The 106,815-nt window shown below is 38.9% G+C and overlaps 1 protein-coding gene across 5 annotated transcripts; it reads right to left on the reverse strand.

The window, feature by feature from the left end:
- Positions 1-4,648: 4,648 nt before the first annotated feature.
- Positions 4,649-74,247, reverse strand: PICALM (phosphatidylinositol binding clathrin assembly protein). Of its 5 annotated transcripts, XM_075050162.1 has the most exons (24): positions 73,928-74,247; positions 45,650-45,792; positions 43,341-43,416; positions 41,972-42,074; positions 39,935-40,028; positions 39,296-39,407; positions 37,854-37,960; positions 36,606-36,647; positions 35,809-35,894; positions 34,421-34,544; positions 33,946-34,082; positions 31,497-31,597; positions 26,389-26,538; positions 24,814-24,918; positions 24,382-24,462; positions 21,640-21,747; positions 20,571-20,702; positions 20,451-20,481; positions 19,515-19,614; positions 17,955-17,978; positions 15,863-15,922; positions 13,548-13,652; positions 7,221-7,323; positions 4,649-6,282 (listed from the first exon to the last, which is right to left on the reverse strand). In XM_075050162.1, the coding sequence occupies exons 1-23, from the start codon at positions 74,055-74,057 to the stop codon at positions 7,231-7,233; spliced, it is 2,244 nt and encodes a 747-aa protein (XP_074906263.1). In that variant the 5' UTR covers positions 74,058-74,247; the 3' UTR covers positions 4,649-6,282; positions 7,221-7,230. The 5 variants fall into 5 exon arrangements, with proteins under 5 accessions (XP_074906263.1, XP_074906259.1, XP_074906260.1 ...); XM_075050158.1 differs by lacking the exons at positions 24,382-24,462; positions 24,814-24,918; positions 26,389-26,538 and having other exon boundaries at positions 73,928-74,245; XM_075050159.1 differs by lacking the exons at positions 17,955-17,978; positions 24,382-24,462; positions 24,814-24,918; positions 26,389-26,538 and having other exon boundaries at positions 73,928-74,245.
- Positions 74,248-106,815: the final 32,568 nt, after the last annotated feature.

Genomic DNA, 106,815 nt, shown 5'->3' on the forward strand with positions numbered 1-106,815 from the left:
GTGACTCCTAGTCCTCGAATGTCAAGGGAATGGGGATCCGTACTTGTGAGGTGGTAACGTTTTCAGCACAACAAAAGCCTCCCCTTGGCTATACTGGCTTTCTTTGAGTGAAGTGCAAGCCCCATGAAATGGCTTACTTGAAAGAGAGATTAGTTCTGCACAGTGATTAGTTTAGCTTTTCATTTAGTTGCAGAATTAGAATGTGGCTTATGCTGAACAGCTTTTCAGTTAAAGAAAGGCCTCTCCTTTCCACCGCTCCCCAAAGGGCATTTACATTTCCTGGTGATGTAAATGTAAGGCCCATCTCCAGGCTTCTCTCTGCTTATGCCCATAATGCATACCACCATGTGTAAGACATATGGCAGGACAACATAACATAAACTTGTACCTTGGAAAAAACAAACTTCGCCTCTTCAAGTCACTCTTTAGCCTTTTACCATAAATGCCTGTGTGGGTGAGAGGGAGTTAAAAAGAAATCTGAAACATGCTAATTAGGGTACAAGCCACAGGCAGCCTGCACAAGCCAGAAGCAACAGCCTGTAGCAAAACATATTTAGTGAAGTGTCCCAAATCCCCTTGATTTCTATAGGATTAGCATTAAGGCCAGTGTGAGGCTTTTACATGGAGAAAGCTAGGTCTTCAGCAAATGAGGCATCTGGATTTGATAATTTTGTTACTGGCAAAACCTCTCAGAAATGAGCAACATGTTGTAAAACAGAGGGCTGATCAGTCCACTTTCTGGCACTACAGCCAATGCTTCCAACTCCTACTTAAATAATGGGAGTCAGGGTTCACTACTCCAGTTAGGACAAAACTTATAGGAGCCACCTTTAAATTCCCAGCATTATGAAATACCTTTTCTTTACTGTGTTTCTGTTCCGCAAGACAACTATAGGGCACTAGTTAGGCTACAAGATACAGGAAAGTGTCCATGCATTCCCCACAACCATAATCCAAGTGTAGCCTTGGTTGAGCTGGAGTTATGTATTGAACTGGCACACAACTCCAAGAAACTTGCAGTTTCAACAGGAAAAAAAAAACCCCTTACAAGTGTTCACTGGAAATTCAAAGTTAAAGAAATATGAGCATCATCCAAGTTGCATGCAAGTGTGTGGTAATAAAAGCCATTTTAATAGAACTGAAGTCCATGAACTGGAACTGAGAAACATCAATCCATCAAATGCCTGAAAAGCACAATGCAGTGGGGTGTACTGCTAGCCCCTATCCACTCAAGTGATTAAAGGAGCTGCCTACCTCAGCACACTGCTGGTTTGAACCCTCTCTGAGCAATTTCCCTATAGAGTCAAGCAACTGGATTATATTGCTTTATAGTCTGGCAGTGCAAGTATGATCACTCCCCAGCCTAAGCTGTGGGGAATGTAGGTTACTTTTTACTTAACTTTTGGTCTGGTTTTTGAGAGGTGTGCAGCCTCCGATGCAGCTAGGTTATATAACAAGGCAATCTTTCCACAGGCTCAGACCTGCATGTTTTGGGACATGAGGGTAGGAGACTTGTTCTGCAGCATTTGTTCTTGTTTGGCTGCTTTCCGACAGAGGAGTTATTAAACGCTCTGCTTCTGTGGGCGAAAAGGAGTTTGCCAGAATAAGGTCAAGGCAGAAGCTAATGGACTGAAAAGTTACACTATAGTGACAAGCAAGGAACAGAGAATCTAATGGTATTAGTGTCTTAAGCCACTGATGTTTTGCAGCTGGATATTCCTCTGAAAAAGACTTTCCCTTGAATTTTGAACCCACTCTAAAAGTAAGGATGTTTCTTTGTAACACTACACTTCAGAGCTCATGTTCTGCAGACTACCACAAACACTACGTTGTTTTAGGATATGACATGGTAAAAAACATGCCAACAACTGTTCCTGTATGTGGCCCATAGAACACCTCCACTGAGCCATGGAAAAATGGGATTTGACACAGTGCTGGATCTTTTCCTCACTCTCAGTGATTGAAGTGCAGCAAGAGGCTAAAACTGTATCAAATAATGCTTTTCTAGAAAAACAACACTTGGGCAGTTGCTGTAGCTGGCATGGGGAAGTTCAGCAGTTAGTTACCACCACGAATGAAGCAGAGATCCATGCTATGAAAACAAACCCCAGCCCCCAGCTCTCCTCGTATACCACAGCTGCTGGATAGCCAGAGCAACATGCTTGCATCCAACACATTTTCAGTACCATTACCAGCTCACACAACAGAACTTTTAAGGACATGGGCTGGTGGTTCCAAGGCTTTTTGATCTTTGCCTCAGGAAATTTCATTAGCAGAGAAGCAACAAAAGACATGTGTTTTACTCAACTCATAGACTGATTTGTTATCTTGGGCAAGTCATCTCCCACTAGTGAAATGGATATAGTATTTACTCAGCCTTCAGATACAGAAGGGTGCCAGGTGCGTGGCAGCAATGTTACACCTTCAGAGGAACCCGCTCAGGGTTCTTTCCTCCCCACTCATTCTCCTGATCTAGTCAGGACTAGTAGGTACTGATTGGCCAAGTCCCTTCGTTCTCCAGTTTGAACATGAAGAACTTCAGTAACTCACAGATTGTTCTTGTTGGGCAAATTCAGCAAAATCTGTCAAGACTCTTTCTGCTCTCTCCGCTGCAGTGTGAGCGAGCTGCAAAGGTCAAGTCAAAACATCAGCAGTAGGCTAAGGAGAAAGCTCTTATTTAGTTTACATATATGCTCCAATTAACATTGCTTTTTCTTCTGTATTCAGCATATTTCTTCAGTACCGCTCACATTATCTTGTCAATCTTCTGCTCCCATCAGCATCTCCTATCTTTCCCAGTGGTTTTGGCACCCAATTCTCATTCTTCTGCCACAATCTTTATCTCAATTATGTCATGGCTTTCAAGCTGCAATTCATTTATATCACTACAAAATTTATACCAGGCTCTGAAAACAGACACTTTTTGTCTAATAAAAGATGCAGGGTTTCACCCTGTCCCTTCTTGCTGAAGCACTGTTTGGCAGCTGGGAGAGTCTGTGACTTATTCCAGTAGCTGGTTGAATGGACCATCTGATGTCACGTAAAGTCATGCAAGACAGTTTTTAAACATCTCCTGAGGTACTGTCAGTGTCAATTTACTGCACAGAACAATTCAGTTTGTGACTTTGAAACAAAGAACAGAAGCCACAAAAGAATTTAGATTTGTCTTCAGATGAAGATTCTACATTTGGGCTTTTAGAAAACACCTGAAGTTACTAGCTGTTCAGGTTCTTGTTCTGGCAATAGAAATTATCTCCAGAGGTAAATCCATTGTTTTAATTACATGATTTTCTGAACAAAAAAAAGAATTCAAAAATATTGTGATGATTCTGACACACTGGTTTCCTTCACAAAGCTCTAAAAGGAACCACGTCCCTCTAACAAAGCACTACAGCCTCCACTGCTTGCTAAGAGCAGGCAGCTTTCCTAGACAGAGTTTGCTCTTCTAGATTAAATAAATAGCCTTTGAACTTAATTTTGAAGAGAACCAGGTTTTCATACCCCTACCCCCCATTATTGAAAATGGCCAGTAATTGAAAGGAAACATGTCTATCAGCTATGCTTTAAAAATTAAGCTACAACTGAGTGTTATTCCAGCAAACATGCTTATTAGGAAAAAAGTAAATGGGAAAATAATCCTCAGGAAAATTCTCAAGCCAGTTTGTCTCTGAATAGTAAAGCAAAAGCAAGGTTTATTAGCAAGGCCTCCAACAAGAAAGTTTAACCTGCACAGCAGCTGTGCTAAAGAACACAGAGCAACTATGAGTGAGCAGTAAAGGGTAACAGATGAATTCGTCATCCCTGCAAAAGAGGTGGTTTTGTTTGTTTGGGGATTTTTGACACCTGCATGATTTGCAACCTCCAGTCCACAGCCCCACAAAGGGGGTCCAAGGGATCAAAAAGATGCAAAAACTAAGCAAACAGATCTATCCTCAGTCAATAGCCTCAAAACAGAGATTGAAACCACTGTTCAGAGAGCATCACAGACCTAAAAAGACAATGAGGTTGGTGTCTGTTTTTATCATAACCCAGCACACTGGGCAATGGAGGAGGAGTAAGGTCTACCTTTACCTTTCACACAAGCTCTGGACTGTGTTTCAGAACAATCTGTACCCTCGCTAGTTACCAATTCAGCTAATAGGACACAACATTCACCTTCTTTCCAGCTGACCCCCAATTCAGGCAATTCGTGTTTTTGATATTCTGAGTGCAAGAAAAAACTAAAAGGAAGTTGTTCGCTGGTGGTACAGTCCCACGCTGAAGGCCTCAGTCGTAGGAAGGTAAAGATTTAAGCAAACTGTATATGAAACTCCCCAGATCTGGGCATGAGCAAGCATTATATACAAGTAACAGGTTCAGGGGTTTTTTTATTCATGCTTTTAGAAAGAAATTTTAAATCTACTGATCTGTACTGATCATTTTATGATGTACAACCTTTGGGACAAGCCTCAGATAGTTGAGAAGAAGAAAGTTCCACTTGGGTCAAATCTCCCTGTGATGAAAACTAGTGTCTAATTGCAGATGACGGTCTCAGCAAACTGTTCAAAGCTTCTCCAGCATTATGTTCTGCTGGAAGGTTAGGGAAGATACCTAAATAACTTGGGGGGGGGGGGGGGGGGAGGGGGGCATATTTATGCTTCTTGCTCAGTTATAAACAGTACAAGTTTATTGCCATGAATATTTTGAAAAACTAGAAGATCATGAAATATCACAATAAGTAAGGAATCCATCATTATAGCAGAACTAAGGCCGTCTACTACAGCACCAGCAGGAAGATGTTGTATAGATCACGTCATTCACAGATTCAGTGCTGCACTTCCTGTAATACAATATGCACGTATGAAATACATTTGGTATTTTATTAAGTAAACAAAGCAATTATCAGTGCACATTTTAAGCAGCAAAAAGAAAAGAAGCACCTCAGACTTTCATACCGTAACAAAAGTTCTGTGGAAGCTGCATTTTATTTGAAAATCCACCCATTTTTGCTAACATACATTTTAATATTTTAAACAAAAATAGAATCTGCAGAGACAATGCAGCAAGTATGCTTAATTCATGTACAGAATTGCTTTCATATCATTGACTATCCTTCTGAAGGCCCCACTCCACCCAAAAGTTATGATGTATTTACACAGAGCACCGATCAACAGTGCTACTTTAATTCTTCGTTAACTAAATACCCACTAGACATATGTAAGGAAGCTACTTCCCCTTTTTTACTTTGAAAGGTACAGGATCATAAACATGGCACTAGCCAAACGAAAAGGCTTTCCCCACCCAACACACAACACCTCAGTTTTTTTACAGAAAAGAAGGAAAGTCTTAAAGTGAAAGCAATTCCTCACATTCATTTTGGAAAGGCCTTATAATGTCAAATGTAAAAATAATGACATGCCAAGCACAAAGCAATAAAGTTCCTTCCCAATGCACTAATGCTGAATTAAAAATGTAGTGCTTCTTCTAGTCAGTTAACTGTTCCCTTGCAAAATCCTAGGCACAGAATTGACTATAAGGATTAATGCATTTTACAGCTCTTCCCTAATTCCCATATATACTGAGAATTCATTAGATTCAGACCTTTAAAATATTTAGTGCTCTGTATGTCAGCTGAAAAGCATTCTGAATCAGATTCATTCTTTGTGGATAAAAATCAGACATACTGTATACATCCATACTCATTTTTATAAGGAGGTTTTTTGATACAATATTAATGTTAAATTGATAATCATAAATAAATACAAACAATAATACATAAGGAATGTCTACTGCAAACTGAATATATAATTTTTAAAAAAAGTTAATTTCCATTACTGCTGTGCCTACATTTGTGAGGACTGAAGAAAAGGTAACTGCAGAATTAAGAGTTAGGATTTGACCCTCCCCTGCCCAAAGTCTTTTTTTCGAGTTACGGTAAAGGACACACCTCCATTCCAGACAGCATTTCCAAACACCAATCTCAATTTCCAGAATAAAGGCTTCTCTTCATATGTTACCAATTATGGATATTATTAGAAGCTGAAAGTATTGACGTGTTAGTCACCAGGACAAAAAGTAGATCTTAGTCTTAATTCATGGCAATTCTTGGCTTTGTATTGTATATTGATGTTTTCTTACGGAGTTGTCCCGGGTTCCTTCATTGGTCTTCATCATTTCACTGCATCACTTAATGGAAGAGGAGAGTTTGAGAGACTGAAGTTCATTTTTTCCTGGAAGTGGGGGTTTACATCTTTTTGGAAACGTTCCTTTCTCTTCCATCTAACACAGTTACATAAACTGAATCTGGAAAGATTAAAAACCCTCATGTTAACATCCAACAGACGGACTTCACTAAAAACCTGTGCTTTCTCCAGAAGTTTCTATTCTTCAAATGCCCAAACTACCCCAAGATCTGAAGTTTTGAACAGAAATAAAAATTTTACCAGGGCCAGAAAACAACCAAAACCTATCAGGATGCTTTTCCAACTACACCAGACTTTGGAACATCTCTTTCCATTAAGCTGGCTTATCCAACAATAAAAAGACCCTACTTATCCATGCAATATTGTCACCAGTGGCAGCATAACACAGATCAACATCATTATGAAGAAAAGTCACGGTCATTTTTCATGCTGAACCAGAGGAAGTGCACAAAGAAAAGCAGATGCTGTGTGCAATAAAGCCTACTCTTTCTTTACGCTAGGCGTTCTTGAATTTTTTTGTTTTCACTCATTTTAGTATTCAATTCCCACCTGCCCCTGATTGATGAAAAAAACCAGAATTCCAGTGCACATCTGTACCAAAATTTAACCCTCGCACACATGAAACGAGTACCTCCTTCTGCATAAAGTGAACTCTTTGGTCAAGCAATCTGGTGAAGTGCACCAGCAGTCAGGTGTTTGCTGCTAACCAGGAACCCTGAACATTTTCCTGAGGAAACGGTAAATACCAGGTAGTACCAGTTCCTTCTCCCTAACTGCAGCAAGTACCACGTGTGCTGGCTCTTGTGGTTCAGAAGGGAACTATCAAACTTTATTTCAAATGGGCTTGATCGGGCCTTTAAACTGCTGCAGTTAAGTATACCGAGTTTCCAAGTCACTTCCACAATGCTTCCAACTCAACATGACTTGTTTTTATTTTCTTCAGAAACAGTTCTAGTCATGTTAATAAAACTTGAATTAGAACTTTAATTTTGTTCTATATCACAAAAACCAGCATCTCCCCAGAATAACGGACAATACCTAAGTTGTTCTACAAGAAATCCTGGAGAGAGAGCTCTGCAAAGGGATCCTTTCCTGAGGCTCTGTGAGGACTCTGACTGGAAGGGCTGGATGCTGCAGACAGCTAGTAGGAAAGACGACAGAGAAAGGGAAAGAAAAAGAAAAAAAGGTCTCAGAATGACAGAATATGAAAGCTGAACGTGTAATGAAAGGACAAGGGGAGGTTAAGAGGCAAACTTGGCAGAAATCAGCTATTAAAACAAGGTGTTTGGTCATATGGAAAACGGAAAGCCTCTTCAATGGTTGGTGTAATGCAGAAACAAGCTGGACATGACCCTCCAGAAAGGAAACTTCAGTTGGCATTTGCCAAATAAGCAGATAACCTCACACTTTCACAGCGGCTTTCTTCAAAAGATGATACAAAACATGAAGCCTGACACTCCCGTGAAACAGGTTAGCACTCTCCCCGCTTTACTGGCAAAACTACGTACTGGCAGGGAGAGATGGGACTGGGGCTCTGGCCAGAGCACGGCAGGTTGCCAGGTGCCTTCTCCAGAAGAAACAGCTCTCAGCATCTTTTCCTCTCAAAATAGCATGTGTATAAAATGAAGCTGGAGAGCAGACAACAGGTAATTGTCACGTTGGGGCCTAAAAGGAGAACATGGGATACATTCTGGGGCTAAAAAAAAATACAATAGATGAGAGTTTGTTAACTGCTGCCATTTTAGGTGAGAACTGAAGACTGAGACCAGTAGTCTATACTATCTATACTAACAAAAAATCACGTCCTATAGCCATGTATTTAAAGCACCACACGACAAATCCAGCCATATAAAGCACATAATTTACAAGTAGCTAATATTGGCATTCCAGCTGCTGCTGCTGGAAGGGACCAATAATCTGCAGGCTGTAATTGCAGGATTATCTGCTGTTGGTTGATTTATTTTTTTTTAAGCTGTTTTCCTTCTTTGTTAGTGCTTTCCCAGTTATAAATGGTGCTTTATTAAATTCTATTTGCCTTCCCTCCTCCTAGAACTTGCATGTTTTTGCAGTTACAAGTAAAAGTCAGCTTTCTCCATTTCAGGTTCCATCACTTTTAACAATTTACTCGTAATTGAGTCACTAATTGCCACTGCATACTTGCACTTCATACCCATTGCAAAAAAAATGTATGAAGACATATTTCCTTTGGAAATACCGAATGCCTGCCAACCTACGCATGACAGGGAACCTGCTTATGGGAACTGCTTGCAGAAGTGCCCAGAGTGTAAATATTGCCATTGCAAATTTAAGTTTTTCACATTAATGTCTATCTCAGAAAGCACACGAGGAGAAGGAGTTCTTTCAGGATCAGTCCCCTCTGTCTGGGTTGGAATCTTTATCTCCCTCCCCAAACCCCACCCCCAATGGGGCACTCGAATCCAGTCCCCATAAACAGATTATGGGAGAGTCATGAGACAGAATGGGAAGTGCTTGAGAAGCAGTTTCAGGATGTCAGAAGTTCCCCTTTAAAACTCGGTTCTTCCCTTTGGAAAGCCGTAGCTCAACACACCCCACCACTCTCCAGGATTTGAGCCAGACTAATGATAAAGTCCAACAGTCATAACTTCAGCAAGGCACGCCTGCTGCGACTTGATTTCATGAGACATTCTTCCTCTTCATGGTCAAATGGCTTGAAGTCACATATTAAAAGTCCTGTGAAATTGAGTTGGCAAATCTCCAATTGATATCAAGTCCAAAGTAATGTCCCAGTTTGAAAGCAGTGTGGAAGACTGGTAGGTTTAGAGCTCTGTCATTTGTGCAACATCAGCGTGTAACCAGAAACAGAGGCGAAATTTCAGAAAGCCTGCTCAGGTTAAATACTGGGAAAAAAACTTGATGCTGCTGCTTCCTAGATGCCCCAGCCAAATTCAGACAAGATGCAGTACCTTACAGTAAATATGTATTTTAATGAGATTCCTCTAATTATTAAAAAGGAGGCCTAAAAAAAAAATGTGGAAAGTACAGTTCAGCAGTTTCCTAAATTGCATCTACCCAGAATACTGCTTATAAATATACCTGAAAACCAGAACCTACCTTAGCAGTTTCTAAGGAGAAGCATTTAAAACAACAGCACTGGCCATCAGTTTCTCCAGCGCTAATAATGTCTAGAACTGTGGATTTAGCCTCCTTACTGCCCAGCGCTTGCGTGATCTGAAATGCAGCGTACTGTGCTGGATCAGACCCAAAGCTCAGTCTCACCTCCAACAGCAGTTGTCACTTCTTACTGCTTCCAGCAAAGACAAAAACTCCCCAGAGTCACAGTAACACAGAAGAACCCATCCGAAAGCGAGTGCTGTGCTGATTCCCATCCTTAGCTTAATACTGATTTCTCATTAAACAAGTCTGTCAAGCTGGTTTAGCATATATTTTAGGATTAATATGCCAAAAGGAACACCTGTAAAGTCTACTTTCTGGCATAAGTCTGTCCTGAACTTCATACCCTGTTCTTCCAGTTTCAAAAAAAGAAAACCAAGCCAAAAATCAAAACTAAGCCACAATCAAAACAAACCCCACAAAACCAACTTACTCATTTGCACATTTACCTATTCTTTACCATCACCAGGCGATCACTCCTACTACTTTTTCTGTACAATTCAGTGACGTTAACAACTGCACTGTTACAATTCACACAGATGCTAGCAGTAGGCTGAGTAATTTCTTTATTCTATTTTAAATCGTAAAATTTTCGCTACCCAGCTGCTTCCCCTCCTAAGGCTATGTCATTTTTGGGGTAATCAGACCAGAACACGTAACACTTAGAAAGCATACCACTGATTTGTCAATATTGTACCATTTTGTATTAGCCAACACGATAACGTTTTTGGTGGTGGTGAACATTCAAGCACTGCTGTTGTGCATTACAACACTCAGGTCTTACAATGGGTAGTTATATTCCAGTTAACCGTGCATCATTTGGATCTGGCTTGTCTGAAATATTCTGCATTTGCTGTACTGCATCACGTCTGCCATCACCCTGGCTGCTCTTTAACCTTGTTTGGACCATCGATTCAGCCTGTCCCTTCCTCACACACACACACACACAAACCCTCCCCCCCACCGGGTAAAATTTAATCACACAACTCCAACCACTCTCACTGTTCTGGGTAGCACGATATAATATTTTGCAGTGAAGAATGCCGGCTATTTTTATCATGATGAAAACTATTACTTTCTTTCTCAAGTAAGAAATACTGACCATAATGCAAGGTAAGCAATTTCTGACAAAAGCACACACTAGTTTCTTTTAAAACTACAAGTATCTTCTACACCTAGAAAAGAAGCAACTGTTCTAGTCTCATTCTCAATTGTTTCAAATTATTTTGCCCTTAAAAAAACCCCAAACTACCCTTGCTTTTGATAGCAATTAGAAATAAAGTTGCATGCATGCAAACAGAACACTTGAAACAGAAGCAAAATAGGTATGTCTGGAGGTAGGAAAAGCATATTTAAGACAAATCCTTAAGAGTATCAAGTTAGGAACACCAGTTTAAATTATAAAGAAACTGGACAACATTGGGATGCCTATTTTACCAGTCAGTGTGCAAAGCAGGAGGAGTTCCCACCACACTACAACTTGGCAATATAATTTTTCAGCAACAACTTCATATCTCTCATTATGCTTTTAAGTACCTTCAGATTTCTTTAACTGCAGACAGCAACCAAGATCTATCAGCAGACTAGAGGTAAGTGATAGAATTTAGTGCTTTAAATGTAAATATGTAAAACAACTTAGTTTTTGGCAGTGATGACATCATGGACAAAACCTGTATCAGAGTAATGGTGTTTAGAGTGATTCACGTGGGCTGTAGGCAGTTTGAATTGTGTGCCTTTCAGGTAACCCTTATTCATTCTTTAAGATTTGTTAACTTACCCCAAGAACACACATTTATATTTCTTTATTTTCCTCTTTCTATTTCTGGCACAACAGGAGTATTAACTAAACCTAAACAGAGAACTCTCAGAAGAACCTCAAGACTAAGCATACAATAAATTTAGTGTAATAATACCGTAATTCCCCTCCGTGGCTACACGTTAGTAAATGCCATCTCTGCCGTACACGGGGAAGCAGCTCTCACATGCAGCTTTTGTTTCATTTAAGTTGCTTTATTGATGCCAGACTTCTGAAAATTCAACACCTGCAAGCAACACAGACTGTGTGTCTTGGGGAAAATCCTTCCTGGTCACACAGCAAATGCCAGTTCAAAGGGTGTGTTTTCTTTCAAATTAATTCTCACAGGAGCCAAACATGTCAGATAAGCACAATAAATACAGCTCTACACACCTCACTTGTGACTAATTCTGCTTTCTCCTGTTATGACAGCCAGCTGGGATTCAACCTAGACCAAGCCCTGCAATGTCAAACAAAGCAGAAAGGCTCGCCTAGCCATTCAGACATACCTACCTGTTTATATCTGAATTAGGCAGGTAGGCAGATTTATTTGTTTATTTTTAAAGCGACATTTCAAAATCGATCTTTTGGTAATTGCAGAAAAAACCTTTTATCCTTGGGGATCCTTTAACTTGTTCTCTATTTAAGAAGTGTCATAAACACATTTTTTTCCCCCTTGAAATAGCATAAAACCCATGTGCAAGATACCATATCACTCGTCTTAAGTGACAGTGAATGCACAAAGCAGCTCTCAGAAGTCCAGGAGAAAGTCAACTGAAAACTGCATTTCTAGCTAAAGAAATCTAACAGCATCTCTTTCAGATAAAGCCTTTAAAACAACAGTTTAAAAGATCTATCCACAAGGCTCTATTTTAAGGAAGACAATGGACATACTGCCCACTGGCAGCACACAGCATAGCCTCTCCTGTTAAAGGATCAGATTCAAACATTGGAAAAGGTTTGAGGGTCTTTTCCCTCCCAACCTACTGCTGAATTCTTTTCTCTCCACACTCTAGTCCCAAACCCAAACACATACACCAACATATACCTAAGTGAAGTTATACATGCATGTTTTTAAACAAGTCACCTACAAAGACAAAGCTCTTTATAGTAAGATCAAGACACAGTCCCAATATATTACATGTTTCTAATAAAGCCATAATGTACAATGTTGACTCTGACAAAGACACATTTGACTAGTAACTAAAAATACGATGTTAATACTGGGGTTCCAATCTGCCAACTAAACTTGGCTCTGCCTCTGACTACAGTTTACAAACACAGTCGTAATGATCTCAATATTTTCTGAGATTAGTATGAAGGTGTTCAATGTTGTCCATCCCCCCTCCCTCCTATTGTTTTTTAATGTTTTTCCTACTGCAAAAAAAACCCCTTATCTTCAGATGGCTATTGGGTTAAAAAAGTGAGTTCAGATAGGAACTTCCCAGTGACAGAAGTCTGCAAAACAAACAATAAAAGGTTCATATTTAACTCCAGTATTGATAAAGTCAGGTCTTAATGTTCATCAGAGTAACCCTTCAGCACACTTATTCCAGTACGTTAGGTAATGAACACAACATATCACAAGAAGCAGAAAAGCAGGCAATTTAAGGAACACTCCATTTAACATAACACCTTACTTAACAGGGAAAGGCCAGATAGACTTGTATAGCTCTTATGTTCACTATGCTGTAAATACTGTCTTCTGCAAAAACACGGAGGAATACAAAGACCTTTGGAGAATACAATGGCTAAAACTAGATGAAGGTGCCATGTGCCTCCCACTGAGTGGTCAGTGCTAACAACCAGGTGTTGGGTTGAAGTTTCACCAGGTTTGACACCATATTCTTTTCAAACCCATCTATAACATTCAGAGACTCAAAAGGCTACATACACCCTGTTTGTCCCCTGCAAAATGCTGTCATATAAGCATGCAGCTTACACTTAAAAAAAAAGTTTACAGCTACTGCCAGCCTTGGTGACTTTATAATCTAATACTGTTAAGTGTAACAGGGCAAAGAACAGTGCCACGTCCACTTAGGAAAAAGCTGTAATAGCGCAATCTCACAAAGCCACGCTTGGAGATAAAGCAGCAGAGAACGCGAATTTTGGGAAAGAAGCCCCTCTTCAGCAAACAGCACAGACATTAGCTGTTCTTATCCTTTCACTAAAGTGTTGAGGATCATCTCAGACACATTCCCAGAAAAAAACAATGCCTTAAAACGCTATCCTCTTTGCTTCTGTAAAACAAAATTGATGCTGCCAACCTGGATATAAGAAGCTATGAAGCAATCCTTACATGAACTACTGTGCTTGTGCAACACATTTGTCCAACACAAGAAAATATTAAAATACTTTTAAAGAAACTGACCCAGCTGTGATTTGTTCCTACCATCAATGATTTTGAATATACACACCTGTGCTCCCGGTACAGGGCCAAAAGGGTTTGGTGGTCTCATGACTGGCTGACTGTATATTAAAGTTGGCTGTGTCATTACTGGTATGCCTCCCATCTGTGATGGCTAAAAAAATCCAGACAACATCAAATCACATATAGCATTAATACATTGCAAGTATTTAAGGAGAGAAAAGAAAATGGCAAATGGGTGAAAAGTCTTGGTCTTATTTGATAAGTGCAGTCATACAAGGTCTTTCTGCAATATTGTGCAAATAAAGGTTACTACAAAGGAACATTAGAGTCTTTTCAAGGAATACTCTCAATAACAACTGAGCCCATTTAATCTCTTGCTGCAGAGATGTGAAACACTAAAATACTTGTTTAAGCACAAGCATTTGTGCTGGTCCTCTTGCTTCCAAAACTGAGGTCTGACAACACTTCCCTGTCCACCTTTGAAAGCACAAGAACAGTTTTACAGATATCAACGCAGAGCTGACAGAGTTCAATAAAAATTGAAAACTGAGAACTGTACGTACAGCTAATGTTAAGTCATTATGCAATCAAAGTCTAAAGTGTTAGTGACACTCTGGCTGAGCCAAATTCAGAGTTTAACATATATTAATGGTCTTAGAAGCCAGGTTTTATTTGCTTTACACAGATGCCCACTCTGGCACTGCTTTTGGCACTCCTCTCAGGCTTGCGCTGATAGCCAGCAGCAGCCCTACTAAAGCAATCCCCACTCCAAGCAGCTTTTCCTTGACTAATCCTCGTACTCCTCCCATCGTGCCAACCAGCTGTTTTGACAATCCCATGGTGAACCCATTAAAGAAACTGACCCTAATGAAAACACCCTACAAAAAAGTAAGTTAAAAACAACTTCTGGCTCAACGAAGGCACAGGAACCAGCAGCCAGGGAGTGCAAAGGAACTAACGAAACCGCCCGTCCCAGTACGCCCTCACCAAGGGAAAAGCCTGCTACTAGACTGCAGCTTAGAAATGGCCATACTCAGAGCTATCGTACCTACTACTGCTTTTAGGAAAAATGAAACACAACGGTTGTAAAATGGGTCAACATTTCAGAGATTCCTAGCAGGCAATGTCCTGAGTAAAGTCTGAATGAGCCAGGAGAGTTTTCGGGATGTGTTATAAAGCCTGCTGGTCGTCCCGTAATGGCCCATCTCACCCACCTGCTCAGACGTTGCACGCTTTTGAACAAGTAACAGCAACTCAGCATAACAGAGCCGTGGCTCCTATTAATTCCAGTTTCCGTTTCACATTGGCATTTAAACCCCATAACGAAAGTTGCTTTACAAAACATGCAAGGTTACTTTCTTTACACTAAATATGTTACCTTCCCCAGCTGCTGAGTCAAAATAACTAAGAAAATGCTTCCAGTACCATCAGTGCAAAGTTGTGCGGATCGAGTTTGAATCAACACTAACGGTAGTTTAACTGTGACTTTGCACAAGAACGTACTACAGGAGTTCATGGATGGGTAATGGGGAACATGATACTCTCCCAAAACACCCTCAAGAACACAGCTGGCCACTTTTGCAGTTCACTTACGGAGCATATAGCAGTTACAAATCATTAATCTAATTTGATTATATGATGAAACATTTAGCTTTTTTACTCTACTAATCTGTGAGCCATTTAGCAGAATAACTGTTCTAAGGAAGTTCTCTCCCCTTTTATTCACCCAGCAAAGCTGTACTACATCAAAACCATACTAATAAAGAGTTGAGGTGTATCACTACAGAAATATTTTAAAATTTGAGATAAGAAGAAAAATTTGAACAACTTCTCAGAGCAACAAGCGGCAAGGTCAGGTTTATGTTGAAAGTCTTCGGGACTGGTGCGTCACCAAGAGATTTGATTCTCAACCAACACCACAACACACAGCAGTGTCACAAACTTGCAGTTTTGTGGCATTGATCATTACAGATACCTTTTGCTGAGGTTGGGAGCAAGTATTTAAGGAAGGTTTCACTTCACCGATAAAACATTCCTGTTGTCAATGTAGCTATCTATACTCACATGATACACTTATTTTCATGATACACTTATTTCTACGCCAATAAAGCCCACCAAGAATAGACAAGTTTTAAAAAGTTTATGAAAAACTAAGTTATGGAGGAAAGGGTGGACAATTTCAGACAAAAACCACTGAAGTAGTTCAGAAAATAGGACTTAATGATTTGGTGAAGAATAAACCAATAGGAGCTGAAATTCAGTCTTCAGTAAAATAGTTCAGAAAGTCGACTGCTACCAAACTATAAGCAATCAAACGATACACAGCATCTGACTTCTTAGCGTTGCAGGAGTTCCACTCACCATCCCGTAGCCCATCATTCCTGTTGGCGTTGTGGCAGGATATGCCATTACAGGTGGTGCCTGGTGTGAAAAACAGTGGTGAACTGAGAGGAGAGGAGATCAACTGTGTACTGGTAAGGCATTGCTTTCTAAGGGTCAACTGCAGCACTTAGCTTACTATGAATATAGCACAGAATAAATAGGGTTTGCAGTCTTGTGTTAAGAGTGTATCCAAATTATTTCAGATGGAAAACAATACCTAAGCTAAAGTTTCTAGGCAATCTTCTAGGCAAATCTACAGTTACATATTTGCTTTTCACCTGTTAGGATTCTGGCTGACTAAACTAAACTGCAAGCTACCATTCTCTCAGCATCCTGTTTAAAGAACACAGTATGAGACAGACAAGTTTGAGAGAGAAAATTCAGGAAGCAGAAGCATTTTTTAAATCCCATGAAGTATATACTTATATTTCAATATCAGAAGTAATGGTGCACAAGGAGCTTAAGACTGACTGAAAGACCAAATTACCATTGCTTCTGCCAACATTACAGGAATTCTCTTCTCTTTAGCCAGGATGTACACGCTATGGGGATTCTCCTATCATGCTTCAGTATAAATTCGACTCTAACATGAATATCCAACTTGCATTCCCTCTCACTCACCCACTTAGTACAGTGAATTTGAACAGGTTAAAAGTCCTCTTAGTACTTTGCAGATATGTTTATACTACCCTTAACCTAAGTTAACTTTTATGAAGTTACAGTCAGATTGCTGTCAACAAGACATAACCTGGGGTGAAGCTACATTTTGTAAACAACTTGGCAACGTATAGGTAGAAAAACAGCTGATAACTCTTAGAAAGAAAAATATATTAAAGACAGTTCTTCATATGCTAACCATATTCTTTGCTCTACAGTTTCATTATCCACTTTCTAAATCAGTATTAACTCTTACAAGGACAAAAAAAGGTTTTTTTCCAGACTACAAATTGGTGTTTATAAATAATCAGACAACTTGCTGTCTGCCCACTCCACCTCCTGTTAGTCTCTCCTTTAAGAAAAACCAGCCTAATTTTCATGCTGTCACTGTGGGCATTACTGACAAGACAAAGACCATATGCATTTCTTGGTACACAGAGATTATTCATACAGAAAAGAGGAAAGTGACAAAATATTAATAATACTGGATTAATTAAAGCAGATAAATTGTAATATCATGAATAGGACATCAGCAAAGCTGCTTCTGAATTCAGTTCTAAGGTATCAGCTGCCTTTTCATAGATAGTAGCCAGTATCGCTGGCATTTCAATCGCCATCAGAACAGATTTCCCCAATCGAGAATTACCTGGACTGTGTACTATCCATATATTTCACACAGCTGGGAAAGCTATCCTGAAAATTACTACTTTTTTGTTTTGCTTGTGTATCCACACATATAAACATGCTGACTAAATTTATTTTTGAGTGCTCAAGTATGGACCTACCATCCTTTAGTTACAGAGTTACCCTGCAATAAAAACAGAATACAGGGAAAGACCAATATCACTGTTGACATAAAGAAAAAAATACTTTGAAATGAAAGACTGCATTCCTCAGACAGCAAGCACAGGTTATTGCTTGCCCTTTGTAAACTGTCAGCATGGATTTTCTTTTTTCATATGAGCATTAATGACATATTGGTCTCTCCCCACTAAAAAAAAATTAAAAAAAATAATAATCAAGATCTACCATAAACGTGGATAAAGTGCCAAGTATAACAGAAGCCCGTGAGGTTTCATGCAGTTATTCAAACACAAACATTTTTATCTTCATTCAAAATTCACCAAGTGCATTGAAGGCAACACAGACACACACCCCAGCTCTCTGGCAGCAAATGGTACAGTTTAAAGCAAGGAAAAATAATCTTGGTATTTCCCATGCCATCATTCGAGTCAAGAGCCTGCAGACCACCTATGAAGTTCGTGTATGCTAGGAAAAGCTCAATTTTTGGCACACCAAAGATTTTAAAATGAGAAATGTGTAAATAGCAAGAAGGTTATGAGATTCTGCAACAGCAGTGGTTAATATCAGCATGCCAGTCGATTGCAAAAAGGCTGTGGGTTGTTTCACTTACGTATTGTGGAAAATGCATGCCATTCTGTATTTCCCAGGGAGAACAATTACATAATGCAATAACACTGGATTAGAAGCAAATACTTACACAACAGAATATACACAGATAGCATTTTAGTTCACAAATACATTAAATGTTTACCCCAACACATTCTTGTAATTCAAGTCATTTACTGAGACAACATACACCTGTGATACTGTCATTGTTATTAGGTTTGTAATTGTTTTGCATAGTCCATTTATTTGGTATATGCCTTTTTTTCCAAAGACGAGAAAGCCTTATTTTCAAAGGCATATTGATTTAGCAAGCAGCAGCAACTCCACAATAAATAGACCAGCAGAGGAAAACAAACTTTTTTCCCCCTAGATTATTTCCATTTCAAGATTTTTATGTTAATAGAACAGTTTCACAGGAAAAGAAGTGTCTCAACAGTATCTCTAAATAATAATAGCTGTTAAATGTAATGACTTATCACAAGAAGATGTATAAACAAGACATGAGTTATTGAACAGATTCAAGCACACAAGTAAACTCAAACCACCAGTCCCTAAAGCAGGTGAGTCGTTACAGTTTCTTCAACATCTACGCACCCTCCAGTAAGGTCCACAAACGTTTCTCCCTACACAATTGCAGTGAGTTGATAAGGGACACCCAGTAGGGAAGAGGTGGTAGATCCAGAGAGACAAGCTCTCTCTTTCCAAATCCACAACGCTGCATTATTACACTGTGGATTCAACCTCCCCCAGTCAATTACAGCCAGATGCAATAAATCTGGGGCGATTTGTTACCTGTTCTGTCCACATACAGTTCTCCAGGTCATTGGTGAAAGGGTGAGTAGGATTCACATGCAAAGATGTTCTGTTAGCATTGTGAAAACTACTCATGTAAACTCTTAAACTTTTTTTTTTTTGGACATTTAATTAAGAGCCCTCGCTCTACATGCTACCCCCAAATCCTTGCTAATACTACCTGCCACAAAAGACACTATGAAGTTGATCACCAAAACTGACATGCGTTAAAAATAATTGCACACATTGGGGCAGGAAAGCAGTAGTTACGTACATTAAGAAAGCTATAGCCCACGTCATTGCACAGACACCTCTACAAGTATCAAGAAGATTAATCTCTCGGCCCATTCTCACCCCCCGAGCAGGCTGAGCTGTAATGTTATACATACTGGACATATCAGTGCACCTGAAGAACATACTTTTCACACTTTTACTTTTCTAGACTGCAAAGTGCCCCCCCCAGCCCCACTAGAATTCAGTTTTATGTCAGTTGAATGAAACACAAAGGCTGCTATCTTGCCATAAGAGAGGCTGGTCAAACACTACTGAAGTTTAAGCTAAACCTGCACATGTCACATCACCAACTCTTCACTAGAACCGCACAGCTAAGAAAAACAAATCCAATCAGTACGCATCTCAAACTGACCACTTCTTCAATTTTCTACCACCCTTTTACCGCAACTATAGATTACTTTCAAATTTCTCTGTTATACATCAGCCTGCATATCTAAGTTGCAGGGAACTCACTATTTTAAAAAGAGTATTTGCTTACCAATGTTGGAGCATTCCACGCAGTTGTAGGTGCAATCTTGGGTTGCCAGTTGGAACCACCTGTTAGTTTCTTTTCACCTGGCTGAGTCCAGTTTACATCACTTCAAATAAATTTTTTTAAGAATTGTTAGAAAACATTGGATTTTTCTTACAAAACTCCCTCAGGTAAACACTGTTTCCTCTTGGAAGTGCAGCTTCTTTTGTTAGTGAAGCAGCTCATTTAGCAAAGGAGTTGATAAAAGGTATCATGAGAGCTTGTTTTGGCTAGGAAGAGTAAGGTAATATGTTCAACGTGAGCCACCTCAGCTTTATCTAATCTCAGTCAAGTTCCCCAGTATAGCTAAGGCAGTCTAGCTGACTTTCCTTGGGTCAAGATAGTTTAGTTAGGAGCAACTGCATACTAGATTTCTGAATGATTTCAGAGTTGGCACAGATGGTCCCGATAAGCCTGAAATTTGCTAATCGCACTCTTAACTTTGCTGCTAGAGCAGATGTTCTCTATTCTAGAATACGCCCTGCTTCAAAATTCACTTGTCTGAAGGTCAACCACAGGTCAGAGGTTGTAGTTTCACAATCTTTAATATAGCTCTGCACACACTCAGATCACACGAAGTATTTCATTTGTAAGGGGTGCTAAGTTTACCTACAACTACAAAGAAGCATTTTGATGAACTCTTTTCCTAAACATATACAAGCCTGAAAGGAATCAGTGACAGGACACCTTGCCTGCTGTTTTCACTGTCACTACCACTCAGTCTACAGTCACCTTCCAACAGCTCTCAACAATTCACTATACTGTGTATGAGAAACAAAGTACAATCCCAAACGTGCTCGGAAGGTTAACATTATGTTGATGCTCAGGTTTGAACCTGCACTTTCATAAAATTTTACTATCAAGAAAAATCAAAATGCTCCACTTTTGACTAAGTATACTCACTTTTTAGTAGTTCCATTTCCAATGCCCAAATCTGTCACAAAGTAGAAAAAGATACTATTGAAATTCTATTCATTTAAAAGAATGATATAAGTATTTGTATGTTAGTGGTTCAATACTTACTGCCTACAAGATTGGCTAAAGATGAATCCAGATCATCTGACACTAATTTGTTAGGTGGTACTTTGGCAACTGGAAGACTCTGGTTTTGAGAGGCCACTGTTGGTTTTAGGAGACCACCTAGTTCATCAAACCCTTGGAATGATAAACATAAAAGAAGTGATTTGAATCATAGGCCTCCCATGAATGTCATGACATTCAATTAAAGACAGCAAGTTCAACACAATGGCTAAAATACAAAGTTTAAACTAGTGTTGCTACACTATACAAGAAGGATAAAACTTCTTATGCTTCCTGATAAAGGAGGTATTTACTACAGAAAGGAGATTTCACTTTACTATTTTAAACGACATGACATCAATTTGACATGGAATGGATTCACAATGACTGCAAAGCAATCAAAACGTAAAACAAAATACAGAATAAACATCTAAAGTATTTCAATCTTATAAAAACACATATGTATTTGCTTTTAGCGGACCACTGGTTTGCCCAAAAAGAATCCAATGTCAAGAGTCCAATGTCAAAAGCCCAGAAAGTAGTTACTTTCCAGATGCTCAAAAGAGCAGAATGAGTACTAACTACAACTACAATCCAAATTAGCTGTGTATGTTTTGATAATTTATCACTTTCTGAAATAATCTTAATATCAAAGGAGTAACATGTAGGCAATGAAGTGCCAAGAATGTGTTGCACGGATATATAAAATTAAGATGCAACTTTACCTCTTCCAGCCACACTCTACAAATACAGACTTAATTTCATTTGACAGCATGATAAAAATGAATGCTGTTCACTGTATGAAATTTTAATGCACAAAATATGTAAGCGAAGGAAATCAATGTAAACTTTTCAGCAGGGTCCACATAGAAATAGTATGTAAGGAAAAATTATTTGATTAATAAAGAAAAACTGGATGAAGAATGCTGCTATTGACCTTTTAAAGTCAGCTTTCTTTTCTTCAGCTGGAACACTGTCACAGCAGTGTAAGTAAACACAGATTAAGAGATTTATATCTCAAGAATAAAAAAAGTTAAAGAACATATGTCATCTATTTTAGCAAGTGTCTTACCACCAGAATCTAGGACAACACTAGAAGATTTGTTTCCAAACACAGACTCAAAGTCAACATTAAGGCCAGCTGATGGCTGTGGTTGAGCAACAGGAGATGGAGTGAACCCTGTGGGGAAAAAGAAAGAAGTTGAATGTTTTTATACAGCATTTCCCTTGAATCCACCTTCTTAATGCAAGACAGATCAAATAAATATGTAGATTATTTAAGTACCACAGAAAGACTAGGAATACCTCAAAGGTCCAGATTACACCCTGACACCAAGAAGCACGTAGAGAGAGAGCAGGAAGCAGTTTACTGAAGAGTAACTGAAGTTACTGCACCCCAAAAATGGTTTTGTCCCAAAAACTGGACAGATAGGACATAAAAGACACTCCTCCTCCCCCCGTTGCTGAATCTCTGGACTAACTATTCACATCTTCCTTATTCTTTTACCAAATACTTACAAAAAAAAATTTATTCAGCAACTAATCACCATGCTTCTCCAGGAAAAGAAGCTGTCTGGGTACAGTATCTGTTTCAAGATTACCTGCCTGAAGATTATTCCCTCTGTATTTTGTGTTAGCTGAGCAGTTCTCTTCGATACAAGTGGAGTAAGATCCAAACCATCCCAAGGTGTCTGATTAGTAATGCCTTTGATTAGACACTCTTAATACTAATAATTTCTATAGCACTTAGTTATTTTTGGACACACAGTTTGCAGGTGACCATGTTTTGCTGGTAAGTTTCCAGTAATTATGACAAGATACAGGGAGTTAAAGCCAAGTTTCAACTCCTATTCCTGTCTGAACTTACTCCATTTGCCTCCTATGTATCTGTAAAGCAGTGTTCTCCAAATACACAATTTTTTTCAATACTGTGAAAATTTATTGCAGTACAAAGCACTGCATATGATGTTCAGCAGTATTAAGTTGATAGTTCAGTAATATGGAAATGAATACTAATTTGTTTCTAAAATTGTGGTTTTTAATGTTATATATGATCACACACACAAGCGTGCATGTATATCATCTTGATATTCAGGCAATTACTTAAGTAATTATATGAGAAGCACCATAAAAATGCAACGCCATCTTGAAAACTAACTCTTCTGGATTCTAACAAAAATGTTGATGATACGGAGAAATAAAAAAAAAGCATCACAAATAGTTCAGTGGTAAAACTTCGCAGTGAGCAGAAATAACTGACCAAGAATACGTCTTGGACTTCCTTTAGCTTGCTATGACAGCATCTCATGTCAATCTTACTGTTTTCCTGAAATAAGTCACATTTCACTTAAAAAATTAACAACTATAGGATGCTATCCTTGAACATAAACTTCACAGAAGTTTGGATTACTTGTTCTTCCTATTTGTCTTAAAGTTGTCTTACACAACTCATAACTCAAATGCATCCATCTCTAAGAATTCAAACAATGTACTTTTCATTAAAAACAAATCAAAGAAAACAGCATACAGCAAAACATGGGAAGCAGTAATGTGGGAAAAGATAGGGAGTAAACAAACAACAAACCAAAATGAGTATCTTTATGACAAGTATACCGTCAAGTTGTAACAAGCCATTTCAGAGACTCTGAACTGCAGATAGGAATTCCTTTGATGGGATGTCCTGCAACTCTTAAAACCGTGCCTGTACCAATAGAAAACTTGACTTACAATAGCTCATAGTTTTCTTTAGAAAATGGCCTTAACTGAAACAAGCCGAGTTTCCTGCTCTCACATTTTAGGAAGTTTCAAGCTGTATGAAGCTAATGAGATGAGACTAGCTAGAAGACACAACAATACATAGGACTTCTTTGAATCAGCCTCTGAAAAAGATCAAATCCTACTCCTGGTATCAGCCACCAGCCCAAGGCATTCTGTCTAACATGGATGTTTTGAAAGGTGCAAAGGTCAGTATTTTTAATGGAGTTCCTTTGAGGGAATAAACCAACAAGACTTGACAGAAACTAATCATCCCGCTTTTTGGATATAGAACAAAGGGAACAGAGTCTTACATAGTATTTAACCTTTCCTTAAATGACTCTAGCTAATTTCTGTTCAAAGACACTAAACCAAAACGTGACTTTGTGGTGCTTTTAAGAATTAACTCTTCGACAAACCATTTATCGAAGGCATTCCTAAACCTTGCATAGCAACGGTGTTTAACACTCCCTTTTCAATCTGGTTTAGACAGATTATCATCTGTCACAACCCACAGCCCATCTAGCAACTGTCAGGATGGTATTCCAGAACCAGCATCAGTACTGGGTTACTATACAGACATTACCCAGCTGCACAAATGATTAGACAGTAATTTAATGCAGTGGATACCTCTTTCTCACGTTCTCTTGCAAAGCTTTGTACTAGTTTAGTGCACTGTTTAAGAGTAATATATCAACAAAAATGCCATAAGCAGCAAGAACATCCCAATCCCTTTATCTTAAAAGGAATCAGGGAGGGCAAGATGAGAAGATACTTGTAACATGCAAGTCTTTTGTGTGGTATGTAGCAACATATAAACTACAAGAGATCCTGAAATGGGGAGATACTCATTTCACGTTTAGGATAAATAAGCCTTAGTTTAGCACAAACTGGAAAAAATATATACCATTTGTGACAACACACCTAGCACAAGCACATGAATAAAAGTTGGAGCCACTATAATAATGCACTTCTGTAGCCAATAACATACCTACTAGTTCTAGGCACACAACACATTCATATTTCTGTGTTTGTGATAAGGCTATATCCCATTACCTACCTCCAAATAGACCAGCTACAGAAGAAGGCTCATTGCGGAAATGAGAAGCATTAGGGTAAGCTTGAGGACCACAAAAAGAATCTGATAAGGCATATCACACAAGAGAGAAAGCCAGGAAGGGAGAAGAGGAAGAGTTACAGAAAGAGAACCAAGATATACTGTTTATCTGCTATTCAAAAATTTAATTTCAGGTCAGTCTATAAATCCACATATACTCTAATAACATAGAACCAATGGAATGGAATCAATACACATCAGACATACACTAAGAAACAAGTTTACATTATCTATAACACAAAAGGGGAAAGCACGGTTTCAAAGTTACAGCTATATTAGGATATATACTTTTCTTTTTTTTTTTTTCAAGCAAATGCCATGTTTTACACCCTTGGAAAAAATGAGTGTAAAAGCATCAAGGCATTTTTCTTATACCTGAAGTATAAGGATACACCCCAATAGTGGATTCATATTTGGTTGCCACAAAGGGATATTTGGTTGCCACAAAGGGATTTAGTTCAGTAAACGGATTGTAATGATCTAAAGAACCAGAAAGAGTTATTTTAAATCCACATTCACATTATCATAGCACCTTGTTTGTGCTACAGCTAAAACTGCATTTCCATTTCACATATCAATCTGTCAGGAGGTCACGCTTTGGTTCTAGATAGATCTTTAGAGAATGAGACATTGGAAGGGAATGCAATTTATCAATGCCATCCATCTAGAGCGACTTAAGGGCTCTCGTGTGATGGATACTACAGAAACCAGCACGTGCCACAAAACCCTACCAGGCTCCTTGTTCACAGACCTGCACTGCCACAACTTTTTGTATGACTGCAGAACAAATTATACAGAGGAAACAGATCTGATTGAATAATAACCCTACTAAAAAAAGCTAGATTTCAAATGATCATTCTACAGTCACGTGAACCATACAAATTTTATTGGAGACGAGGGAAAGACCGATTAGAAGCACAGGCCAGATTATTACGCAGTAGTACCAGCTTAAAGTAATTGTATACTACTGCCTCAGCCAACTAATCCTCCCTGGGAACCAGTTCACAGCAAGAGTTCTTGTGCTTGAAGATCTTGCTTTCTCTTTCCACTAACCAAAGACAAGATAGGAAACTAGTTAGCTAAGGTGACAAAGTGTAGGTGGTATGAGTATCTCTAAAGAGACGCCTTTGTTTTATCTCTGTTAACAAGTCGAAGTTCCCCCTGTTATGAGAGTCTGGATTCTTCCGTGATTAACTCTAGTGGGGTTCAACCTGCAAAAAGAAAGCCCTGTTGGTGCAGCATGATTGTCTTTAAACCTAGCTTTGCTTATGAACAGAACTGGCACGTAATGAACTGATCTTTAGTCTATGAAAGCTAACTTAATTCTTCATATTGAAAAGTAATCAAATTACTATGTAGCTGTACCAACAGAAATGTTAGGATTTCTAATATGACAGCCATACTAAATCACCTCCAAAGTAAGATTTCAACAGGTTTAAAAAGATGACTCATTAGTTTATTGCCTCATAGGTAAACAGTTTGAGTAGATCATGCACCAGAATGTGCATGGCTTTACCAGTTTTGTTAATGCCAACATGACTGGGGGAAAAACACCCACTACCAAAAAAATTAGATTAAGTTCCTATGTTTAAAAAGAACGTTCCAGCCTGAGGAACAGAGTAGCAACATTTTCTTTTCGTTCTCAGGCATATGTAGTATTTTACCTTAAAAATCCTAAGCATAAAAGACTTTGTGTAAAACCGCACTCAAACAACTGCTTTAACTGTAACTAAGTTCCTTTACATCAGGTAGAATTGCATCTAGGTAGCCAAGCAAAGATTTTAACACCATTTTCATGGCACAACTACTAAATCAAGTTCTAACATAGCACAAAATCAGCCCCAAATGACCATCGTTTAGTTTCTGAAAGGCCCCACAAATATACTTTAGAAACTGAAATAATGTTAAAGGTTTTAGGAGATAGGAAATTAGTTTAAAATGGTACTTTACCAACAAACATTTCATGTGTGGGTGTCCTACTGGTGAAAGTAGATACATCAGAAGACACAGACAGATGAGCAGCATCGTTAGTTTTTGTAAGGAAAGGATTTAGGTTTGGAATGGCATCATCAACACTATCAACAGTAGCAGAAAAAGGATCTGTTCAATTCCAGAGAGCAAGAGAAAGAAGAAAAGGGAGATGAATTTAGTTACATGCTGCTTCCTAGGTATAGGAGAGTAAGAGTTAAGAAGAGTCCAGGAAGTATTAGTTTTCTCCTGACATCTCTAAACTTGGAATGACCTAGCTAATTGTTTAATTTTCAAATTGTCCAGAATTATCTGTTGTCTGCTCAAGAAAAATACTACAGATACTAGCTAAGCATTTTCTTTTTAATATTAATACCATCTTGGTCTTATAAAGTGTGCTTCTTCCACAGTGTTTTATATTGAAAATTAGTATGTTATTGCTCTTTAAAGGCAATCACTTTTTGCTTCTCAGTCATGTCCTGACACTTGCAACAAATTCTCTGGAGTGGAGACTGCCTCTTAGCATAACAGAACCCCAGGTGCTAGATGAGGATTTAATGTAATACCATCCTGAGGATAGCTTTAAAAACCCAGACAAACAAAAACAACAGAGCTGTACTTTTCCTTCTTCAAACTGTGTTTATGGATTTTTTTGTTACTGGGCATCATGAAATTTGAGAGCTATGAATAGTCCAGTGTAGTGTACAGGACAAAAGCACTTTCCTTACTCTGTGGGGCATCAGGAGCAACAAGCTTGTTGCAGATATCCCATCAGCTGCAAGCAAGCAAAAACCTGCTCTGCTTTGGGGGACAACAGCCAGTGAGCAGCAGTGAGGAAAACGTTCATTATTTAAAAACTATTGGACCGTACTGGGGAATGAAGGAAACATGGATCTATGTAAGTCACCTCCTGAGGCATATAGGAGAGTTTTGAGGTTTCCTGAGGATGGATACAATTGCCAAGCTAAAATACTCCTGTACTCCAGGATCCAACAGATAAACAGGATAGGAAAGGCAGGTACAATACGTGCTGAGAGAAGGAGCTGTGGTTTAGCTGTCTGGCTTCAAAGCACGCAAATCCTTGACGGAAAACTCAAGAACTCACTAGTGAGATCAGCAAGAGTTGCACCTAGCCCTGTTTATTTTATCACAGTGCCTAGAACTGCAACTTACTGTTCTAGGCAAAACCACTACAGAGAAATGTCTGTATAGTAATTATAGGAGAAGATTCTTGAGTACTTCAGTTTCTGGCCTCTTTTTTTTTTTTTTTTTTTTTGTAAAAACTGGTTAGATTACAGATTTTTCCACAACTCTTGTAAATACTACCATGATGTGTGCAGCAGCTTCAAGATGTAAGTTATTTTCTCTTCCTGAATCTGACCTCCTGAATCTTAGCTACAAATCCCACACAGCTTGATAACATGTGGATTTCAGTCACATGCAAGTCCTAAAGAAAATTAAATTTTAAAGCCATAACTGCATTATTCTTTGCAGGCTTAATACACGCTTTGATTTCCTGCAAGCTCAAGATACCTTATTCGGTAAGACCCGACTTCTCCCCCAAGTTGATCGGCTACGTTGCAAGAATGAGTGAAGTACTTGAAAAAGCCTTTTTTCTAAATCATTGAGTCAGCAAAAAGACAGTGTCAAACACTGAATAAAGGATAAGCAGAGCTAGCTAATAAAATATTTGCCATATGTAACAGCAATACAAAACTTAGTATTATATACGTTTTTGATAGTAATATTAACACCTAATGTACTTGTGGACGTGCCAATCAATCAGTCACCTGAAACCAAGTCTTTGCTTTCAGGTACTGCTTAAAACTGTTGCCTGCTTTGAATGATATTCTAGAAGCTGTAGAACACATCTGACAATAAAACAGGTCAGATTATCGTTTAATCAGCCCCTGCTTGCTTTTTCTGTTGCTGCTTCACATTCTTCTGATTCTATTGGTTCTCCTTGTATTCGGAAAAAATCCAAACATGGAGGTCAAACTCATTATTTCCACACTGATACATCTGCATTGCTTCTGAAGTTTAGGTACAAATTGATAGCTGGCAAATATACCAGACACAGCTGGAATGATCTCTGAACAATCCCAATAAACAGCTCAGATAAAACAATATGAGAGAAGCTAAAAAAAGGACAAAATGTTTTTAATCGTATTTGTTTGAAACTACTGTCCACTGGAATTATTTTACACATGCACTCAGTAGGAAAATTACTACATACTATTTTCTGTTCCCAAATCCCAAGGTTGTATATGGAGTTTAATGTGCTTGGACTAGTAAAACAATGCAATACAACTTCAGATTATCAAGACTTTCTCAGAAATGTAATCTGTTCTCAGACTCTTAGCTCGTCTGCCTCATTCTAATTCTAGCCAGCATGTTCAATTTTGTCCAAGTTTCAAAACTTGCCAATGCTAGTGACAAACGTAACTGAAAATTAATTGCATTTGGGTAATTTATATCTTTGCACATTCAGATTTTAAAAATTGCTGTCTCACCTGACAGCAACACCTCAATGCTTCTAAAGCCCAAAACAGCTTTTAAAGCTGAACACACATGGCATTTGTTTGTGTCAATGGAATCACTCTGCACCTTCAGGCTATCATTAGGCATTAATGGTTCAGGTGCATTTAAAAGAGTAATCTGAATTTTGCAAACTTCTACCTTTAAATTATACAAGTAGAACTATTTTACCTGAGAGAATAATGACAAAGGTTTTTCAGTAGCATCTCTTACAGCTTGAAAACATGCAATTACAGAACCCATTCTCCAGGAGACTTTAACCTCGTTAGGTTTAACATTTTTGGAAGTAGTAACCCAAATATAATGCCTTTGTAACAATTAATCTTTTTATTACACACCTAAGAGCTGCTGCATAAAATTTTTAACTGTAACTGATTTTAGTCCATTGCAACTTGTAGCTGGCTCGATATTCTTCTCAAAGTCACCACATACACCAAATACAAACATCATCATGTCAGAAAATTACCTAAGGGAGGGATGCCGTGCAGTGGTTAGAGCACAGGACTGGAAATAGCTCAGGTTCCATTCTTGGCTCTGCCACTGGCTTGCCGTCTGACTTCAGACAAGTCAGTTAATTGCTCAGATTTCCCCATCTGTAAAATGTGGAAAGCACTTCTTATCTACCTCACCTATGTGAAGTGAGTGTTCATGTCTGTAAAGCTGAAGAGATTTTTTTTTTTTTTTTGGATGAAAGGTAACACAAAAAATGGTGATCCTAGGATTTTAGCCTAAAATTTTAGCAGACAATCCAAAATCTTCGCAGTTAATTAAAACTTAGAAGTATTTAGAAATGTGTCAATAGTAAGCGGATATATCAGTGACTATTACTGAAGACTCTTACCAGGACTAACACAACATTGAACAAACATAGACTTTCAGGCTCAATTTTCAGGTTAATAAAGAAATACTAGACTGTGATGTGACCTTTGAGAGGAAGATAATTTCCCATTTTATCTCTCACCCATGAAACAAATAGGACAAGCTGAAACAGAACATATTTTCCAGAAAGCAAACAAGATTAGCCAAAACATTTTTGTCCATTTCTAAAATCTAAGCCTATTAAACACTGAAATTCGTACGCATAACTCAAAACACTCCTCACTGCAACCTTCTCAAAAGATGCTCTGCTCAGCAAAACTGAAGGACTAGTAAACTACTTTTATTTATTTTTGAAGCTACCACACATATTAGTATTGCCTCCATCACTCAAAATTGTGTGTTATTTCCCTACAGAAAAAATGTGAGAAGTCACACAAAACGCAAAGTACACAGCAAAAAGTAAATAGGAAGTAGAACACATACACTGCTTATTATGAAGATATATTAGATAACTGGAAAGGTGTTCAGGAAAAGCTATAGCTCATAAAAAGAAAGTTAAGTAAAATTTCAGAAAAGGGTTATTCTGATGCCTACAAAATTTTCTGAAGCAGCAATTCCCAATTTTTCACATTATAAAAGAAAGCATTTTTGCAAGCATCTGATTGATATAAAAAAAATAATTTGGAAATAGCCACATAGTTCAGGAGTTTACTATTTTATTAAATATGTAGAAAAGTATATATTTAAAAAGCCTTGTTATATATGTAGAAAAGTAAAAAGAAACATCTTTATAAAAGATTTTTAATCCTCCACTAATATAACTAAGGGTGTAAGCAGACAATGTGTTACCTATATTGGAAGTATTCTGGAACACTGCAAAGCAGCAAAGAGAAAAACGGCTTTGAGTAAATGACTAAATGCTCTAACACTCAAACTAATCTTGAAGTAACATTCATGAATTTCTAAAACGCTCTTGATTGCCTCCTTGGTTTAAGGACTTGCCTATATCAATAAGATAATTTAACATCTCATTCACTCCATCCTAGCAAGCAGGCAGAATGATAACAAGGGTGTTCTGCATGAAATTTAAGGAGGGAAGAGCTCCTTATAAATTTTATCTCTTTAAGTGAAGAGATCCAATCACAGCTTTTTGGTAATTTGCCTTTGTAGTTAAATGAAGTACAGCAGAGAATTTGTCAAGCGGTGCCTCATTTTGCTTTCAATAACTAACTCTGGCTTTTCTTGCCTTCTATGCATATTTGTCACAACTGCCTCCTTTCAGGCCTCATCTAATTTCTGCTGTATTATCATCTGCAAATTTAACATTAGACAAAATTTAAAATGTGTATTAAAAACATTCCGTATTCAAGTTCCTAGTATGCAACATGGACTATGTGGCAGACATCTTCACAGAACTGACTTCTCACAGCTGCGTTTCTGTAGCTTGCTATATGACTCTTGAAGACAGCAGGTAAGGGGCTGACAGAGCTGGTCAACAATTAAAGTAACCTTGCTACTAAGAACTCTTGTATCAAAATTCTTTGTAATCACCACATGCTGCTACATCATTTCAATCCACACCCAGCTTTGACTTTTTCTGCTCCCTTCATCCACTTGTTGCTTGTCTTTCCAAGATCTCTGTCTTTAAAGAAGAAACAGCCACAGACTAGGGGAAATGTTTACAGGAACATGGCCATAGCAATTAGAACCTTAATCCCATTCAGAATTCTTACCTCCCCAGGTACTTCCTACTTGTGGAGCAGCAGATATAGGATGTACAGACGGATGAAAAGTTGGCTGCAAATCAAGCAGATCATTTGGCAGCTTTGAAGTGCTACAAAGATAAATTAATACAACTGTTTGAACTACATCAGGGTTTTCAATACAAGGCAACAGTAAGGAAAACTTTGTTACAGAATGGTTGTTACAAAATGGATAAAGTAAGCCAAAATCAGAAAGTCTGGTGAACTTCACATTTTCAGTTCTGTAGAAGTGTTAATTTAGCAAGCTAAGTTCTATGTTATGCCAAGTGACTTTTGTCAAAGCTAAGACAGAAAGACAACCAGACTTCTCGTCTTCCTCACACTCCAACACCAGGGCTGGAGCGTGTTAAGTTCTGCAATCTTCAGCAGCATTTAAAATAACCTCATGAAAGCCCTACAGTATGACAAAAGCAGATTGACAGAATGAACTCTAATGGGCTGCAGCACCAAAACATTACATCTAAATTGCACAACTCGTATCTTTCCACTATCAACCACTGCTGAGAAACTGGCTTACATCTATGAGCTATTACAGAACTTTGGGGAAAGCAAAGTATAAGCTGCCTTGCAACACCTGATCGCACATCAATCATGTGAAAGAAAACTCATTTAAATGCACATTTTAGACTATTCAAAACCAAACTGACACCCAAGAACATCACATGGAAATGAAGAGTCAAGTCTTAAATACAACTGCTGTAATAATTTCAAGAGTCAAACAGGAACAGTAAAATTCATCCTCTTGCAGAGAGTTAGTTTTATACTTTAAATTAGTCTTGGGGAAGGGGGGGGAGGAGCACGGGTGTTCACCCAGAACCTTTCAGAACACAAAAAGAACCAAAAATCACACATATGGCTGCTATGGACGGAAGCCAAGTCACTGTGGCATCCAAGCATCTTTTGAAATTAGACTGGCACAAGAGTTTAAAGGCTAGTAGCGGCATCCTAGATCTCTGTATATTCTCTTGCTGATCCAATCGCTTGTACCATTCAGTTCTTACTATTTCATTCAACAGTGACTGAAATCACATTTTGCCACTACTGGTCCTATTAAAAAGCTACATGGTCTGGCACAGCCCTGTAATATGAGCAGCAGAACCAAGATAATTTTCAAGATAAAGCTTGTTCAACTTAATTATTGGGATTAATCAGACACATTGCATGTAATAGCAAGCAACTGAACTTATGACCCAACATATCCCCTTCATGGCAGCTCCTGCTGTAAAATCTGTTCTTTGCTCATAGCAGTCATACTGCCAGCAACTGAATTTAAACGGGAAGACAAACTAGCATTTGTTTTTTTAGAAGAAAACGCTCTTGTCTCCACTATGTAGCATTTCTGGCTGTTTGAAGAAGCTTTATCAGATGTTTCTATGTTTCAGACCTCTTAAGAAGCAAGATCAGATATTCAAGTTACTAGTTCAAAGCATACAGCCATTTCAAATATTTTGGCCTCTAAAAAGCAATTTAAAAGAAAATCTTTTGTCAAGGAAGTCTTTCAGTTACTAACACTGACAGATTTTCTAGCTCCTTACATGCGATTCAGCTATTTTCCACCGTATTTGGCGTCAAATAATTTCCTACAATAGCTTTCTAATGGGGAAAGAAAGCTGTCAAAGTGATGACTACTTTAAAAGAACAGTATATTCTTATGTGAGCTCTAACAGAACAACTAAGTAATCCTTTATGTTTAGGATCACACTCAAAGCAAAAATATGCCTTCAGAGAACTATTTCCTTCTGTAATGATAAAAGCATGTACCTTCTGCTACTTCTTGATTTGACTGCTATTTACAGAATGAAGATCACGCACTTACTCATACCAACAGTTCCTGCTACTCAAAGATCAGGATTAGCGTGCAGTGAGTACTCTTGCGCTATCTTTACAAGTCCTTGCAGACAGAGATGTTCCAGATACAACTCAAGGCTGCAAAACCTGCCTCTCTTCTTTCAAACCCTGTTTCAGGCTTTCCTTCTTCTGAAAATCTAGCAAGAACATTTGTTACCACTCTACTTTTAAAGATCTAGAAATGCAACATTAAATTCAATATTATCTTTATGACCTCCCAAACTGAATTTTTATTTGACTTTTCCCAACTTCTAAGGTTCTTTGGGGACAAAGCATGTCTGGTTTACAGTTCCAACTGTCTGGCTCACCAGCTAAGAACAGCTACAAGGGCTGTCAGCAGTTGGTTCGTATCAGAAAATATTCTGCAAACGGACGATGAAAACACACATTTTATGTTATTTATGGCAATAGGTTATTTTCCCATCAACTTTACCCAAAATATAATTTCTTATTACATCACTAATGTACTCTACGCCCAACCAACCTTCTGCTATGTACACTCTGCAGTAGAAATCTAGAGGAAACCCTAGCTGCAGTGCATCTCACAATGAAGCAACACCATTAAGCATACCTGTTTGAAGAGCTAGGGGTAGAAAAAATATCAATGGCTGGTGTAGTCATTATGCTTCCTGCTGCCGTTGACACAGGAGAAGCTGCAGTTGTTAAAGAGGTATGAGGTTTCTTTGCAAGTTCTTTTAGACGTTGCTCCTGTTGGGAAAGTGAGGTGGCATAAGAAATCCTGAAACAACATTTGTGTATATGACTTTGGAGGTAAGTAAAGCAGAACTAAAGAATTCTTTTTATTTATTCCACACACTAGTGTCAGCTACTTACAAGAGTAAGTGATGCCACAAATCCTTCAGAAATTATTTTAACAAGTTGTACAGTGTATATATATTTACATAAGATTCTACGTCCAGTGCTTTGCCAACCGTACATGTTCAGTATTAATAGCTCTTTTTTCCCTTTGCTTCTTCAAGAATCCTAATAAGCTATCAACAAGAACACAGAAAAAGTGTTTGCCATTAAAAATTCTGTATGCTTACCTTTAAAGCTTTTAAGCGAGCCTGTTCTTCCTCTAATGCAGCTTGTTTTTCCCTTTCATCAACTTTTGTGAGGGACAGGCCAGTGCTTGCAAGGGAAGAGACTGCATTGGAAAGGGTGGTAGCCCTAAAGTAATTGGACAGGAGAAAAGCTGGCTGTTAATAGGTGACGTGGTAGGATCATCTAAAGAACACTTTGCTTGTACCCACCCAGCCTCCTTCTGAACTCTTTATAACATTGGTTATATCTTACGCTGTACAATAGGAAGTGATAAGTTTAAATAAGATACACCATATGAACTGCAAAATAAAAATGCCTAGAAATCATGCTATCTGCTCTTACACACTGGATTTTGGATTTTCCCCCTTAAATGTTTCCCCTCCAAACTGCATCACAGAATTCATGTTTGAAGCCTTTGCTCTTCTTCTGTTTGCCTAAGATGGCATTATTTGTAGATACACAGGAATCTCTGATAATCTGGGCTCCAATTCAATTTGCTGCTAATTTAACAGGTTTAGTTAAGAAAATATCAATGCAACTAGTATATCCCAGAGGACAAGTTTGCCATTTATCATCATGTTTAAGTGTGCAAAAAGATTTAAAATCAATAAATACTTAATTTTTAAAACAAACTAATCATACAAAAGAAAGAAAATATTCTGAAAAGCAGCTAACAAAATGGTGCTAATCCCTAATATTGTCACTACCATAAAAAAAGAACATATAAAATGTTACTGCCTTATTTTTTGAACATGCAATAAAGAAATACTATTTAATTTTGCAAGCCCTCCCCCCAGTATTAAGTCTTTCTAGATTTAAACAATGAAGTTAGTTGCCTAGAGGACTTCTCTAGATTGCACTTTGTGTTTTAGAAAGCACTCAAAATCAGTGAATGCCTTTTACCATATACATTATGGCTTTAATCCCCAACTTTAAAAAGTCATTCTTAATGTAAGGACTTCTGGAAGCATTTCCTTGCTTTTGACAAAAAAAGGGATTAAAGTTGAGATTTAAGAGTCTAAGGACATTAAATAAATGTTGCATACCTTACAGAAGTCTAATTATTAACATAAAATGAATATTTGCAGGCAGTAAATGAAAAAAAGTTAGCTTCTTTTCAGAAGTTCAAGATTAGATGTTAAAAGTATAACTACTGCATGAGGGATTCTACAGCAAGTGCTTGCAGCTCCTTGCTCCTTAAAGTCTAGTTCTGTTGACCTGGATAAACTGTCCTAAGTACTCAGCAAAAGGTATGATAACTTGCTATTCTATCATTGCTAATACAGTTTCTTCAACATGGCCTACACAAACCTTAGTTTATAACAAAATTGAAAATAATGGAGTTAACATTCAATTTAACAATTGCTTAAAAGGACAAGGGCATAAGCACCTGCTTGCAGCTGTGGAATCTTTGATTTTCTTCCCTTCTAGAGAAGCTAAATGTTGCTCCAAAGCATCAAGAAGGCTACTTGGTGCCTGCAAAAACAAAACAAAAAAAAAGACATTCAGGAACAGATTTGAAGAATCTAAGGCGAAGAAAATCAGTAGTTAGAAGACTTTCAGAGAATGCAACTGTTGGGCAACTAGTACAACGGCTCAGAATACTTATACCACATCTTGGCATCCTGTACATATTTAATTACTTAAAATATCAGGTGATGTACTCTCCTCACTACATTACTTTGTCATAGTGACTCACCAGTAAGTACTGAAATATGTAAAGGAAGCTAGCAAGCAGACAATTGGAAGCAGTCAGTATTTCAAGAGACACTAAGAAGGAAATTGTACCTAAAGTCATTTCTATGTGCACGCTCTGCAAGCCTTCACAATTATTTAAATGGGCATACAGCCAAAAGCAAGCTTGCTAAGAACCACAGCTTCATAATGTCATGTAAAAGTTTCATTATGTGAACTCACAGATATAAATTGCATCTTCAAGCATGATAGAAATAAGGTCATCTTAAAACTCAATTAGAGTATGACAGAAATGTTCTCTAATATTTTAGAGTAGGATCACTGCATATAAAAGCCAGGCTCTGACAGAGTTTGGATTTAATTACAAACTTGGAAATAACTTGGTGACCATGTACGCAAGAAAGCATAAGTGAATGCCATAATGCCAAGTTTTTCTCATTATGCAACCCCAAAACAGGCATGTAGTTGCAAACACATAATAGGTTTATCTACCTGTGAGAGATCTGGTATGTCTCCTCTGTCAATTCCGACTTGCTGTAATAAAACAAATGAGCTTTAGAACCTCTTTGTTTTTGTTAAAGGCAGAGATGCTCAAAAAGTAAACAACATTAAGATGAAGTCATGTAAAAAGCACAAACCTGTCCATATACATTTTAAATCTCCACAATCTGAACTCTATAATGATTGGTTATAATAAATTCTTCCGCTAAACGTATACACATTTGAAGTAGGCATGTTAGAGATATTTTAACAGATACAACCTTAGAAATAAAACAGACTAAGAATCAAGTGTTTCAGAATTTTAAGGCTAGAGAAGTTTGCCTATCCCACAATTTATGCGGTAATTTCTCAGACCTACTGATATAGAGCATATATTTTCTAAAACAAAGCACCTTCAAAGTTTTGTAAAGAAGCTGTTTTCTAAAATGCAGATCAAACTGAAGATGTTCTGCAGCAGTATATATATTGTTACAATAGAAAGATTAATACTCTCAACTTCAGTTGATAGTGTTATGAACTGAAGATAGCTGAAGGCAGTATCTCTGATAGAGATATTCTGTCAGGACAGACAGTGAGCCAAGCTTTACGGCTTAATTTTTTGTTAAGAAAGATATGAATAACGAAGGAAAGCAAAACAAGAACAGGACCACACATCTCAACTGAGGAATTCCATAATACTAGGACATCAATTCAGCAATGCTTCAGAAACAAGAATGCAACAGACTACATTTTAAAAAAACACAAACAAAACGTTTTACAAAGTAACTGCTTCTTCCTCTACAAACACACCTAAAGCCAAGACATATTTAAAAAAATAATCACATGTTCATCTACTTGTCTCAATTTCATATTTGTGAAGCCATTATTTCATCTAAAACTTATGGCAGAATTCTGGGTTTCATACTAGAATACAGCTAGAATCACAGAAAGCTGCAGATGACCATGAAGCTACTTTATTAGTTTAAAGCAAGGTTCTTCTTCAAAGAAAGCTCACAATTATTATGTAACCAAGGAAATTTTAAAATGCGTATTTATACACCCTCCTTAAGTAAAAGATAAACCAATAAGTATTCTGTAGTCAGGTTTTTCAATACAGTCCTCAAATGAACTAATTTGGGTAGAGACTGACAAGATGACCCTGCAATTAGGCTGGAAGGAAGAAGTATCTGCTTTGTGATAAAATAAGCACTTTATAAACTGTTTCAAATAAAGGGCAAAATTTGGCTGACTGAAGTTTACCTCTGCGACTTTAAGGAACTCTGAGATCCGTGTCATTCTAGTGAGGAACTTCTTATATATATCAAGGCCTTCTTTGCACTGGTTCTTTTTCATATCAAAGTATTTTTCTATAAACAGTAAGAATACTTGCATTAAATAAGAAATGAAGCATTCTGCAAAGGATACGCAAAGCAAAAGCATATAAAACAAGACAAACAGAAACTGCCTGCAGATTTGTTTTATGTCACTCTGCCTAACTTGCACCAAATGACAAAAGCTCTGTGGAACATGACCTAATGATCACAGGCATGCAATTACACCTTACCTTGCAGGTACTAGATCTCACAAAAGCATAACCACCCTGAAGAGGACGATCAAGTTTAAAAAAAGGTCACCCAAAGAAATGTAAATTAATCCTCTGGGGGGCGGGGGGAGCAATTTTACAATCTGGCAGTTAAACATCTGCTCTATTCCAGTGGCCACATATCAGGCAAGATTTTGATGTTCTCTGCCAGACCAGGCCTCTTGTTATGGTGTGGTCTACAGCAAGGTACAACTGATTACAAAACATTGGTGCTCAAAGCGAGAGGGTCCCACCCTCCTTGAAATAGCACTTTCAAGGCCTGTTTCTATATTAAGTTTCACTCAAACCATGAGTGAAAGCAACTGCATGCTAGTTCATCTTACTGAGGGAAAGAAGCAGACAGGGGCTTCAGACTGGAAGCATGACTGTCCTTTACTGACTAATTCTGGATTTTGCTTTCCATTTTGCAAGCACTGGGTAGTAACAGCAATCAGGTAGTTTGATCCAATCACAGAATACAACCAAATCAAGCAAATCAACAGATTACTTTCAACTTAATTATTTTCCAAATTTAGGCTCCCCTGCATCTCCAGTGTGTGCAAGTGAAAGGGCCTGAATCTGGAGTTCGTAATTCCCCTTAAAATATATAAGATATGCTTTAGAAACATAAGCCAACCAATCATTAAAATCAAGCAATATTAAAGTTTCAATAGCTGAGCAATCCCAGATACTGTGACTGCAAATTTGTAACTGACCATAACTTTTGCCACTTAAAAAGAAACAAAACCTGATCTTGCTTCTTAAGGAAAAAAAAGAAAAAAAAAATCAGTATCATGATTCAGGTTTGCCACACAGTTCAATGAGACAACCCCCCCCAAGCACCATAAAAAAACCCCACAAAGCAGTCCAAGAAAAAAAAAAAGTGAAGAAAATCTTGAATGGGCTTTGCTTTCAGAAATTTACCCAGACCTGTATACAATGCAATGGAAAATGTAATTGGACAGAAAAACCTTGGAAATAAATCTGAATTGGAAATAACAGTAATATTTTGGTGTTTTACAGTAGGACTATTTCAACTTCTCAAAAAAGAGCAGCTCTTTATGATTGTTTACTGAGCTCCCCCCCCAAAGTTTAACATTGCAGAAGGCAGTTATATTACCCAAGAGGTTAATAATCCCTTCGTTATATGCCGCAAAGAGTCTAATGGCATCTTTGAAGAGGAGCATGAAGGCAGCATTAATTACACCATTTGTAAGTTCATTGCTATTGACCTAGGAAAATCAGAAAAAAAAAGTTAATTTAACTGAATTGATCCCTTATTGGAAAACTCCTAGTTGAACTCCAGTACTCTATCCCAAGGCATGCTTTCCAGTCATCTCACTGGCTATTAGTGGAAAGTAGCAGCATAGCAAATCAACGCAGGATCTCTCAGCACAGAATTAAAACAAATCGTTTTGGCAGACATATTTGTTAACTCATGTTAATGCTAAATAATATAGCTAGAAGACAGAGGGCAGAAACAATCAACTTTTAAATGAACAATTCTTGTTTGCACACAGTCTACACAATAAACAACACTAATTTAGCACAAAGCATTCTCTCCAGTGAGCACTGTATTTCTTTTTTTCTGATTTCTTGGGAATATACCAATCAACAAAACAATTTGTGCTCTTTAAGCTATGCAGATAACATGGAACCAAGTTCAAGACCTTTAATCTTGACCTATTTTACGGGCTTGTGCATGTTTGTACAACAAAGTCAATAGTATGTTAAGACACACACGTGCTGCTAAACTTACATTGAAGTCAAGAAGTGCATCCATTTGATTTTGTATAATTGGTACAGTTTTTAGGAGTTTTTCTGTGCTCATTGTTCTCATCACTCCATCAGCCCTGTTATGCAAAACAAAAGAAAATTCTTCACCTGAATTTTGAAGGCAATTGTTAATGAGAAACATAACGAAGAAAATAAAACAGGTCATGAGAGAAAACATTTAAATCATTGCCATTCAAAGCAGGCATTTTGGTGTTTAGGAATGCTGTCTAGCCAATACAACTGTAATAACTGCAGTGTACAAAAGCAACAACTTTTTTCTAGCCAAAATATGAATCCAAGATGAATTTTTATTCAGAGGAAATGAAACTGATAGTGCTCAGGAATATAGCAGAGCTATGATGCATCAGGTAACCAAAAAAAATGCTCTGAAGGTTATTTCTGAAGCAAATTTTTACCTATGCTTTTTCCAATCACCTGATTATTATTTTGTGTCAGTTCGGATGATTTTCTTTTCAACTAAAAGCAGTGAGAAAGAATAAACAAATGTAGCAATATGTGTTCAAGCTTTTTCAGAAAGATTAGAAAGACTACATGACACCTCCTTTTAATAGCTGACTACCAATATTTGGTTGTTTATTAATTGTCCAGATTGAATAGAGTAAGACCAAAAATATCCAAGAAAAGCAACAACAGAGGAAGAGATTAAATCATCTCAGTGACAAGAAACAACTGCTTTCTGTAAGACAAATCAGACAGCCTTGCAGTTCATCAGCATGCACACAGCAAACCAAATGTTTCCAGCAAGTGCAAATCTCACAGTGCATCTGCACAGAAAAGGCTGTGGCTGTTCTCCAGGATGGAAGGCAACGGGGAACACACTGCTTCCAGCTTTCTGCTCTTTCCACTCATGCTGTATGCTCCCTGCTAACAGCAAACAGCAACTGCAATAAACTTAATGTGGCAGGGCATGGGTGCAGAGTCCCTGAGAAAAACCAAGGTGTGGAAAAGGTATTGCTGCCACCAGAGCAGTTATTCCTGCTGGCTCGCAGAAGGACCTCCAGGCATGTGGTGTGGCCTAAATAATTCACCTCACTGGGCCTAAAACACCTGATTATAAAACAACTGCCTCTCTCTCTAGTGTACCTGCAGCCACCTGACCACACACACGTCCTATACGTGGAAAAGGCTAAGTATTCCGTGTTGTTGGGACTCCAATCATCTCTAAAGGCAGAAAGAGCAAAAGGAGTCCAAGCATTCCCCTTTTACTTTACCATCACATTTCAAAACAAAATGGACTGTACAGTATTAGCAAGGAAGTATAAGGGATCTGGACAGTGTTCTCAGGCCAATTTCAAATGCCTTTGTAATACTAATGCAAAGTATCATTAGACAGCCCACTATTGCAGGTAACTCATTTAACCGTTTTAAGTTGAGATTTTTGTGGGTTAAGAATTAAGTTTTTAGCATAAATATAAATTAACCTGTGTATGGATGATAAAAGATGCCCAAACATAAAACTAAAATTATATTTTTAAACTTTAAAAAGCACTGCATACACAGCTGATGGACAAAGATGGAAAGATTTTCAACCATGACCTCCAGCCTTCCCGATGGAAGAGATCTCCAGCTTAATTCCATCGTGCACTATAACATGCAATTTACCCAACTACTGGTGCTCTGCACTGTGTTATTTTACATGTAAACAGGCACCTACTCTCAAACAACCGATTTCTCTTAAAGGAGCTCACTTTCCAGGGAAAATTGTAATTCCTGTAGATAAACTCAGAACAGCATCTACTACTTTGATGCATACCATTTTTCAGTTCCTTGTATTGAACTGTTAATGTTTAAAGAAGTAAAATCACAACAACTGAAGTAAAATATTTTTGCAATATACATAACTGGGCAGTTGAGCCTTTCTGTGTCATGGGAGATACTCAACTGAGAAAAGCAGACATTACTGTCTGTACTAAGCTGGAACCAACACTGGTATTTTCCACTTGAATTGCAGGACATAAGAAAAACCCTCAAGATAAGTGAAGCAAAATACAGTTCTTACCCTCTTTTTACTTTTGTGAAGTCAAAAGCCACTTGTCTATAGGAAACTGCCTTTTCATTCAGATATCTACTATACCGTCTGATAAATGTTGACATGTCATAACCTAAAAAACAAGTTTCAGATGCTTATTACTTACCTAGTCAATTAAAGATCAAGAAACTTACTCTAAATAAAGTGCAAGATACTAACACAACACAGCTTCATTACATTTTGGCCTGATTTTGTATAGTTAATCTGTTACAAAACAAACCATGTATATCATTGTATTCACCATGTAAATCAAACAGACAATACTGCAAATATCTAGAAGACCTGAACTACATAGAAGTTTACACTTAACTTCCTAAGGAAATTACTTCCAAAAGCAAAACAAAGTATTTTTATACAAGTTCTCTCATACGATATAAGTTACTATGAAAAAAATTACATGATGCATTCACAAAGATGCAAACATCAATTCCACAACACATTCTCCCATTTAAAACTGACTAGAGAAAAAAAGGCATTGAAGGAAACATTAAGACATGACAGAAATTTTCCTATGTTAAAGACAGTGGCAATAGGAAATATTTTTATAACTGTCAGTCTAAGGACACAGAATAAGAAAAAGATCTGTTCATAATCTATCCTGAGACCATGGAATTTAAGACTCAATAAAATGAATTAATTTGGTAGACCCTTGGTTATCACTGCGAAGGCTTCTGTCCCCAGGCAACCACTCTGTGTGCCTGGTGTAGTACACTTGTGGCAAAAATTAGAAGCAGCTATATAAAAAGTAATGTAGAAAGTAAGAAACCATGTCAGGAGAGGAAAAAAAAAAAAAAGATAACAGCTACATGTATGATCAGAACTGTACTGAACAGCAGTGTAACAGTTTGGAAGGGTATTTCAGCTGAAAAATCTGAACCAGAGAAAAACTTATTTGCCCATAGAATTAGTTTCAAAGATGGACAGAATGGTCTTTGAACAATTTCCCAAAAAGTTATTTATTTTTTTAGGCACAGTTCTTGTCTCACTGACATGCTGTATCTAATGTACATATGATGCATTTTTTGAAATTTAACTTACTAATCAAAATATACCTCTCCAAATGGAGAAATCTCTTCAGAATCAAGAGGAATACCAAGTCAGATCTGTTTAGCTAAGAAAGCTAGAAGCATTTATAAGTAAGCCTTTCCTAAAAGATGCAACAAATTCCTCCAGCAGACAGCTTCTGCCATGCCACGATAGTATTTTAAATTAAGAAATGCAGTCTGGGGTAAAACAGACAGAAAAATTACCTCTTAAATTACATAGTCCATTAGCGTTACCAAGTTGTATTTACTGTCCCCCAGCACACTACTAACTTTTAATGAAAAAGACACCTTACCTTGCAATCCACTTTTGTCTAGGAAATTGCTCAAATTAAACAATGTGTTTCTGGACGCCAGATACTGGATAAAACGCTAGAAAGGAAAAATGTAAATGCTTTTACTATATTACCAATGAGCTGGAACTGAGGTAACAGTACTAGAAACTCTTTTAATCCAGCTTATGAAATTCAGTTTTTATGCTTTAAGACTGATTTCAGATTTGGAAACTATTACAAAAACTCAGCTAAATTTTCAAATGAAGCTAGTTACTATTTTTTATGTAAAAATCTGTGAACAAAATCAAAGTCATGTAGATATTGCATGAAAGCCTCTGACCGAAAGACTCTTGTTTATTTTAAGCCAGAATATGGAACTGTAAACTCCTGAAAAAAATCACTGCCAATACATTCTCATTTTACATGCTCACAATTGTTTCACTAACTTCAATTTTATAACAGTTGATTTCATTTTACCCATTAGACAAGGCATCTTTGCTCATCATACAATTTTAATAGTACTTAGCTTAAACATGAAAATAAGGTGATATAAAGATTAGTTTGCTTATAAATCAAATGTTAAATAAACATAAGAATCCCTATAAAACGTTAACACAGTATCACACTTAGTACATGTCATTAGTTACACATAATTCTGAATTACGTTTCAGAAAAATGAATGATGCTATTTTCATTTTGTAAAGACATTTCAGATCACTGGCACCATATCTTATTTAGTAAGAAAAATAATTTTGTCTTATGAACCACTGTATAGAGAGCTGCTACAAAAATATACCAATCTTTCATTTGTAATAACATTTTGACAGAGGAAAAAATAGTTCTGATTAGTGTAACATGTACTACCGAATGTTCTTCATTAGCATAAACACATAGGTTACATAGAAAAAACACTGGAAAAGGGTAAAAGCACTCAGTACCTAGCTATAAATGAATTAAGCAAAAGCTGGAGGACCAAACACTTTTCAGTCTTACAAAGGGATTTACAGATTCTCTATAAACTTCTAGACATTTTCATAAGCACTCACTTTTCATGTTCACTGTTCAAGTACTACTTCTAGCTGTGAAAAGTTTCATCTTGAGCAGCAATCTTACCCTCATTACTTCTCTAACACATTTGGCAAGCAAAGCAAAATCTTTGGCAGTTTTATTCTTAAGTGGAAAGTATTTCACAGTGGTCCCATGAAATACCTTTAATTACTGTGAAGCGTATTGGTATCAGTTTAAAATTTATATGACTCAAAGTGCAAGCACGGCAAAAGTGTATAAACCCTATTTTGGAAAGTGTCAATTATCCCAGTGATAATGCTTAAAGTCAACATGAGAAGTTTGCCCTCTTGTGGCTTACTTAGCTTCAAAGTATAGATTTTCACCAAGACCAGAAATACTCCATAGCTGAACTGCAAGAGAAACCAGTATATATATTTTTTAAAACTTAAACTCCTTCACAACACAGCCAGTCAGCCAGAGGAAGCAGTTACATGACCTATAAGAACTTGAATGCAACCTGAAATGAAAAGTTTTGGTTCTCTCCACAAAATCCTACTTGCAATTTTCTAAAGCTTAATTCCAAATTTCATATTTCTAAAGCTTGATTCCAAAGTTCATATAGCTTACATTATACTGACTGTTTGCAGTAAAAAGGAATGTTTACAAACACTTTCCAAGAGAGCCTTAAAGTATAGTTTGTTTTTTTTTAAAAATGCAGAAAATTCAAGTTGCTGCTATGCTTGGCATCTCGAAAATATAAGGCCCCAAAGGAATTCAAGTTGTGGAACAAAAGCTGCTTATTCCTTTTTGTTTAAATTGGGGTTTTGTTTAATTGTTCTACAGTATTTGGTGTTACTTAGATGCTCAGACTCAAAGCCAGCTCACAGGCACACATTTGCCTTCACTGCAAAAGTTTAAGGGGTGATGGTGGAAATCTGCTCAGAATCAAGTTATCTGGGGGAAAAGACCATCTGAATTAGCTAGAGCATGAACCAAAAAATGCTTCCATTTTCAGCTTTCAGAATTCCATTCAAGATAATTTCTGTTGGTTTTGTTTGGTTTGTTTCTTATTAGAATAACACCACAGAAAGAGGTACCTCTAGCATTCAGGACGCTGACTTTTGATTCTAGAATTACCACCTTTAAAGTAGAAACAAACTAAGTAGACAAACATATAATGAGACCTGTGTTCATGCAGAGTTAAGACAGAAAAAGGTAAAAATACAGATCTTCTTACAAAGATAATTAGTAGAAGCATTTAGCTGACATTTATAGGAATGAAGTTCTGTAACTGTTCTCAGATGTATCATTTTTTGTATTACCTCATTTCCATACACCATTAGATGATGGGTTGTGATGAGAGATTTGAAGACCACTACCCAGCTACTGTTGGTAGTTCTTTCAAACAAACTGTCTGCCAGTTGTGGGATGTTCACATTCATCTCATTTGTGCACTGGATTAAATCTGCAATACAGAAATTTTTATTATTATGAGTTCTGTGAAGGAAAATTAATAACATACAAAAAATAAATCAGTACACTCATTTTATATAGTAATATTTTTCTATGAAAACTGAGGGGCTTTCCAGTAAAATAAATTATTTCTTGAAAAGCACCATGGCACTAGTCTAGCACTTGAAAAGCACTAGTCTACCAGAACCTCGTAATACAAAATCCACTCTGCTCACTGCCAAGATTCCTGGTCCTCAATTGCTTTTGCAGTTGACTTAGAAGGTCCTGGAACACAAGTATTATAACGATTTGCACTATCTCTGACTAACAACTCCCAGCTTTCAAACATCTAAAGCATTAATAGCAAAATAATTCTTACATGCTACCATTTAAGCAAGTTTTACTGGAAAATCATGACTAGAATTAATTGTAAATCTCAGATTTCTGGCCTCTTTATGGACCAGTAAACCCTTCTAGACATCAGTTCAATGTGAGTAATAAAAGATTAAAATACTGCTTAGTCTTGATACAATGCAATCAACACCTTCAAAAGGGCACAGGAAACGTGAAGTGAAAAAATGAGCCCCTAGCTACAGAAGCTGACAGATTAATTTAGTTACAAAGCGGGTTGTTAACTGAAAAGATGGTTAGCGGGTTGGCTAGCTAAAACAAAGCTATCCAATTTTTGCTCAACCTGGACTTCCAGTAGACAAGATCTAGTGACTCTTCAAATAGTTGTTAAAAAAAGTTACCCTATCTTTCTTCTAGATTTGCTACTGTCACAACTGTATAACCACGAGGAGCCATGCTTATAATACAACCAATACAATAACATGTAATAATCCAGTAACTTATTTCCAAATGGAGATGAAGGAAGAGATGACTTAAGAACATGATGCTACAGTGATAAATACAACAGAAGCAACTATATTAACATCCAAATGTGATACAACACAGCTTGCTAGCATTCAATACGAAGCTTAAACTTAATGCAACATAGTACTGATGACATTTTACTACTATTGCCACCCCAAAAATAAAACAGCAGTTTTCACTCAAACTGCCAGCCCTGCCAAAGGCCATAGCTCAGTAAGGATCAAGACTTGAGTAAGCCCTATGCCTGCCTGTCTATGGGCTACTAGAGTTTTAACTGGAAACATCCATTTAATCTGAAGGGAAATGTTTAACCTCTGAAGACAGTTTTATACCCTGCTATGAACAATCATTCACCAAGGACTCCTAAAAGACAGGACCCTCCTTCAGCCCCAGAAGCAGGTAAGCATGGCTACCACAAACTCAGAACTAGTATGGTCAGAACTGAAAAAGCTGCTATTTACAAGTTTAATTATTAAAGGAAGCAAGCAGGAAATGATTTGCACATTCAAAATGTAATGAGATGGAGAGATTAGCCATGCCTTTATCTACAAGTAAAACTGTGATGACTTGATGACTACAGGCATTCATGACCTCATTTTTAAGTCAGGGTTATCTATTATTGGGTGATGATTTGGGGCTGTTAAGACAATGCTAGGATATTACTCAGCAAGAGACATGCTCTGAACTGGATCATTAAAACCAAGCCCTGCAGCTTCTTGATCTTCAGGTCTTCCCACCAAAGTAATAACACAAGCAGTTTTGTGCAAGGCTATCTGGCAGGTACGCACATTAAACACAAAGGTATATGCATCACAGGATGTCAAGTCATACATTTTGGTATAAGAGGTGCAAATGCATATTAGAAAGCGAGAACTTCTGTTCTTAGATGCAACATTTACCAACGAGTCAACAGTAACAAAGAAAGAGGTGCCACTTGAAAATCCACCATCTAAAATGACTAAAAAAACTATTCCCATTCTAGATGATATTTTGTGCTGGAAGAAATGTTTTCTGAAACGCCATTGGACTTCCAAATCATGTTTTGGTATCTCTTGCAGTGTGCAAAAGAAAACAGGCTCTGTAACCCAGCAGAAAATCATCCCTCACAGAACTGATGAGTGTTTATGTGAAAAGCATACGAATGAACTTGGGGGAGGGCGGGGGGAGAGGGCAGGCACATTAGGAAGGAGAACTAGTAGTAGCCAACGGGGAGAGAACATAGGCAAGAACAGAAGTAACACTGGCAAGTCTAGCCTTGAATGAAAGGAATTAAATTTGTAAATGCAAACAAGGAAAAGAGTCACTGCGATACCACAGTTACTACAAACTGAGTTTAGCAAAACATGAAGTTTCTTTCTCTGCAAAATGCAGGTTGAACAACACAGATGCTTAATAATCTGGTATATCCTGATACCCCAAAGTGCCTATATCATATACATTTCAGAAAAGTTACGTCTGCCTAAAAGCTTCTTTGAAAGTATTTGCATGGACAATGCTAATTAGATAAAGAAATATTTGCACAGTTAAATCCAGATTAGATCAGCAATTTTTGTGCTAACCGTAGCATAAGAAGCATAGTACAGACGCAGCAGAAGAGAAGACAGTACCCTGCATCCCACACTGCTGCACTGCCTGTTCAGAAAGACTGTCACATATAGTGTTCTTGCTTTTTTATCCTATTCCCACAGACACCCTTCATTAAGTGAGAGGAACAAATATATAATTATTTTCACATCCTACACTTTACACAACTCGTCTCACACCCACCTATGAAAATACTAGCTATGTATTTTGAAACATAAGTGCCCAAAGCAACATATCTCAAGACTGCTCATTACTGGGTATGGTATGAGCAATACCACAGGCAGGTATATAACCAAAGGGCACTGCACTAAGGGGTATAGCTTTAACCTTAGAAAAGAACAAAACCCAACCAAGCAAAAAACAAAATCAAGCAAAAAAGGGTAACCCTTGGTAAAAGTGTGATGACTGTTTTATCTTCCATCTTCTTGTCATAGGAGAGAAGGAGGAGGATTGAATGCTTACTTTCTGTAGTTTTGATGGGGGTAGTAAAGTCACTCTCTTTATTGACCTTCTGCATTAATGCCCACAACACCTCTTAGCTGAAAAGGAACTCCTGGGAAGTACAAACCACCTAAAAGCTGCTAAAACTTCCACAGCATAAGACACACAGCATACAGATATTAAACATTGATCATTGTTTCAGAGGCGGCAGCAGTTAACAAGAATTTTAAGTTAAGCTTGCAGCTGGCTGGGACAGTTGTATGAGGGAAGCTTAGACAGCAATGAATGCAGAGTCATATCCACGGGGATAGCTGGAGACAGCCCAGAAAAAGGCCATCAGGATGGCCAGGGCTTATAGTACATGATGCACAAGAAGCAGCTGAAGGAGGTGGGTTTATTCCATCTGTAAAATGGAAGGCTAAAGGCAAGGAGGGGGAATATAAACGCTACCTTCACAGTCAGATGTTTCTTGGAGGCTCACAGCAGAAGGATGAGAGGCAGCAGTCATGCTGCAACAAGGGAAATTCTTATCAGATTAAGAAATTAAAAATCTTCACAGTGAAAGTTATCAGGCACTAGTGCCCATAAGCAATCAGATCTTTTTAAAGTTTGACATGGTTTAAGCAGGGGGTTTATTAGAGGACCTTCTGAGGTCCCTTCCAACCTAAAGTAATCTACAATTTTATGTACAGTCTATGGAAAGAGAATGAGAAAATGGAGACAGGCAAAACCAAACAAGTGACTTATGAAGTAAGTTAAAGTCCAAAAGAATAGTCCAACAGGAGTATAATTGTGAAGATTTCAAAACCTTAGACGTATTTAAGTGATTGATGAGACTTTTGTTTTGACAATCTCCATTTACCTACCTACACTAAAATCATACACCAAATTTCAGCAGAGATGACAAAACTAGACTTTCCTAAAAAACAGTTCTAGTTTGTTTTTAAATATGGTTTAGTTTCTTCTATTTTTGTTATAACAGTTTAAATTTTTACCACTAAGTGACTTTCACATAATTCAGTTCTGTTTGAGTTTATGGCTTTTTTCCAACAAAGCAAAGATTTTGCAAACAAAGGTCTGGTCTACAGACATTTCAGTAACACTGAAGATTTGCAACTGCACCTCTACAAAAGCAACTGTATTGCCTAACCCTGTTGAAGTTCACTAGTACAAAACATGCAATAAAATACTGCATAATACTCTGGGTAAGAAAAAGAATGTTACTTGCACTCCCAACGAAGATAACTACAGTCTTTACAACTGTTCAGCCTTCATTACAGGAAAGAATCAAACTATTCATTGCTTTACACAATTGATAGTTATAGGTGAGAGAAGTACAAAGGTAGAAAGTACAGTAAAAGTACAGCAAGACTGAAGATTCATATCCAAGAAATGAGCAGCGATCATCTACACAAAGCAGCTACTACAAGGCTATGATGTTCATTTGAAGTACAGCATCTACTCCACACTAGGCATGTAGATGTGGATTAGCCAACCCATGGTAAGTGATTATATGATTCTTAACCCAGAGCAAACATGAGGCAGTCAGGCTAGATGGCAATACATCAAAGGCATCTGCCACAAATTATCCTAGAGAACACGTGTGCTTTCAACATGTGCCTGTGACCTGACTCCTCGTGCAGAACAACCTCATTCTGCACTAAGCAGCCTAAGACAAAGCTATGAAAAACTAGTTTATTTCCCCACAAAAAGATCCATTGGGTAAGATGATCATGTTTTTATGAATTTCTTTCCAGAATCTTACCCATATTAATTTGCAGTAAGACTATAAAAGTTTGGCATGAAAATAGGCTTCACTAACTCAGACTGTATCATTTGCAGTAACCTGAACAGTAAACTGAATGTAAGCCAGAATTATGTACTTCATGTACTGATCATTTCCAATGGTTTAGCTATACCTCTCATTTTGAACAATGTTTCTATCCTTAAGTATCAACCTAAAAACATTTACAAGAACCAGATCTTCCAGGCCAGAAAGTGTGCCCAAACCTCTAGTTACTCCAAAATAAGTCAAGCAACTGTGACAGATTCCCATCTTGCTAATCATTGCTTTTTCATCTACTATACCAAAGATGCTATCTAGAGCGAGCACATAAGAGGTTATATTTTCCAACATGCTGACAGTTGTTTCTTTTTATAATGCGAGAGACAGTATCCATCCAGTAAGCAGGCAAATGAAATATTGATCATTCAACATTAGCAGGCACATACAGTGCCAAGAGTTAAATACATTACGTTCTTCAGTAAAAAAAAAAACAACAAAAAAACCAAAAAAAAACCCCAAAACCATAAAGGGAGAGTAAGGTAAATGACATCCTAGTTAGTTAATTCTTTATTTACACATTCTGTCAGATACAGATGAAATCAACCCCTCATATAATAAGGTTTGGCCAAACACCAAAAAGCCTGAAAATGTTGAACTGCTTTGCCCAGTAGGTCACTCACCCATTCTCTACATTTCATTGAATCTGAATTCATGTTTGATAAAATGACTAAAAAGGTAAGACAATTCTGGTGCAAGATTAGGCAGTTGAGCTTGCCCAGGACAAACTGCTGCAAAATAACTTTTTTTAAACACTTTTGTGGAAATTACTTGGGAATAGAAATTATTCCAGATTACATACTGCCTTCGTAAATTGGGAAGCTACAGCAGAATGAGTGATCAATGGAACAGCATCTCCAAGTAACAGTTGCAATGAAGGAGCTCATTACCCCAATGCTGATGAAAAGAATTAAAGAAAATACGGCAATATATGTTGCTTCCAGATTGGCTAAATTTAGTCTAGAACAGGACCAAAAAAATCTTCAGAATAAGAGCACTTTGCTCTTGATTCACACATGTTTGTGCATATTGTAGTTTTATGAAGTTGACTGGAAAATGATTAGGAAACAAGTACTGCAATCCTGGGAAACAGCTCATATACAATTTTTAGACTAACTACAACTAGAAAATAAAATAAGTCACAGGCCCTGCCAGAAACTCAAGAAGTTTGCTTTGTAAGAATTAGCCCAATTTATTTATTTTAAAAAAGATATTTAAAAACAGAGCTCAAAAATAAGAGCTCCACAAGACAAGCAGACCACTTTACTACCACTCCTGTTTAAATGATCCAGTTTTCACACTGAAGCTATCCAATATGTGAGTGGCTTTGCTCGGATGGCATGTTTTCTTTTGATCCCTGCTAGAGGTACTACTGTAACAAAAACTTAGTGTCCCCCAAAACAGCTTCTTACAGAAATCAGGCCCGTGTTTGACATTCACCCACAGTCACAGAAACTGGTGTCACAAATGCAGGACTGCACCTTAGTGCAAGATTCAATATGGAAATGGCCATCTGAACAACAAAAGGGGCAAAATTTTCCTCAATGTTTATTTTAACTTCAGAGACTAACAAACACTAGAAGTACAAGGCATGATTAAAGACAGGCATGTATACCTTTACCACATTAAACAAATATATGATTTCTCCCAAGCCAACATAAAATCAACATAAAAAAAGACACTACAGATGATTAATCAAGTAAACCATATGTTAACAGCCTGAGCTTACCTATTCAGAATATGCACATACTTAGCTCCAGGTTCAACAGGAGTCTCCAATTTATTCTGTGATCTTCCACAAACACACATTTACACAGCTATGCCTAATAACAAGTCCTATATATGAATAGTTCTTTGATTTATTTTTTTTTAAGATTATTAAAATACCACCCTATTAAATAAAGCAAACAGCTGATTTCTTTGTATCATTACCTTTGGGCAGATCTGCATGTTACATATCTCTGCCCTACCACAAGGTATTGTCAAAGCTTAAAGGTCATTCTGAATAGACTATACACTTTTCAGATAGCATATACAGTTTTATTTCAGATAAACTCAATTCCCAGACAAGGAAAAATACTATGATAAAAGGGATGCATATTTAACCACACACAAATTAAAATTTGAAACATGAAAAATTCTTAATACCCTACTCTTCCAGAATAATCATAATCTAAATACTCTAAAATACAAACTACCAGAAGTTCAGCATGCCAGGAGCATAAGTGAAGTTACCCAACAAACTCTATGAAGCTGTCAGAAAGCTCTCATTTGCTTTAACATTTAGTCTTTTCTTAACAGGATTAAAGCAAAAAATCATTATTAGAATTTAAATACATATTGATGGATCCAAAGTGTAAGCCAAATATGCATCAAATCAAGTTTACCCAATTGGTAAATTTATAACTGAAGCCAAAACACATCGTGAAGCCATTTCTTTTTTAAATATAAAAGGAAACATAAAACATTTATTCAATGAGTAATTATTCTTATGAAATTATGTTCACACAGAGGAGTTCAATGGAACACAATCCATTTAGCACATGGATTAGCTTTCAAACTGAGGAGATAACATGCTAGTGACTGACGTTCTACGTGCATGAGAGAACACTTGTGGCTAATCATTAATGGTGGAATATGGGACACTTTCTACACTTAAAATAATTCTACTGAACAGTGTGCATTTGCTTACAAACAATCTTTTCCCCTTTCACCTATGGCCATACATGGCCATAGTACACGGATTTTAATGCAGTGCTTGAGATTTTAAAAGCTATTGATACAGGATCATTTTTTCCTCTAGGGGAGCAGTTTCTCCAAAAGACAGAACATTCAAAGCTGAAACACTTTCATTTCATTACGCTTTTGAAAATCACATACAGTGGTGAAAATTCTGGTGTCTCCACTTAACCCAACAGCTGAAGCAAAAAAGCCCCACCACACCATATAGCTGTCTGCTCTGCTAAGGCTCAAGATCAATGCCCTTCTCTAGCTGTACAGATTTCAATTCATACTTCACAATTCCCAAGTTATACCACTTTCCACTATGTTAGGGTCTCATTTTCTTATGTTAATACTTCTCACTCCAGAGAAATATTTGATCACTGGAACAGAGCAACAAATGTGAGGTGTTCCCTCATTTGGTAAGCAATCTTAACTGAAACAGAAATGCTGACTATAAACATCTGTTGCACAGTTCCACAGGTAAGACATTACCAAGGGGTGGATGAGAATGTCAGCAGGGACACAACTGTTTCCCACATGATGACACACTGTAGCAGCACCTACTGTGTTTAAGAATTAGGTGAAAAATTTCAAAGATCAGAAGTCAGCAAATTTGCACCAAATTGGTTAACGATCTGAAGTGATCGGGATTATGCCGATAGGAAGTTTGCCACTAGACAAAAAATTCCCTCCTTTGATTTTGTGTTAGGAATACATTTACAGCAAGCACTAGTGGAGGTGTAAAGTTTAATTTACTATTTCTAAAGAAATTTTATGGGTTTGGGATTACTTCCCCCCAACCCCCAAAACAGCTAACATGATCTATGTACCCATGTTGACTTTAAATAGACCTGTCACATGTTCTGGCAAGGCACATATGCCTGCCACATCTTTCCTTTCCAGGAGGACATGGAAAAGCGTTACGCAATAGGGAAAATAGGTGTTATTGAGGAAAAAACAAACAAACAAACAGACATTCCAGTTAAGTTAACGGAACATTTGACAGCAAATCTCAAACGCAGCAGAAACTGAATTGCAGCTGCAAGTTTTCCATGGTCAGTTTTTACTCTGTCATTTGCTGAACTAAGAATTTCTGTTTAGCCTGGGTGGTTTGTGTTAAGTTTAACATGAAAGATTAGAATTACCTAATCTCTCTATATTAGATCTTTTTCTAGTTGCATTATTTTCTTCAAATTTCCGCAACAGATCATCTTCCTACCTTGAATAGGAGGCAAGCCAAGATAGTCCCTTGTTTTCAAACATCCAATATAAAGTATCAAGGAGAAGAGTTTTTCAACTGGCTGCTGATGACAAGTATTTTGGATTATGGGAGTTATTTTTTCCACTCACCTTGACAAGCTGATTATGAAGGTAACAAGCACTTATGATATTTCTTATTCTAATTTTATCCAGTTTCAAAAAAAAACCCCAAACTTGAAATTACTTCACAAATACATACCAGTTTTATTTGAAAAGTTTATGAACTCTAGCAAAACCTCTTGAAAACACTTATAGAACATTTAACATGTACTCCTCTTCAATATTTAAACACTAGAGAATTTAGCTGTGCCATGAAAGCATTTTGGAAACTTATAGAAAACAAAAGAAATCAGAAATACTAAAATAAGAATGAAATACAGAAATTGGCTGTAAAATCAAGTATTAAAATCTATTTCTACAGATTAACAGTTCTGATGACAGCGAACCCTAACACATTCAAATCTGATTCTACACATTCCAATTGACTTTTTAAACCAAAATAAATTAATGTATGCATATGGTAAATTTCTAAATAATTTCCCACCTCTTCCATAGGTGATGTCCTTATTCAAACATGGAAAATAAGATTAGAAAGCCCCTGGATATAAATAAGTAATTTTCACTAAAGAACCAAACAATCTGTCTAAAAACTATAATCAAAGTAGTTTTGAACATGAATTCAAACATGCAAAATTGTCAATTTTTTAAAATTTATTTCTTCCTCAGATACGTTTGGTAACTGCAAATGAAGCCGTGCCAAAACAAAGAAACCCCAAATGGCATACTTAAGTGATTAAGCTAGAAAAAGCGAATGATGTTAAATTTCAGTCTGAGCCAGTAAATGACATTTAATCTGATGGAAGAATATTATGTAACCAGCATGTATTTGAAAACTAAGCAATACTTAAATGTTCTCACAATTACCAGAAAATACCTACATTTGCAGTTTAAAACAAAATATGCCATAAGCAGTATTTGTTCTGAATTTAGTTTTGTTTCTCTTCTGAATAAACCCACTTGTACCAAACTGCTTTACTAGAAGGAGTTTTCTACAGCAAAATTCCCAGTGGCTTCACCCAAGTCGCCTCGAGTGGGGGACAAGGAAATCTGGACCACACATTGGTTATAATTAACAATAAAAATTCCAGCTGAAAATTCTTCCTCTGTATATAACGTTATTCTAAGAGCTAGATACACTGACTCAGGAAATAATTTATGGAAGAGTTAAAGAAATCTGAGAAGACCCACTCTGTTCAGAGCTTTCCATGTTTAAAAAGGAATGTGATTTAATCTTATTTATATTAGATAAGCAGGATAAAAAAGGCAGAAAGCAGGTTTAATATAATGTAGAATAACTTGTTCTACAGCCAACAATTTATATTTTCATTTCATCAAGTTGCATCTTGTCTTTTCTTCGAATTCAAATAAGACTATCATGTTCTCTTTCCTACCTAAAACTGCTATTTCTAATTGCAATTCTTAGAAACTACTTTAAATCTCCAACAGTAACCCTGTGAACTCAGCAGTACTGCCTCAGGTACCTCTAACTGTCTAGATTTACCCTTACAGCAACTCTTTGACTAACCTTTACTTCTTACGTTTGAGAACTGTAAAAAATTATTACAATACTTTCAGTGAAAAATACAGGTAAAAACGGGTTCAGCTGGGCAACCGCTTCAACGAAAACTTCCCTGAGTAACTATCAAAACTCATCAGCAAACAAAGCATCAATAAATGAAACAGTAAAAGAAGTTAAAAATAAGGGACGCATAACTCAAACCAATAGGTAGTCACATTGACAAACAACTTGGTTTGGTTTTGTTTTTTTTAATTTTTCATCTTAATTCCCACATAAAGGTAGGTGCCAAATTACCATTTTGAGCCATGATTCATAATGATTATTCAAAGTCTTCCCTAGTTACAAATACTGCGGAAATGACAAGTCTGGCTAAGCTACCTTTACAAAATCAATTTCTCAAGACATAGCAGAACATTGCTTCCCAAATAATTTCTTACATTTAAACTTGCTGAGTACCCCCATCATGCTTTAAAGGCTAACATTAAAATACTGCTTAATTTTGTCTCAACAGCTCCAGCCACATACTGTAAATACAATACTCTAACTTCAACTACATTTGTCTCATTAATCCAGAAACAGTTACAAGCACAATTACACAAGTGTTAACTGTACAATGATGGCACATAAACAAGTTAGAGCAGTTTAGAAACTGAATATACCAACACCACAATCCTTCCTCTTATCTGCTCATCTAATCCGATACATTTCTCCTTGGAAAAAATGACAATTTTAAGCTGTTCCATTCACCCTGCAAGCATCACCATGTTACACTTCCAGACAAGAGAAGTTGCTGGTATTCTGTTAAGCTCAATTTAAGAAAATAACCTGAATTACCAGATCATCATAGCAGAATGAATAAAATAAGTTATACATACTTAGGATCACTGAGTTATAGAATAATTCTGCATAAAAGCCATCAACACAATGGAAAAACACTGTTGTCTGTAAACTACTTCCTTAATGAAATATTTTTCTTTCGATGTTTCCTAACTTTCCAGTCATCTTAATTCAGCTGATCTCCTCTGGATTCTCTACAGTTTCACTAATATTTTGGGGGGTTTTGTTTGTTTGTTTGTTTTTTTAAATATAGTGCCCCAAGCTGGATACTGAAGCTCCTCAGCACCAAATATAATCGAAACAACTTTGTCCCATAATACAATCTTCTATAGACATACAGAAGGACGCCCATCTTTCCTGCAGCCTCACATTGGTGGTTTATAATGAAAATGAAATGAGCCAAAGCCTCTTGTAGTGCTGCCACACTTCCAGATAATTCTTTTATACACTCAACTTTGACACCTTCCTTACCCATTTAGAAATTTGCACTTAAAAGCATTCATGGAGTACTACTCCAATTTATCAGCGTAACTTTGTCTTCTAATCTTGGTCTGAAGAGCAGCTGCAAACTTTCCCACCACAATGCTATTCTCTGTTAACACATGGTATATTCCAACATAAGAGTTATTAATAAAAAAGCATCATTAGAACCAGATATGGACATATTCTCCACTTTAAGTATCCTCCAATTTGATGGCAAAGTGATGCAAGCAGCCTATATTGAAGCAGTTCTCCCATGCACTAGTTAGTTTGAGAGTCATGCAGAAAAAACACACCAAAAAACCATGTTTGTTACCTGCACCCATCAAGATCAGTTGTTGTAATGGGAGAGAACTATCTTTGTTAAAATCTTAAAATATTAAGCAATACAAAGCATCTAAAAGATGTTATCTTTCTAAAGATTAATCTTCCAGGTCCTCTCTTCTCCCTACAATTCCTTTTTGCCTGCTGTTCTTCAGTATTCATATTTTCTTAGAGACAGACGCCAAAAATTTAAGTAATTATTTAAGCTAGAATCAGAAATTTCATTTCAGAAGATCTTTACCAGGTCCTGCCAATTTGTATTCAACTAACATAAGTAAATATTCCTTAGCATAGTTTTCTAGGAGGAAAGAAAAAAAAAAAGCATTCCTTTCCTCTTGTAAAGAGTAACTGTATTAAATACCTGGTCACAATTATCTCTTGCAAAGCTTAAAGAAAAAAGGCCTGTTGATGTTTGAGCCATCTCAGTATCATTTTCTCCCCTGTTAGACAGGCATGTTTTTAAGTTAATTATTATGATAGTAAAGGTTATGGATCTCTGGAGTGGACGCAGCATACTGGCAAAAAAAATTCTTTAGATGAATCAGTGATTCCAAATCTTTCTGCAAAAGAAGTGTTTTGACACAATGAAGTACATCTCCACTAGGGATTTTTGCTGGGATTGTTTTTTTCATCACAGCTTTTTTAGTATGTTATTTTAAAGAATGAGTTATAAGTTCTTTTCACTACAAAAATAGACATTTTTATTACAAATCCACCACACAGAGATAGTTTTTAAGCACACGTACATAGTGATGTTGTTTATATATGGTGAAGTCATGCTCAATGAATACAAGCTAAAATGTCCAAAGAAAAGGAGCCACAGCCTATATTGGGCACAAAATGTGAACAGCCATTCCCAACTAATGCTCATACCAGCAGAGGATTCTGTTAGCTCAGCCTACACCAAATAATCCATGGCTTATTAGAACTGTTTTGGCTGAGGATGTGAAAGCCTGACTTTGAATCTTTTCATACTTTGAAGTGATAACATTGCTCTCATTCTACATACCATGGAAGCAGTTTGAAAGACCTCTCAAAAATTATAATCTCCCACATGTATTGAAACATGTATGCCAAGTTTAACAAGTTTAAACTAGGGGGAGACCTACCAGCATGAATGATCCAGGTCACAAAGATAAAAAACTTTCTGCCAAACACTATTGTCAAACTTTTTTCCCCGCACACCATGTATGCATACATTGTTTGTAATTTTCAAAAAGTTTGTGAACTTCTAATCGTCTGTATTTCACATAAAGAAGAGATGGATGTATAAGATTACTTGTAAGATTTTTTCCCACTCAAATTTAAGTAAGACTTCTTATGACAGGTTTTCAGATATTCAAGTATTTTTTTTCTGATAAAGCATTATCCTTGCAGAGTTCCAAGTTTTATCGCTATTGCATTACTCAAAAGACTTTAAGTTCTTCCTCTAAACAAGATGACAAATCAACTACTGCTTCAGCACCCTAAGGCTGAGAAATACGCAAGACATGCTAAAACTACTGAATACTTTTGCTCTACTTTCAATTCCTACACTACCTTTCAAAAGCATTTTATCACAAAATCTAGTCCAAAATAAGTATTAGCTCCCACACATAAACTAGCACATTATTCCCACTGAAAAGTATCTGTAAACTTAGAATCTTGATCCTATCTTTACAAACATGCTTAATAATGAGCCTATGAATCATATTCTAAAAGTGATTCTTGATTACAAGATGAAAAATGCCTGTATCGGCCAACTAACATGACAATTCTTGCATAAGCAGTACATTCAATCTGAGTATTTAACTCATTGGCCTATTTAAACCAGGGAGAAACAAATATTCTTTTTCACTGATCATGTGCTAGCTTCAATGCATTCATGAATAAAGTTATGAATAGTTATTTGTTCAACATTAAGTCAGTATTTTCAGAGTGCATAACTGCAAACACTTGAGGATGCATCCACTTTTTTAGGTTCTGATGAGCTAGAAAGCAGGTACATACCTTAAGGGTTCTGTATAAGCAGCGCTGTTAGAGAATACATTAGGACAGGTGGCTGGGCAGGCTTTGATTTTGAATGACAGCCATCTGATTCAATATTGAAATAAATATTTAAGTTTAATAGAGTATAATATTAATTACTATATTAAATATTATAATAAATATTTAAGTATCCAATATAATATTTATAGTGTGGACAGTCATACACGTGGATGGATGGAAGCACAATGAACTGCATTATCTGAAACATTTCTATTTTGATGAAGACTAATTACTTTGAAAATTGTATAGCTTTAACACTACTTTTATCTCCTACTACAAACATGAAGCCATTTTAAGCAAACAGTCTGCATACATGCAAGTTTATCCTTTGATTTTACCTTAAGGCGCATAGAGAAGGCTCATAACATGGTTTATAAGTACCTGAGAGAGATCAGTATGTGATGCCAAAGGTATTAAACCTCAGGTCTCCTCACCACCACGTATACATTGAATGTGTTACCACGCTGTCCTCTATCTTTCTCTCCGACATGAATAGTGCCCAAGCCACCTGCCTTTGCATACTGTAAATTGTTGGTTATAGCACGCACTTACAGCCCTTTCCTTCTGCTCCAAAGGAACTTAGTCTGCAAATACTCCATAGCTATTACACCTCCATACAATAAAAAGAAGTTGCGCTAATGGACATGTGTTGAAAACAAGACTTGTGAAACACGTGTAAAGGCTGCTGTTGCATTGCCAACAGCATGCAACCAATCCTTGCAGATTGCTCTGGAATACCTCCTAGGCTCATGCAAAGTACTAACGCAAATGCCCTTACCTAGCAGCTTGCACATTATTGTAGCCCAGCCTACTGGAACAGAGAAGCCATTTTGTCAACAGCAGACACTGCAGAACAAAAAAAATCCTCAATGAGCACAACTCTACAGTTGTTTTGCAGCAAGACGACTTTTATTTTTTCAAAAAGGTTGGCCTTTAACGTAACTACGGTTCACTTCAGTATCTAACCCTCCTCAATTCTGCAAAGAACTCCTGATCTCAATTTGTGGGATTAAGTCACACAGTCATCAATGCCACCATTTGTAATATAGCTAAATGGCCTGTCTTCAAAGCTTCCAGTCCCAGAGCTCACCTGGTCCATATGGGATTCAAATCAAACCTGTTAAAAAGTATACCCAAAGGCAGCCAAAGTACCTATGCCACCTTCCACCATATGTGACTTCCTTAATCCTGCATTACAGAAAAAGAGACAACACACCTGACATCACGAACAGCACATTTTGTCAGGAAACACCTCTAGCACAGTTTCTAAATATATGTAACTTCTGAATATACAAAGTATTCACACAAGTGTAATTTAGGTTTTTCTTAGATGTTTGCAGCAAATGTGTGCCATCACTCTACAGCATAGTGAAACCACAATCAAGCGTTAGCGCAAGCCTGACCTCCTGCCACCACATCTCACTAAACAGATTTTCAAACCAAAAAGTTCTCCTGCTCTTTGTTATTTTAGAAGTAATCACACACATGTAATTCACATTATTTCCCTTTGAACAGCACCATTTGGTGCATCTTTTAGAATAAAGTGATGTGGAAGACTGTGTGAACATGTTACCAGAAGAGTCAGGAGGTAACCTATTTGTGAAGAGGTTATTCTCTCCCATTTTAAAAGAAGGCTTCGGAAATTAGATTTCCTTCTAGACAGAATCTAATTCAGAGCGAGAACAGCACATTTTTCCTGAATCTGTTTGGGAGCTGTCAGGAGACATGTATTTGAGTTAAAGGAGTTATGCCTCTGTATTTGCCTACCTCCATCGGTGCTGAAACTGCAGATGAAGATGTGTATATCCACCTCCATACAGCAAAGCTTTCTGGTCAGACTATGACCTTCTCAGCATCAGAGATTTTCCAGTTTCTAGAAAGCACTCATGCCAAAACACATCTTCTACTATGCAGCCTCCCAGACTGTGTAATGCCTGCAGCACACTAAGTGTACTGGTGTCCTCAGCAAACCAGAAATTATATAGGACAATAAATTCAATGTAATTGTAAAAATATTTAAATGCTTTGTAGGACATATTCCTTGGCAGATACCATCCTCTACAGCTTCACCTACAGTAAAGGGCTGCCCGGTTAATTACTGGGGAACAAAAAAAAAAAAAAAATTGAAAAATTACAGACATATAGTTTTATGGAAATAATGCCTTCTTTTGTCACAGGTTCATGCTAGTCTGTTGTACAAAATAAGATGTACTGTCAAGAGATTCTAGCATTGATTAGATTCAAGGTATGAATAAACTTTACACACATCATGCTATAATCCAGCTATGCAATATTTCCTATTTTGTGTGGAAAATCTGCATATCTTACTTTTTTGTTGATCTCTCAGGAAGTAACTACAGCAGTGCCCTGTCAGATGATTGCTTACTGTTTTAGCTGACTAAACAGAGCTTAACAGGTCTTAACGAAAACTGTAGTTCTGATTTAAGAGCTTATAAACCATGACATAAGTAGTAGTCCAACAAAAGTGGAAAAAGGGGAAAAGTGGGGAAAACAAGGCAAAAATTAAGAAAGTCACACTGCTAGTAAGCGACAAAACAAAATACAGATTTCCTGAGGGAGTTTTGCTGAGGAATACTTTTTTTTTCCTGCAGTTTCTATAAAAGAAGCTGGTCAACCCCAAAATAATAACCCTCAAGATTTTACCAGAAGAGTTCTTTCTCCACTGACAATGCAGGGGCAACAAAAACACTTGCCCAAAGCTTGCTGCAAAACTTTCCTTACTAAATCTCAGTTAACAGAGTAAGGAGGAAAGCAATTTAAATTATTTGCCTATTATATCATACAGTGCGTTTTCTTAAAGAAAAAAATTCTTGACAAATTATCTGAATGTGCAAAGCAGCTAATCCTCAAACTTCAAATATTTATCATTCAATGAAAATCAAACACCAACCTTCTACAAAGTGACTGGCAGAAAAATCACACAGCACAGGTTTACACAGTTGGGTACTTGGGCTAGTATCTCAGAGATCAAACAGGCTAAGTTTTGTACTCCCTGATGTTATACAAAACAGTCTGAATACACAGTTTTGCAGAATGTGTCTGAGATTTATCTTTATGCTGAAAAACTGAAAGAAAAATAGTCGGCTTTGTAACAAAGCATGGGGACTGAGATGATAGCATAAAGTCTGAAATTAATTCTAGACATAAAATTGTGAAATTGTGTTGCTTTCTTTCTATTGCTCTTTCCCCTAAATCTCACAAGTGACTTCTTTATGTGAAAGGCCATCTACATACAAGCCATCTCTATATGGCTTCTGTCTACTCCTAAGTGGGACTAATCTTCATTTCTCCCAGCAGGAACAGGAGAAAGAAGCATAATGAAAAAACATGAAGCTGCTCCTTCCATGCTCCTTCCACCAAAAATATATTTGGTGACGTGCAAAATTCTAGTAATTTTGGTTAAAAAAAAAGTGTCACTACTTTCTAAATTAACACTTTTTTTAAAGCAACTAAAATTCAAGATACCTGGATCAAGAGTACTTCTTGCAGCCATTTTAATGACAGCTCCATCAATTCCATACCACCTATTTCACATTTTGCACTTTCAAAGTAGGTGAACTCATTAAAGGAGATTTATCACCGACAGCCACTTTCATACCTTTTCTTTTGGCCAATACAGGATCAGATTTTGACACAAACTGTTAGCAAACTGAATAAAACAGAGCACCTGTGCTCAAAGAAAAAAAAAAATCACCTCTGTCCCCCATCAACACTCAGGTATCATCACAAAACTGTTTCAACTGACACTCAACTGTGCAGCTCTCCCATGAAGGAAGGCAGTCAAGTAAAGGAACAGCTAAAATCCTCCATGCTATTAATAGAAATGTTGGAAATGCCTGCCTAATTTAGCTTTTACTTCCTTCTTCAATTCAGAATAACATCTCCCATGAGATATTTGGAGCTCCCCAAGCAAACAAAACTCATCCTGGCTCATCCCAAGTACAGCTTCAACGCACATTTGAATAGCACCCTTTTACAAGGGCACAATAGCTAAAGGTTCAATACCATCCTTTACAGTCCATGTTATAGCTGCTCAGACTAAAAGTTTTAAAATATACTGTGAGACAGGTTAGGGTGAAGCAGGAATGGTCTTCACTGAGCATGAAGAGTGAGAACAAAGTTTTATTTTCCAGCACCATATATTAAGCTTTACTGATTTTCAGTAGATAAAGCAAAGGACCTTATAAAGGGGAACCCACCTGCTTGCAACAATGCTGTTATGTCTGAATTCCATAAATCCAGATCAGCTCCTCCCCTCATCCCCCAGTTTTAGACATCATCCGTGAGCACTTTATTAGTGACCATGTGGTTATCAAGTTTCACAAAGTTTTAGAGCAAACATGGAGCTTCAAACTCTTAAGTTTGAAACTGGACTGGTAAGGGAAGTTGTACACAGAAAGAACTACATATCCCACAGCTTTCAGACAGGAATTTCTGTATTTACCATGCACAAAGACATGTCCCTATCACAAACAGCCTCTAAGATAAACTAAAGCCAAGAGCAGAAGTAAATAACATCTGCCTTTTGGTCCTCAGTAAAAGGAAAGATTACTTCAACCAGATTCTATCTTTAAAATAAAATTGTTTCATGAAGAAAAGCTCTAACAATGCAAAATATAGTTATTCCATTTGCTTCCAAGTAAGATTTGTTCACTGGTTAAAACCTCAGAGAGCTAAAAAGAATATGGAGCTACAGTAAAACTAGGTGTTATAACATCCTGTGTCAGCCCTACTACATACCAAGAGGCTGACCACATTCCTGTCTACGGAGGCTCCTCATTAACAGTTTAAAATAAGGACAAAAGTATCTCCTCTAATGCACTGTATTTTACTTACAGATAATTAAATATGAAGAAAGTCTCCTCACAAAATAACTGTGTGTAAACAAAAAGCAAAAACCAACAAAACAAAACAGAAAATCAGTCCCTGGATATGTAAGAGCTTCAAATTCATAACAATGCAATTCCAAACATCAGAGGTTGAACCTAACTGTGCTGTTCCCCAGTACTTGAGAACTAACACAAAAGCTTCTCTAGATTTCCATCCACTCACATGCCAAATTCAGCACTGAAACAAAATTCACATATTCCATATTTTTAATGGAAAGTAATTTGCTAGGAAATTTACTTAATTTATTTTTTAGCTTTAATTACATTTGATAGGTTTAATAATGCTACTGTTGTGACAATGTATTCCAACAGAACAGATCTGGAAGAAAGTTTGAGATGGCTCTCTATTAACTATCAAGAACTTAAAAATAAAAGTCAGTATCCAGACCATCATTTCCCACAGAGTAGTGTGCTAGTCCTTGTGTTTCTAACCATTTACAGCCAGGAGTTCTGCATCTTGAGCTTCTCCATCAGACAGCTAATCAAATGCAGCAACTTACTATGCATTTCATATCCTTGTTGTAAATAAGTACAGCCCAGGAATGCAAAAGTGTTGATATTTGGTTTCCATTAACTTTTCTTTCATTCCTATGATTAAAATCCACTTCACATATATTTTTCATACTCTAAATTTTCTTCTGCAATGCTGTACTGTGACATTCGTGACTGAAATGCAAGCACTCCAGGGAGAAATAGCTCTTATTGAATTTAACACAGGTTATTAATATATTACAGAAAATTTTATTAAAAGGGTAATAAATTCAAATTCAGTAATTTGAATAAAACCCAGCTAATTAGAGCATGTCTATATCAATGAAAGCAGTGACATGGACTGTCACCCTGAGAATTAATTCTAAATTAAAATCTACCTAAGGATTACGGTGTATTTCTAAATAATAAACAAACTTGGTTGTCAAGAGGAAAAAAATGAACACAAGGATATTGTTCCAAGGCATTTTTTCCTGTTTATCTGTAACTGTGATTTGAACAGTACTAGTTATAGCTCATGATGAATAAAAAGTAATTTAACTGCAAGTAAAACACCTGAATTTCACCCCTAAAACTTACAAACTGACACAATCACTTATGTAAATATTAAACTTAAGTACCCCTTGTAAGACAGAAAAGGATGAAGGCATTTCATAAGTAAGCTAGACTCTATGAAACTAGCTTTACAACAATACAGAAATGAAGAATTGCTTTGTGAACTACAGCTGTAGGTAGCTGCTGTACATAATGAAGTAAATATTCCTGGCAGACTGATTTTGAAATGGAAGTTATTTTTAATCTCTTCATAACAATGTATTTGCTGAACTATGAACACCAATGGGCTCTGGCAAATAGAAAAAGGGACAGAATTAAATCTAATCGAATTACACCACCATTCTCAGTATGGTCGTATAACCATCATAGTAGTTTAAACAACTTTTAACATTTCACATCAAAAATGAGGTCAGGTCAAGAATACAGAGTTGTGGATCAGAAAAATTCATGAAGTTTCAAATGGGTTGCAATGATGGCTGCAACTATGATGGCAATACTGGGGAGGGGGGAAGGGAATAAATCAAATTCAAGTGTGGCCCAATTTCCAATTAATTATCAACCTATTTGTCACCAAGAACAGAGATACCAGCCAAAAAGACCAAATGCAACTGCAAACAAATGTAGGTAAAATGCTGATGTGATTTCTGAACACATGGGGAGAAGGGGGGAAGTGGGACACAACACTACATAACAAAATCAAACCCCAAAACAAAAAGCACACACCTGAAAAGCAGGAGACAGGTACAGAAACATTGCCATATCACATTACAGCTCATTATCCATCCCAGAAGAATCCAAACATTGCCAACAGCAAAGCAAGTTACAAGCAGCCCGTAAGAACGCCAAAGAACATGAAGACACCTACTTCTATCTTTTGATAGCCAAGAAACCCAATCTTCTGATTTGGCAGATAAAGCAACAAATCACAGAGCTGCTCTGAATGGATTTACTGCCAGATTAAAGGCATAGAAAAATCTAATAAAAATAAAATCCCCGATACTTAAAACATGTTCACTTCTGTTTGTAACCTGAGTTTAGTTTAAAACTTTGTATGTTATCCATTCTGGGTCTTGAAATCCACTTTGCTATTGTAACTTTAGAAACTTATGCCACGCAGCTGAATACCAGTGAGTTGTTTTTGTATGTTGGGGTTTTTTTGAACAAAACTAATTGAGGAATGATATGAATTTCATTATCACCTTATCCAACAGCATTTAAAAAAAAAATCAGCTTTTACAAGCTATTAATGTGGAAAACCTTTTTTTATACACTAAATATTTGACTAGGAAACAGCATTATTAAGGATTCATGTGTGCTTTAAATTGTATTAAATTAACTATTAAAAATTGACAAAGGTTACAAACAATAGAGATACTCTTGATGTCACAGTACACAGCTGGCAACTGGATTAGCTGAGCTACATGCTACTGCAAGTACCATATTTAGAGTAAATATGCGAAATACCAGAGCAGTTTTAACCCGTGCAAATATCACTTCCTACATAAGCAAAAGAAACACTGCTGCTAGAGCATACAGATGTTGTGACTGAAGGACTGCTTGCTTGGCAGGAAGCAATAAAGAACATTAAGTGAAGATTTCAAAAGTTTCTTTTCAGGAGAAAAGGAGAAAAAGGGTTGATGTGGAGAGCTCTTCCTCAGTAAATTAGTGTAGGTCTGAAGGCAATTATACAGGAGAGCTCAGAATGAGTATAAAATAAAAAATACAAAAGGTGGGTTTTATAGACCACGTATATGTCACAACATGAATAAAATAAAACCACAGGATTTCCCTTCATACCAACACTGTTCATTCCAGTAAATTTTCTTATGCTTCATACTAGGAATTGACACTCCCAAGCTAAATTTTGGTGTAGATCTTGTTATTTTACACCCTCTGTTTTGAGGTAAAACTTATAAAAGCCTAATTGACTCATGTTTAATATTTCAAATGATCCAGATAAGCATTACTTAAATAAAGCTCCTTTAGCAAAATAGCACAGGATATGTTTAGTCACAATCGGAAAATCCAGCGTATTTGTTAAGTCTTTATGAAACGCTTAACTTCATTAAGTTATTTTCACACAGTTAAATACAGCTTAGTTCCCTAATTTCTCAAATCTCAATACCCGATTTGTCACATATTACTCATAACTTGGATTCACCATCAGTAGACTTGAGAGTACTGCAAGTTAGCACTGAATTTACTAACATTATTTTGAGGTTTAGAAACTACTAGGTAATAGATAAAGCTGCGATGTAAAACTAGGGGTGAAATACGAAGTACAACAGTGTTTCTACCTCCTTTGAGTTTAGAAGGATACATAGTTAATAAAAGTTCTATCCTGCCTGCTCACAATCACATTTCACAATGGAGAAAACTGCTAGAAGAGCAAGAAAATATCAAAACCAACAATTTTGTATCAACATCAGCTTCTTTCCTTTCCACTTGATTGCAGCTTTTTGGCCAGTTATTTCTTGTTTACTTCTAATCCAGTGCAGACATAATCAGTAATAAAATCTCTCTCCTACCTAAGCCTCTGCAAGATAACATTCAGCTCCAAATTACAAATACTTCTAGCATTAAGACTTCAACCAGCAGGAAATCTAAATGGTTAAACTCACATACTGATGGACAAAAAACCCAGATGTTTGACACAAACCAAAGTTTTTATTGCTTCAGTAGAAGAGTTTGCTAAGATACCCAGAACTAAGAACACATACTCAAGATTATCGCTTTAGACTTGTGTTATGAACTATTTGGAAGTGTTTAATAATTGTCCCACTACAAGACCTCAAGATTTTATAAACAAGTCATTTACAATTCTTACCTGATTTCTTCTAACATGCTTGAGGAACAGCTTCTGCATGTTTTACAGAAAATAAGAGGGTGCATACCTGACTGGTAGTAGACCAGTGGGATATTTTTAAAGTAGTAATTGATGTTTGAGAATTAATGAGTGAAAAGATTTTAAAGATACTGAGAAACTTAAATTTAAGGAGGCTGTTAAAAAAAATTAAGCTTTCAAATACAAAAGGTATCTCTGCTTCTGTTGTATTTTCGAGGGAGAGCAAGATGTCCGTAACATTTTATAAGTGAACTTTCCCGGTGTTCTACCATCATCAGTAGTTCACAGATCATGGACTTTACATAAGGCAACATACACAAAGCAAAAAAGGGAAGCTTTAAATTTCATGTCGGATAACTCATATCTTTTGTATTATTATGCAAACTGGTATTACTTTGTGAGCCAGGTCACTAGGAACAGCTTAAAACATTCACATCTACAGATCAAAAACTGATTTTAGGATTAGGAACTGAAGGCTGAAATAGATCATTAGGTCACACGCTGAACTGCAAAAGAATGCCTCTTCCAAACATCACTTCTTAAAGATATAAGAGATGGTTGCACCATTAAAAAAAAAAATAATTAAAAAATCATGACTAGAGCTATAGCCCAAAGTTACATGACACCTGAATAACCACAGCTGATGGGAAACAATGGCAGTACGAAGACACACAGTAAGCTGATTGCAGGTGTCCTACAGCTTCTCCTCCTTAGTTCCTGCCTCTTACTTCATCCGAAGTAGAATACTGCTTCAGGCTAAGTAAAATAAAACAACAGCTGCAGAACTAAATGGCTATTCTTTCTGCAAATGAGCAGCTGTGGTAGAAAATTGGCCCTCTGGCAGTCCAGAGGAGTATGATAGTTCTCGTACTTTACTAAAAGGCACAAACAAATATTCCAAAGGAATTCCAGTTAAAAAGTTAGGAAAAGTTGGCTAAGGAAGAAATGATAAAGCAACCATGGAAGAACTCAGAAAGAAAAAAAAAAATGCTTCAAAAGAAAGTTGTAATAATGCAATTATCTGTATTTGAACAATTACAGTTACACAGAACAGTTCTAAGCAAAAATAACAATGGATTGCCTCCAGAAATGTAAGTCAACTATAAAATGGGAAGCAAAGCCACAAGAAACTTCAGGTAATCCTGCCAAAACCAGAAAGAAAATATGAATTTGGTGAAGTCCTACAATCCCATAAAAGGAACATGAATAATCTATTTCTACTGGAGAACACAGTGGTATCCACAGACACCAGGAGTTAACTCACCACACATCACTGAAACAACCCACTTACACTTCAGTATGTAAAGGCAAGCAAGCACTTAAAACACTTTACTACAAATCTCTTCTGAGATACAAGGAACAGCAATGATCCTTGTCCCTCAGTTCTGCAAGATACCCTCTGCAAGCTGTCTCATTTGGAAATAGCTGTTCCCAGCACAGACATAAAGCAAGTCTTTGGCCGGACTTTTATTTGTACTGGTAGTAGCCTCTAGACAAAACCAAAACAACTGACACTAGGGACATGGGAAATAAGTTCCCAACAAGCTCAATTAAGTTTACTTTCACTTACATAGCTTCTCACAAACAACTACACAACACAGGGCAGGGTGCTGGTTTAGCATCTTCCTTGAAAAATACAGATTTTTCTTCACAACAAGTAGTCAAGGAAGTTACACTCTGGCATAACTATAGAGAGATTTCCTGTTAAGAATGGATAATTACAGCATTGCAACTTCCTTCCAAGCCATCCATCCACATTCTCCTTTAAAGAGCGCTACTCCATTAGCTACAAGCAGATAGGGTTACTATGCCGTATTCATTCAAGAACCCAACCCTAAATGTGTTTCACATCAAAGCTGTTTTAACTACACTCCACAACATGCATATGTACACAAACTTTTTTACGTTACTAGTATCACTGCTACAGCAGTTTCACTGCACCGACCTAGTGAACTTCCTACTTGGCATTAACTATGTATCTTCTGGTTTTCCCAATATGAATTATCCACCATACATACATATGCAAGCACACACACTCCCCCCACCCTGTGTTAGAATCATGTTAAAAAAAAAAAAAAAAGAGCAAAACCTGGCAACAAGTGTTCCAACATCTTTACATCCAAACAACCTAAAGTACTTGGTCTCAGCATCACTATACAGGACTGAACACAGCAACCAAAAGCTAAACACTAAAGAACAGGTTGTATAAATCTCAGCGTACAAATTAAACCCACAAACCTGTTTTGAGCTATCACTGCTCAGAGAGGTGTGAAAACTAGGACAAAGTCCTAGTGAAACTAGGTTTTCTGTAAAAGAAATTTCACGAACTATGCTTTGAGGGTTTCAAGACTATTAAACCTGCCTGATTACTGTAAAACAAGTAATCCATCATTACAAAAGCAGCACCTAGATTACAAAACAGAGAATCCTTATCCCAGCTGTAAGACTGGACCTCCAAAGCAGGAGAAAAAGCATATCCCAAGTGCAAGTATATGACTAAGATGATTGTTGCTACCTCTCATAAGCCATGCCCACTTGTAAATTAGAATTGTAATTCTTTCTCCCTCAAACCAAACAAGAAACTAAGCTTTGTAACAGGAGAGAAAGAACATTCTTTGGAGTAGATTATATTTTTATCGTTATGGGCTAAGAATGCCTTTTTACATTCTTTGATTATTAAGGTAACAGTCACACAGGGAATATACAAACCTAGGAAGGGAAGCACATCAGTTTTGGAACTCCATAGGCAGTCAAGAACAAGATAAATAAGGGTAGGAATAATCATGTGCATGGATACTTATATTGGATTTTCCCCCATTTGTATGAGTTAACGTGAGACTAAGCTACTTAAATGTGTTCATGATGGCTCAAGCTTAATAAAGAAAGAATTTCAGAAACAGGACAGTCAGAGATACTGAGATCTGTACGAGCGATACAAATACCACATTAACAAGAATGTATGTCATGGTCACAGAAAATGCTACAAAACTCAGACTTTATTCCAGGACAGTATTTAAAAACTCAGCTTATCAACTCATCCAGGACACAACCTTTAACAAAGTAAGTTTTAACTGTCATTATCACAATAAAGACTAATTAGAAAAATATTTAAGAAGCATGCCACCTATGAAGACTGGTATATTAATTGTCATTTACAGCAAGATGTCAGTTCACAGGACCTACCTAGTCGTTAAACTGTTTGTTGCAAAAGGAAGAGATGTGCAAGTAACTCAGAGGTGGGGCTTGAGTCGCAGCTTGTGCAAAAAGCATTCATTTTTAAACATACAACTATAAATGGTATGAACAAAGAAAATTTTCAAAATATGAAACTGTGTGTCATTTCCTGATGCCAGGAACACAGACTCCTAACAAACATATTACAGGCAGCATACAAAACTTATCAACCCATGATCTATTTTAATCACTAACAAAAAAAAAAAAAAAAAAAAAGGCACTAGTAGTAAAACTAATTAAAAAACCAAGTTTGCTTTGCTCTGATAAAAGAATTATCTGAGAAAGAGGCAGGAACTGGGACTTTTGACAGACTAGAGTAGACAAGGGAAATACAGAAATGGTCTCCTCATCCAGCAATTACCAGATAGCTTTCTAAGGAAGTTCAAGCACCCTCCTACAGCAGCATCCTATAGGTCTCCATCAGGATGTCCCCTAGCAACCATGTTCAGAACACCACCCTTGTATACATGCCAGTCTGAACAGCAATTGTCTGGTCACTTTGATGTTCTTTTTCATAAAGCTTATACCATTAAATAATTCAGCTACTGAACGCGCTGTTACTGAAACTGTACTTTTAGCACTATTCCAGGATAAACCTGACAAAGTTGGGTTTTTTTCCAGAAAGCGTCCCTTCTGTTCTGCGAAATCCAGTAACATCACGACTTCAGACATAAGCCATATGACAAGGTGTTTTCTCTACCTGAGACTCAGTTACTTAAAGCCCAAAGATTTCCTCAGCCTTCTGACACCCTGGGCTGACCAAAAATAACAAAGCCACTCAGTTACTACTCAGTCTTCAGGCAAAAGATGACATGGATGAGGCAATACCAGAAAGAAAACGAGGCAGCTGTTCTGGGGCTACCCTAAAAAATTGATCACATCCCTCTCGGGTACTCGCAGAACAAGAATTTATTAAACCTTTAAGTCAGACATATTTTGGTGGAAAGAAGAAATAACTACAGTACAATTAATCCTAGTACTATCATCTGGTCTTCTCATTTGGACACAGAGCGACTCAGAAGGCACGAATTCAAGACACATGAAGACCCAACCTTCTCCTCACAGACGTGGGTGGGAGGAAAGGAGAAAGCACACATACAGAAGGCATAGCCACGCAACTCTCTCCAGTGTCTTTCATCACATATTGGGGGAAGTGGAAGGGGGTGGGGGTGTGTGGAGAGAAGGGTCTTTAAAATGCCTAGAATAAATAGATGCAAGATAATCAGGTGTTCAAGCCAAGAACATCCTCAGTCTTGTGACCTTACAGCTTAGTGGGAGACACACTAATAGGAACTTCGGTGCTTATCATTCTCTTCATAATCACCTGGATGGAACTGAGTTGATAGAAAACCTTTTAAGCCTTCCCACCTTGGATCTATTTTTAATAGAAGCTGAAAAAAGGCCAGACTCTGTATGGGATGTTAAGCTCAGGTACTAAAGGTCTGAAGAAGTCCTCTTAGGCCCATCTTCCCAAGCGAAGGAGACATACTAAAAAGGTAAGATTAAGAACAACACCCTTACTGAGAGAGATTAGCCCCTCAAGCACTCAATTCATACATTATTCTACGTGGAAGAGTCACCAGAATGATGGAGAAGCAGTTTTTTTTTTTTCTTCTAGTAGACTATTTGGGAAAGAATTAAGGTAGTTGATCAGCTATTCCTTCTCAAACTCCTGCACCTCCTCTACAGAACAGGGGAGTGCTGCCGTAGCAGAACACAAATGAGATCAATTAGTAAGGAAATTACAGCCCATTCCTCTGCTTGGCCTTCGTGGTCCTCTCTCCCTCCAAAGGAGAGGTATGGGGCAAGTCCTGTCCTTCAGGAGCTCGCACCCTCCAGGGCCCTGTGCATATGGAAGAGCTAATAAGGCCCCTTCTGGAGAGCAGATACACCGAACAGCCTCTCCCAAGCTCTCCATCGCCACGTCCCCGATCCTACGCCCCCCCCCATGAGAACGTCCTATGCTGAAACACACAGAGCTCCTCCGCCTGACGAGGCTTCACGTCCCTGCGAGGCCGGTGGGAAAGCAGGCAGCCCCACAGCGGGCACCCCGCTCCACAGGACCCCGGGAGACGGAGGGGGAGCCCGGCGGGACGCGCGGGGAGAGCCCTCCGTCCGCCATCCCTCCCCGGTACTCACAGTCCAGGTGCTTTTTCTTGGGCCCCATGACCTCGTGGGTCGTGGCCTTGCAGACGGTTTTCGAGACCGCCGAGCCGGTCACGCTGTGCTGCGCCGCCGTGATGCGGTCGGTGAGGCTTTGGCCGGACATGGCGGGTTGGTGGCGGCGCTGGAACCGAGAGCGGCTCCGCTCCTTCCTCAGGGGCCGGGACGGGAGGACTAGCCGGGGGACGGAGCTGCACGGACTCCTCACCCCGCCGTGCCGCAGGCGGCCCCCGCTCCGCCCTCAGGGACGGACCTGTCACCCGAGCAGGGACCCCTCCTCCTCCTCCTCCTCCTCCTCCTCCTCCTCCCGCCCCCCCTCCCCCAGCCGCCGTCCCCTCCCCCCTGCGCGCCTTCCGCTCGGCCGGGGACAGGGGGACACACACTGGGCGCCGCAAGGAAAATGGCGGCGGCGGAGCTCCTCCTCGGATCTTGCCGGGCCGCCCCGCATCACGTGACCCCCGGCGCCCCGCCCACGTGACACGCTCCCCGCGGGAAACTCCGCGGTGCAACAAGAAGGCGGCGGCGGCGGCGAGCTGGGCGGGGGGGGAAGACACGTCACGTGGTGCCGCGCGCGAGCCCCCGCGCGGGTGTGGCGGGCCGGGGCGGGGGAATCGGTGAGAGGTCGGTCTCCTCAGGGGAGGAGGGCAGGCACGGCCCGCCAAAACCTGAGGGATATGAGGGAAATCCCTTCCCCGTGGGCAGGGAGCGGTGGGTGGGCGAGTGGGGAGGGCTGGTGGGCCCCTGTTTGGGTTCAGCGGGGCGGGTCAAGGCGCTGTGTAAAAAATCTCGTGCAGCAAGTGGGGTGTCTTCCCCCCCACACCCCACCCCCGAAGGAATTTTTTTTGTATTTCTCAGCTTGGAGAGTTTTTGTGGGAACTCCTTCAGTGTCACCTTAGGCAATGTGAAGCGTAAAGGAAGAGTCCGGTCAGGGGCAACGAGGAGTTTGGAGCCGCTAGGTTGCTGCGATCTTTACTTCTCCTCAGAGTTACTTTTATTTGGAAGCTTGCCAAAAATTTCCTGAACGTACATCGCAGCAAGCATTAAAAAAAATGGTGGTTTTCAGGTCTTTTCGTGATTAGCCTCCCACTGTTCTGCTACTCAGCTAAACGCTTCTCAGGGCTCTTGGACTTAGTTGGTGGCTCTGTCCTTGGCTTCTTAGGATTTTGTACAAAGTTACTTAAAGTTTCTGTTCATAAAAGTTAGCTAACTGTCCCTTAACATGCCCTCTGTAAGCCTGGTACCTATACGACCCAGATGCAGCGGCAGACAACAAGGAACAGCTCCTGGAGTCATTACCTCCTGCCCTGCATTGCCAAAGTGCAGTCACAGCCTCCCAGCTCTCTGCAACTTTCATTACTTGTTAAAACAGGGCTCTTCTCCTCCTTCCCAAACGCATGGCAGCGAATAATACAGCGAAACCACAGGATTCCAGCAGACAAATGTTCTTCCTCTCCCAGAAGTGCCTCCTGAGAAGTTGTCTTGGAACTGTCCCTCATCCATGAAGCCACTGAAATATTTATTAGGCAACTTCAACAGAAGCAGTATACAAATGATACTCGGCTCAGTCTGCTTGACAGGATATATAAGTAGGATTATCTGTTTATAATGCGTAAGGAAAATCGGTGTTAGAGGAAGGACATCTGGTGAAAGCTGAACCCAAATAATGCCATTGCTGCTTGTAGAAGGAGCGCTTGCACATGTAGAACTTGCTTCCTTCATAATGCCAGGCTCTTTGAAGATACTGTTGTGTTTGTATTTCTTGGCTCCTTCTGAACTGCTTCTGGAGTCCCAAACATCCATGCTGGGGAAATAAATCACTGATGTATACAGCAGCAGACTCTGAGATAAGACAGCTTTAGCACAAAGCTTTGCACCGTGAAAACACTGAGACTGCCATAGGCTATTGATACAGCAACACATATTGCTGTGAATACATCATCTTTTTGTATCAATTCCAAATTATACTGTAAATCAGAGATATATAATTTTGACACTGCTGGTATTTTTTATGCTAACTTCAGCTAGGACCAGGATTTCAACACCCCACTTCAAGTTGCTATTTGGAGAAGTTCCATGGAGTTGCCTAAGTAATTTAGGCTCCCTCAGTTCTTCTCTGATTATGCCCATCACTTTCTCCAGGAACAGTGAAACTATCCAAACAGGGGAAGGTTGCGACTCTAGAAGTCACTGAGACCAGATTTGGACAAAATATCTCGTTCCTAAGGGGACAAAAAGTGGCCTTGGTCTTAAAGGTCCAAAACCAAAAATAAATTTAGCCTTTTTACAGCTCTTTCTACGCACGGAAGCCTCGCGGGTTTACCCCACAGTTAAAAATTCTGCTCGTTATTTTTGTTCATAAGCAGAAATGGGAGAGAGAATTGATGGGAAAACATATTTTTTTTAATTGTTTGTTGCTTTTTAATTGCTTGGGAGCCACTTGATACCATTACCGTGAGGAGCTTGAAGCTCTGTGATAGATAATATCTGAGCACCTCCCAAAGATTTGGAAGTTGAAATCAAAATATTATCTCTTTTCCTTTCCAACCTGAAGAAAACAAGTTTGATTAGTTTATAACTCATTTGTTGTTTGTGTGCCTGGGTGTGCTTGAGAATGAAAGGAGAAAGGAGTACATATCTGAAGAGAAACTAATACAAAGATAGGAGTCCTATATTTAGCGAACTGGCAAACCTAAACAACATTCTTTTCCCTTGTGAAAAGTTATTCCAGAGTCTGGATCCTGCTCCTGCAAAAATGCTGTATCTTGCATTCACAAGCTTCCAAAAGTGTTGGTGTTTCACTGGCATCCAGCTCTCCTGGAAGGACAGACAAGCTGACAGGGCTGTTTCTCCCCATCTGTATTGTATAGCGCCGAAAACCTTGTCTTGGCATGACGGCTGTAATTTATTATGTATATCACTTTCTTGCAACAGTGTCATTTCTACTCTTGTGTGGTGCCTGTCCCACTGTAATGCCTGCAATCTGACTGGGTGCTTTGGTGTTCACAGTGCTGCTGGCATCCGTGCCCTTCCTCCATGCTTCATACTACTGCAAACGATTAGAAAAGCTGTGGATTGGGGGCACCATTAATCAGATGTAGCTTCAGATTTAAAACAGGTGTTTTGGCTGAATTTCAGGTCTATTAGAAATCAGCCCTTCTGGGGCACAAAACTGGTGGGACACAAAGCTGAGCACACACTAATAAACTGTAGCAGGCTCATTACCAAGGATTTGAGGGCATATCTGGAAATAGCAACAAAAACACCCAGCAACCATAATCTGGGAAGCGAAGGGGGCTCATGAAGAAAAGTTGCAGAGAGGCAAAAAATTCAAAATAGGGCTGGGCCAATAGAACTGCTGAAGGGTAAGAGGGACAGTGATGGGGCAAGGAGGCAATGGGGAGGAAAACCAGAGGCAGTGAAGCCACCTGAATAAGGTCGGAAAACACTCTTTCAGTGTTCTATAAATGATTTGGCAACACGTTACAATCCAGATGTTTCCCATGACCCATTTCAAGGATCACCATAGTTTCATTTGCTGTTAATGGTTATAGTGTTTTCCCCAGCTTTTAAGGAAAGGTGGATTTGATGTCAGCCCCAGGAATTTAGCATCTGTTTGGGTTAGAGACATGTAGAATAGAGTGTAGGAAACAGAAAACACCAGCTCTTTGGCTTCCCCAGTGTAGCTAGCTATGACATATGCCTGCGTCCACGGCCTCTTAGGAATATATGGTTCATTTCTCGTGCACCTCTGGCAATGTAGAACTCCAGAGCAGCTGCATGGCTAAAACCAGGCTGCTCACTGATTGTATACAGCGATCTAAGGTTATTGATGCACTTCTGAGCAGCCTAATTTTGCCCAGCCTAGTAGAACTCTGCCCATTTAACTGCAGTATAATAATTTCAAAACCATTTTCAAAGAGTTTGGCAAAGATTAACCCAATGTTGCTTTTCTGTGAAAGACATTTAGTCATACTCCAGCTTGACTACAATAAGAATTCAATATAATTTGCATCACCATAGCAACTTAATCAAATAATTTTATGGACAATAATTAATTTGTTCTTGTAACACCTCTAAGAAGATAAACTGGGACATAGAAAAGTTATGGTCAAAGTAACACTTGTTAGTGGCACAGTGAAATAAAGTAGCCCAGGAGTGTGGTTTTCATTACTCATTCATGCTGCCGACGCGATCAGGCAGCCAGCAGAGGTATGCAAAGTGGCCAGATTACAGGGCAGGGGAGGAGGTGGCACGACCATTGAGGACTGCTGGAATATTGCGAAATAGCTGCAACACACAAGAGAGTTGGGATACTTTTTTAATTGATACCCCTTTCCACTACTCCAGATGTGCTTGTTTACACCTCCAACATTCCTCTTGCCCACACGTAACATGATGACCTGCCAGATTTTACTTTTGCTTCTCTTATATCCAATTTATATGAAATTATGTTTCTGATCCTTCAAACTTTGAGTACTCAGCTCCTTCCTCTCCTAATGATCATTATTCCATGCTCAGTTCATTCCTACCTCAAATACACCACCCTCTTCCATCTAAATACCCACCTTGAGCCTATCCAGAATGTTCCTGCTGAGATGACCTATTGCTCTGCATTTCTCTTGTGGCACTTGCTTTTCTTCTAGCTCCTCACTGTCCTCACATCTTGTCCAAATCTTGTCCTTGCAGACAAAGCCAACTTCCTCAAGTCCACGTTGAATCAGACATCTCTTTTTTAATTCTCTTTCCTCTTTCTGGGAATGGTGACAGCTTTGACGTTTCTTTTGTTCCTCTCACATTTCCTCTTTTGTGCCTCTCTATGTAAGACCAATATGCAACATCCTTCCTCATACATAGTATTCTGAGCTCTGCAGCTTGTGTCACCTTCTCACACAGCTCCAGTTAACTAGTAGTTGGTGTCCCTTGCTGTTCTGTCCCTCAAAAGGAAGCTGCCTTTGTCAAGGAAGAAAGCAGCTGCCTGAGAGCTAACATAAATTTGACATGAGAAAAGCAGGTAGGAAGGGAGAAAAGTGAGTCAGTAGCGTTTCACAGGAGGGGAGCAATCAGAACTAATTTTACTGCATTCACTTAGGAGTAGGATATCTGGGTAGGAGCTCCCGTGCCATATGAGAAGGTCTAAGTAGAGGTGGAAAACAAATGTGATGCTTCTGAATTCTGTTGTGTGTTATAACACCTTTCTCTTCCTGCCCTGACATGAAACTTGCACATTGCAAAATTGATCGTGTCATTAATGCTATAAGCAAATGCCTTCAAAACCAGGATTGCTACCTGACCGACAAATGCGTGTAACAAATGTCTTTTCGTGTGTGAGATAGAAAGGAAACAAGCTCCCTCACATTTTGTTCGCACTTTCCAGTGGATGTGTCAAACACTGACACCTCTGAAGAGTGAGAGGTACGCTGTCCCCTGTGTCTGCCGTGCATTGCCCGTCAGCAAGCATTCCTAATGCACTCCCGCTGCTCTTTCCTAAGGACTTTTTTTTACACATCCTTCCTCAGCAGTGGGCATTCTCACGGTTATTCACTCAGATGCTGCAAGGGGAAAAACAAACCTTGCAACACAGCCTTACCAGCATGATAAGTGCTAATGCACTTCCCCAAAATTTCTGGAGACCATCTTTCATGCAGGAAAAACAAGTGGCCCGGTCCCAGCTAGTGATACTGTCTCCATCCCTTCCCCCTAGTTTCATCTCGAAAACCTAGGGCCTTGCTGCCAAATACTTCTCCCCATCATTCCAGGCTGGCAGTGTTCGTGAGACTTGGCAGGAGATAGCATTTGATAAGAATCCTTCTCTGGGCACTTCTGAGAGGGCACTGTCATTCATTTCACTTCCCTGCCAGTTCACAAGCACCAAGCCAGCAGGGTGAGTGCAGGAGGAACTGCATTCCTTTTGGGTTCCTGTAGCTCAGAAGCGGCTCCTATAATTTTCATCAGTCACCTTTGAGCCAAAAGCAAGCATAACACACTTCAGCCCCAAAGGAGTATTTTTCAGGAAAGTTATAAGCAAACAAAAATGCAGGGTACGAATGGAACAGCCACTTCAGCCTGCTGCCAAGCTATAATTGGTACTTATGCTCACACTCTTGCACACACATACGTGCAGCAGAGCTTAATAGATTCCCTCATTAATGTTGAAGCTCATGTGCTCATGCTCTGTGTCTGGGAAAGCTTTACACCCACATGAATTTTGATGTGGAGCTGAAACAAAAATGTTGATGCTGGCAATGCCAACTACAGAGAGTAAATAGCTGGGTCCAGTCCTGCCAATGCTGACTTGAATGGGGCTTCTTACCCAAAAGAAAACCTATGTGTGAAAAGTATTCTCACGACCGGGTCTGTGCAGCAAAAGTAAATCCTGGTTCGCTTCCTCAAATGAATAAATCCATTTATGCCAATGAGGTGGTTTCAAGACTTGTATAGGTAGGTCTCACTCCCTGGTCTTAGGTGAGATCTGAATCTTGCCCACTGGAGTGAGTCAGGCTATCAGTGTTTGGCTCTGTGCTTCAGGGGTCAGTGACTGCATTAACACGTGGGCAGACTTCATGCTGGTTAAATCAAACTGCTGCACTGAAAAGGATATTAACTAAATGCCTCCCAACTTTCTGATGGTGTATAAGCTATTCTGAATCTTAAAATCAATAGAGGATTTGTCCTAATTCATTCCAGTACACACAAGTACATAAATGAAAGTGCTTTCCATTCACTGAAATGGAGGAAATGCATAAAAAAAAGAACTGGGTATTTAAAATTGCTTTGTATTTCAGGATCTGAGAAGCAAAGAATTACAAGAAATATTGGAGTGACCGTTATCACCTTCTCTGTCACCCCCTGTTTCCTAGTTTTATTTCTTAGAGCTCAAAAAGCAATACTTTCTGAGTAGCAGTGGTGCAGGCTTGTCTTCATAATGTGCTTCAGCCACGACCCCTCTCTAGAAGTGATTGGATTATATGTTCTGCTTGTTTCCTCCACTGAGGCCAGGGACAGATGCAGGCCAGATGTGAATGGCAGGGACACAGCACTCCCTTCACAACCATATGGCAGGCACCCACCTTGCCACCAGCTCGTCGGCCCCGGGGAGATCCCACAGTGGACGGCCAAATGCAGGAAAATACATACTCACAGTTCTGCCTCAGGTTGTGCCTTCTCTCCGACTCCCCACTGCTTGCAGATGGGGTTGAGGTGCCAGAGAGAGGATGAGGCGATACGCTGGGAACGAGCGAATCACCAGCACTACAGCAGTGGAGTGGGAGAGGGGCTACAACAAGGCTAAAATTTCCTTGGTAGCCTCCTGGTAAATCCATATCGGTTTAAAGCTACAAGCGAATCTGGCAACAAACTTCTGTGACTTCAGATCAGAAGACGCCTACTGTGTTGGAAGTTGTGTGATGTGGACCTTTCCACTGGCAACTGGCTGCAGGCCAACAAACTCGCTTTCCACAGATCACAAAATCACCGGAATTTTTACTCGTCATTTTTATCTGAATGCAGGAGCGAAGAGTGGTAGATGATCTGTATCTCATTTCTAATGCATCCACCTATCCAATTCTTCTCTTTGGACCACTTCTGTGTGCTTTCACTAATCAGTTAAGCCCTCCCTTGCCTTTTCATACAGTGTCCCTTTTCATTGGAAAGCCAGACATGTTGGCAGTGCTTGCTACTGGAGGAATAAAGCAGGAATAATGATCCAAAAGAAAGGATTATAGTCTCTCAGATTGCACTGGGATATTCTCAAGTCAAACACTAACCCTGCATGTGTTGGTATTCACTTTTAACATTCTCCAAGAGCCTGTTTGTTGCTAAAGACTTTGTGCATTGGAACAGCAGCTGAAACCTAGGAAGACCTACAAAAGTAAGATGCTGATGAACATTCCATGCACCTGTGGTTTTTAGCCCTCACAACCTACAAAACAGTGAAAGATAAAGAGCAAAAATGAGTATCAGATGCATTGAACTGATTCAGATTACATAACCTAGTTGGAGGAAATAGGAGAAGGTAAGTAGTTTGTGCAACAGCTTGTTGACCTGCAAGATCAGATGCCTAAAAGAACATTTAACTAAGAACAGCTGCAATGAAAACAGTAGTGTAGGCAGGTAAAACCACAGATCAAATACTTTGCAGGTCCACATTTCAGCACATGCAGCATGCTTTCAGATGCCAAATTCTGTTCCTATTGAATCTATGGCAAAATGCCCACCGACTTCAAACAGAATAGGTTTTGTCCCTGTAAGCTAAGAGTATGGCCAGCAATATCAATGCAGTATAGAAATGAATTGTGTAGGTGAGGAGGAGGGAGTTGGTACTGCAAATTTAGTGCCTGCCTGATCGGAACACTTTTATTTTCAAATTAACAAAACTCTTTTACTCTTGGGACATTATATCAATCATTTTTTTTAGGTCCATAATATTTTAAAGTCTGTTGGCTGGAGTGCTTAATAGTTATAAATATTATTTAGTAAATATTTTTTAAATGGTTAAACAAAGTGTTCAGACACATTAGAAACATTCTTTTAAAAACAGAACTTTTTGGTATTGTAGAAAGTTTTGTTCAGCAAAGCTCTTTAAACCTTTGTATTGCTATTCTCTTTCTTTTACCTTCTCCTCTGTTCCATGACATTCTGTTTACTGAAGTTATCCAAATCTATATTCTTAAGCCTTACCCTGAAAGTGGATTTGATAAATCTTTGTAATTGTTTGACATCTCTTAGCATTATGGCATGTATCTGAGCGTGGGTCTGTGCATGGATGTGAAAATGAATAGCAGAAAACAAACTACTGAACTTTTTGTGCAATTAACAAATTTTGCATCAAAACAAGTAAAATTGCCAGCAATGTATCTGTAGTATTTTAAAATCAGATAAAAATAGGATTGCTGTATTCTTTAATTAGCATAGCTGAAAGTTAGCCAAATCGGCTTCGGACACAGCAGGAGACGTACAGTTTGTCCTGATTTTGTGGGGAATGAAAAAATGTAATACTTGGCACATGAACTAACTATGCTAACTGAAAATGTTATTAAAGCATATTCAACTAAATCAATATGGTGGTTTACCAGAGATTAGTCCACATATTTTAACAGAACAGAAGAGCACAGTTTTAAAGTTGTGGACTACTGAAAGAAACAAAATCTAGAGAAAGTGATTATCAGTGACATGAAGATTTTGAGGAAAACTACTTACATATTGAAATCAGTAATCTCCTTTTGCCAAACCCTGGCATTCTTACTGACACAAAGTAACATCATCCCCTCTGAATAGGTGGTTTACTTGGGAATCCAGTCTTTTATCGCAAATGAAATTGCAAGGGGTTTCAACTTGAGTGAATATTTTCAAATGTTAAGATGTTAAAAGCCACCACTTTTTAATTTCTGTGTCCCCAGTTGCATAAGATGGGTTTCAGTGAGGTTAGAGGTATTATATTAACACGGGATAAATTGTTTATTAAACAGGAACAAACATCAACTGAGTGAACATCTTATTAGTGCTTACAACATCTAGCTTAGATGTATTGCCTGCCTGTGCATGATGGAACTGCCGCTTCTTACTAAGCAGATACTTTCTTGTGCAAATTTAAGGGCAAAATTCTGTCATTCTCAAACACGCATCCTTAAGCAAAGATACTCTCAAAAGTCATGAAAACCTTCCAAAAAGTCCAATAAGAAAGCCACTGATGAAATCAGATGCGGGCTTCAAACCAGTCCTGTTAGAAAAAGGTAAAAATGATTCTTCCTGAAGCAGTGAGGACTGAATCCAGAGAAGTTCCTTGAGGAGGGGCATTGCAACCCTCCCTGCAAAGTTTTTCTGCTCTAAATTGGAATTTGAACTCCTGCCAGTAAGGTTATGAAGGATGTTCAATAAATTAGTGCAGCTGCTCTCACCATTCACTTCTCTGTAGACAACCCAACTCAGTTTGGGAGCAACACTGTCCCCTATACTAGAGGGCTATATGTAGACAGCTGCCAAATTTCCATTTAATGGCCTTTTCTGTCTTTAGAAATGCTTACTATTATTTTTTCAATAACTTAATTATGAAGATTGCCTCATTCCCAGATGTGACATTTCACAGCTTTAGAAGAAACAGTTACCTGAAGAACTCTTCAAAATTGTATCACGGAACATGTCTCTTGGTGTTTCTCTAATCCAGATCATTTTGTTTCCTAGAAAGGACAGCTCATCGTTTCATAGGACTGACTTTCCCCTGCACAGATGGTTTGCGTGTTAAAAAAAACTTTCCTTCAGAAACCACACTAGAACATGAGCACTCTTGGGCAATAGTTCCCAAATTTGGGCTTCTGACCCTTCATGAGGCTGTAGCAGCCCTGAGTGAGGTTGTAGTTATAGCCAAAATTAAATCGTTTTGATAGTTCTGGGGCTGTGAGCCAGATTGAAGGGGAACTTGCAATCAGAAGAGGAGCTACTCAAAAGCCAACTGGACCACATCTTACTCTTGTACCAGCTTCCATCTTTTTGAGACTTTGATGATTATACCCATCAGACTGTCTATAAGAAGTATCTGATAGTGACAGTGAGTGAAGATTATTATAGCCCATCCGTTTTGCAGACAATGAGCACCAAGACAGGAGGCACAAAGACAAGACAGGCCCTGAAGACTAGAGGGTGAGGTAGAAATCCTGCCTTTCCTCAAGTCAGAGCCACCGATTCACTTTGCAGCACACTCCACAGATCTGTAACCTCTTTAGGTGAGAAGCATTTGTTGGGCATCCTTCCTCAAAGATCCTCAGATCTCTTTTCTACCCCAACCCCCATATCCCATTGGTGGGAGGAGGTAGGATGGCTCAGTCACCCCACAAGCTCTGTGTCACTTCTCCCTGATACGTACTCTCAAGAAAAGCATAATGCATCCAGGTTCTTTCGTGAACAAAGGGATGTGTGGGAGCATTTGTTGCCTTAGAGACTTGCTAAACATCTCATGGGTAGCTGGAGCATAACTGAAAACAAAGACCTAATTCCAGTGCTCTTGCAAAAACTTCTGGCCAGCGCTGTCTCTTAAAAAAACAGACTGGAGAAATGTAAACATGTGTTTGGCCAGTAAAGGAGTCGTTATATAAATGTTAATTATGAAGAGGATTTCCCATGTACAGGGCTTTTGACACAACTTTGATCCCATGCAAGACACAAGGCTCAGGAATCACATGCTCTGCCTTAGAACTGTGCTGACACTTCTCTGAGCCCTAAGAAGCTGTGAGGGCATTTGCTGTAGCACAGGAACAGAAAACACTTTGGTGATTGAAACTGAAGCTTGCACAGCATCATGCTGAAGCAACCTACTATTTAATTAAAAAGTACCATTGGTCAGAACTTGTGAGTATCTAGCTATGATAGCTGGGTGGCCCATGCATGACAAAACACAGGAAAAAAATTTTCTAATGACCCTCCCAAACTGTCTCTTGTTCCCCATAATCTAGCTGAAACCAGCCATAAAATCCATATATCTCATCCGCTCAGTCAGCTATTATCTTCTCCCCCAATTTAAAGGCCTGCCTTTGGTCTCCCCTTGCCTCTTGCATCTTCCCAGAGGTCTTTATTTTTCTTTGCAAGGCCGAAACAATTCAGGCTACACCTACAGAGCACGCTATAGCAGCCTACTGAGCAGGTAGGTGTAGTAATGAGATGGACTGCTGAGCTAGAATACCTGCAGTATGTACTGCAACCCAGCTAGTTCATTCACTGTATGGAGTAAATGTACCCTTAGGTCTCCTCTGTCTCCCTCCTGACATTTCTTCCATCTTGTCCTTGCTTCCTATGCCCTTCTCTTCCTTCCCTCTCTCCCCTTATCTTCCTCCCCAAACTGTTTGCCCCTTGGCCTTCTGCCCCCAATCCTGATCTACACTCTGCTGCTGTCCTCTTGGGACTCACTTTTTTAAGTAGGTTGCATTGAAAGCTGCTTTTCCCTTAATGAACAGCAAACAAAATAGCTAGTAAAAAGAATTAAATAAAAGCCATACATTTGGTGTAGCATGGGCTATGGAGTCACTACGTTTTTGCTGTTATGGGTGTGAGATTCTTCTCTTTGCTTTCAGCATTTTGAGCTGTAAGGATCTGACTTTCACACTTTTTTCCTCTACAGCCAGGAGAGATTCAAGTTAAACTGACCTTTCCAAAGGGGTGCTGAGATTCTCACATGGGTAACATGACTCCAGGCTCCCACAAAGATCACAAGAACTGGGGACAACCTTAGGCTTTCTTTGCTGTGAATAGCGCCATTTAGTGAAGGGAATGACTCACCATGTCCAGAGTGAAGCCTGTCCTCAGACCATCGGTGTGAAGGCACCAGGGGACTAGTTTAATAATCAGCCTGTTGGCGTTGCTGGTGGCTTGAGCAGACACTGTGATACTCCTCTCCTCCTCCCTCTGTGGCCATCCCTTCCTCACGTGCTGCCCTTGTGCATGCAGCATTTGTGCTGCTGGGTGATGAATCCAACCAGGGAACTTATCTGACCAAAAAATATTGCTGGCCCTTTTTTGCAGAGTTACTTTTTCAGTTGGATCAGAGTTTCCTGATCCAATTTGTGGTGTGGCTCCAAAGTGTGTCAGAACAGAGTAAAGGCAATGAGAGGTGGGAACATGCAGGCAAGAGTGGGAGTTCAGGGATATGAAAATTGTGCAAGTGGTCTTTGGCAGTCCAGTGGCTGAATATTGAACCACGCTTTGGGACTGAAACCTTCTGTCTGCCTTGCCTGTTAAACTGTTATTGCATGTGGTGCTCTATAAATAATGTCTTTTGAAACTATTGCAGGGCTATTTTAAAAGAGAAATACAGTTACTGAATTTCCACTGTGATTTATCTTCCAGCCCTCCTCCCTTCCCAGTCCCCTGCGGCTGATCATCTCATTTATGTATTTAACAAATGCGAAACAGAATACTCCACTGCTTTTCTCCCCGTTCTTAAATAAAATGGTGAGAATTCAGCCGTTCAAAATGACTAAGCAAGGCAACAGGACTTCTGCTTAGGAAGAAAGACAGAGATCTTCATTTGAGGCTTTAAAGGGTTCCAAATAGCGAGAAAGAGTTGAAGCATTTAAAACCCAGAATACTTAAGCGACCTTTTAATTGAATGAGTGTTTTATATATCAGAATTTCTGCCCATATCCAAGGGGCTGTATAGGAGTTCTGTACTGGCATTGGAGATAGTTTGTAGGTAAATGTACGCTTTGACTTAGTTAAGATATTAATGTTGAAAATAGCATTTTTATTCCAAGCAATAAAATGTGAGTTACAGTTCTGAAGATGACAGAATTGGAAGCATATTTATTTGCAGCAAAAATCTGCCTCTGAAGGAGGAAATAATGGTTTGTTGATAATATTGATTCTGAAATAAAGAAACTCAATGGTGTCAGAGGGCCAGCTTTTCCAAGAAGACGATTCTGTGAGTGCCATCGGTACCCACAGAGCAGGTGATAAATTACGCATCCTTGATCTATGGCTTCTAGACACATTACCTTTTCTTCTAGTGATGTAATAACAAGCTCCAAAAGGGAGTCAAAGCCTCAGCTGTATTTAATATTGACTCACAAGCTTTTGTCACAGGCGAGCATGATTTCCTGATGTCTTTGACACCCAGGAAAGAAGGATGACCGAGAAACCAATAAATCTCGAAGTCCTGTTTTAGACATAAGAGAGCGAAGGAGAGAAAATTATGACAACGTAGCATTTACATGGTCAAAGTACTACAGTTGTAATAACAGCCCCAATACCCTTGTAAAGCTAAGGAGTAAACACTGTTATCTCCATACAGAAGCTTGCCAAAGGTGATATGCCCTGGAATTTATTTTAAGTAAGACTGAGCTCTTCAGTTCCTCTCTGGAAACTAATAAAGAGTTGCAAAGCAAGCCTGTAGCAGAAGTAAGAATAGATCCTGGGTCTTGCTGGGTTTCAAGCCCATGCCACCTCACAACCGTCAAAATTTCCTGTACAAGAGGTAGCTGGAAGCTATATTAAAAGCTGGGGTTTATTGTGTTGTTGCTGCAGAGGGGACCAGTTGTCTGGAATTTTGTTCCTGCAAATTGTCCTTCATTTGGCATGTCCCTGAAAAGAAGTAATCCTTGTTTCCACTTCTGATGATAAACCACAAGTTAAAACAAGCAGGTTTTTTCTTGAATGCCAACCAGCTATTATTATACAATTCATTATCAGGTCAAAGCAAACATGACCTTAGCCCTCGGACAGTGCATCATAGCACCATACCTTTCACATGGAAAGGAGGAGGAAGGGGGAGGAGAATACATATTCTGCTTTGCTCTCCAGATGTGACTGCAGGTATTTTAAAACATAATTACGGTACCAGCTAAGCTCTTTGGCTTTCAGACTGATTGGGTGTCTCGCCTCCTCAGTCTATTTCTGGGTGCTGTAAATATTGCCATTCATGTAGCAGGAAAGCAACTGAGCCTCAGCCTTGCTGGCTAATGACTCAAAAACGTGAGGACAGATAGAAGCCATACCTATTTCTGAAGTCACTTGCTCAGCAAATCAGTACAAATCTACGTAGCCTTTATACCTTAGCAGTAGTCCTCACTGCATAGAGGCGAGGGATCATGTTGTGACAGGTGTCCTTCCCTCAACCTGCCCCTTTCTGTGCGTTACGAGAAGCAGACAGACCAGTGCCCAAACTTGCCACCTGTAGGAAGCCTTTGCCAAGAACAGAGGTTACTTTGCCAAGCTGTTAGCTCTGCTGTTGACATTTATAATTCTTTGCATTTTACATTAAACCCCAGCTTCTGGCATTGAGCGGTTACAGGAGAAATTCAACTTCTGTTTATTTCTTTGGAAGGTTTCTACTGTTCAGAGTTGCAAAGAAAGGACTTATGAATTCAGGGCTCAGAAGTTAGAAGGAAGGGGAACCCCTCTCCACAATTGCTGCCTATAGGAAATGTAGAGCTTTTTAAGCAAATTTCATGGTAATGAAATCTGAGTCATGATGTTTTAAGATCTGGGCTGCTGATAGTGCCTCTTTTAATGTCCTTTGCATAGTCCCACAGACTCGTTCACATCTGGTTGTAGACCAAGCGCAGGGTTTTTGCTGTGTAATAGCAGTACAACAGGTTTCCTGATACTTGCTTACACCTCAAAAGTCATGTCGGGTAGGCACTGCTTGCACCTCTACAACTAGTCATTTTCCTTCTGAGCAAAGGAAGAGCTTTAGGCCTACGTGGATGGCATTTCCCATAGGTGGTGGCTTTTCCTCGCTTTCCTCAATACAATGGTTTCATCAGCATTAAGAGCGAGCTCAGTATACAGCGCTGCTGTTCTTAAAATGGCTCTTTCTGTAAGGCTTCAGCTCAGCATCACTTGGGCTCTGAAGGTGATCCCTTTTTCATATGCTGCTCACACTTTTCATTATAACATTTTGAGCAATTACAGAATACAGACTAATTTATCCCTCACAACATCCCTCAGAGGTGTGCAAATGTGTTTTATTATCCTTCTTTTACTATAGGGAAAGCAAGACATGAAGATTAAAGGTGATATTCTCTCCTTTGTCTCCATTCTTGGAAAAGAGCCAAATTTATTAAAATTTGGCTGAAGGTGGAGGAGGAAAGTCAGGATGTGGGGGCAGGTCTGGGGCAAACTCCTGCCCTTCCTTGGAGCCTGTTAAAAGAGCTCTGTCATAACCTTTGGAGGTCAGGTCTCTGTGAGGTCCTGGGCATGACAAAGGGAGGTAAGAGGGAGTTTTGTGATGGTATAAATTTTCCATCAGTCTGAGTTGAAGGTTGCAGTTTGTCACTGCAGAGACAGGAGGCAGCCAGTAAGTGACACAGGGCTACAAGAAGCCTGTATTTAGAGGGGCAGCGAGGTGGCCGAAAGAAGTGACAGGGCTTTTTGCAAAGTTCACTGAACTGAAGTGGACCTTGAGAGGAGGAGCTGCTGGTAAAGGAGCGGGGACCAAACACTGTGAACAGCAGGATGGTGGAAGGTTTGCTGTGACACCAGCGAGCCCTCCCTGCTCTTGCTGCAGCAAAATGTTCCTGGCTTACAGAGGGAAAGGCCAATCCATTAGGAAAGAAAAAATTACACTGATTAAATCAAGCAGAATTTGGAATGCATTTGCAAAGACCGTAACTCCCAGTGAACAAGATATGTAATCTAAGCACAGGGGGCCAAAACAGGGCCTCTAACTTAATTGGAAGACTATAGCCTAGTGGGTGAATGCCATAGTGATAGGTATCTTCCCCTCACCCTTAGGACAAGGCATTCCTTGGGGGAGCTGGATAGGATTCCCCTAGAGAATTATGAATTCTATGTAAGATGAAGCAACTCCTGTACTTAAAAATCATCCGAATGAGTCTCCAAAACAGCTGGTGCCTGGCAAAAAATCTGTGTTCTTGCACTTAAGTTTATGCCACAAACTGGTCTTCCTCCATCCAGCCGACTATCTCAGTAATGACTCCAATTTCCGGAAAAGGAAGGAGATGCCTCTATCCATCATCTGTTTAACACTCAGTTCACCTACCGCTGTCATTCCAGAGGAGCAGAGAGAAATATGTGGTTCCTCTGAACTCTGCAATTCTGTAATTTGGTTTGGGGTTTAGAAAACAGGGTGATAGATGTCTTCTAAATGTCACGGATAAGACAGATAAGTGTTCCCTCCTTAACCTACCATTTTCTTTTAAAGTCTCCCTGTCTGTTTATTGTCTCTTCTTGTTTCTTGTGTTCATTGTGGACTTGAGAGCTAAGGCCTGCTGGGTACACAGCACTGGCAGCCCTGTGGCCACGATCCCTGACTTCTCTGCACTACCAAAACTGTACTGGTAACAGTGCCAAGCTCTGTAGAAAACATATGCAAAGAAAGTCCAGTCACCATTCGTGTATCTCTGTGCCTTCACTTCCTATATCCAGGGGAAATATTAGCCAAGATGTTCTGTCCTGAGAGTGAGATTTCTTCTTCTCTTCATGTTTTCTTGTTCACTGATCCTAGTTAGCCTCGTATCCAGTCTTCTGGTTTATATTCTGTTCTAATCCCTCTGATCAAAATGGACATAAAAAGGAAAATTCCCACTCAAGCAGTGAATTTTTTTACGATAAGGGTGGTGAGGGACTGGCACAGGTTGCCCAGAGAAGTTGTGGCTGCCCCATCCCTGGCAGTGTTCAAGGCCAGGTCGGATGGGGCTTTGAGCAACCCGGTCTAGGGGAAGGTGTCCCTGCCCATGGCAGGGGGGTTGGAACCAAATGATCTTTAAGGTCCCTTCCTACCCAAACCATTCTATGATTCTATGGTTCTATGACACAAATATGTTCAGAAAGCAGCTCAAGATGTTTCTTCACTTAGGTCTTTTTTGCAAGGTGAGGCCTAACACACATTTAGATCAAGTTTGCCAGGCTGCGTTCCCTCTTTCTGCTCCCCCAGAATCTCCTCCTGAGGCTGCACTTTTTTCCTTACCTTTTTATTTACACTTGTCCCAACTAAGACCCCACCACGTTGTGGGACCTCCTCACCCACCTCCTTCTGGCCTTGGCCAAGTCAGCCTGTTGTGTTAACAAACAGAAGGATTAAGCTTGACTGATGCCCAAGACTGTGAGGCTTGTTTTCGTTCGTTTCTGAGGGAGGGCTTTGAAGTTGTTTCAGAGTTGGGCTAATTCCTGTCCCTAAAACACAGAGACAAAAGGGACGGTGGCCAAACTGTTGAATGAAGAGCCATCTCCTTTTGTTTGTTCCACACCTGGCCTTTCCTAGCTTCACCTGATGGCCCCGTGCTCTCGCAGCGGAAGAGACAGTGGAGAGTGGCCTAAAGAGCTTGGCTGTTCAGTGTCACATAGGAACTGTAGGAAGGCTTTGAGGAGCTCTCAGCCTTTGTGTGATTTAGGCTGGATATTCAGCGTAGAACAGTTCTCTTGCTGACAGCACAACAGTATGAAGCTTTTGTGGGATGCAGGTAGGGGGATAAAGACAATGCTCAAATAAAAGCCAGACTTGGGGGTGACATGAAGATATTTTCTTCATCTCTGCACTCCATTCTCAGCTTCATCCTTCTTCTCTCCTCCACCTCTCTCCCCACCAAGGCCAGACTCTGTCTAGTGCAGTGGGATGCTCCTGCTGACACAGATGGAATGGCAGAGATATAGTGATAGTGGAGTTTCAAACTCCTTACACAACTCTGCGTCACATGCTTTCTCTGCAGATTTAAATGCACAGCTCTTAAACCAAGCTACAAACTGTCCTCACATCCCTTATACATGCATGTGTGCCCTCTTTTTCTCAGTCAGATTTACCAGCACGTTCTTGCTACCTTGTGCTGTTTATATCACATCAGGCATCCCAGTAGATTTGTGGCTGCCGTGCATCACTGGAATAGGGCAGCCAACATGCGCTGGGGCACCCGTGCAATTGAGAGAGACAGAACTTACTTTTTTTAGGTTTACTTTATGGTATTATTTGTATGTGCAGTGCTCCATATGAAAGACCTACCTATTTGCAATGGGCCAGTCTTATGCCATCTAAACAGCTGTTTAAACAAAAGCCCCCCAGTCTAAAAACACTTAATTCTGGCTGCTATTACATTTGATATCCACCTTCAGTCACTGTTGGAAACCTATTGCTTTTACAGTGACTGCTAATGACTGATGAGGTGCCCAAGATGAGCTATTGCCCGGGTCATATAACCCCCACACCGCTACTGATCTTGTTAACATAAGGTATTGGCAAGTGCAGTTGAATGTGCTGCCTTGAGATCTCCAAGATGCGGCTTTTAACAGATGCTAATCCTGAGCTACCAAAAAACCCATAGGTACAGGAAAGGCAGATCATGTTCTGCAAATCGTACACTGGGATCTAGCCAAGTACAAAAGAAACTAAACAAAAGCCACAGCCAGGCCTTTGAAAGTAAACCTGTGTGAAATATTTGCTTCTCTTAAAAATGCTCCAACTGCTTTTTTTTGTGTCAATCTTCCTGAAAAATCATTTGCCTCTATGGCCTTTTTTTCCCCAACTTTGGACACAAAATGCACACTCTGGATGGCTGCCAAGATGGTGAGGTAGCTTCTCTTAGGTCGCTTAAAGAGGACATCTGAGCATTTTTGGTTGGATTTTGTCACACAGTGAGAGGAATATAAGATTTTTCTGCTTCCCTAATGGTACAGCCTCTTGCAATACTTCAAGCAAACTGTTTTCATTGCTTTTCTCAGAAGGGGCTGCTTTATGAGCTAGCCAGAAAAGTAAAGCCAAGCTGGTTATCTCACACAGCTTGCAACATTATTAAGAAGCTGGTTCCCTTGTGGCTAACATTGTCCAAAGATACTGATGATCTGAATGCACTAACATCTTTAATATCCAAGTGGCCTCCTTGAAATACCTCAGAAAGCCTGTTTTTGGAAAAACTGTGCTCCTCAGCTGTGAGATTGAGCCCTTTTCAGTTGTCACAATGTAAATGGGTAGTACAAAAAATCATAGACACTTCTGAAAATCTTGGCAAAGTTAATCTTTGCCCTTATAGGTGCTATATATATTTTTTAAAAGACCCTGCAAAGGGGTATTACTAGAATCCACCTGCACCCTCCTCAGACCTATCTTATTCAGATATGAATTTAAACAAGCAAATAAAAGCCCATTTAATATAGAACATGGGAGTACTTCAGCAGAATTATCAGTGCTGGCTTTAGCCTATTTTCTGAGGTAGGCATGAGTAGTATCTTCTCCCATTAACTTCCTAGCTCCTCAGTAAAACACTACAGAAACATAAGATTCTTCTCTGTTGCTAATTTGAACAGGAAACATTTAGTGCCGGTGAATAAGTATTTCCCATATGCAAATTTGCTTATTTGCTGCCCCTAACTTCTTGCTAAGGGAAGGGGTCATTTATTTTGCTTAGAGCTTTCCCTGGGAGCTATTCAAATTAACGAGATGCTAAAAGTGCTTTACTGAGGAGGGTCTTTAATTTCCTCAGCTGGTACAACTGGAAAATCCACGTTTATTTATTCTGTGCTCAGAAACTACTGGGACAGAGACATATATTTGCTATGTAAAATATATTGTTAGTTTCTCAGCATGTATCATCATGCTGGGTCAGAGTTAAGAAGGTTAATGAAATGTTTAAAGTGAATTTTCACATAGCATTTTTTTAGTGCTGTAATGGATAAACCACAAAGCCAAGAGCATGTTTATGTAGGGTATCTAATCAGTTGCTTTCATCCTATATAATGCATAGAGGCTATTTCAAGGTGTTCTTACACCACTTGGACAAGATTATGCTCTTTATAAATACTCTTTTAAAGGCAAATTTGAAATTTGCTTGTAAGGTTGTATTGCTGGAGTAATGAGCAGTAGAGTTGATGTCTCTCTGAGTTTGCTTTAATTTATGCTAGAGGCCAGACTGGCTGTAGTTTCTCTTGGGGTTGAGATTTTTAGAGGAGGCACACCTGTGTCACCCCTGTCAGTCCAAAAATCAGTGGAGCTCAAGGGGTCTGAGTCCATCACATATAACAAAGACAGTATTTCTGGCTAGCTTCCCTGGTCCAAGACATCCAGACTAAGGCATTATGTAATGATGATTTTGCCTCCTTGTATTTCTTTGCAGAACTCCTCTAGCAATGGAATTTCTTGAATGTCGTCAAAAGAAGTCAAACCCAGATGTGGACTGTTCCTGCTTGAGATGTCAGAAGTGAAAACAGTTTTCTTTAGCTTCCCATGTGGGAGCAAGAGAAGGATTAAAAACTAGAAGTCATTTGAACACCATGAAATTACCCCCAAATGGAGCAGTGGATTTGTTCACAAGGACTTTTTGCAAATAAACAAATAAAAATGTCACCACTTTCACACAGCGAGGCTTGAAAGGAACATGCCAAGATCAAATAGCAGCTGTACCCGCTGGAGCTGGAACTGAAACAATCTGATCCACTTCATTTGCTACTTAACAAACAAGAAGCCTGATTGATAAAAATGCTTTTAAGCTTTTCTAGCTCTGTGGTAGATACAAGATCGCTCCGAAGTGGCTTTACAGGAGCAGGCTGTACTGGCAGAGCATGGCAACTGTTTGACTTTTTCTAAGCAGTGGGTTTGGCATCTACTGAACAGGTCATAGAATCATAGAATCTTAGAATCATAGAATGGTTTGGGTTGGAAGGGACCTTTAAAGATCATCCAGTCCAACCCCCCTGCCATGGGCAGGGACATCTTCAACCAGATCAGGTTGCTCAGAGCCCCGTCCAACCTGACCTTGAATGTGTCCAGGGATGGGGCATCAACCACCTCTCTGGGCAACCTGGGCCAGTGTTTCACCACCCTCATTGTAAAAATTTTTTTCCTTATATATAGTCTGAATCTCCCCTCTTTTAGTTTAAAACTATTACCCCTTGTCCTATTGCTACAGGCCCTATTAAGAAGTCTGTTCCCATCTTTCTTATAAGCCCCCTTTAAGCCTAAAGGCTGCTATAAGGTCTCCCCAGGGCCTTCTCTTCTCCAGGCTGAACAACCCCAACTCTCTCAGCCTTTCCTCACAGCAGAGGTGCTCCAGCCCCCTGATCATTTTTGTGTCCCTCCTCTGGACCCACTCCAACAGGTCCATGTCTTTTCTGTGCTGAGGACCTCAGAGCTGGACGCAGAACTGCAGGTGGGGTCTCACCAGAGCAGAGTACAGACATAAGGACCAGCACTGCAAGCCAAATACATAGTCCCAAAAAACCTTGGGAGGCAAAATTTCTGTTTTATTTCCGTCCCGCATTTAGAGGCAGAAGCTGCCGTCTTCAGTGAACTTGTCATTAGCATGGATGAGAATGATATGGAGCAAGTGTCTGACTCCATTTCTGCTACTGTAAAACTAAAGTAATTCTCACTGTAGGGATGCTTTTCTGTGGGTGAGCGCTTCTGGCGTTTAACTGTTTATTTAGTCGCTTCAGTAGAATCATTGATGTCAACAGCAGCCAAGCATGGCCCCAGTTGGCCAGTTATTAGATAAAGAGGACAAGATTACAGTTTCAGGGGAATTTGACGCACACAACACCACTGATCTTCTCACAGTGGTGGAGTGTAGGAAGATAAACTGCCCTGGTTTTAACAATATAAGAACCAGGCATCTGAGACAGAGATGGTTTCACTTGTGTATTTTTAGAAGCATCACAATCTTCTTGTCTGGGAATTTGTTTGATTGTTGTTTATCTTTTAAAAATCTGGAAATTGGCTTTCTCCTTTGTTTCAGCAGAGAATTTTTCAGCAGTTTCTACTAAATAAATATAAGGCATGGGATCTTGAACAGGTATGTTTTTCTTCAGGGTATGTGCCAGAAATTGGAGTTAATGGGTAGCAACAGCAGAAATAAATGAAAATTCTATGCTTTAAACAGTGAACAAAATACTTTGTCCTGTAAAGATTAATTTTTTGGTTACTTTATATAAGACTCTTGGAAGTTCTCCAATCTCTTTTCCAGGATAAATGTAAAACAGACAGACAGAAACTCTTTTTATACCTTCTGCGGTCATCGTAAAGAAACAAAGAATGACATCAGCCTTAAAAATATCCAGGTGACCTAGATTATCAGCTGAGAAACATGTTGCTAGGGCCAAAAATTTGGCCAGCAAATTTGAAAATTCTGGTAATTTGTAATTGCAAATAACCCAGCCATGCTAGTCAGAGCACTCAATATTTTTTAACCTTATAACTGGATATGCACAACAGGTCAGTGTGTGCCTCAGCAAAACTGGACGACAGGAATCCACCAGCTTAAAAGGAGGATTGCGTTACGCACGAAAGGGAAAAACCTGTTCAAGTAAATGGTTTCGTTTGTATCTCGCAGCAAATTAGATTCCTTCAAAATCTCCTCAAGGGAGTGTGGCATCATGAAGCCTTTCATCGGGGCCCCAGACTGGGCTGTGCTTCAAACTTCTTCAGAAGAACAGAACAAACATCCTCCTTCCACTGAGCCGGATGTTTTCTGAAGGTGGAACAAGGTATCCACTGTAACTCAAAGGGAGGAAGGATCACATAACACCAGGCGTAAATGTGGAGTTACCAGTTTTCACAGGCTTTTTTATTATTATTATTACTTTTGTAAACCAGGAAGCTTTTCCACATCCCTGTTAGAGCTATGAAGTTCTTTGGGCTTCCTCTGCTTTGGATGTACTGACAGTCAAATTCCCGGCTCTCAAACGCAGTCATTATGTGCTGGGCTTCTTAGCAGAGAGAGTGGCTGGTAGAACATTTCACTCTCATAACAGCCCTATGACAAGTACAGAAATGGTGTACATGGAAAAATATTTATCAGGAAGCATTTTCTGTATTTTTAGGTTCTCCTTTAAAGCAATTTAGTAGCTGGAGAGCAAGGGAGAGGAGAGTAAGTTCCCAACACACTGCCAGTAACTTCTTTGTAGACTTCAGCTGTGGAACCCAGTGCTGACCAGCTACACCTAAACTTCTTGGGAGCTGCCAGCAATTCAGATCAGGGTTGAAGCACCTTTCTTATGGCACCGTGCAAGCAATGGTTCCTGCATTTTTCTTCTCTTAACTCAATATCCTGTTGTTAGTCAATAGACCAAAAGTTGTTTCTATGAGCTTCTTCCTACTTTTGATCACTCTCCAGAATTAAACAGGTTTGTATTCCTGTTGTAGAGTTAGTTCTCCAGGATGATGGAACAAACCATGGAAAGGGTCTTTTTCTCCAGCAAACTGCCTAAGTTTCAAGAAGGATCCTCTGTGACATTTGGTCACTTTAAAATAGCTCACGTTCCTCTGGACTTTTCTGTTGTCACTTTAATGGTTTTGCATGTTTTGCCCACATATGCAAAAATACTTAGATGGAGATGTTGTTTTAAGCAGTCTGGAAAATTAATTTTTTTCATTCATGCTCAAGAGAGGAAAGGGCCTGATCAGCTCAAGGGATTAGTAAAAAGGGGTTTGAAGTTTTTCACCTCCTGGTGACTCACTTCTAGACTGCAAGTTGTAATGATTTCAAGACTGGCCAGCAGCACACTGAAAAATGTTTCACACTCGCAGTCCCACTTCCCTACATGGGAATGTCTGTCACAAACCTCATACTGCCTGGCATTCTCCGTGAGTTTGTGGGCATTTTCAAACTAATAGACTAAAAAATGAATGGCGGGGAGATGACCTACCACTTTACCTGTAGAAGGTATGTCTCAAAAACAGAAGAAAGTCATTCTATGGTCCTCTGTGATTGATTTATTATATTGACAATGAAAGTGGTTTTCTCTTTTACATGGTCAGACTGTCCATCTGATAAGCTTATGTTTAGAGAATAATGTGTCTTCTTGGACATTATTAAAAACAAGAATTGCATAAACAGCAGTAATGGAAGCTTTAACAGCTCTTCCATCCCACATGTTCCAGTCTTTCTCTGGAGGGACAACCTTTCAGAGAGAGAAGATAATTTCACTAATACACTGGTTGAATATTGGCTTCTCTGTTGAGATACTAGTGTGTCCTCAAACGATGATAATGATACCTATCTACTAGGAATGAGACACAATTCTCTTTGCAGAAGCTGAAAAAGATAATTCTATTTTTTAAGTGCCTACTTAGCACGGTGAATTACACTCCCGGAGGTAAGCACTTATCTCTTAAGCTATGATGAGTATCATAACTTGAAAATGTCCTTCTAGACCTAGACCATAACCTAGAGACACTGAAGTCAATATTAATCTTTCCATTGACTTCAGTGAGTGTTAGACTAGAAGAAAATTGTGAAGTTCAGCACGTTGGCTTTGGAAGAGTAAGTAGGTGGAGCAGTAGATGGTTGAAAGGAAAGATGGGTGCAAGAATAATCGATAGTAACTGAGATTATTAGCAGCCAGTTAAGAACTTGAGTCATTTTTTCAGAAGATGATGATCAAGGTTCCTACATATGCACAAGACACAGGCTGCAGCAACAAAATGAAGCTCCAAAAAAATTAGAATTGATGTCCTGAACCAAATTAGAGCAGTTTCCCAAGCAGTCCCAATCATTAGCTTGAAGTTCTGTGCAGAACTGGTATGAAAAGGAGAGAACAGACCAAGAAGCAGTGATAAAGAACAGACTCTTGGCTCAGCCAGCTTCAGAAGATAATCACAAGCTTTCTGGAAGCCAATTTAAGTGCCATGCCAGAGCACAGTCTAATTTCTCTGTTAAGCTCTTTGCCAGGAAATAAACTATTTCATTCAAGAGGTTATTGCATTAAGCAGAAATGACTAAGGCTGAGATTCTGAGATCCAGCTCAATGCTGAATGTCACCTCACTTGACAAGCAGACCTTAAATAACAAGAAAGGCATTCAAAAAGTGAGCTTTTAATTCAGTTATATATTTAGCTGGGCCTCTTGCTTACCTCCAGATATCTTGTTTCTTATCAGAATGAGTTTAAAGCTTCATGGAGCATAAGAGGGAGGAAGGCTGAGCTGCTATGGTGCATGACTTTATTTACTGAGTAGGATCAAATGGGTGAGAAACTGGTGTTGCTGGACAGGAAATAGGATTCCCTTCTCTGGACAGAGCAATGCCCAAGTGTGGTAGTAAGCAGAATCTATTGAAAAATACCAAATGTATTCACAAATACTTTAATGAGTTTGTTTTACTCTGGCTTCTGCAATCAGAATTATTTGCAAATAGTTGGATGACAACCAGATTTTTTTTTCAGAAGAATGCCATTTCATTGTTCTGCTTTAAAAATTTCCGTCATTCAATTAGGGAGCTGAAACAATGTCTTGGACAAAAATGACATGTTCGCTGCAAAGCAAACAAAAAACAAACATAAGCCCAGTGGTTTTTTCCATTAAAATAGCTGTCTTTCTCCAGCTGGCTATCCCAGTATAAATCCTAATGGAAGCAAGGCACAGTGGTTTCTATCTCTGCAAACACAAGGAGAAATGCAGCTGGGGGGAGCAAAGCTGGTCTGGCCCAGGTACCTCCAAGTGAAGAACAGATCCCTTTTGCAGTGAAGACAAAGCCTTAAGCAATCGGCCACACAACATGAGTAATTCATAGTAAAGTATGCAAACAAATGATTCACAAATAAACCATAGCCTGAGAATTATTAATTGATGTACTCACTGGATTCTGACACATGCCACATTTTTAAAGATTTCCTAACCAAAAAAGGTATCCTATTTGTTGCGCATTTTACCCATAACTTTAGTGTGCCTAGAAAGAACTGCATTGCTCTGAATTTTGATTTTTTTTTTAAATGGAAATTGTATTGAAAAACCTTCCTTTGAATGAAACATGAGGCCTTGACCACTTTTTTGTCATTATGACTATGGCACTTTTCACAGAAGTAGGGTGTTAACCTCTGAGACGTGGCTACATTCCAACTCAGATGTTTTTCTTTCTTCCTGAATTTTCTCTGTAGTTTCAGTTGGATGACGTATTCCTTACTTCCCTTCCTTTGTGTAATCCTGGTGGCACAGAATGGGAAAGGCCGCTGTGTTTCCCACCACAGAGACTGCCTGCTACTGAAATGCAACCAGAGAGAGAGATCTGCACAAAGAGAACCACATTCGTACTCTTCAATGCCTCTAAGGGAAGCTGCATATCTAGGAAGCAGAGTTTGCCCATGGTTTATTAAGCACGCTGGTATCCTCCTTAGATAATAGCAGTGCAGAAATGGGGAGCGGTGTTATCCTGGGGATTGTTAGTTGTCCGTTCTTCATCCAGAAAACAAGGGTTCTTTTTGTCAAGCCTAGAAAGTGACAGAGAGGACCACGATTAGCTGATGAGCTATTAAACTCCAAATTAAAAAGAAAAAAAAAGGTAATTCTGCAGCATAATAAAAACTCCAGAGAAACAGACAGCTTGCAGATGGTCCATCTTTATGATACATAAAAGAAACCTCAAAGAATTAAAAAGGAGCCCTCTCTGGTGTCTACTCTTCTCTTTTATATTAAACCTGGTGCTTATGCCTGTGTATGAAAATCTTTAACACCTTTTCTCTACCATGATGCCTTGTCAGTAAGTGGTGCCTTTTGCAAGCAAAGACATATTTCTCACATATTCCCCCAGTACTGTTCTAAGGTGGAAGACTAGTTCTCTTTTTTATAGGCAGGAATCTGAGATATGGGCAAGTTAAAGGCCTTTCCAAAAGGTCTCAGAAAGGTCTGGGCTGGCATTTCTCCACCATACCACAATCTCCCTCCTAACAGAGCTACATATCTGGGCCTGGAATGAGCTTTGTTGATATTTTGGCAGCCCTCAACTTAGAAGTAAAGGATGAAGAAGCACTCAGGATACTTTTCAGAGCCTAAGAAGGCATTCAATAAAACCAGGACAAAGTCAGCCTTGATATTGCTAATATTTCATAGAAAATCCACCTTATCCCAAGATCTTATTTTTATAACCTTTCAGGATTTCTTTGTATACTATAAAGAGAGACACAGCCATAATTCCTTGAGGATAACTTCTAAATCTGCTTCAAAGCCGTGGCGGGGCAATACCCCAGGAACTAAGTGCTTCAAACTTTTGAACAACCCAGATCTGACATTTGCGGCTTAGGCCCATCTCTGCTCTGAAGGTTAGAAAGCTACTCCCATTCCACCGGTGTGATTTTAATTTTAAAAGCAGTTCTCCTGGCAGTCTGCTCTGCCTTCAGCCGATTACGTAAAGTAAACTATTGACATATGCAGACCAGTTGAGGCCATTTTCTCCGTTAAATTCAAACCTTGTTTTAAAAGTGCAGTTTTAACATGTTGTTCTTTCTGAAATATTCCACAATATGTGCTTTCACGTTTGGTTATATAACATTACATTCTTTTACAATAATAAAGCCGAGTGTATTTTGGAATTGTTCACAGACTGAAGCAGTTTAGCAAATGGGACACATCCAGATGTGAAAACGTTCTGTGGCTTGGCTAGACATGTTACTAAACCTTTGACTCAGACGTCCAAATGATGCTCAGGATGAATTTAGATTTCCTTTCTGAAAGGGACCTAGCGCTTTCCTAGTATGCACAGGAGGAACCAGGGGTTCCTATTTCTGATGCTGGGCTTCTGCAGTTTAACACAGTTTAGCATAAATTTAACCGAATGTTAATTCAGTAAGATGTTAGAAGTGCTCATGAGCTTCATTTAGGTACTTACATAATCTGCTAATGGCCTTGATACAGGAGAATACATCATTAAATAATAATGCTGTATCGAATCCAATGTCTTCGAGCTTCAGACAAGGGGCAGAGATGACTGGAAAGAAAACCCTGCTTGGTAGTTTTTCATGTATGGGCAAATTGCTATGACTTTTCCAAATTCATAGATGGGTATTAAAACGTAAGCAACAAGGGAATCTGCTATTCTAACAGAATAAATAAAATCATTTGTAAGTACATGGAGTTTTTCTGTTTCGAGAAGTTCAAGAAGGGATGTGATGTAGGCAGGGCTGCTGCTATACAGCACCCTTTGGGTGGACACGGGCAGCCAGCGTGCTGCGACAGGAGACTTTGCCAGGGGACACCTCTTTCCTGAGGCCATTTTCATAACTCAGTGGAACAGAAGGCAACTCAGGCCAAAGCTGTGGTCTGCATCTCCAAACAGACGTTTGAGAGTACTTACAAAGCTCTGCCAAGGGTGTGACATCATCGACGTGAGTCTTGGCACAAGGGTTCTCTTGCCCAGTTACCGTCCGTCGTCTCCTTCTGCATTATCATGTGTTGCCATCCCCGCTGCAGATGCATGACCTGCACATTCGATTGCTGCAGCGTACTGCTTCACCCTGGCTCTGCGCTGTCGTCTGCGCAAATTTAGGCTTATGACCTTACAGGATAGATCCCACAGGACTTATATATAAATTGGTCCTGCATTGTCTCCGCCCAGGGAGAAATGTGATGGACTTCAGGAATTTCATTACAGCCTCCGCATGCCACTCTTTGCTCTGGCCCTTCACCATATCAGTGACACTTGATTTATCTACAGCCTGGGGAAGCTAGAGGACTAAAAGGTCTCCACTAGGATCAAATAATCAGCTTCGGTTGGCTAATTCCAATCACAGATTCTGGTCTGAATCAGTCAGGACCTGTCCCATTAACTCAACAGCATTTCCACTGGTATGAAACAATGGGTCCATGTCAACAGTGTGCTGCTCTGGTTTTACATCACCTTGAAATCAAAGCAGTCATCATGTCATCAGCCTGCAGAAACACAGTGGTGAGTTCACCCACCATAGTTATTTAAAATCTGCTTTTTTTTCCCTGAGCTGACTTTGATGGAAAACTCTGGGCTGACTGCCTCTGAGTTTGCTATTTTATGTTGTTTGTTGTTCTGCTTCCTGGTTATTATTGATATCCCATCATTATCCAAATACTTTCTAACCACAGGAATTAGTGCAGCTACAATTTCTCTTTTTCTTATTTCTCCCCTTTGCTTGTAATTTATGAATATTTACTTCTAGAGGCCAAAAGTCACAAAGTGTTTTCATCCTCTCCCTGCATATAGGCACAATACAGTGATTTACCATGTAACCAAAGACTTTAGATTTATTATTTCACAGCATTTATTGTTTTATTTATCCACACAATTCTTATTTACCCATTCAAAGGATTCATCCTGGCACAATTCAGTTTATTGCAGTGGTGAGATTCTAATTCAAATGTTGAGCTTTGGCTTTCTTTATCAAGGTTACTATTTTAAAAACATGCCTATCTCCAAATACCCTTCATTCACAGCTGCGAGATATCTGGGTGGGAAATAAGAGAGAACTTAAAATTGCATGCCAGATCTGCTTTATTTGCAGATGTGCCATGTACACAGAACGGCCACCTGTCCTTGCCAGCAGTAAAAGAGATGTATATTAATGTCTGCACTCAGCTTCGCAACAACGAAAGCATTCTTTTCAAGGAAAAAACTCTGGACTTTTCATGCACTTATATGGTATTTTGTAGCCCCAGTACTTCAGAGCCAAAGGAAATGTACATGTCCAAGAGAGTTTGCTGGATACACAGACAGTATTCTTGGAACTGGGCTTAACTGTAATCATCAGGGAAATCACTTTGTTGCTTTCCTTATGCTAGTATAGCCAGTGTGCAATGCAGTGTGAGCCTCCGTCCAGAGCAGGGACTTCTCCATTCTTTCTGAAAGCAACAATTTTATATGTGATAGATTGACGAGCAGCACATATACACAAAAACATACAGACTTTTCTTCTCTTTGCACTTTATCTCTGGGAAGCCTCACACTCTCATGTATATTAATCTACCAGTTCTTTTCTGGAGACTTCCAGTTCTGCTCCAGATCTGCCTTGAGGGTTGAGAGTCATCTCACCTAACATTAGGCATCTGTAGCATAGGTGGCTACAGCTAAACTAGGCATCCAAATTGCCTTTTGTAGTCAGTGGAGAGAAACAGGCATTTTCAGGGACTAAGGTTAGGGACCTTTTTATTCAGAACTGGTCTGTGTCAGATATTTAGCCTGGATGAAATGGATTTTGCCCTAAAAAACACTTAATAGATCTCCACTGTCTATAAAGGGAGCTTGGGTGATTGATTGGCTCAGATGTATACATACATGTTATAGTGACGTCCGAGCCCTAACGTTCTGTTCAAAGTAAAATCTCACCCTGATTTGACATCTTCTGTGGATGCGTGGTGGGTTTATACTCCATCTAACTAAGGCAGACATTTCAGCCTTCGCTACCAAAACCTGTTTATCGCTTTCACAGTCACCGTGTACTGTACCATGATCTTGCTTGTCAGTCAGACCCATATGCTGGGTATCAGTTTTGACTTCTTTGAGGCCTTTTGAATTTATTTAAATACAGACTGTCTCAATTGTTTAGGTTCCTCTAGGATAAAGCCTTTCCTATGCATCTCACAGGCAAAAATTCTGTGCAAGCATTAGGTCTTTTTCATGAGCAAGCTGGAGAAATTGTCTACAATCAAACTCCACAAGAGTATGAAACTCATGATAACTTTACTCAGAATATGGATAACTCTAACTATGCAGTTATTCTGTACAATCCATATATTATATGCATAGCCGCATCTATACTATTTTACTGGCTTCTCCTTCTGTGTTCATCAAACCTCAGCTGTATCTTTTCACCTTCCCTGAGGTCCACAACTTTTCCTTCCTATCTCTTCCTATCATCCATACTGAGAGAGTGGCTCCTGCTTCTGTCTCATATTTGCCACGTTTTCAGAAAAAACTATTCCCATTGAATAACTATCAATCAACCCCGTTCATTGTTCTCCTTCAGATTCCTCCTCGTAGCTCTCCTTGGCCCTGATGCCTAGAAAATACTTGGCAATACATGCTGTCTTGCTGACTAATGCAGTTGCATCGTTTCCTCACTCTCCATATAGGTCTGTTGTCTTTTGTGTTGGATTTAGATTATAAAGTTATTTGCCCATGTGTATACAGTGCTAAGCTCAACTGCTCCCGAGCCACCATAGTACAATGAGTAAATAATAACTGTCAGATAAACAAATTTTGAAAAATCAAGGGTAAATAACTTGTCACAAAAACTTCCCTGTGGAGATTTCCACTGTCCTCTTTCATAAACACTGCCACTGTGCTTCCTTTGTTATAAATTCTTCATTCTTCTGGTTTTGATTCTTTCATGCTTCTAGTTGAAAAACTTCAGCTAGGTTCTGCAGCCAACACACTGTTGCAAGCATGCGCTTTTTTGGTAGAATTCTTTTATTTTGTTTGTGTCTGTAAATTACCACATTTTAGGAAAAAAGATCACTACCTTTTTGAATATGCCCAAGGGAGGCAGAAAACTTCCAGGCTGCAGCAGGTTTCTACCATCTGTTGCTCAAACAGAAAGGGTTACACTTCAGCTGGGTATTGGTGAGACAAGGTTTACTGGCAATTTTTTTTTATTAGACCAGCTGGTATAACCTGAAAAATTGACAACTTTCCAGAATATAAGCCCTTCTTATGTCCCAAATATGTCCAAAATATAATGTATACAAAATAGTCTAACAGTTAATCTCATGCCACAGAAACAAGAAACAGATAAAACACACCAGGAAAGGTGTAATATACAGCCAAGCCCTGAGGTACCACTACATTTGGTCTAGAAAGAACACAATCATTGCTACATCAGTAATCTAAGGATTATTTTTAACAATGGATGCTATTCTACTTAAGCCGATGGAGTTCTTGAAAGGGGTATTTAAACACCTCATAAGGAATTCCTTCAGAACAGAAAGAAAACCACTGATTTTACGGAGTGGCTAACAAGTGCCATCCTAGCCTGGAACCCACACAGAGCAGTTACAGCTGTGATTACAGTCTTATGAGATAAATATCCTACTTTGAAAAAGTCCTTCTAGATGTCCTATCCTACCTTCAAACAACCCTCATATTTGAAACTAAGGTGTCATTTACAGAGCTGCAGTTTCTTCAGGTCTTTTGTTTTGTGTGATGTCTCATTTCTGTTTTATCTCCAGTGAAATCTAGGTGAGGAGATAATAGGTGGAAGAATTAAACTACTACACAGCAGTAATTAATAACACAACTATCTTTGAGAGGTGAGAACTATGTATTCACTGAACTTGTTTTGCCCAAATGTATGAAAACTGAGCCCTGTCAGGAGGCAACAACAGTTTAACAGGGAACTAGCTTAGGTGCCTGTCACCATTAAACATTAAACATCTATCTGTGCCTGCTCGAGGGTTAAAGCATCTGTCAATACAGGCTGTGGCTGAACGGAGCCGCTCAGAAATGGATAGAGATGGCTATAGGGGTTTCATCAGGAATGGAAATCCTTACAAGCACCAGCTCAGTGCAATCAGTCAGCATTCCCGCTGAACTCTGCCAAGCCTCTTGTAGGCACCTCAGCAGCTTTGCCTTGTCTTGTGTGCCCTGTGCCTCTGCATACCCGTTTTCTCCTCTCTGCTAAACATGCCTTATACCTTGGGAAATGCTGTTGATCTGGCACGATGCCCAAAAGCTTTTGCAGATGGGCAAAAATGTTTTATTCTGATAAAGAA

This window comes from Buteo buteo, chromosome 18 (genome assembly GCF_964188355.1).
Source record: "Buteo buteo chromosome 18, bButBut1.hap1.1, whole genome shotgun sequence".
Lineage (NCBI taxonomy): Eukaryota > Metazoa > Chordata > Aves > Accipitriformes > Accipitridae > Buteo > Buteo buteo.

Excerpts from the sequence above, each read along its gene's own strand:
- PICALM (XM_075050162.1), bottom strand. The coding sequence starts at position 74,057 with ATGTCCGGCCAAAGCCTCACCGACCGCATCACGGCGGCGCAGCACAGC. Across the intron at positions 45,793-73,927 it reads CAAGAAAAAGCACCTGGACT|ATTTAATCCAGTGCACAAAT; the intron begins GTGAGTACCGGG and ends TCTGTATTGCAG. Across the intron at positions 43,417-45,649 it reads TAATGGTGTATGGAAATGAG|CGTTTTATCCAGTATCTGGC; the intron begins GTAATACAAAAA and ends TTTCCTTTCTAG.